Raw genomic sequence first — 135,302 nt, 5'->3', positions numbered from 1 at the left:
TTCAGGATTTGTAGAGTTCTAATGATGTTCTAGAAGATGACCTGACTGCACTTGAATAAATGTAGATTTTTGTACATGAGTAAATGTAGATTTTTGTATATTAAACAAAAATAAGCCATTCCCTTATATTAGCCCTATTGGATCTTTTGGGACAAAAATTGATACAAGGCCTGATATTATTTTCAAGGAAATACGATATGTGTGTGTGTGTTTATAAAAGAAACATAAATAAAATAAATTTTATATATCTTTATATATGTATATTTAAAAATAAAACCATGAAAATATTGGGAGGAAATGTAAGGTAATAAGTTTATAGTTTTAGAGTAAAGATGAATTTCTAATATAACTCCCAACCTAAAACTCCTAAATGAAAAAAATATCTGTATTGGAAGACTGAGCCATTTAAATAATAATAAAATAACTTTAATTTTTACATGGCTAAACATCTCAAAGGTAACAGCCGAAAGATCCACAATAAGGTATTCAGTATACAAATGACAAATGCGAACACCTTTATTATGAGTAGAACATTTAAAATCAACAATTAAGAGATAATCGCCAGGAGAGAAAAATGGTCAAAGGACATCGAAGATACTCTGCAAAAGAACTGAACAGAACTCATAAACATGAGAAGAACTTTGCCTATCAAATCGACCCATGAAATTTGTAAGAAAACGATAATGTCCAGTTTGGGTTTAGTGGGCTCCAGGTTCCTGCGAGGTACTTAACCACAGCACCCAGAGTGCATCGCTCTGCCCGGGCCGGCGTCACCCAGGGATGCCACTCTCCGGCCGTCCGCAGCTGTCAGCCATGGCGTGGGACCTGTCCTCACACACTGTCCTTCCTGCCTCCCTCTCTCCACCAATTTGTGCGCTGACCCAGCAGGGTCCTTCAGTTCCTGCTCACCTCTCCCACATACAGGGGCTGGGCTGGGCACTCAGGCCCTGCCGGGACGGCTTCACACGGGCAGGTGAAACATCTCCCCCGATGCCCGGCTGCAACCCTCTGCTCCCACACGGCCAGGCGGCCTCTGCCTTATCCGCGTCCCGGAACAGAGGAGCTCCCTGCTCTCTGAGTCTGAACACAGAATGTCCCACAAATACATCGCGCTCTTCGCTCTCCCTCTCAGGAGTATGGGAGGCTTCTTGCTCCCTAGCCATCAACAGAAAATATCTGGGAGTGGGGATTTGAGTTCTTTAAACTTGAGATGCAAAACAAATGCTTTTAGATAAACCCTAAGTCATCGAGGCGTTTGACTTTCCAAGAGCCTACAGTTTTTATCTCTGTAGTGAAAAGTTTCCACCTTTGAAGATCGGGCATGTTGTTTCCCTGGGGAAATGAAATCTTGGCATCCTTAAAAATGAATTAGCTGCTGCTTAGCCAACACAGCCAAAGGCAGAAAATATCTCTGAAATAAATTAATCCCTTACATAATTAAAATATTAACGCGTCCTCTGGGGCTTGCACACCCATATTCACACCCACACTCACACTCACACACAGACATAGCGCTCAGACTGGCTCATCCAAGCAGTTAGGCAAGGCGCCTTCCCCGACAAATTCTAACTTCAAATGGATGCGATAGACCCATATTTACAGACTCAAGATAGAAAAATATCGGAAGACTGTTCATGGTGCCCTACTGACCTCTGACTCAATGCAGTCGGACTAGGAATTTATGCTTTTTCCCATTAAATTGTTTCACTTTGATTTACTTGAACTACCCAAATAATACCTATTTTGGCAGAAAATTCAGAAAAGCCAAAGTAAGCCAGGCAAATCCTTCAGAATCCTCCAAGACAAGTAGCATTAACATTTTAAATTGAATATCTTATCTGTCCTTTAAGGACATAATTTTTTTCAAAGAGTATCACACTGTTGCAAATCTATTTTTTTCTCAATATTTCAAGAACATTTCCCACACTATATATTTTAAATTATTTTTAATTGATGCATCCGCTTCATTATGTGGATGACTGTGTAACATAACCCCCACCTATGAAATGGTTTATGTTTTTTATTTTCCACTATTTTTCCCAACCCAGTTAAATCTTTGTCACATGCATGTTTATTCATCTAGGATAAATTCCAAAGAGTAAAAATTTTTAAATTTCATACATTTACATTTAGTATTTTTATTTATTTTTAGCAAAGTTATCCTGTGACGTTCCAGAATAACATAAATCCCCTAACGGGGTGGAGACTCAGCTTGTTTCCCTGTACTCTTACCAGCCCCAAGGATTATGGCCTAATTAAATTGGCCAACTGTTTGCACACATTTCATTTCATTCTTTAAAAATAATGTTTCAAATTAAAGGTATGGATTACACATACATTATGCACTCATCAAAGATGTATAAAATAAAACTAGGACATAGCTTTCTATACAAGGTGAGGATTAATAACCCCCATAGATATGTCGACCTGCACTTTCTACTTTTGAGTGGCAGCAATCAACACACTGTAGGCCGCCTGGCTGTTCCTGACAGTGATGGAGAAAAGGCACATTTTCCTCAGGCCCAATTCTGGGTGTAGACAAGGGCTCTTTGAGACATGTTGTAAGGTGTTGTAAGGGCTGGGGGGTGTGAGTCGCCTGACCACAGCCAGCATCGATACTGCTGGAAAGGTTTATTTCTGCAAGCTCAAAAAAGTAGGGATACTGAGTTCCTGGCAAAGCAGCTTCACTCTCTGACTCAGTTGTTTTTGTGAAAATGACAAATAGAAATAAAAAATCCCTGGTGAGCAACATCTATTCTCAGTGTTGAAACCCTTAAGATATCAGTGGGAAGCACAAAATGCAGGTATTACCCTTTAAACAAAAAGGCGAAATTATGAGTGTCTTACAGGGGTTTTTCTCCCCAGTAATCTGAGGAAGAAAAGATAAATAATCTAAAATCTCCAGCTCACTCAACAGCCTTTTATTCAGGGCTTCTGGTATGCTGGGCGCTCTAGAAAGCTGTGTTCCTTTAAAGAACAAACACATAATTCTATGTAGATGAATGTGTGACCCAGGACACAGGAAATGCCCCTTGGGTGACCGTTCTGAAACTGGTGATGAACCTATGGCACGCGTGCCACACTGGGCACACAGACAGAGCCCTCTCGGTCGGTCGGCAGTGGAGCCAAATCGCCCAGCCAGCAGCTGAGTCTTGGCTATTCAGGCTTCATTGCAGGGTTGGCACTTCACAATAACTAAGTGAGTTTGGGGTTGCAGTTTGGTCTTGTAAAACTCGGTCACTGTGACACTCAGCTTCATGCCCGGCCTTGCCCTGAGTGAATTCAGATGCGAGTAGATTGTGCAGTTTGTACACAAAACACCAGTTCCTCACCTGTCCAGCCAAGGAGGGGACATCGTTGTAAAACTGTGAGATGACACCTTGGGCAAAATTGGGCTCATACTCTGGATTAAAAAGGAAAAGTGAGGAGTCAATTTAAAGATTTTAGGCCTATGCCAGGCCTTGCACTGTCTTGCATGAGGCAAAGATAGCCAAGGAAAGCGGACACCAGCTAAACAGACAGCTGTGTGCTCTAGGAGGGCGCCGAGCAGCGCATGAATGGGAACCCGCTTCATCCTTAATAACGCTGAGCAGGAGCAGCAGAGCCCAGAATTCCGTCCTGTTATTCTGTGGGCTCTTGGCTCCATGAGGCTTCCTGTCACTCACCTGGGGGTGCCCATGCAGGGGTGCGCATCTCACCCCTGATTGTGGCTGATGTCATCCCTTTCCACCGGCAAATATTGCTCCCCTCATCGCCTGTGGATCTCACGCCTTCACTCTCCCTAAGATTCATTTCCTGTTTTAACGCAGATGCTGATACTGTAAAAAGTCTTCCTGGTCCTATTCGAATGCACCAAGAGCCTTTCCTGACCCTCAGAAGCCAGCAACAAGGCTGTGGGGGTATTTCATAACACCACCCCCAGAAGAGAAAACCAGAAAAGCTCAGTAACTTTGCACACGTGGCTATAATTGATCTAGCTCTGGCTTCCCATTAGAATAAAATCACCCTATTTTTCATTTGGATAAGCTGTCATCTCTGCTTTTCCATTGTGAGGGAGTAGAAAGACTTGATTACTTGCTTCAGTGTAAGATATGTAATTTTCCTAAAAAGGCTACTTACACAGGCAGATTTTCAATCAAGGCTGCAGAGCATAGGGAAAAAAATGTTTGATTAATATTCCATCGAGGGTTTCAACATATGGTTCTGTGAGGAAAGGATCTTAGATAAATCCATGGAAGAGGATGCATCTGTGGTTATGAAGATAACGGGGCATGACTCTGTGCAACTGCAGCTCGTTTACTACAAGGACATAGATAATGTTTGGCTGTGCAGGCTCTAAGCACCTTAAGGGCAGGAACTGGGTGTTATTCAGCAAGACCTCTAGTGTAGAGGGCACAGTGCAGCACAGTCAGGGTTAAATAAACCAGCTTTGTGCCCGATGAAATCCACAGAACTGTGGGCAGAAGACTGAATCCTCTGACAGATTCCTTCCTGTTCTGCCCATCACCACATCAACTTCTAAAAGTCTTCAAGGGTTTCCCAAGTTTAGATGAGGACTTACTCCTCACTAGGCTAATAGCTGTTATTTGGCAAGTAGCTATTTATTTATTTTTTATTTAATTAATTTATTTATTTATTTTGGGGGGTGGGTACCGGGGATCGAATTCGGGTCCTTGTGCTTGCGTAGCAGGTGGCAAAACCACTGAGCTAAATCCCTGGCCCATGGCAGGTAGCTATTTACCAAAACCTACTCCCTCTTCTTCTGGGAGGCACCAGCATCCCCATCTCCCGGGCTGTGGCCGTGGCTCTGGGTTCCAGCCAATACAATGTGAGGTCAGGTGTGTGGTTTCCACAACCCTGGCTCATGAAAGCTCCCTTCCCCACACTCTTTCTCTTTCCTGTTGGCTGGGACAGAAGCAACCACGGGAGCTGTGGAAGACATGAGTTGAAGATGATAAAACCGTCTTCAACCTGGGTCCCAAAGGTTTGCTCAGGATTGTCACCGGGCCCAGAATGGGCCTCTAAGCAGCTTCAGTGGCCATGCTGGTGATGCAAGGTCAGATGAGATGCAGCTGCTCCCCTTGGGGGGCATCTAACCCTAGAATGGACGGTGGAACCCTTTGGACCCCCGTGGGAGCCACATATGGAGAGAGCCTATCCATGGTAAGTCCCCTCAGTGATCAGAGTGCAATGGAAAATTAATAATTACCAGTCAACAGGACCTTCGGGAGTCCTCACAGGGGCCCCTGTTAAGGTCGGGGGTGTAGCTCACTGCTGGAGTGCTTGCCCAGCATGCACAAAGCCCTGGGTTTGATCCCCAGCATCAAAACAAGACAGAGATGGATTCTTGGAGACCATCAAACTGCCTTCGTGGACAGACAGAATGCTGCAACTCAGGATGCAGAAACAAGAGCTGGGAGGATGGGTTTCTGGAAGCAGAGGCACCTCTGACTCCTCCAGTCTGAGCCGTGCGGTGAGCAAGTACAGGAGGAAGAGGACCTCCATCCACCGCAGCAGCTTCTGTTTAGCACTGTTTAGCAAAGGAAAATCACCAACAAGGGAAAAACATCTGCGATATGCACGTCCGACGGCAGGTGAAGGGCTGGCACCACGTTGAAACAACATGGTAGATCCTCACAAATTCAAGCACACATAGTAAAACTGCACTTCTCTGTGTTTATTCAAGAGACATGAAAACATGTGTTAATAAAGGGCTGGGAGAATGTTTATGGATGTTTTACGCCTACCAGACGAAACTTGGAAAACCCGAATGCCCATCAAAAACTGTATATCTCAATAATGAGAAATAAACCGCCAATCCACACATCTGCACAGATGTCTTGCAAACATTTTGTTGCACAGAAAAAGCCAAGTGTGACAAGCGTGTGCCATTCACTGCACTTCCACCACACTCGCTCATGGCTAGGGCTGAGCTTGGTGACGGGCTGAGGAGCGGTGTTGGCACCGAAGCGGAGATGGCCACAAAGGAACGTCTTTGGGTCACGGAAAAGTTCTGCGTTTTCGTTACATGTTGGTTAAACGGGAGAATCGCGCCAAAACTTGTTAGCACACTGACGGTTTGCATGTGCCTGTGTGTGAATCTTACCTGAGGAAGTCTAGGGTCTACCGTAACCATGAGAGACACGGAAGCTGATTGGCCCCGAGTTCTCCACTCTTTGGGGAAGGGGGCTTCTCATTAATTAATTTCCAGACAAAATTACTGAGCCCCCTCCCCGTGAACTGTGGGCAGTCTGGCACTCTGCCTGGGAAGTGAGGTGGTGGATAAACCGCAGAAAGAGTCCTTACACATTATAAATGCCCCTCTCTCAAACCCAATCATTTCCTCCTCCACAGGAGCAGATGCTGGTCATGCATGTACTGATTCTGCAAATCTTGGCTGCACTGTCTGGCTCCCAGACTCCGCTCTGCATGGTGAATGAGACAGAGTCCCCGGTTTGCGATCACACTCCATGGTATCTAGCAAGAGAACCAGCTCTGGCCGACATAGAGTTCCCCAGGAGACTACCACTGTCACCAAACACGATCTTCCTGCTCACGTCACCCGGCTGCCCCAATGAAAACTTTCAGAAAATGATGGTAACTGGAATGAGGGATTTCTTCAAATGTAGTGGCAGACCTCACTGTTCCTAAAAATCCTCTGGTCATTCTTCACCAAAGGGCTTGCTTTCCTAGGGTCCCAACCTCTGCATCTCTACCTCAAAAAAAATTTGAGTATTTTCTTCAGTTGCTCCTGTTATGGGTTGAATGGTGCCCCTCAAAAAGATACAAGGAGTGACTGAAAAAGGCAGTGTGTTTAAATTTTAAAAATTTATGACAGTGAGAGGCACATTGCCATTAACCCTCCTCAGGATATTCCCTTTCACTTTGAATGCACTTGTCCCATTACTCTCGCCATTTTCCGAAGCATTTCTCCAAGTCCTCTTTCCTGAGTGTCGTTAGTTGCATGGCCATGGCTGCCTGGATGTCCTGAATTGATTCAAAGCATTTTTCTTTCACGGTCATTTTGACTCTGAGGAAGAGCTAGAAGTCTTACGGTGCCAGATCCCCTGAATGATGTGGATGAGGACACACAGTCATGTTTTCATGAGCCTGCCTTTCTAATGGGTAGCAGGAGCATTCACTGTATCTTTTATCACACGGACAAAAGAGGACTCCAGAAGTGCTTCAGAAAGTGGCAAGAATGATGGGAGAAGTGTGCTTGAAGAGGCAAGGATCATTTTGAGAACAAATGATGACAATGTGTCTTTCGCTGTAAAAAATGATAAATGTAAGCATTTGCTGTATTTTTTAGCATCCCTTGTATTTTGAAGCCTGAATCACCAGTGCCTCAGAATATAGCCTTATTTGGAAATAGGTCTCTGGAGAAGTAATCAGGTCAGGGTGAGGTCCTCAGGGTCACCTCTAATCCAATATGAAGTCGTCCTTATAAAAAGGGGAAACGGCCATAAAGAGACACATACAGAGGGTGGACCGTGCACATACGTGACCCTTCCACCAAATAAGAGTGAAGAGAATAGAAACACGTGTCTTCTAATGATTTGTTTTTTGCATAAGATAAACCAGAGCCTTTGGTTTCTGAATGAAACACTGGATAGAGAATTTGAAAGTAGAAAAGCACCTGGTATTTTTAGAAAGTCACAAAGACTAACGAGCCACCCACAAAATTGATCTGCGAGACCCAACACAAGTTAGTGACAGTTCAGTTAAAGGTCATTAACAAATACAAACTGTGATCAATTATTTAAATATAATTTAGGACAAACGTAGTGCAAAGCCTTCTCAAACCAGATATGATCGATTTACTGAAAATAATATTGTACTTCTAAGAGAACAGCCAGACCTAGATCAATGAAATTACCCCTCACCATAAACCTTTTATCTGAGGCCAATTTATCATTATCAATACCTTTTAACCAAACAAACATTTGATGTGCCGCTAAGAGAATGCTTAGTGGTTGTTTTCCTGAGAATGCTTCTAAGCAAAGAGAGTAATTTATCCCTCATTTCACACATGCTGTCTCCTCTGGGTGAGGGGTTTTTGTTCAAAGAAGTGGCAGGGAATCCATTTTGTTCTCTCTGTTCTGCATAGAAATTGCAAGCGTATTCAATTCAATTAGGGACCACTTATCCTCTGCAGCAGACAACTTTAACCCTCCTGCTCTCCACTGCCAGACAAGTGATGGACAGTGCTCACATGGGCAAAACCTCCCCTGGAGGACACAGGGTGAGCCTGGATTCCACCCTCCCATCCACACTTAGGGACCCATGTCAAAACGCATAGGAGTGACTATGACAGGTTACACAGACAATTTCAAATCCATTCTAATTCTTGCAAATAAAATAAGATACTCAGACGGTGGTTCCCAAACTACTGTCAGAGCCACTTTCACGACACATTACGGCCGAAGATCACAGACGCAGAGGATGCTTATTGTTTGCACAATATATTACTTTAATGACTTTAAAGGGGATAAGCATTCGTGCAAGAGAAAGGAATATGACCTTCAAACCTGTTCATTAGACAAGTGAGTGCCTGGTTCCTCCATTAATGGCTCAAAACCCATTCTGCCTCCACAGTGAGGTTTTGCAAATCTCCACAGATCATGCAGTTAATTTAACCCTTTGTTGGGAGAGTCTGATTTTTCCAACTGTCAAGTCTGTAGATCGTCCCTATTGCCTGGATGTAACAGTCATCACTGTAGGAGGAAAAGAAGGGAGAGGCCTAGGATAGGGTTAGGTAATAGGTGGAGGGGATGGAAAGGGTCTTACTGGATTCACTTCTCCTCTGTCCATTTCAGCAAGGCAGGCAGTCAGGGAGTTGGGCTACAGTGGACTGGTGGGTTCCTTGTAGCATCAAGTACTGGTTCAGGCAGAATGCACAAATGTGGGCCTCCTGATACTTCCATCCACACCCTTCTGATTGCTCAGCTCCCTCTCCTATCTGCCAGCTCGATTCACTCTTCAATTTTTTTTATTATGGAAATTTCCAAACTTATAAAAAGTGGAGTGAGTGGAGAAGATAGTCTAATGAACCCCATCTGCCACCGCCAGTGATGGTCAACTCTTGGTCACTCTTGTTCACATGCACACAGCTTCCTTCTCAAGTAGATTATGCTAAGCATCCTCAACTTACCCTACAGGCACCTAGCCTGTGCCTCCCAAACAACTTTTGGAAAGCACGTAAGGCTGTGGTTCTGTCTGCCTGTAAGAGAACTAGGTTATTCCTTGGGAAAAATGGAAGTGGGGAAGGAGTATGAGAGAGAGGGAATAAGTTAGAGCTGTCCTTCAAAATGCCATATGCATTTTTACCCCAGGGCCTTTGTACTTGCTGCTCTCTGCCTGAAATGTTCTTCCAATAGCTCCCCTCTTGTTCCCTCACTTTTATTCTAGACTTTATGAGGCATCACTTAACCAAGAAGCCTTCTCTGTTTTATTTTGAAAACTCATCTCCATGCTAACATAATCCATTAGAACTTCCATAAAAATTCCGTAACCTGGGTGGCTGGTAAACAACAGAACTTTATTTCTCACAGTTCTGGAGGCCGGGAAGTACAAGATCAAAGCACCAGCATGGTTGGGGTCTGCGTGGGTCCTTCTCCAGGCTGCAGACTGCTGACTTCCTGCTGCATCCTCACAAGGTGGGAGGGGCAAACACACTCTCTCAGAGCTCTTTACACAAACACGAATCCCAGTTCTGTGCTGGAAAAGTTCTGCCCTCCTCCCAAAGACGCTACTGCTTAATGTTATCACATTAAGGTTTCAACACATGCATTTTGGGAGATGCAGATATTCAGGCCCTAGCACACCTCAGCAAGATCCTTCTCCCCTTGCCCTGTTGTACTTTTCTCCATGGCATCCCCTGACACTTGTTACAATGTGTATTTGTTTTTATTAATTGTGTGTCTCACTGATAGCACACAATTTCCAAGCTTGGACTTGGTTCTGTCTATTGCTTTAACCTAACCTCTCCTAATGCATAGAAGAGATACTCAAGTGCTTATTGTGTGAATTTATGGACTTACTACTTAGCACTTACTACTTAGCACTTAGCTCATGGACTGGTCTTCTACATCACTGACTCAGAGTTCTGCCAGAGTCAAACTATGGGAGAGTCCCATTTCCCTTGGAATCCAAAATATTGCAATCCTTCCTGTCAATGATATGCATCTCTTCTAATCTGAAATAGAGTCTTCTTTTGAGAATGGTCAGGTCCTTTTGAATTTTTTTTGGTAATTGTAATTTTGTGCTTTCTTACATGCACGAAACTGCCTTTTTTCCTTTATAAGCAACCTCTTTGTACCCATAGTGGGACAATTGTGCACTGTTTCCCCTTACAGTGCAGCACAAGTCTTAACAAAGCCTCTTTCAGGTAGCATATTTTTGCCTACCCATGATTTCTTAAGTAGAGAAGGCTGAACTGGTGATCGTAATGCCAAAGAGCTGGTAATGCCAAAGCCTGCTGGTCTCAGAAGTGGCCAACAGACAGGGCTGGAAACCCTGAGTGTGACTAGTAGCTGGAGAACAAAAAAAAAAATGGAGAATGGCTGGAACCCACCATCTCTGAAGGTTGACTGAGTTCCCAAAGCCTGTGGGCAGCTGCTGGCTCCAGAAGCCAGAAGAGTACTGGAGGACAACTAACACAAGGAACTGATAGCCACTGGTATTCACAGTTCAGGGCTGTTATCACTGAAAGAGCTACACTTTGCCTATTTGTGATTTCTATATTCATTGAGCACCACCCCCCCAGCCAATTGTTAATACCTATAGTGTCTCTTTCACCTGGAGAGGCACCTTTATTCTAATCCCATAGATCATTTCCCTCCTCTTGATCCCTTGATTCTTTTCATGCTCATTGGTGATTTTCCTGGGTTTGCCATTCATTCGGAATATAACTGATCATTCAATATCATTCAATATTAAAAGTTGAGATGAGTTTTGTTGACATTATGTGAAGGTATAAATACATATTTCAGAATCCAACAAAGGAAAAAGGAAAGTTTATTGTCTCCAGTTAATTTGACAGTGAAGATTTGCAGCTGCTCTCAAGGAACAGAGAAGGGTAAAACCAGAGGCTGTGCCTTGGGTAGAAGCTCCCCTTGTAGAGCAAAGAGGTTGATCACAGGAGCCGTCTCCACCTGGATGGGCTTCGACACCTCAGCCATAGAGTCCCATGCCAAGTGGGACCTGGAAGAGCACAAGGCCCAACTTTCAAAACATTGCTTTTGGTTCTGAACGTTGCTTGTGAAGCAGCAACTTCCCCCTGGCGTCACCCCAGAGCTGGCTCCTTCTCAGCTGCAAGGCTTCAGGGGTCCTTCAGGGGATCCCTCTTATCTCTCCCAGGCATGGTCTGCCTTCAGTTCTGGCCACTGGAAGAGCAGCCTGCTCCTCACCAGCCTGGCTGCATCTACGATGTGTCTGATGGAAGCTTCTCCAAGAGCATCGACTCTCCTGGGTTTCAGGACCAGTAGAAACTTTGATAACTCCTAGTTCCCATTTGATAACCTTTAGTTCATATCAATGAATATTGGAGCAGGGGTCTTAACCACATGGGGTTAAATTATCCTTAAAAAGAAATCCATTATTATTACTTAAACCTTTCAATTGAGCAGAAGGAAGACTATATCCCCTTAAAGTTATAATTAATGCAAGTGTGAATCTTTGTTGTTATATTTATGAACTATTAGAATTATTCTCTAACAAGACATGCAAATCCTGCTGTATTTTTATACAATAGCATTGTTTTTCTTAAAATTGAATTGCATGTACTTTTTTTTTTATTAAATTCTTTCATTGGTACATTGTAGGAATACAACACAATTGCATTTCTCACTGGGAATTGTACCTTTACATGATGCATCTTGGTTCTTATTTTTCCCCATTCCTAGCCCTCCCTTCATGCCCTCCACCCTTCCCTATTTACAAAGACTTTATTTCCATTTTTTCCATTTCTCATCATTTTTCCTTTCCCTTCTTTCCTTTCCCCTGCCCCTCCCACTACCCCTACCCCTTTGGACCTTTTCTTCCTATTTTACATTATCGATTATTCATTCTAGTAATTGGTACATTTTAGGTATACAATATAATGACATTCATCATTGGAAATTTGCACCTTTACATAGTCTCTCTTGGTTCTTATTTTTCACCCTTGCCCAGCCCTCCCTTCAACCCCTCCAGTCCTCCCTATTTACAAAGATTTTGTTCCTATTTTTCCATTTTCTCATATTAATCCCATTCCCTTCTATCCTTTCCTCTAGCCCTCCCACTTCCTTCCCCTTTGCCCCTTTCCTTCCTATTTCACATGACCTATTATACATTTAGTCCTTATTTACACTTTCAGTTTGTCACACCAGAGAAACTATTTGGTATTTACACATGTGTGTCCTATTTATTTGACTTAAGAGTATCGCCTCAATGTGCATCCACTTAGCTATAAATGTCTCTAATTTCTCATTTTGTATGGCTCAGTAGTACTCCATTTTATTAAAAAAACACATTTTCTTGATCCAGTCTCCAGCTGATGGGCATTTAGGCTGTTTCCAAGTTTTAGCTATCACAAACTGTGCTGCTAGGAACATGGGCGCACATATATCACTGTGGTATGATTCTTTTAATTCTTTGGGGAAGATCCCCAGCAGTGGAATAGCAAGGTCAAATGGGACTTCCAGTCCTAGTTCTTTGAGGTATCTCCATACTGATTTCCACAGTGGTTGCACCAGTCTACACTCCCACCAGCAGTGGAGCAGGGTTCCTCTTTCCCCACAGCCCTGCCAACATTTGTTATTGGTTGATTTCATGATAGCAGCCATTCTTTCTGGAGTGAAGTGGAATCTCAGTGTTGTTTTCATTTGCATCTCTTGAATGACCAGTGATGTTGAACATTTTTTCATGTATTTATTTGCTATTTCTACTTCTTTGTCTGAGAAATGTCTGTTCATTTCAGATGTCCATTTTCGGATTGGGTCTTTAAATTTGGGAGGTCTGATCTTTTTAAGTTCTTTATAGATTCAAGATAGTAGACCTTTGTCTGAGGAAGAGCAGGTGAAGATTTTTTCCCACATTGTGGGTTGTCTCTTCACACTGCTGGTGGTTTCTCTTGCTGTGCAGAAGCTTTTTAATAAGAAGAGATCGCACTTGTTGATTGTTTGTGCTAGTTCACGGGCAACTGAGGTTTTGTTCATAAAATTTTTTCCTACACCAATGTCTTCAAGGGTTTTACCTAACCTCTGTTCCAACTGGTTCAGAGTTTCTATTTTAATATTTAGATCTTTAATCCATTTTGATTTTAGTTTAGTGCATGGTGAGAGATACAGGTCTAGTTTTAATCTTTGGCAAGTTGAAGCCCAGTTTTTCCAGCACCATTTATTAAAGAGGCTATCTTTCCTCCAGCGAGGGTGTTTGGCTCCTTTGTTGAAGAGGAGATGGCTGAGTGTGTCTGGTGTTCTTTCTGCACCTTCTAATCTATTCCACTGGTCCTCAAGTCTGTTTCTTTGCCAGTAATATGCTGTTTTTATCACAGTAGCTTTGTAGTATAGTTGCAGGTTGGGGATTGTGATACCCCCTGCCATGTCTCTGTTACCTAGAATTGCTTTTGCTATTCTGGGTCTCTTCTTGTTCCAAATGAATTTTTGGATTGTTTTCTCAAGGTCCGTGAAGTATGCTGCTGGGATCTCAATGGGAATTGCATTAAATCTATATAGCAGTTTTGGAAGTATGGCCATTTTCACTATATTAATCCTTCCTACCCAGGAGCAGGGGATGTCTGTCCATTTTCGGATATCATCTTCAATCTCTCTTTTCAGAGTGCCATAGTTTTCAGAGAAGAGGTCTTTGATTTCTTTCTTTAGGTTGATTCCTAGGTATTTCAGTTTTTTGGATGCTATTGTGAAAGGAATTATTTGCCCTATTTCTCTCTCAGTGAGTCTGTCATTTGTGTAGAGGAAAGCTATTGATTTTTGTGTGTTGACCTTGTAACCAGCTACTTGACTGAATTTGGTTATGAAGTCTAGAAGACTTTTGGTGGAGTTCTTGGGGTCTTCTCTATAGAGTATCATGTCATCTGGAAATAATGACAATTTGACTTCTTCATTTCCTATCTTTATTCCTTTTATTTCTTTCTCTTGTCTAATTGCTGTGGCTAATGTTTCCAGAACTATATTGAACAAGAGTGGTGATAGTGGACATCCTTGTCTTGTTCCTGATTTTAGTGTGAAGGATTTCAGTTTTTGCCCATTTAGTATGATATTGGCTGTTGGTTTTTCATAGATGGCTTCTATCAGTTTGAGGTAGAGACCATCTATTCCAATTTTTTGTAGGGTTTTTATCATAAATGCATGTTGGATTTTGTCAAATGCTTTTTCTTCATCTATGGAGATAATCATATGGTTTTTGTCCTTGGCCCTATTGATATAGTGTATTGCATTGATTGATTTGCGTATATTGAACCATCCCTGCATCCCTGGGATGAATTCCACTTGATCAGGGAGTATTGTCTTCTTGATGATCTTCTGCATTCTGTTTGCCAGTATCTTATTAAGGATTTTTACATCTATGTTCATTAGTGAGATTGGCCTATAGTTCTCCTTTTCGGTTGGGTCTTTCTCTGCTTTGGGGATCAAGGTGATGCTTGCTTCCAGGAATGAATTTGGGAGTATTGCTTTCCTTTCCATTTCATTGAAGAGTTTAAACAGTAGTGGCAGCAGTTCCTCTCTAAATGTCTTGTGGAATTCAGCAGTAAAGCCATCAGGGCCCGGGCTTTTCTTAGTTGATAAGTTTTTAATTATGTTTTCAATTTCATTGGTTGATATTGGGTTGTTCAGAATTTTTAGGTCTTCTTCATTCAACTTTGGTAATTCATATGTATCTAGGAATCTGTCCATTTCTTCTGTGTTGTCCATCTTATTGGCATATAGGTTCTGGAAGTAGGCATTGATGATCCTCTGAATTTCTGCTGGGTCTGTTGTCATTTCACCCTTTTCCTTCCTAATTGCATGGATTTGGGCCTTTTCTTTCCTTTTTCTGACAAGGTTGGCTAAAGGTTTGTCAATTTTGTTGATTCTTTCAAAGAACCAACACTTGGCTTCATTGATTTTTTTGTATCATTCTCTTAGTCTCCATTGCATTGATTTCTCCTCTGATCTTTATAATTTCCTCCCTTGTATGAGCTTTGGGGTTGTCCTGCTCTTCTTTTTCTAGAAGTTTGAGGTTCAGCATCAGGTTAATTGGGCTCGTTCTGTTTTCCTAATATGCGTATTCACTGCTATGAATTTCCCTCGTAAGACTGCTTTCATTGTGTCCCATAGATTCCAATATGTTGTATTGTCATTGTCATTTAATTGAAGGAACTGTCTGATTTCTTCTTTAATTTTCTCTGTGACCCACTGGTTATTCAGAAGTGTGTTGTTCAATTTCCATGTGTTTATGAAATTTTTTGAGTTTCTTTTGCTATGGATCTCCAATTTCATTGCACTATGGTCTGATAATATACAGAGGATAACTTCAATTCCTTTGCACTTACTTAAACATGTTGCATGTGTGAGTATGTGGTCTATTTTGGAGAATGACCCATGTGCAGCTGAGAAGAATGTGTATTCTGATTTTGTGGGGTGGAAGACTCTGTAAACATCTGTTAAGTTCATTTGTTCAAGAGTTCGATTGAGTTCTAGTGTTTCATTACTTACTTTTAGTCTAGTTGATCTATCTATTTGTGACAGTGGGGTGTTGAGGTCCCCCACCACAATTGTATTAGTGCATATATGACTTTTCATGTTCGTTAGTATTTGTTTTATATAGTTGGGTGCACTAGTGTTTGGTGCATAGATATTTATGATTGTCATTTCTTCCTCTTGGATTCTTCCCTTTACAAGGATGTAGTGTCCTTCTTTGCCTCTCTTAATCAGTGTTGGTTTGAAATCTACTTGATCTGCCAAGAGGATAGCTACTCCTGCTTTTTTTCGGGTTCCTGTCACATGGAGTATTGTTTTCCACCCTTTAACTTTCAGTCTATGAGTTTCCTTTTGAATTAAGTGTGTTTCTTGTATGCAGCATATTGTTGGATTTTGCTTCTTGACCCATTCTGCCAGTCTATTTCTTTTGATTGGTGAATTGAGACCATTAACATTGATGGTTATAACTGAAACGTATTGACTTGCCATTGCCATGACTTTTTCTTTTTGTTGGGTTCTCCTCCTTTCCATTTAATTTCTTGTCATGCCAGATGGGTTCATTCTGCTTTGCTTCCTGGGGTTGTGATCCTCAATGTCTGTGCCTAGGATATTGTGTAAAATTCTTTGGAGTGCTGGTTTGGTATTCACGAATTTCCTAAGGTGCTCTTTGTCATGAAACTATCTTATTTCTCCATCAATTTTGAAAGATAGTTTTGCAGGGTACATCATTCTGGGTTGGAGGCTGTTTTCTTTTAGGGCTTGGAATATGTCACTCCAAGCTCTTCTTGCCTTGATGGTTTGTGTTGAGAAGTCTGCTGTGATTCTGATGGGCTTTCCTTTGCATGTGATTTGTTTCTTTTCTCTGACTGCTTGGAGAACTTTGTTCTTCTGTTGAGTTTCTGGAATCTTAACAATTATATGCCTATGTCTAGATTTTTTTTGATCAAGGCTATTTGGAGTCCTATATGCCTCACTTATCTGTATGTCAAGTTCTTTTCCCCTGCTTGGGAAGTTTTCTGCCATTATTTCTGTGAAGAGACTTTTTATGTCATCTTCACTCTCTCCTCTTTCTTCATTGACTCCAATCAGTCTTATGTTATTCTTCTTTGCATCATCTAGCAGCTGCTGGATTGATTTCTCATGTTTCCTTATAATTTTGAAGCAATTTTTCTTTTCCTGGTCACTAATTGCAATCTTATCTTCTATATCTGAAATTCTGTCCTCACATTGGCTCATTCTGCTGTGTAGACTTTCAATGGAGTTTTTCATCTCCTGGAAATCTATTTGCATCTGTTTTATGGATTCCATTTGTTTCTTATGTTGGGATTCCATCATGTTCCTCAGCTCCTCTCTAGATTTATTAATGATGTCTTGCACTAAGGGCACAATTTCTCCTGTTATCTGAGAAATTATTTCTGATTTCATTTTTTCCAGATCCCCTTTTGTTGCCAGTTCAGTGGGTCCAGGTGGTTGAATATCAGAGGTTTCCATCTCATTTCCCTTTGGGGTTGCTGTAGGTGATCTGGAAGTCTGGTTTTGAGACTTATTTATGTGTTTTCTCATTTTGACTGGGGCGGGGGGCTGTTAGCACCTGCACGGATTACCTTCTCTGAGCTGGGTGAGGTGGGACAGGGGCTGGGAGCAGTGGTAGGGATGGTGGCCCAAAAGCCCTTTCCTCTGGGCTGGGAGCAGCGGGAGGGATAGTGACCAGGAAGTCCCTTCCTCTGGACCAGGAGCAGTGGGACGACAGCTCAGAAGCCCCTACCTCTGGGCCGGGAACAGCAGGACTCAGTACCTTGGTCTGGTGGTCTGGTGTCCTCCGCGTCTTTGTAGTGTGGAACCAGGTGGCTGCCTGTCTGCAGGCGGGTGATTCGGTGTCTTCCGCATGACTCAGGACCTCAGTAGGGCGTGGGCAGATCTGCCTGTCTGCAGTGGGCTGATTCAGCACGTTCTGTGCAACTCTGCATGTGCTTTTTTGTACATTATAAAGCTATTGAGTCAATATTCAGGTCATATGGGAAAAAAACTATTTCCATTTCATTTTACTTCAAAATAAGTTAGAAATCTAATAAATATTTAAGGGCAAAAGGTAAAATAATGAAGAGAAGAAAACATTCATGACTCTCCATATAATATTCACGTAAAAATAGAATGACATCAAAGGCAGAAATAAAGAAAATATTATGTGTGAATAAAGATATTATAAATTTTCTGTGGAAAAACAAAAAATAATCATCACCAAAAACTAAAATAAATGACAATGTGGAGAAAATATTTTCAAATTCCATGAGCTTTACTATACAAAAGAGATGTTAAAATCAGTGATAAATATTCCAATAGGAAAATAAAGGAGACATTTAATTAAAAAATGAATAAAACCATGTAAAAATTTAATCTTAGCATTAGTCAACCAAATGAATACTAAATATCCACATGATATTCTTTTTCATCTACAGTTTAAGGATAATATTTAGTGTTACTAAGACTGGAGAATGTTCATTTCTTCGGAGAATATAATTCAGCACAACATTCCCTGAAAGGCATTTCCTCCATGTGAACCCAAGAGTCTAGCACTGTGCGTGCTGTTCTCTGTGACAGCATCCACCCTGCTTTGGAGAGGAGCCTTGTCTTGGTAATCCTATCACCCATGTCTTGGTAGAACTTGGACGAGGCAAGAGCTCTAAGAGTGTGGCTCAAGGTCAGCATTCTCCTGACAAGGTCTTCATGGGGAGAGACATGGCTAGGGTCTCAGGAGGTCACCTTGGGGCTGATCTACACATCAGGATCACATGCCAGATCCCAGGGCTCTGCCCTAATTTGCCTTTCTAGAGTTATCGTGTTTTTGTTTCCTCAACAGCTATGTATTTGCTTCTCATCTCCAGAGGACTAATTTAGACGACAGAATGAAAACGAAGGAATATACAAGCAGTGTTTACATAATGACTTTGATTTGTTTCCATCTACTTATATTTCTTTATTATGAATGCAGAGGATTCCATGTACCCTTCCTCAGAGTGAGAAATGTGTCTGGGGTCCATAACACCACTCCTCCACTCACTGTCTGTGTCCTGAACTAATGAGATACAGAAACGGGAGCCAAGGAGGAGGCAACAGTGCCGGAATTATCACTGGCCAATGCTCAGTGGGGATAGAGCTTGAGACCCTGGCCAGGTGAGCCTGGAAACACTTTGCTGCTGAATTAGCAGGCCCTCACCTGGTCAGGGCCAGCGAGACACCTGCAAACTTGGTACTCAGGTGCAGGTCCTGCCCAACCGTACCCTCTCTGCAAGTAGATGGGTTCAAGAAGGGGTAGTACAGAGCTCTGCTGAAAATCCCAGATCTTGCTCCAAAGTCACCCATGAGCAGCTGGCTCCTTTTCCTTCTGGGAAGAAAAGTGGGTAAAGTTGAAGAGAAAGGGCTTAGCCCGACTTGGTAGTTCTCAGACCTATCTCACCTGCAGACGAGCTCTGTGAGGCTCTTTAATCAGCAGAGTCATCTAAACCCTACCCCTAGAGACTCTGTTTGGAAGCACAGGTAGAAACAGGCACTGGGTTTTAAAAGCCTCTATACCCCAGGTAACTAATGTGTACCCAGCATTGACAATCCCCGTTCAAGAGCAAGTCCTGCCATACAGAAGCCTTGGGTATGGGGATTTGGAGAAACAGGATGAAGGGAGAGGCACAAAGTATAGTCCCCAGTCTTATTGAAAATGCGTGAGCAGGCAGTCCTAGAAATGGTTGTACGATCAATCCTTTGTTCCATCAGCAGATGGTCTGACCAGGACCATTGACCTTCTGCACCATCCATGAAACAGGTCCGCTGACCTCAGCACAGGGGGTCCTAACTGTATTATCCCAACCTCACAGGTCCTGGAAAGCCTGGATCATGGTGGTGTATGGGGAGAGAAGATGTAGACAGAGGAGGCACCTGGAAGATATATTTTTCCAACTCAGACAAGGCCAGCTGGCAATTTCCACAGGCCTACCCAGACGCTGACCTGATGAGTAAGGATAAACACGCTCAATGACTCCTGCTCTGGGGCTTCTTTTGAGAGTCTGCCCCAGGCTTTCAGTCACCAGGACTGCATGGCATTGGCTCACATAAGCTTTGTAACCATATAATCTACTTAAATTAAAGGGAGGTAGATGCAAGGACCTCACTGTTTGACAACATGTGGGTTGTAAGTAATTAGTGCTGATTTGCCCAAGGGAAATGCCAATGATTTGGAACCCTAACCCTAACAAAGGAGGCTTTTCACTGGAACAACTTGCTACCAAGCAATCAGGTATTTAGATACTTGGTTCATACTAAATGTGTGTGTGTTTGTGGAGCAGGGTCATAGTTATGCACTTAGCTCAGGTCTGCAAAAGCAGAGTGTTATTTTCCATCTCTGTTGCACTGTGCTCAGAATCTCTCCACAGCCAATGAGGTGGGTGGGACAGGAGCGGGGGGGGGGCACCCACGTAAACTACCTAATGAAGGGTGTCCTGGCCTCATTTGCAGTGGCTCTGGATCTCTCTCTCTTTTTTTCCCCCGTAAGTTCTTTTATCGGTTCATTTTAGGTATACAATATGTATACATTTATCATTGGGTGCTTGTACTTGTACATGATGTATCTTGGTTCTTATATTTTCCCCATTACCTGTGCACCCTTCCCTATTTACATAGATTTCATTTCTATTTTTTTTCTTTTCTCATAATTGTTCCTTCCCCTTCCCCTCCCGCCACCCCTACCCCTTTGGACCTTTTCCTATTTCAAATTATAAATTATTTGTTTTAATCGTTGTAATCCTTATTTATACTTCCAGTTCCTCACGCTAGAGAAACTATTCATTATTTACACCTGTGTCCTATTTATTTCACTTAAGAGTATGGCCTCAATGTGCATCCACTTAGCAATAAATGTCTCTAGTTTCTCATTCTTTATGGCTGAGTAGTACTCCATTTTATATAAAAAAAACACATCTTCTTTATCCAGTTTCCAGTTGATGGGCACTTGGGCTGTTTCCAAGCTTTAGCTATTACGAACTGTGCCGCTATAAACATAGGTGCACATATATCACTGTGGTATGATTCTTTTAATTCTTTTGGGAAGATCCCCAGCAGGGGAATAGCTAGGTCAAATGGGACCTCTAGCCCTAGTTCTTTAAGGTATCTCCATACTGATTTCCACAGTAGTTGCACCAGTCTACACTCCCACCAACAATAAAGAAGAGTTCCTTTCTCCCCACAACCCTGCCAGCATTTGTTATTGGTTGATTTCTTGATAGCAGCCATTCTTTCTGGGGTGAGGTGAAATCTCAGTGTTGTTTTCATCTGCATCTCTTGAATGACCAGTGATGTTGAACATTTTTTCATATATTTATTTGCTGCTTTTACTTCTCTGTCTGAGAAAGGAGCCAACCATCCTCATTGGAAGAAAGACAGCCTATTTAATAAATGGTGTTGGAAAAACTGGATTTCAACCTGCCAGGGATTAAAACTAGACTCATATCTATCACCATGCACTAAACTAAGATCGAAGCAGATTGAAGAGCTGAATATTAAGACAGAAACACTAAACTTGCTGGAAGATAAGTCAGGTAGAACTCTTCATGACATTGGTATAGGAAAAGACTTTATGAACAAAACCTCAGTAGCATGGAAACTACCACAAAGAATCAACAGCTGAGATCTCCCCTTACTAAAAAGTTTCTGCACTGCAAGAGAAACCACCAACAGAGCTAAGAGACAACCTACAATCTGGGAAAAAAATTTTAGCAGCTGTACCTCAGACAAAGGACTACTATCTAGAATATATAAAGAATGAAAAATATCAGACCCCCAAAATTCAAAGACCCAATTCAAAAATGGGCATTCGAAATGAACAGACATTTCTCAGGCTCTGGATCTCTTCTAGCAAGAGGACCTTTGGGAAGAGAGGAAGGTGGGCTGGATCCCAGGGCATGGAGGCACTGAGAGCCTTGACCCTGTGTGGTGGTCCCTGTGCTGAACTTTGGCAAGCTGAGGTGTTTGCTGCCTGTGAGATTTACCCTTGACTTGCCCCAAGCTGTGAGTTCTGGGGGGCTGACCTGGGTGACCCCATCCATAGATCTCCTTGTCCTGGCATACTGACTGGGTTGGGTACATGGGGCCTGTGAAGGACATGGGACTCCTGATAGGTCACAGGGGGCACTTGGTTCCTTAAACAAAGGTCTCAGGTTTAGAAGCTTCCTTCTCCAAACAGCCCTTCTTGTGTCTGGCTTTAGTAACCACCTGCTCTTCCTCAGGTCTTTGCCCTGTTGCCAGTGGGCCCCAACCCAGATCCATCTTTCAAAATGGCTCCTTTATTCACCTCTTCTCCAAATATCCTACCTTGAGTTTTCCTTCTGTCCTCACATGGAATTCTGACTGAGGCTCTGGAACCTCCTCAGACTTCTGAATGATACTTGGTTCCATTTTCACCCAACTGGCTCAGGCTGTACAAATGGCAGCCAGCTCCCTTGACTTCTCTGGGTGTCCTGTGAGCCCCACTTGGTTCTCACTGGAGCTGTGAGCCCTTAGGGTTTTGGCCATGGCCAGTTGCTCATCTAACAGCCTTAGCTATGGGATCATCCTCTACTGGCCATGGCCCTGGGGCAGGCCTGATATGTTAATCAGCTTTCTGTTGCTGTGATGGATTCCTGACATAAATCAACTCATAAGGAAGAAAGGTTTATTTTGGCTCATGGTTTCTGAGGTTTTGGTCTATAGTCACTTGGCCCCATTACTTGTAGGCCTGGATGAGGCTGTACATCATGGCAGAAGTGTGTAGTGGAGAAAACCTGTTCACTTCATGGCAGCCAGAAAGGAGAGAGAGAGAGAGAGAGAGAGAGAGAGAGAGAGAGAGAGAGAGAGAGAGAGAGAGAGAGAGAGAGAGGGAGAGAGAGAGAGAGAGAGAGAGAGAGAGAGCCAGAGTCCCAGTTTCCCCTTCAGTGCATGTCCCAGCGACCTAGTATCCCCCCAGTCCCCACCTCCTCACTACCCCCACCTAGTGCCCCAGCCTGGGACAGAGCAATGCACAGGCCTTTGCGGGGAGGGAACTCAAGGTCCAAGCCATAAGCCCTGACCTGGCAGAACTCCTGGTCTCCTGGCTCCCTCCAGTTCAGGAGCATAGTGACTGTCAGACATGCCAGGGAGCTCCGCTGGTGGGGGACAGGCAGCCTGGTCTCCTCCATGAGCCCCAACTGGAAATCAGAACAGAAGCCACCTGCTTCCTCCTTTCCATCTTGTCCCTACTCCCTCTGTATATTTCTTCTTCATCCTCAAGAGAGCTCAATCCAAGAGGAAGTCAGGTCTTTAGTTTTCCAGCCATGGCCCCCTTTGCTTCCCTACTCCCCTCTTCCCCTTCAGACCCTATGAAGGCTACACTAAGTCAGATAGATCCTTCCCTTGCCTATAAACCTCTTGCTCTAGGATCCTTACCATCTTCTTTGGAGTGGCCAGCCCTATGGCTGAATCTTAAGGGCAGCTGTGGTACAGGGAGAGACGTATCAAGCTGGGTTACCCAGAACACCAGCATGGGCTCAGAACTTCACACTAGCTGGCCCCATGGGAAGGACCTCTTTGAGGACTCCAGGCATCCTGGTGGAGTAAGCTGGGAGAAGCAGGTTTCTCCAGAGAGCAGGACAACAGGATACACAGGAGGGAGTTTATCAGGGAACTGGCACATACAATCATGGAAGGGAAGGTGTCCCATGATAGACTGCAGGCTGGAGAACTCAGTCCAAGTCCAGAAGCCCCGGGACCAAGGAAGCTGGAGGTGCAGCTCCCAGTCCGTGGCCTAAGGCCCCAGAGCCCCTGGGGGTGCTGATGCAATCCCCAGTGTTCAAAGGCCAAAGAATCTGGAAATCTGAAGTCCAAGGGCAGGAGAAGAAAGGTGTCTGGCTCTGAAAACAATAGACAAAGAGACATCTTTACTTCTGCCATTTTATTTTCCATTCACACCTTTGGCCAACTGTGTGGTGGTCACCTACATGGAAGGCAGATATTACTGTTTCAGTCCACCAACTCACAGGACAATCTCCTCTGGAAATACCCTCAGGGACACATTAGAAACAATGCTCCACCAACCATCTGGGCATGCTTAGCTCCAGCCCAAATGACATCTAAAATTAACCACCACAAAGCCCTCCAAAAAAATAGTAATAACCTGGGGAAACAAAGACAGAGCCTCACCATGCCAGGACTTCTCAGGGCGTTTACTGCACTGCTGTGCTTTAGATGTCTCCAAGGGGATTTATATTGTGTAGTATTTGACCACAGACCTCTTGTTTTTCTGCAAAACAACTCATAAGACAAGTGCTCTGTCAAACACACTCTGGAAAGCGCTGCTGTGATAGGATTAAAGTTAGAATGTCAGTGTTCAAAACCATTTCAGAAGATGAGAGCAAGCTAAACATATTTCTCTAAAGCAAAGGGCAGAGTGACAGGGAGCAGTGAGCAGAATGAATGCCAAGTATAGAACATGGCAGCACAGCAAGGCAACAAAAGGGTTCAACCTGCTTATTAGAATTCTAAGATTCCTCTTGGTATGCTGCTTACAAAAAGGCAATCAAAAGGGGAAAATAGTAAAATGAACAATAAAAGGCCAAGTAAATATTCAACATGAGAATGTGTAAAAAAAGAAAGAGAGATGTGATTGCTGAGAAAGTGAATTCCAATTAAGACTATTTAATTGGGCAAATGGAAACAGCTTAATGGACACAAAACCCCATTTAACGTGAGAAGGCAATGATCTATGCTAAATCAAAACTGGAAAAGCAAAATTATTATAATTGCAAAGAACACTTAAAGCACTAGTAAGATTTTAAAACAATATTGCTAATCTAAAAGCATAAAACAAAATAAATATGAACAGATTTGATCAGTAGAATTAATAAGGAAAAATTAGAAATATATTACAATTTTCTACAAATAAATAAGCTTTCTTTTTTATTTTGTGTCCAGGAAAACTTACAAAATTGATCACATGCTCGGCCCTAGAGATTTCATATATTTTCCAAGGTAGGAAATGCAAAAAACACATTTTTAAATAAAATACAATACACCCAAAGTTAATAATGTGGGTTGACAAGACAGTATCAAAACCTTGCAGCAATTCTAAAATAAAAGTGAAAAATCTTTTGTCTAAAAACTTGTGAAATCATGTAGTAAATAGGAATATACAATGGTGAGTTACTTAGATAAAAAATTAAAAATGTGAACATCTCATTTTAAAGTACATATGTCATAGCTACAAGATCATGGAAAGGCCCAACTTTTAAGGAAACAGTGACCACATACACTACAAACTCACTCTCAGGGTTTTGTTTGTAAAGGAAAAAAAAAATTAGTCCAAAGGAAAGAAGCAGAAGAGAAATAAACAAATGTGGCAAAAGGAAATAAAGACAGTCCATAAATATAAATGACAGCTGATCTTTAAAAATAAAATCAGTAAAAGAGGCAATTCTGTGACAAATTTAATTTTTAAAAATCTGAATTTTTAAAATTAACAAAAAAATAAAATTGGAAATGTTTATGCTTTAGAAGAAAAGGTATAACACTGTCTCTTAAAGATATTAACATAACTAGTAAAATGATGCAGTAATATAGAAGAAAATATTTATGACATTTTTTAATAATAAAAGAAATAGCCAATAATTTTCCCTTATAGGATGTTTAAAGGTATCTTTTAAAGCAAATAACATTAAAAATTTAGCTTTTGAAATGCAACACAAGCCTGATTTTGACCTATACAACATGGATGTGACAACTGTAAGTCAGTCTCACATGAAGAAAGATCCTAATCAAAATCTTCCCACAAACTCCTGTATTAAATATGAACATATATATACAGATGTATATACATACATATATACATACATACACAGGTAAGGTTTATCCCAGGTTTGGAAAGATGTTATAAAATTTAAATAATGCAATATCCTTATATGTGAAAAAAGAAAAGGAAAACCATTTCAAAAGGGTTTGAAATGCATGCAATATATTTTAATCCCCTTTCCAGACAACTCTTTGAAAAGTAAAGCTCAAAGGATTCTTGTCTAGCAGGACAAGAACAGATTTAAAAGGTAGTTATCATTAGGTAGGGACTCACTTGAGATGCACTGGATTGTACAGCTTCCCCATCACTGGGGACACAATGTCAACATTCACACCTTAAAGGAGGAGAGGTTTAATTTGGCTCACGTTTCAGGGAATTCAGTCCATAGTCAGCTGGCTCCAAGGCAAGAACACCATGAGGAAGGGAATACAGGAACAAAACTACTTAGTGCAGCTGGGCGTGGTGGCACATGCCTGTAATCCCAGCACCAGGGAGCAAGAGGTAGGAGGATCACTGTGACTTTGAGGCCAGCCTGGGCTATATAGTGAGTTCAAGACCAGCCTGTACTATGAAGTGAGACCCTGTCTCAAAAAGAAAAGAAAGAAAAACTCCTTAGTTCATAGCAGCCAGGAAGCAGAGCAGGGGTGTAGTGCTGAGAGAAATGTCAGAGGCCAGATGCAGATCCAAGGTCTTGCCTCCATGACCCACCAGACATACCCAAAAATGGGCTCCAATAATTTTCTAGGTGGCTCCCAAGCCAATCAAGTTGATAATTAATATTAACTGTTGCATCCACCCAAGGTAGTCAGGAGTAAAAGACAAAGGTGACTGTGGCTCCCAATTTATTCATTTATAGATAACATATTTAATGCAGGTCTACTAGGTTCCATTGTGAAAAAACCTGCAATTCAGGCTATGTTATGTCATAGTCATGCCGTTGCTATAACTGTCTGATATATGTGTGTATGTCCGACTGTCATAACATTAGTCGATGCGGTGATTATTATAAGCTTGAAGTATCAAGGTACATCCAGTATTTCACACATCAGAAGAGAATTCAACAAAGAATGTGGGCAGAATCAATACCCCAAGTTCTTTTCTTTATACCCCAATCCCGAGTTAGAAGACATGATAGGAAAAGGACCCTGTCTACTACAATAACAGAAGAGATTCCGTATAGCACCTCAAACCAATCTCAGAAAGAAATGAACATGACACATGCAATGTAATTAAAAAGCAGCACAGAGAGCTGTAAAAGAGCCATTGCGAAGGAGGAAAGAGTAGATAGTGGTAAAGTAGAACACTGTAAAAACATCAAGTTAACTTGTGAATTTAAACAATGCCATGATTTGAATGTGTTCCCTCCAAAATTCAGGTGCTGCCATGTGAAGGTATTAAGAGCTGAGGCCTTTAAGAGCGATTGGGCTGTGAGGGCTTCTCCTTCGAGCATGGGATTAATAAAATCCTTGTCAAAGAGGCTTCATGGAGCCTTCGGCTGTGCCTTCTCTCACTTTGCCTTCTGTGTGTAAGGACGCAGAGAAAAGGCCTCACCCGGCACCAGCAAGTGATGGGGGCCTCCCAGGCTCCCGAAACATCAGAAATAGATTTCTATTATCCAGTCTGTAGTATTCTGTGATAGCAACAGAAAAGGGACCGAGATTAACATTTTAACAAATGACCCAAGCAGAGGTGTTTTTATACTTTCTACTACATTGGACATCTATGATCTTCAAAGACGTTGATACCATGAACAACAAAGAATGGCTAAGAACCTACATTTCAGATTAAAGGAGACCGAACAGATGTGGCAACTAAGTGCAGTGTGTGATTGTAGATTAAGGGCGATGCTGTTACAGTGACATTATTGAGACAATTGCTAAATTTTTATATAATTATGTCATATAATATTAACATAAAATGTTACATTGCTTAAGTTTGATATTATAATTTTGAAATAAAACACCCTTGTGTTTAAGGTATTTAAGTATTTGAGTAGGGTATGATGTCTACAACTTCTGCTCAATAAGGATTCATTAAAAAGTTGATATAGGGCTGGGGACGTAGCTTAGTGTTTCCAGTGCCTGCCTCGCAAGTGCCAGGCCCCATGTTCGATTCCTGGTACAAAAAAAAAACTTGATATAGAGAGATAGATACAAGAAATGTGGTAAAGTGTTAAAAACTGATGAATTTAGACGAAGAAATATATGGGAATTTATTTGGTAATTTTTGCAACCTTTCTGTTGGTTCAAATGTTTTTCAAAATAAAGTTAAAATATTATTATTAGAAACCAATAAATAAATAGAAACCTGAAGAAAGAAGACTTATGTGAAAAATGAATACGATTTGTTGGATAAACAATTGATTCCTACTTAAAAGTAAGAATCTGTGTCATCAGTCACTGTAGTCAGAACTCAAGGTAGAAAAAATTAACTATGGTTTGTTACAGACTATGTGATAGTAAGGGTAGAATATCAACTTGATGGGCTCCAGGATCATCTTGGAGGATTGGTGGCCCTCGCTTCTGGGTGTTTCTGGGTCAGTCCTGGAGCTGTGATTTGGGTGCTTTGGTACTTGGCGCCTTTCCTGGCCTGTGCTGTTCTCCTCACCTGCTTCTCAGTCACCATGAACTTAGCAGATTTGCTTCACCATTCCCTTCCACCATGATGTTTCTGTCTTGAAGCCAGCTGGCCATAGACTGAATCCCCTGAAACCATGAGCCAAATTAAACTTTTTCTCCTTTCAGTTGTGGTGTTAGGTATCGTGTCCCAGTGATAGGAAAGCTGACTAATACAGAACGCTACACAGCAGTGAAAATCAATAGTTGCAAAGCCAGATGCAGCGGTACCTGTCTGTAGTTCAGCTGCTCAGGAGGCTGAAGTGGGAAGATTGCAAGTTCAAGGCCAGGTTTGCTAACTTAAAAGAATCTAATCTCAAAAACCATATGAACACACAAACTAGTGCTAAGCTTTACAGTAGGTGTGGAACTCGCCACCCTAACAGTGAATGGGGAGGGGAGAAAAATTCATACGACAGTACATTGTCTATGACTCCACTTACCTAAAATTTCAAAGGCAGGTTCATCACCTCCTAATTCTTGCTCTGGGTGCCTTTCAATGAGGAGGCTCACGCCTCAAAAATCTACCGTGCTCTATACTTACTGTGTACGCTTGTTTCTACATGTCACACTTTAGTTTCTAAAAATGGGGGGAGAAAAATAATAATCTTCTTCTTCAGAAGAGAAAGGAGAGCAATTTGCCAGCCTAATTCGCTCTCACTCATTTCCCGAAGTGCCTACTGGATAATTCCTGTTATTAGGGCTGGACTCGGGAAAAGATGAGTCACTCCGCTGAATGCAGCATAGTTTTAAGAGGAGCTTTGAGTAATTCCCACATGAAAAGGAACCTGAGATTAGTCACCAACTACGAAAGCACTATGCTATTTGAATTAGGAGCCAACAAAATTAAACAAAACCTATTAAAACATGTTTCTGGGAGGGTAGGGGAAGGGGGAAAATAAGAACCAAGAGAGATTATGTAAAGGTGTAAATTTCCAATGATGAATGTCATTATATTGTATACCCAAAATGTACCAATACAATAATATTTTTAAAAAAACATGTTTCTGGACAGAGAATGTATACTGCCAATGTGCGTTCTGGGAAAAACAAGGGTGCCCTGCTGTGTGGAACAGAGTTGCAGGGAGCCTGCTCCAGGTGCCACTGTTATGCAGCAGGACAGATGGCACTCGCTGCCACACTGACTCTGGGAGCTGCATACCTGAGGTTCCTTTGGTAACACAATGGTCAATTTTTAAAAAGCTCTATTGGTGTTCTGTGGTTTGATTTCTACCCTTAACATTGATTGCTAATGACAGCAGGAAGTATTAATATGACTGAGGACTGGAAACTATGGTGAATGCCTAAATTAAAAAAAAAAAAACTACAAGAAAAGGCTCATTTGCATTAATCCCTCAGAACATTTGCTCTCACTTTGAACACTTATGCCATTGTTCTCACCACTTTCTGAAGCAGTTCTGGAATTCTCTTTGCGAGTGTCTTTAAAAGGCATGATAAAAAAATATGGCGAATGCTGCTCCCGAGTGCCATTGAGAAAACACTAGACTGTGTCCCAATCCACCTTATTCACCAGATCTGTCACCAGGTACCTTCTAGCTCTTCCTTAAAGTAAAAATGACTGTGAAAAGGAAATGTTTTGAATTTAATCAGGACACCGAGGCAGCCATGACAGTACAACTAAAGACACGAAAGAGGACTTCCAGAACTGCTTCAGAAAGTGGCAAGAACAATGGGATAAGTGTGTTCAAAGGGAAGGGAAGTATGTTGAGGAGGATTAATGGCAGTACGTCTTTCATTGCAAATTTAAACACATGCCATATTTTTTATCACACCTTGCACATCACAAAAGCATGGCACTACTAACCTGAAAAGAATTCAAAGTAGAATTTAAGAGCAACCTTCTTCCACAGAAACAAAGCCTCCAGCCCAGTCTCGCCTTTGTCTTCTGCAGATGGAGGATGTGAAGTCTCAGAAATGTGCTCCAGAAAGGGCATCCCAAAGGCTTGCTGTAATTTAGGGTCCACTCACTGGCTAAGGTCATGACTGTCATCTCACCCTGAGCTGCCCAATCTCCCCATTTGACAATACCCAGAGTATACGTAAGAATGGCAACCTACAAACTTACAGTGAGCAACAGGCAGTGAGTCTCATCAATAAATCTGTATAAGAAAGCAAAACACAATCATAAAAGTATGCTGTGAACATTGAACAAGCATAAAAGGAGTTCTCTGGATGTTTACTCTGGTCTGAATGTACCCCTCTTAAGTTTGTGTAAGCCTCCATGACTGTAATCCTGGCACTGTGGGAGGCAGAGCCAAGAGGATCACAAGTTCCAGCCCAGCCTGGGCAATTCAGTGATTTGGCGAGGCTCTGGCTTAAAAATAAATAAAGGATGAGGATGTAGAAGGCCCCTGGGTTCAGTCCCCAGTACTGAAATAAAAAGTTCGTGTATTGGAAACCTAATCCCCAAATTCACATGCTAAGGGTATTTGGAAGTGGGGCTTTCGGGAAGTAACCAGATTACAGGAGGTCAGGAGGGTGGGGCCCCTGTGATGGTATTAGTGGCTTCATAAAAAGAGAAAGAGAGACCTTAGCAGGCAGGGTTGCTCTTACCTTTCTGTGCAATGCCCTCGGTCTATCATGAGTTGGCTAGGAAGCCCTCATCAGATGTGTTCCCTTGTCCTTGGACCACCCAGCCTTCAGTGCCATGAGCTGAATAAAGTGCTGCTCATAATTTACCCAGTCTATGGCATCCTAATATAACAGCAGAAAATATACCACGACAATGTTCTTAATGGCTAAAATTTTTTTAAAAAAGCATTATCCCAGCCAGCAGGACAAAGTTAAGCTATACACAGTGTGGGTCACAACTACCATTAAAGAGGGCTAAATTCAGCAGCAAGAGATTTGGACATTGGTTCTGGTGGTTTCTGGTTTTCTCATTGAGTAAATAAGTCACTGTGTCTACTTGAACCTCGGTTTCTGATCTGTAAGGGGGGAAGTGTGCCTGCTCCCAGGGGCACTGGGGGATTGAGGGCGAGCCACATTGTGATGCTATTCACATGTAATACCTGATTATTCTTTCTGGCTTGCTGCTTCTTAGCTCTGGAAGCCTCACCGGGAGGCTGAGGCCCACAGAGGCTCTGTGCCCATGCTTAGCAGTGTCCTGGGTGTGCTATGGTCTGGCCCGATGTCCTCCCTATGAATAGGATCCCCCCTGGGGTCAGGCTCTCCTCCAGGGCACACACAGGGACAAATGTCCAGTCCTCTGCCCATAACTTCTCTTCCATCCCCAGTGATGTTGTCACTGGAGTTCTGAGATATTAGGCTCTTTCTAGGGATTGCTTTCAGGCTCTCATCCCTGAACAAGAATTGGATAGGAAAGGAGGGATGGGGCAGCTTTCCATTTATCAAAGGTGAGAAAATAAGGGAAAAGAAGTATGCTCTGAAGAGTAAGAAATACGCTTTCCAGAGTGCAGAGCAGGCCACTGAGGAAGAAGGAAGGCAGTGGCCATAGGCCAATGGCTGCCATCTTTTCTATCTCCCATTCTAATGTCAGATCTGGGTCACCCTTTCCAAAACCTGCTTGGTCTTGTGCCAGAAGAACCGAAGACCGCATTCTCTGATGGATGCAGGGCTTGGAAGCATACTGTGCATGTGTCTTGGCTCTGTGATTGACAGGTCAAGCTTACTTGGCCAGTTGCTTTGCCATGCTCTAATATCCTGCCTCGATGTGACCAGGTTCCCGAGGGGTTCCTGGCTTGTGTCCCAGCTTCTCTGTTAAGAAGGTTTTCCTGATCCCGTCCTACATGCTAGATGTGGGTGGCTTGCTTGGTGAAGATGAGTCCCTTCTTTCCTGGGCCCACCGGGCTTTCTTCCCTTTACCCAGGGCAGGGTCTGGGCTTCTGAGAACGTCGCAGCTCCCTGGAACCTGTGACAGTAGAGCTTGAGCTGCCGTGAAGCTGACAGGAGCACCCCTGGGCAGGTTTGCTGCCTATCAGAGAACTGTGGCCCATTCCCAGTTACCCAGCTTCATGGGGGTAACTCGGCACCATGTGTATCCTCTCTTTCTCAGGGCGGGCAGTCAGCTGGGTCACAAAAGCTTGGCCATGGCAGAGGCAGGGAGGTGAGAGCAGCAACACACCTGCTGTGTCAAGTCTGCTCACGCTCAGTGGGCCAGAGCCAGTCACCAGGACTAGCCCATAATGCAGGGGTTGGGAGGGCCCAGCCCACGGGGTGGCCCTGAGAAGGTGCATGGCCAGGGCATGGGCACGGGCACAAGAGTACTTCTGACTCGCTGCTATCTTTCTCAGCCTGGCTCAAACGTCCCTGCCATTCTTCCTCCCCCTCTGCTGTAGTGGCCAATTCTGCTTGAGCTCGCATCTCCCCTTCTTAGGGGAGACTTCCATGGTGCCCCAAATAATGGGTTCTCCACTTCCTCCTCTCATGGTGTTCTGAGTTTTTTTCTGACACTTGTAGAGAACGGGGCGGGTTCTGAGCACAGGGAGACTATGACACTCTACCTGCACAGGTAATCAAAGAAATTAAAGGAAAGCATATGTGTGTATATTTAATTACTTCTAATTTTTTCAGAAACTGATTCATAAAGCACATCTGGAGCTTGATATAAAACACTAACTAGACCGGCCTGGTGCCACATGCCTATAATCCAATCACGGGGGTGGAGGCTGTTGAAAGTTTGAGTCCAGCCTAGGCAATTTAAGGACTTAACAAGACCCTGTCTCAAAAAATAAGTAAAAAAAAAAAAAAAGAAAGAAAGGGCTGGGGATATAGCCCAGTGCAAAGGCCCTGAGTTCAATCCCCAGTATTGCCAAAAAACTCAATAATAAACAAAACCATTTAATAATACTGACAAATAGTATGAATCCACAGTGCAAATAAGATAGTCATGTAACATGCTCTTTGGTTAAGTTTTCTGTGGTGAGGGAAGAGGAGCATGCTGTTTTGAGCTCAGCAGCAACATTTCTTCCCAATGATGAGTCTGAAAAAAATGGAGCTGAAAGCAGCACACAGAGAAGCGATGGCCAGAAGACAGGAAAACAATCCATGGTTGCTAAGAAACCCCATCTTTAAAGGAGCAGCAGCTGAACCCAGCCCAGGTGTTCCCAAGGAGACCTGGTGAGGACCTGCACTGGGGTCGCGGAGCAGTGGGAGTGGGAAGCAGGGTACGAGTCCTAGAGGCAGGAAGCAAAGATTCTGCAGCCAAAGGCGTATAAAAGGAGGAAATATCAGAACCCAGTTGTGGACAGCTGTGGAGTCAAATCCGGTATCAGAAGATGAAGTACCCTACTGTCTCAGCTGTGCCAACTAGAAATGCCATGTTTAGGAGAAAACCACACAGCTCTGACAGAAACCGAATTAAGTGGTAATTATCCCTTAATGCTGGAGGACAGGGCTGGCTGGACAGATGTGTAACAGTGTTGCACCAGGAGGGTCGCAGCCCTGGTCATCTTCATTAGACACCTGGCAGGAGGTGACAGGAGACTTTCTGAGGAAACGCCTCCTATCCCTCAGGAAGATGGGAGCTGGGAGAGGCTACAGCTACGGGACCCCTAGTCAGAGGGAGCACGCTGGTCATCACATGCCTTTGTTCAGGAAGACAGGCAAGAACTGAATCCTTGAAAATTCAAAGCTCAAAACTTGAGCTTCCAGACACGCGTGTGAGAAGCAGCCAAGGCTCCTGCCCCTACCGCCGACTGAAGAGTAGAGAATAGCCTTCCTGGGCATCTGCAGCCATATCTGTGTGGGACAGGAAGTCCCAGGCCATGGCACTCTTTATGAGCAGGCCACTTGAGGAGACTAGGGGGAGGAAATTTCTTACTTTTTCTGTGCTTTGTCCAGAAACCCAGATAAACAGCTCTCTCCTTCTTTCCTGGACTTAGTACGATAGTCTTTCCTTATATGTGGAGAACACATTCCAAGACCCCCAGTGAATGTGTGAAATTATAGGAAGTATGAAACTTTCTATACACTGTGTGTTTCCTATGCATAGATACTTATGATAAGGTTTCTAAATTTATTTCTAAATTAAGCACATAATATAAATTAATAATACAGTTAAATAATGGTAACAACAACAACAACAAAAGCAAGAAGAAGCCAAGGCTTAGCAGAAAGAAACCAGATAAGTTAGCAAAAGGAAATCAGGCATCTTCGTGGCCGAGGAGACCACAGCAGGTGTGTGTGTCCCCACAGGGGAGAATCCTGAAGCTTGGAGCTGGGGATTCCACGTCGACTCAGCTATGCTCTTGACAGCACTGGTTTAGCAACGCCAGCTGCAAAATGCCACGCGGTCATGCTGAGGATGTGGGAGCCTCCTGGTCCATTGCAAGCAGTTGTCACATCAGCATGGGGTGCTCTGTTCCTTCAAAAGTCTTTTCTTATTTCCATAAAGATGTCAGAGTTGGAAATCCTCAGGTGTTGTTATGGATTGGGCAGACCCTGTGTCTTAGCCATCTCCACCATCTCCTGACGTCCAAGGAGCAAATCCAGGAAATGGTCTGTAAGTGTTGCACACATTTAATGTTGTAAGGACAGAGGGAGGGAAAAGAAAGAAGAATAAGAAGAAAGGCTGATTAACTTTTAACAGCTGTGTGTGCAATGGGTGTGCACATGTGTGTGCTTGAATCACATTTTCATGCATGTCAGCCTCGGGTCCCTGGGGTCCTTTCCTAACCTGTGAATTAACGAAGTTACCCTGGGAAACACCTCAGGGCAGAGCAGATTTGGAGCTGCACAAAAGAACTCTCACCTCCTCGTATCTACGAAATGCATCTGCAATGGTGCATTTTCTCTGCAAACATATTTTCATTGAATTTTTAAAATACTTTTAACTGCTCTTGCCAATTGAGCAGACATATCTTTAACACACATCACCAAAATGCTAACTTCAGAAATTTAGAAAGCTAAGTTCTCTTCTGAGTGATGTCATTGTTAGAGACCGTGTGTGTGTGTGTGTGTGTGTGTGTGTGTGTGTGTCTGGTTCCAAATGTTCATATCCTTCCCTTGCCATGGTGTTTGGTTCAGAACCAGCCTCCTGCCATATCCTGACCCTCCATCCTCCTACCCCAGCCCCATCACTCCGCGCCTTCCTTCCCCAGGCTGCTCGTGCTCCTGCGGTGGTCCTCTTGCATATGTCCGGGACCACATAAGAAACACACAGGACTCTCAGGTCTATATTCTTAACCTTTATTTCCCTTCCACCTTCCTGTTACTCACCTTGCACACCAGGAATCCACCCAGCTCCAAATGGGAAGTGCCTGTGGGTGCCACAACCCGCCAAACCTCTTCGACCTGAGTTTCCTCCCTTAGTCAGGGTGCACGGCATTCCCTAGAAACCAGGGGTCCTACTGAATCTTCTCTCTCCTCCCTACAGCCCCATTTATGGCCACCCCTGCACCTCTTTGATCCCTCCCTTCTCCTCAGCCCCAAGCTCGCTCTCGAGGCCAGGCCCACATCTTCCTGTACCTGGAGTGAAAGGTATTTGAGGTCCCAACTCAAGTTCCTTCTTGGTTCATCCTCCCCACTGTTTTCCAGGAAAAATTTTTTTAAAAATTCGTACGTTTATTTCAGTTTGGTGCTCCCCATTACCTGTGGCCTGATGTCCCTGCTCCTATCTGTCTTGTTGTCTGTGATGATGTTTACACAGTTTGCAGCCCCCAGTCCACCTGAAATGTGTGTATTAAATGTTGTTTCTGCATCGGTGCCTTGGATGCTCTGGTCTTACTACCGAAGTCCCCTTCCTTTTTTATTCATTGGTCGGTTCTGCCTCATCCTCCCAGAGCCTTATCTCAGGGTGCCCTTTCCACTGGGCCATTTCTTCTCTCTCCCCACGGGCTGGCAGTTCCTTCTATTTGTTGTGATTTTTCTGTTTATGTGCTCATCCTTGAACTTCTCAAATGTCTCATTAGCATCACCCACTCCGATGTGTGGCATCTGCCTAATAAATGTTTGTGGGATGAGCACATGCATGGATAGCTGTTGATTTGGTTTTATTAACCACAGCTTCATGGGAAAAGCATCAGGAATCAGCTACCTAGGCAGAGGAACACAGAATAGAACATAGGAATTAGCTACATTCCTAATAATTTAGATAATGCCGAAAGTCACCTAATATAAAGCGAGGCCAATAGAGTGAGTCCAATTGCCGTGGCTCAGAAATGTCCCCAAATTCATGTCCTCTTGGGACCTCAGAATGTGAGCTTCTTTGGAAATAGGGCTGTTGTAGATGTAATTAGTTAAGATAAGGTCTTACTGATGTATGATCTTGTTGTGTTACAGGAAGAGGAAAAGAGACAGAGAGATACACCGCGTGAACACCATGTGTAACCCGAGATAGAAAGTGGAGTGCTGCACCTAGGAGCCACAGGATGCCAAGGATTGCCAGCACCACCAAAAATGAAGAGAAAGGCATGGAACAGAGCCTCAGAGAGAGCACAGGACTGCTGTGACCTTGACTTTATACTTTCAGCCTGCAGGACTGGGAAAGAATAAGGTTCCGTTGTTTTGAGCCACCCGGGACCTTGTTCCAGCAGCCCGGGGAAGCATGGGCCGCATTAGCCCACATTCAAATAGTCACCCTCAGGAGAAGTAGGGTCCTGGGTGCCCGTGAACCACGGCATCTCTTTGCAAGCGGGAGCCACAGGCCGGCACCAACCAGCTTGTCACTGTGCTGTGTGACACTCTGACTGATCAGGCTGCCTCCCTCCTTTCCAGGAATGCCCCCTCAGAGCTATGAGGACTGAGAACACATCTGAGGAAAGGCACCCGTGACTGAAGAGTGGCAGAGCTTGTGGGCCAAGGTCAGAGCAAGCTGAGGTCAGAGCCTTCAGGCAGTTGGGCCCTTAAACAACCATGGCATTGCAAATGATGCCTGAGCCCTCCAATCTCACTGGAGGGCAGTGCCCAGGAGGGAGACTCGCTGACCCTCCTGGGTGTGGCCAACAGCCCCAGCCATCAGCACCCTGCTTTGGGAAGAAAACTGGTTCTCATGCTAGTGTTTCTCACAGAATAATTCCTCCACTCTCTTTCCAGCTGTCTCCCTTCAGTGGTCTCCCTCCTTTCCTCTCTCCTCTTTCTAGCCCTTTCTCCACACCACCATCAGAGCTCTCTTCTTCAAAAGCAGATCTGGTGCACCATGTCCCTTTTTGGAAGCCTTCAGGCTCACCATTGCCCATGGCCATCCCTTGACACACATCTTCAGACTCATTTCCCACCTCTTCTCTCTGTCTCTGCTCTGCCTTGCCACACTAGATGTCTCACAGCTTCCAAAATATTCCTCCTACTTTAGTGAACCTGTACTAGGGCATTCATCTAGATTGTTTCTTTGCCCAAAAAACAAAGGCATCAGAGAATGGACATTATGAAGTGCAGGCTTGGAGGCAGATCTCCTGGACTGGAATCCTGGCTTTGCAGCTTACAACACATATGCTAAATAACTGGTTAGTCCAGGTACTTAACTTTCCCTTGCCTCAGTTTCCTCATCTGTGAGTTTTACCTCATAGTGCTACTGAGAATTCAGTAAACAACATATAACACTATCCTGGGACATAGGAAGCACAAAGTAATATTACCTTTATCCATCCTTTAAAATCTAGATCAAATATCCTGTGATTCCAGGTCAGTTAGCAGGATCCCTACATCTTGTTCTGAAGAATGTTCTCATTCACACATTGTGGACTTTCCACCTACTCCACAACAAATTATTGCAGTTTAATAAAAGTTTACTTTTCAAATAATACTACTTGTTTCAGAATCAGGAAGCCTAGAGTATATACATGTTCTGTAACACAGGCAGCCCCCTTGGGCTTTGGGATGTTTGGGAGGCCATCCCATAGAAATAAATAATTCAATTTCTGGAGCCTGACTTGAAGAAGGGAATTTCAACCTGATTTTCTATAACTAGTGCTCCCATTGCAGGACACTCTCTCTTCCTGCCCCACCCAGTGCTGTGATAATGCACTTTCTGTAGCTGCTTGGTACAGTCTCAACAGTGCTGGCAGGCAGGAACTTGCCAGCCTAAAAGGTAAAATGACATCTCCTCATGGTGCTAATTTTCAGATATCTGATTAGTAATTATTTTGAGCATTTCTTTTGGTCTCTTTTGTTTCTTGGATTTATTTTCTTGACTTGTCACTTCAAAATTGTCCCTTGGCCTCCTTTTTGATATGGGATGCTGTCATTTCCTCATCCGTTTACCAGAGTTTGATATGTCCCAGAGAACAGCTCTGTGATAGGTAACTGTGGTCAACTTGAATAAGAAATGCCTACCTGACTGGTTTAGCACTCTTCTGGGCGTGTCTGGAGGACTAATGTACTGAAGACAGAAGCCCCACCCTGGGTGTGGGTGGCACCAACCAATAGACTTGTAGCCTGAATGAGATAAAAAGGGAAAGAAGGAGAAAGTTTTGCTGTGGCTTCTTCAGAGGAGCTCCAGTCTTCACCATCACCTTTGGATTCAGGCTTCCGGCATAGACTCTTCAGCTTCCTGATGCACACTCACATGGGACTCTGCAGGGAGCTCCAGGCCTTCGACTTCTGACTGGATCATCCAGCTCTCTAGCAAGCAGATGGCCCTTTTGCATTCTTCCACCCCAACTCTGCTGGCAGCCACTGTAAGTCTACCTTGTAAATCATATATGTGTATATATATATATTACACCCATTCCTCTGTTGAACCTTGAGTGATACAAGTTCCAAGTCCACTGTAGGTATGGTGGGAATCTGTCCATCCTTTTCTTCCTATTATTCCCTCATGATGGAAATCATCAATGCTAATGTGATAGATTTACCCACATCTTATCCGTTTTCACTTCTGAAGTTTTACTCATCCACTTGATAAAGGCACTAAGAGTCACTTTTAGATGTAGATGGTCGATTATCCACACAGACAACAAAAAAGACACAATGGTGCCACACCCTGCAGGCTTTGTCCCCATGCAACAAAAAGCATGACCCTAGGCCTAACCTAACCTGCACCCTAACCCTATGTAAGAGAGGTCAATGGCCAAAGGAAGTTGCGGTGGACATCACTGTAGAACTAGATCTAGGCTGCAGCTGAGTGGGTGTGGTCTGCAGCTGAGGTCGGAGAGGGTGAGGCCGGAAGGCTCAGACTTCATCAGAAGCCATAGGGTGATGAGACACTGCTCTTGAGGCCTCCTGGGGCATAGGATGTGGGAAGCAATGGCCACCTAGAAGCTCCCTAGGAACCCTTCATCTTCTTGTTCTGGAAAGATGGTGGGGCCCTTGGCTAACACTCAATTCAGCCGCAGATCAAGCCTTTCCCTGTGTGGCCCAGCGAACAATGCAGGTTTCCCAGTAAGAACATTGCCTTCTCTTCTTGAGGTTGCATCTTGCCCAAATGCTTCTTCAGTACTTTTGAGACAACTGTGATTTTCCTTTGTGAGTTTATGAATGTGATGAATTACACTGACTAATTTCTGATATGAAACCTACTTACATCCAGACCCAATTCTTCTGCACCATGAGGAATTCGGTGCTTTTTTGGATTTGGGTGGCTAGCATTTGCTTTGGAGTTTTAGTCTTACATTTCTATGTGGATGTACCTGTGGTTTTTAGTTCCGGGGTCATCCTTACATCATTTTAAAACCAAGAGGCCAGATGATTTATGAGTGATGCCCTAGTCCTCCGTATACTTTGTGCAATATAGAAATTAACTGTTTCTTGAAAGTTTGGTAGAGTTCACCTGTGAAAACGTTTGGAGTTAGAGTTTGAAGGGGGTGAGGAAGATCTTGAATAGCAATTTCAACTTCTTTAATATAAGTAGCCTATTGTGTAGACTTCAACTTGACATTTTGATGTTTTTCCCCTCTGGAACTGCATCTACTAAGCTTTCACAATGAATGTAAGCATGCTTACATTATGCTTTCTATTATTTTAAAACTTGCTAGACAGTAGTTCTTATTTTTTATTGTTTACTTCAGCCTTGCCAATAATTTATTTATTTTAATAATCATTTCAAAGAACAAGTTTTTAGTTATGCTAATTTTCCTCATTCTTTTATCCTGGTTTTGTTTTATTCTTTGTTTGATTTATGCCCTTATCTGTGCTCTGTCATTCTGTCTTTTTTGGGGCAGGGGGTTTCTGTGCTGATTTTTTTCAAATTCTTGAGTGATAAGCTGTATTGATTTATTTTCCTCTTTTGTTTCCTAATGAATGTTTTTCAAGTGATGAATGTCACTTTTGAAACTGCTGTAAATGTGTCTCAAATTTTGATATGAACCATTATTATCATTCAGTTCTAAATGTCCTAGTTTACTCGGTGCTTTCCTTCTTAACCCATAGGCTCTTATGTAATAGGCTGCTGTTATGGGTGGGCTCTAATATGTTCCGAAAAAGGTTTAGTGTGTTGAAGGCTTAGTTGATGATGAGCTTTTGGGAAGTAATTAGATGATAAAGGCTGCAACTTTACCACTGGAGCCATCCAGTGACAAGACCATAATTTGATAGCATTATTAAGGGGAGATGGAAACAGGAAATGGGGTCTCATTGAAGGCAGTGAATGAGAACTTGATCCTGGGGACTACGTTTTGTCCCTGCCCCCTTCCTCTCTGGCCTTTTCCCTTCCCCTCTGTCTCCTGTCCACTATGAGGTGGGTAGCTTTGCTCCACCACTCCCTCGCACCACGATGATCTGGCTCAACTCTGGCCCATAGCAATGGAATCAGTCAACCATGAACTGACACCTGTGAAACCGTGAGCCAAAATATATCTTGTATCTTATAAGTTTCTTTTCTCAGATATTTGTTCACAGTAACAGCTACTTAGTTTCTAAAGATAAGAGATTTTAGAGCTAGCTAAATGGTGAAAAATGTGGGCAACTTTCAAAAGAATTGACCGTGTAAACATTTGAGGTTGGCACCAGTAGACTTTTGAATGATCCTCTCTCAGCCTAGGGCATCTTTGGTTCACTTCTCTAACAATAGGGCACCATCAGGCCCTAATTGTTTTTCACTATAGTAACAGAACTGAGTAGGGTATGTAAATATTAATTCCTTAGAACCTTATGATTAAACATGTATGTGGTTTTCTGGGGGGAGGTGGTTTAGGTTTGATAGAAAAGAACATACCTTCTTTGCAATTGAGTTCTACGTATATCTAACAGCTCGTGCTCATTAAAGATATTGTGAAAGTCTTTGTAACTCTGCTTGTTATTATCACAATTTAAAATGTTGCATGGCTGATCTACCAGTTTCAGAGAAAGATGTGCTAATCTCTCCAATACTGTTGATGTTTATTTCTGGACCATTCCATCAACTGTTACATTTTAGATTTTGAGGTGGTACCACTTGATTCCTCTATGTTTGTGAAAGACATACGTTTCTTAATTCAATTCTGCCTGTCTTAGCCCCATCCCTGTTACTGGGACCAAATACCCACTACCCACAACTTAAAGGAAAAGAGGTATATTTTGGCTCATGGTTTCAGTTCATGCTCAGCTGGCTCCAAGGCAGAAATAGGATGGCAGAGAGGCCTGGTGCAGGAACATGTGTTCAACTCATTGCAGCCAAGAAGCAAAAATAGAAGAGAAAAGCTGGGGGTGAGAATACACCCTTCCAGGCCACACCTTCAGTGGCTCCCCTCAAACCAGGCCCCACCTCCTAAGAGCACATTTAGCTATGAGCTGATCAATGAATGGATCCATGGATCAGTGTATCATTGCCTTGATCCAATCTCCTTCCACACACATGAGAATTTTGGGGGATGTTTCAGAGCTAAACCATAACCATGCCATTTTACAAATATACAAGTATAAAGTATTCTTCTTTGCTCCTTGTTATGATTTAGATCTCTTTCCCCAAAACTCTCAAGTGTTTAAAGGTGAAGAGTATGGAAGGTGATTGGATCATGGGGCCATTATACTCATCAATGGATTAACCCATTGATGAGTTCATAGTGGAATGGACTATTAGGAGGTGGGGTCTAGTTGGAAGAGGTGGGTCACTGGGGAAATGACCTAGAATTCTTTTCCCTGGTCTCAGTCTTGGTCTCAGTCTTGATCTCTCTCTCTCTCTCTCTCTCTCTCTCTCTCTCTCTCTCTCTCTCTCTCTGTCTCTTTCTCTCCCCTATGGTTAGAGCAACATTCCTTCACTACACCCCCCCACCATGCTGTTTCTTTTTTTTCTTTGTTTTTTTTTTGGTACTGGGGATCAAACTCAGGTCCTTGCACTTGTGAGGCAGGTGACGGAACCACTAAGCTAAATCCCCGGCCCCACCATGCTGTTTCTACCATGGAGCCAGCTGACCATTGACTGAACCCTCCGAACTCTGAACCAAAATAAACCTCTCTTCCATAAGCTGTGGGTCCCAGTGACAGGAAAATTGACTAATAAACTATTATAATATTTTCAGTCCTAAATTCCTTTTCTTCAGACATTGAAGTCTGCATGTCACCTTTCTTCAGCTTTGTATTTAACCGTTTTGTTTTTTCTTTCCATCCTTTCATTTTCAATCTCTATGTGCTTTTTTCTCTTAACCGCTTCTTGTAGACCTCAGTGGTTGGAAATACCAAAGGCCAAATTTACATGATCAGACTTAATCAGCTTGTGGAGGGAGAGGATCTGATTTCAGAGAGCAGAATCCCTCAGCAGTCCATGACTACCCTTCTAGCACAGCACAGCCCCGCAGCCCCTGGGGTGGAACCCATAGTCTGGCAGCACGGAAGAGGGTGTAGCAACCCAGCTTGCAAGAGGCCACACAGCCTGCACCTCTTCCCATCAATCCCCCACCAGAGGACTGTGCCATCCCTGATGGTGCCCTATTGTTAGAGGAACTACCCAAAGATTCCCTAGGCCAAGAGAGGATCACTCAAAAGTCTGCCAGTGCTAAACTCAAATGTTTACACGGTCAATTCTTTTGAAAATTGCCCACATTTTTCACCATTTAGAATCTGCCCATTCCTTGCTTGGGAGCTGTCCCCAAGCCTTCCTCTTTCTGCTCATCTCTCCATGTCCCTTCCTGGAGTGAGAAGGTCACCTAGTCCCAAACTCAAAGCAGCACCCAACCTCCCCCAGAGCTTCTCGTGGTGCCGACAGCGGTGGTCACAACATGGTTTATTTCTTTGTTTACTCCATTGTTTTTACCAGTTAAATCATTCCATTACTAATCATTGGATTTCTTTTCTAGTTACAAAACTTTGGAAATGAGAAAAAAAGTAGAAGAAAAAAAATTCAGATCTTTTCATCATCCAAAACAAACATCATCCAAGTTAGCAGTTGGGTGCATTTCCTTCAAATCCGTTTTCTATTCATTTTTGTCTTAAAGTTATTATGATCATGTGGTACATTCAAAATTGTGCATAATGACATTTAAGCCTATTTTTCCCTCCTTATAAAGGAGCGGCATGCTCACCACGAAAAGCTGCTTCTGGGTTATGTATTATTGTTCTCTTCCACATAATATCTGAAGATTCAGGGCCATCATTATGAGTTTTGAGATTCAGAAAATCACCACCCTAGTTTTTGGCAGTGAAAATGGTCATTATGTTGTTCTATGCATTTCTGCATTTTGTGAGAAAGGACGAAAAATATCTTTTTGTCTAGCTATTCTCATATCAGAGCCACATATAGCTTGGCCATCATTAGCAAATGACAGAACAGAATGGTCATTGTTTTAAAAAGACATCAAGTCTGGCAACAGATTTCATTTGAGCTGAGAGAACAAAGAGAAGATATAGGGTCCATGGGTGTTTATTTGGACCTTGGAGCAAAGACATCTCTTCATTCACTAATCTTGGCTCTAGGTAACGAAAGACTCAAAGTGAAAGATGGAAATTAATGTTTCCTCCAGCCAGAAAGAAGGAGGGTTCCATTGGAAGTGGTGTAAAAGGATAGATTACCCCCCCACACACACACACACACGCATGCACGCACACTCCTGGAAGGGGATTCATAACTACTGCAAATCCATAAACCACTGGAGTCCTAAGTTTGCGAGTGCCTGGAGTGCTTGAACTTCCTCATGATGTGCAGAGGCTACTTGTACAGGTTTATGCAGTTTCTTTGGTGGTAGGATTTACCCCACAGAAATTGGGAAGTGCTACAGGTCAGGGTTTTCTACACCCCGAAAAAGCCAGTTGTTAATCCCTGGCTTTGATGCTGTGAAGCAATGGACCGTAGGAAGGTCAGGTCCCACAGACAGGCTAGCAGAGTCCTCTGCTTTACCCTTGGGCCCATGTGCCACTAGTAAGCCTCTAGTAAGGCTTAGAGTTCAGTAGGGCTTGGGAGGTGAAGAAAACAGCATGCAAGTAGAGGTCTGGGATGCTGATTGCTTTAGACAGGTGCTCCCAGTAGAAGAGAAAATGTTGCCAAATTATTTTGTTGGAAGAAAAAGTGTCATTTTCTTTCTTCTTTGTTCTCAAATATATTTTTCTCAGTCACATATCAAATATTTTTGACACTTACCAGGTACCAGGTTCCTGGGATGCAGCCATGGAACAAACAGACAGGTCTCTGCCTTTCTACAGCTTTGTCTAGCAGGAGACACCATCAGCACACACACACACACACACACACACACACACACACACACACAAATAAATAAAACAAAAAACCAAATGGTAACATAAGTGCTGTGCTAAAAATAAAGCTAAGTGTGTTGGGGGCGAAACTGTGCACAGATTGGTGGTGATGGAGACAAAGAGACTGCAACAAGTTCAGAGAAAGTATATTTGTTAGGCCTGTAATCAGAAAAAGTAGTTTTAAAAGTGAGCTTAAAATGAGGACCATGAGTAATTTATGGGCACTCCGATGAATGCCTGAACAATAATGGAGACCTGTGTATGGGCTAGCTTTTCCACTGCCTGGACACAGCACCTGGCATACACCAATTAAAGGACAAAAGGCTTCCTTTGGCTCACAGTTTCACAGATTTCAGTCCATGGTCCTCTGGCTTCAAGGTAGAAACATCATGGCCTGGCAAGGACATGGCAGAGAAAGGAAAGTGTCTGAGTGAGAAACACACCCTCCTGCCTAGCTCGTTCTAGGATCCCCCTTCCTGTGTCCCCTTCCTGTGCACTGTGTGGAACTGGTTTATTCTGTCCATGGCTGCTATGGCAAGGGTCAAAGACTCTCCTGGGAACTTTTCTGGCCTGCTTTGACCAGGCCATGTTCCCTGGCGCGGACCCCTGAGGCATCCTCTACTCTCCCTGGCAGTTAACTTCGAGACTGTTTATGTAACGACAAGGTCAATGCTTAAACCCCTGCTCTGTAGACCGTATGGGGACAGGATGTGTGCTCTTAGTCACCCTTATATCCAGTCCCCATCACACGCCTGCTACATAATGAGGACTCCAGAATGATTTTGTGAATGAGTGTCAATTATAGAAATACTGATGCCTCATTCATAAAATTTCCTGCCAAGCAGACTCTTAAATGCAATAAATGCCATTCAAAACAAGTGTGTAATTTATTCACTGAACAACTGTTTGCTGAACATCTACTGCATGCAGGGACGATGCTAGCAGTGGGCGTACTGCTGTGACTACCATGGGCTTTGCCCTTCTAGCATGGAGCAAAGAGTCTTTTTACCATTGTGTGAAAATTTCTTTTCTGCGATATCTCCAGTCAGTTAACCTGCCATGGTTAGGATTCCTTTGCTTGAGTGATTATGAATTTATATGTGTAGCAATAGATCTGTTTTCTCTGTTTGTTGTAAAGGTTGGTCACTCTGTGATGTAACCTCTGCAATTAACATGAAAGGGAACTCTTGCTCATTCAATCTTTTTTTTTTTTTAATTTTTAAATATATATGTTTATTGGTACATTTTAGGTGTAAAATACATTTACATTTATCTTTGGGTGTTTGTACCAGAACATGATTCATCTTAGTTTTTATTTTTTCTCCCATTACCTGTGCACCCTTCACCCGCTCCACCCTTCCCTATCTACATAGAGTTTGATTCCATTTTTTTTTCTCATAATTTTTTTCTTTCCCTTCTTCCCTTTCCCCTTTCCCTTCCACCAGCCCCAAACCCTTGGACCTTTTCTTATTTCAAATTATCAATTATTGATTTTAATCATTTTCATCCTTATTTACACTTTCAATTTCTCACTGTGGAAATCAGTATGGCGATGCTCATTCAATCTTTGATGTCAATCCACCCTTTGTTGTAGCTCTGCCCTTTACGACCATCACAAGGCCCTTGGTATACCCCTTTCTCACGTATAAATGTAGATGAAACTCTGTTGCAACTTGTGTTCATAGTGCAGTAGAAATCAAATGGAAAGATCTATATTTCTTTGTAAAAAATGTTTGTGTGAAATTTGTATCCTGAGATGATTAACTCCTTTGATGTGTTGACAAACTTCGTATGAGCTTAATACTAAAATGCCCCATTTGTCAAACATTTTGAAGAAGAGAATGACTTTCACAGTGACTGCCTAAAAGAAAAATGCTGGCAATGTTTCTTTACACTGCTGTTCTTGACAGAAACTATATTTCCTTCAGAGAAGAGGGCCCACATTTATATTCTAAATAATAGAGCAAAAGACCCCAAAGCTGTTAAACAGATTGGAGCAGTATCAACAGACACTTTTATTATTCCTAAATGAATTCCATGAGATAAAATGTGCTTCTGTTCCTCTCTTCTCTTTCTTTCTCAGTATATTTCCCCTTCTTTTCTTCCACTGCCAACCTCTCTCTTTCTTCCATGTCTACATGACTGCACACACAGAGACACACAAACAGAAACACATCAGACCTTCATGTGGACAGGAATCCATCCTGCGAGCACTTTTGTAAACATTGTCCCCCTCATTTTCCTTTAATTTAATGCATGTTTCTGGAGCAAAAGACTCACAAAAAAATGTAAGTTTCTAAATCTACCTTCACCAGTCTAAGAAAAATGACTACCAGAATATGCAAATAGGACAAACCTGCACACTTCTTAGAAATCAAGAATAACTGCTTCTAAATGTTGGGAAAGAAGAGAGATTTGTACAAGATCAGCACTGCTCTTCAGACTGTTGGCTCCACAACAAAGTTCTTCAAACTCGGAGTTCTTACAGCATTAACAATGTCTTCCCTCATGTTCTCAAGGCTCTAAGGAGGACCTGCTCCACTCTTCTCCCCCAAATTCTGCAGACTGCTGCTGATCTGTGGCTGGTGGGTGCACCATCCAGTGTCTGTCTTCATTGTCACTTTGCATTTTAATTCTCCCTGTATGTCTATCCCCAAACTTCCTTCTCCTTCTCAAGACACAAGCCTTAGAGGGCCCACCATAATCCAGTATAAACTCATCTGAACTTGATTGTATCTGGAAAGTCCTATTTCCAAACAAGGTCATATTCACAGCCCAACTCAAAGACATGGATTTGGGAGTGACATGGGATAGCCCAGTGCACTGCACCGTGAGTTGAGAGATGAAGGTCATGCATAGTTGGCCCCCAAAGAGCCACCCCTTCTGGGGAGGAGCCTTCTGCACCCAGCCTGCTATTTGCAAAAAGACAGTTGATAGAGTTCAATCCCTCCTTGCCACAGTGATTAGTTCGTGGTCAGCACATCACAGATCACCCCGGATTAGCTTAGGGGGGAGTGAATGATCTGTTGGTTCCCTGAAAAGGAAGGCAAGACTGGTATTTGATAGATGAGGAAAGAGAACCTTTTTCTCTGGTAACTATGAAGGTAGAAAAATGCAAAGCACAGAACTGCTGAAGCTGTCGGACCAACATCAGGAGCATCCACCTGACAATGGCAGAGACACATGGAAGAGAAAACCGAGAGAGTCAGAGAATTGCAGCTCGAGCTTCCATCAAACCAGGCTGAAATCCCACTCTGTTGCTAGGCTCTGTAATTATAGGAGTTAAAGCTTCTGCCTTTGATAGTGCCTATCCATTTGAGTGGATTTTCTTTTATTTGTAAATGAAAGCATCTGTATATTAGTTAGCCTTTGGGTTCCTAAGACCAAATACTTGATACAACTTAAACGAGGAGAGGTTTATTTGCCTCATAGTTTCAGAGGGTTCAGTCCATGATTTGCAATTGTCATATTTTACAATATGATATATTTGCATGTTCATCCCTAGGCAATTAAAATGCATTTTAAAAAATATGTATTAATTGTACATATTTAGGGGTTCAGTGTGATATCCCATAGATGCATACAGTGTGCACGGATCAAATCCAAACTCTCTTATCCACTGTTTCTACCTCCCACACCCTTCTCAGCCCTTAGTAATCATTATTCTACCTTTGGATTGACTTTTTAAAGTTGCCACATATGAAAGAGAATACACAGTACCTGTCTTCTTGTGTTTGGCTCCACTTAACACAATGACCTTCTGTTCCATCCATTTTGCTGCAAATGACAGGATTTCATTCTTCTTTATAGCTAAATAATAGTCCATTGAGAATATACACCATGTTTTCTGTAGCCATTTGTTGACAGAAACCTAGGTTTATTCCATATCTTACTTACTGTGGTGGTGCCACAATAAACAGGTTTCTCTTTGGTATGTTGACTTCATTTCCTTTGGTTATTACCCAGAAGTGAGTGAGCTGGAGCATATAGTAGCTTGCTTTTTGTTTTTTGTTTCAATTTTAGGCATACATTTTTTTTTTTAAAGGCAAAAGAGTACACTGTTGAGTAGGGGATGAAAGAGGTGAAGGCCCTTTTATTAAAGTGGAGTCTCTCAACCCCCATCCTTAAGATTGTAACATCTGCTATATATATTTTAAAAACAAAATAAAAGCAAACATGAAACTAATAATCTGGACTTCATACCCTATGCCATGCCTACTTTGTGACAGAAACATGTTACACAGCTCCTACTCAGGGATTCTAGAGCAGGTGCCCCTCCTCCCAAAAGCCTGAAGAAGCCCCACTCAGATAAAAGAGCAGACATGCACCTACTCAGAAACACACACACCTGGACCCTCCTCCTCCACATGGAGCCCTAAATATGTACACTTTGGAACTTCCCTCACTCACAGAGGGACACCGTGCCTTCTCCCTTCCCCTTGGCTCTCTGCACCATTAGGATCCTTCAGGAAAGCTTGGTTTCTTGCCCTGAATATCTGGGAAATGACACACACACACACACACACACACACAACTGACTGCTGCCTGTTCTTTCCTCTGTCCAACTGGGCAGGGTCCAGTGGAAATCCTGGAGGAGGTTGTCCCGCTGGGCTAGACCTGGAGGGGGAACATGAAGGGACTTCTAAGGTGTGGTCCCTGCACAGCCATTAACGTTCCAGGGAAGGGACAGTAGAGGTATGGTCATTGCCTGCTCAGATCTGCCCCTTGTGCCTCACATGGGCCAACTTCACATTCTCTTGCTAGGTGAGGGTGGGGCCTGCTCCAGGGGGCAGCCAATCGTGAGCTGGTACACAAAGACACCTGCAATGGAGCCCAGGAGCGGAGAGACGATGGGTACCCACCACCAGTGCCGGCCAGCCGTGAAGACTTCTGAGCCCCAGCCAGAGCTGGCGGTGACAAGGCAGAGGCCAAAGTCCCATGCAGGGCTGATAGCAGAGCCGGAGTTGAAGCCCATGGAAGTGCCAGTGACTCAAACCACAAGGCCCCCGGCGAAGGCCTCCAGGCCACGGGGAACGGATTGTTGCAGGGGTCAACGACGGCCACCACATGGATGATGAGGGAGGCTGTGTGTGCCCATGAACTGGTCGAAGAAGCCATTGCCCATGTCCGAGTGTCCAGAGGGGTAGGTGGCAAAGAGGCCAGCTGTGCGCTGGGGCCTGAGACGATGGGCTTACTGTTGGCGAAGCTCCAGATTGCCTCCTACTACAGACCCACCGTGATCCCAGCACCCTAGAAGGCTCCCAGCTTCCGAGCCAAGGTGTAGATGGGCAGTTTGATCCAGGGCTCTCGTGCCAGGAAGCACATGCCAAAGGTCCCAGCAGAGTTCAAGTGGGCGCCAGAGACCTGGGCAGCTGTGAGGATGCCCAAGGTGACAGCAAAGCCGAAGGCCAGTTGGATGGTGAAGAAGCCACCATGTGTGCCCCGACTGAGCCACAGCCACACATCACGAGGGTCCCCAGACACTGCCATCGCCCGGCGAAGCAGCCGGTAGCACATGTGGAGCATCTCTCTGCAACGTGACACCAGCTCCTTCTGTCGACCCATGGCTTGGCAGAGGGCAGCGGGTGGAGGGCAGTGGGCAGCGGGTGTGTGGAGGGCAGTGGGCAGAGGCCTGCTTTTTTGTTTTTTAAGAAACCTCCATACTGTTCTCTTTAATGGTGGTACTGAAGTTTGTTACTGCCAGCACTGTATGAGTTCCTTTTTCCCCACATCCTTGCCAGTATTTGTTATTTTTGATACTAATTTTGTTTTTTGTACCAGAGAGTGAATGCAAGGCCTTTTAACCGAGATGCATCCCTAGCCCTTTAAAAAGTTTTCATTTTGAGACCAGGTCTCGCTAAGTCACTAAGTTGACCGGGCTGGGCTGGACTATTTGGTCCTCCTGCCTCAGGCTCCCAGAGTGCAGGGATTATGGGTGTGCACCATCATGCCCAGCCACAAGTTTTTTTAATGCTAATTAAAAGTATAACAAGATGCTATTTTGGGGAGATTTGTAATCTCTGGGGCTGGTAATCATTTGAAAAATGGGCCTTCTGATATGCTCTAATATAACCAGAAAATAAAAGGCTTTAGGAGGAAATTTGGCATTAACTTTTAGCTGTGCTTGCACTGGGACTGAAGGTCTGTATTCTGGAAAGCTGTTCTGCGGAAACCCTCCCCGTGGTAGAAAAGAGGTGGATGCTCGCGGATTTGTTTGCTCCAGCATCCATATAAAGGCGAGTATCAGGAGAAAATCTAAACGTTCTCCAGTAAAGAACAGGTGAGTCAGTGTTGGTCTGTGTGCCACATGGAGCCACACTGCATCGGTGGTCCTGGTGACGATGGAAATGCCCGCCACCTGCTCTGTTCAGCCCCACAGCCACTGACCACGTGGGCCACCAAACACCCAGAATTTGATATGTGCAACAGAGGAGTGGAGCTTGAACTTGTATTTCACTTTAATCATTTTAAGTTGAGACAGATCCATGTGGCCAATGGACACTGGGTGGACAGCACGGGTCTAGAGACCATTCAGCCGATCAAAAGATGGCCCTGTGGGAGAACTCTCATGTTTGGCTCTATGTTTACAGTCCATGACAATGTGATAATACACTACTTGAATGCATTTTAAACTAACTTCAGAAAGGCAATTAAGATGTAAGAAAAATTTAATGAATAACTATCATGCGTGTGTACTTGGAGCATGTGCCTCAAGGTCTAATTCAAATGTCCCATCTCCTTGACATCTTGTGTGGCCCATCGAAACGAATCTTCTCTCTCTCACTTTCACTCCCAGAGCCAGCACTCTCTCCAACGCTCTTGTCAAATTCTGCCTTCGTTGCTTTCAAGTCTGTGTCTCCCAATGACATGAGGGTTCCTCAAGGGCCAGGCTGATTCGTTTCTGTCTTGCCCCGTAAGACATCCCTCTTACCCCATACACATTGCCTTGCTTGTAGCATATAACACTTACGCATTGATCTGGGAGTCATTATTCATTTTCTCTATTTGATCAACATCCTTTTCTTTCCATGATTATGATCAATAGCACTTTCCAGGGCAAATTTGCATGTCTCTGGCTGATGAGCTCATGTGGTGAGATGTCTGGGTTCAGAATCGTGATCCCAGCTAATATTAGTGCTCTGGCCACAGCCTGAACCCTAAGTCCAGCCAGCCGTCACCAAAATGCCCATGGCATATCATGATAGTATTAGGAGGGAAATCTGGAGCGCTCCCTCTAAAGCTGTCATCCTTACTCTAGGTGAAGAGATGCATTTAGACATACATGCTCCATTAGGGTTGTGTCTGCTCCCGTCTGCCCCTTTCATTAGACTTTAATCCTCATAAGGAAAGGAGACAGTGCTCATTCATCTCTGCATCTGCTCCAGTGCCTAATATTACCTAACCCCTGTGTTCAGTAAGTGCTTACCGAATTCAATTTTATTAGGAATGACTATTTTGCTAGTGGTGTATTATTGTAACACCAGATGGTCAAGTAGAAAAGCACTGGGGAAACTAATACTTTTATGTGCTTTCTCTGTTACAGGTATGATAGGAGATTTTGAATCCATAATATCTTGAATCTGACAACAGCTTGGTATTTATTTTGCCAAGATATTATAAATAAGAAAAATGGGACAAGCAGTGTGTAAGCTCAAAGCCACCTAGGTAATAAAAGACTGAAGTAGTATTTAAAGTAATTTAAGCTCTAAGCCAATGAAGATTATTGTTATGACATAAAATCACTCAGTTCTCCAAATGCAGGGCAACCTGGTTTATGACAATGTATCTCTACTGTGGATGACCTGTATCCCATAGCAGAGCACTGTGGCACATGCAAGTCTCAGAAACATATCCACTGCACAGGAAATAATTGAATTTCCATTGTGGTATAATTCAGCTCATGTTTGTTTATCCATTGCCTGAACTTATAAGATCTTAATATGAAGAAAGCCTTTATCAGTAGGACATAAAAGGTAGCCTTAAGGGGGAACAAGACTGTCTTTCAAAAAGCCATTTTATTGATTTCTTGACAGCAGCCATTCTTTCTGGGCTGAGGTGGAATCTCAGTGTTGTTTTCATCTGCATCTTTCGAATGACGAGTGATGTTGAACATTTTTTCATATATTTGTTTGCTGCTTTTACTTCTTTGTCTGAGAAACGTCTGTTCATTTCAGATGCCCATTTTTGAATTGGGTCTTTGAATTTTGGGGGTCTGATTTTTTTCAGTTCTTTGTATATTCTAGATAGTAGTCTTTTGTCTGAGGTACAGCTGCTAAAATTTTTTTTCCCATTTTGTAGGTTGTCTGTTAGCTCTGTTGGTGGTTTCTTTTGCAGTGCAGAAGCTTTTTTAATAAGATGAGATCCCAGTTGTTGATTCTTTCTGCTAGTTCCCATGCCGCTGAGGTTTAGTTCATGAAGTCTTTCCCTATGCCAATGTCATGAAGAGTTCTACCTAGCTTATCTTCCAGCAAGTTTAGTGTTTCTGTCTTAATATTTATGTCTTTAATCTACTTCGATCTTAGTTTAGTGCATGGTGATAGGTATGGGTCTAGTTTTAATCTTTGGCAGGTTGAAATCCAGTTTTTCCAACACCATTTATTAAATAGGCTATCTTTCTTCCAATGATGGTGGTTGGCTCCTTTGTCAAAAAAGAGGTGGCTGAGCATGTCGGGAGTTGTTTCTGGATCTTCTAATCTATTCCACTGATCCTCAGGTCTGTTCCTTTGCCAGTACCATGCTGATTTTATCACAGTAGCTTTGTAGCATAGTCTCAAGTTGGGGATTGTGATACCCCCAGCCATGTCTCTGTTGCTTAGAATTGCTTTAGCTATTCTAGGTCTCTTATGGTTCCAAATGAATTTTTAGATTGTTTTCTCTAGTTCTGTGAAGTATATTGTTGAAATTTCAATTGGCATTGCATTGAATCTATGTAGTAGTTTTGGAGTATGGCCATTTTCACTATATTGGTTCTTCCTACCCAGGAGCAAGGGATGTCTTTACATTTTCTTGTATCCTCTTGGATCTCTTTTTTCAGAGTGCTGTAGTTTTCAATGTAGAGGTCTTTTGCTTCCTTTGTTAGACTGATTCCTAGATATTTCATTTTTTTGGATGCTATTGTAAAAGGAATTATTTCCCTAATTTCTCTCTCAGGGAGTCTATTATTTGTGTACAAGAAGGCTATTGTTTTTTGAGCATTGACCTTGTATCCAGCTACTCTACTGAATCTGTCAATTAAGTCTAGAAGTCTTCTGGCAGAGTTTTTTGGGTCTTCTATGTAAAGTATCATATGGTCAGCGAATAATGACAGTTTAACTTCTTCTTTTCCTATCTTTAGTCCTTTTATTCTTTCTCTTTTCTAATTGCTGTGGTTAATGTATCCAGAACTATATTGAACAGGAGTGGTGATAGTGGGCATCCTTGTCTTGTTCCTGATTTTAGTGTGAAAGTTTTCAGTTTTTGACCATTTAGTATGATGTTGGCTGGTGGTTTTTCATAGATAGCCTTAATCAGGTTAAGATAAAGACCTTCTATTCCAATTTTCTGTAGGGTTTTTATCATGAATGGGTGCTGGATTTTGTCAAATGCTTTTTCTGCATCTATTGAGATGGTCATATGGTTTTTGTCCTTGACTCTGTTAATATGGTGTATTACATTTATTGATTTATGAATGTTGAACCATTCTTGCAAATACTGGTGGGCTTGTGAGGAGAAAGGAATCTTTCTCCATTGTTGGTGGGAGTGCAGACTGGTGCAACCACTGTGGAAGTCAGTATGGGGATACCTCAAAGAACTAGGACTAGAGGTCCCATTTGACCCAGCTATTCCCCTTCTGGGTATCTTCCCAAAAGAATTAAAAGAATCATACCACAGTGATATATGTGCACCCATGTTCATAGTGGCACAGTTTGTAATAGCTAAAGCTTGGAAGCAGCCCAAGTGCCCATCAACTGGAAACTGGATAAAGAAAAGGTGGTTTTTTTATAAAATGGAGTACTACTCAGCCATAAAGAATGAAAAACTAGAGTCATTTATAGCTAAATGGATGCATATTGAGGCCATCCTCTTAAGTGAAATAAATAGGACACACATGTGTAAATACCGAATAGTTTCTCTAGTGTGAGAAACTGATAGTGTAAACAAGGATTAAAATGATTAAAATGAATAATTGATAATTTGAAATAGGAAAAAAGGTCCAAAGATGAAGAAGTGAAGGGAGGGGAAGGGGAAAGGAAAAGAGGGAAAGGAAAAACTATGAGAAAAGAAAAAAAAATGGAAATGAAATCTATGTAAATAGGGAAGGGCAGAGGGGGTGAAGGGTGCACAGGTAATGGGGAAAAGAATAAGAACCAAGATACATCATGTACAGGTACAAACACCCAATGATAAATGTAAACAAACTGTATACCTAAAATGTGCTAATAAAAGAACTAAGGAAAAAAAAAGCCATTTTAACACGTGGTGCTGGATATGAGTGGTCTCCTCCAAAGGACTCAGCAAAGCTACATTGGAGAAGATGAGTTTTATTTGTGTTTTCCACTAGTTCCAGTTTGAGAACACTAATGATGCCTGTGCAAGGCAGGTCCTGAAGACCAAACACGCCCTCAGAACCGAATATCGAATAGCCCATTCCATATCTCCTCCAATTCCCACAGGTGTCTCAAGCAAAAGCCAAACTCGCAGTCTGACAACCCCACCACTACCAGAAGCTGTCCACTTCCTAAGATGTGGATGCTGTCAGTATGTTACCTTCCGTGCAAAGGGGCCGCTCATAGGTGTGATGAAGTGAAGCATCGTGAGACAGCAGGAGGATATGGACAACGGGCATAGGCATGCAGTCATCACAAGAGTCCCTACAGGGGCAGCCGGAGGGTCAGTCAGAGCAGATGTGACTGGAGAAGCAGAAATTAGAACCATTGGAGGCCACAGGCTGAGGATGGGGCAGCCTGAAGAAGCTGGAGGTGGCAGGAAAATGGGTTCTCCCAGAGCCTGCAGAAGGGATGTGGCTGTCCACCCACTGCAGGTTCTGGCATCCAGAACTGGGAGAAAAACAAAAACTGAACCAATGTGCTGCTTTCAGTCACTGCATTTGTGGTAGTTTGTTACAGCAGCAAGAGGAAACTAATACATTTGGCATCCTCCTCACACAAGTCACAAAAGCTGTAGAAACAGCCATATTTGAGGTCAATTTAGCGAAGGAGCTCTTGAAGGAAACCAGCAAGAAGCTGAGGGATCCCTGCAGGAGCTCATCAGGAGCCATGGCACTGCCAGGCTGAAGGGGTGAAGGGTAATTCCCAGCAGCCAGGGAGCAGCAGCAGAGGGCCATGGCCAGAGTCAGCCTGCAGCCAGAGAACAAAAAGAATCTCCTGTCTCCTCCCGCCCCTGCCTTCACGCATTGGCCAAACTCAACCTAAAGCTGCAGGAGTAGGGAACCCAGTTGAACTCCTCCATCAGGATTGGCTCCACAGAGCAGAAAGGAAAAGAACGGGGAATACACAGCCTTCTGTGTTCTGGACCTTGGGGAGCGGCCCCACCATCACCCAGCCATGCAGTCTGCACCCCAGTCCCCGCCGGCCCACATGCGGATCCAGCTCAGGGAGTTACCTAGGTTCTCACTGTTTCTCCTAGGAGCCTCTGTCCAAGCGCATTCCTGGCGTCGCCGAATGGACTGTTACTCTCCTGGTGCGTTTCTGTGGATCACTCCTCACTCATCCCTGAACAGTGTACAACACTGTCTCTCATGCCCGAAACTTTATAAAAATGATAAAATAATTTTCAAAGATCTTACAAGATATTTATCTCGGTAATTTGGTGAAGTTTTGCACACATTTCTGTTTTGCATAATTGCATAAATTACATTGATGAACTCCAACATAAACAGGACCACATATGATCAGGCTCCTGGAGGGAAGATCTGATTAATTCCCTGCCAAGAGTTGTACAGAAGCCTGTTGTGTTTTGTAAGGAATGATATTTATTGTAATGCCCCAGAGGAAAGTGGTTCAAAGCATTAGGAAAAAAAAAAAAATACAAGCCAGAGTGGTTCTGAAATCTATCGTAACCAGCAGCAAAAGAAGAAAATCATTAAATAGCGGGAGGGTGAGTTGAGAGGCATCATCACAAATCTCTGCTTATCTCCCTTTGCACAACTCGGTGGCATTCTTAGGGTTTGACTTTTTTTTCTGCAGTGAAAATGTGCTCTCATTTTTCACTTGAGAGAGCTTGTACTCATCCCAGTTGCATGCAAAGTTTATGGGGTGATGAATTTGAGATATGGACACATTACAAACAGAAATTAGCTAGTATTGCTGTCAGGATTTGGAGAACTTTCTACAACATACCCGAGGCAAGGAAAATAATTCTGTGAGGAAAATAAACGGAATTGATAGGCTCCTCTCCCTATTCCTTGAAAAACCTAATGGTTTAACATGATTTCTGTGATGTGGTTTTCCCAGTTATAAAACAATATATTGTAAGAATTGTATTTTAAAAATTAGAAAAAATACTAAACCCCAGCAATTTATTATTTTTTCCAGAATTTTTTTATAAATATACTATCTTGAGATGAGTTGCTCATTCTTTCTGTTACAACTTTGTTTTATTCAGTTTTTCACAATGTTTTATGGTTAGTGTGTTCCCATGCCATCAAAAGTTCTCCTTGATGTCAAAGCAGTGGAACAAAAGAAGTGCCCTAATAAATGATGTTGGGGCAATTTATTAGCCAATTTTAAAAGAAGATAAAATTCTATTTTCTCTACCGCAGCTCTTTCCCTACTCCAAAATAAATTCCAAAGTATAAAAATTTAAATATTAAAAATGAAAATGCAAGAGTCCTGGAATTCCGCTATAGATGAAACATTTATGATTTCAAAATAAGGAAGTGTTTTCTACGCATGTCACCAGCTTGAAACCCCTAAATAAATGATAAAGTTTGACTATAGAAACATGAACTTCTTTTGTGAAGAGAAACCACGAGCCAAGCTAAAAGAAAAATGACCAAACAGGGACAAAGGATTGGCAACATTTATGGCAGGTAGTTGGCAAGAATACTTACAACGAAAAATTACTTAAATGTTATAAGAAGTCAGATCCCCAAACCATAACGACCACTGTTCACTATGATATGGTCTGGCATCATTAATAATTGAAGAAAGACAACTAAAGAAATGTAAATGCTGGATTTATTTGTTAATAGATTGCTGATGGTTGGTAATAACTGCTTTAACCAGTGTTGACCAGGGTATTGGAAAAGGGGCCTGTCATCCTGCTCACACTTAATGAGGGAGAGCAAATCACATGGCCACATCTGACTTTAAATAGACAAAGAAAGTTCCATCCTGTTATGCCTAGAAAGAAAGAGGACCAGCTAATTCATCAGTACCCCTGATGACCACTGTTTGAGTGTTGGGATATTTTGTGGGATTTTTACTTTCACCTTTGTGCCTTCCAGTAACATTAATTTATTATTGCAGTTCCTATACAGTTGGCCCTCCATATCTTTGGGTTTTGCATCTATGGAATCAACCAACAGTGGATGGAAAATAGGAAAAAAATCATGTCTGTACTGAAAATGTAATTATTTCCTAAACAATACAGTATAATAATTACAGTATTTACACAGCACTTACACTGTATTAGGTATTATAAGTAATCCAGAGAACAGAGAATAAGGGAATGTGTACAGAAGCTCTGTGCAACCCTGCTTTATATGAGGGACTTGAGCACGAATTTTGCTATCTGCAGAGGGTCCCTTGTGGATAGATACTAGGGGATGACCGAAAAGTTAGTAAGATACCTTGGAAGAATGATTTAAAATATCTCTATATAATCCATTGTGTCACTGAAACCTAATTTAATATTCCATCTTGGGCATTTATACTTTACCAAAGATTTTGTAAAAGAAGCACACTAGAACAAATATTTAATTGCAACACTTAGCTTTCCTTGCATTTCTTTAGCATGGGCTGCAATCAGCGGAATTAGTGGATCAAAAGGCAGGAACATTTTATGACTTTTTAAAAATGTTATCTTTCATACAAAGACACATAGACTTCAGGAAATATCGTGAAAGATAAGATAAAAAGGACAACAAGGAAACTCTGATATCTGATAAAGCTCACAGTCTCCTGTGATACGTTGATTGATATTCTTATTTTGCAGAGCAGTGTAGTTTTATGAACTTCATGGACAACTTTACGAGCACTGTGCAGAGGGGACAAATAAGACAGCGAGCTTAACATCTTAAGTAAGAAATCGAGGATATGTGCGGGGGTCAGCACCCTGGCCCGGTCTCCGGCTCCTCCACTTCAGGAATACTGCACTCACATGATGTCGAGCCATTTACTGAACCTCCCAAGCCTCCATTTATTGACTAGGGAGAGAGAAAGATTCATGCCCACCATTCAGGGATGTAAAATAAATATTTTGGAGAGGTCTATTAAGGCCTTACCGCAGAACTGTTGGGCAGGAATTGTTCCAGATGACTCTGTCGGTAATTTAATGTATGGGCTTACGAAGCGGTTGCTTCTCTGAGTAGAGAAGGAAAAGGGCTTGGATTCTGCTGGACCAGAAAAAGAAAATCAATACATCGATCAGAACACGCTGCTGTCTGTTTTCCAGGATGATCTGCTTTCTTTCTCCTCCCTAGTCCCCTCCGAGCCCAGGAAAACTCGCTTGGGCTGGAAAACAGACTTTGGAAGATGGTGTGTGTAAGACCTAAGGTCCTAAGACCTTCCGAGTCCTCCTCAAGCAACTCTCTCCATCAGTGGTTTCCAACCACAGGGCACAGTTCTGGCTGCCCTCAGGGTGGGCGTGGGGAAGGGACAACTCCAGATCTAGCAGGTGGAGCCCAGGCTCCCGCTAACGTCCTGCAAAGCCTAGGACAGTGCTCACCACAAAGAATCATCCAGTCCCAGTTTTGTTTTCTTTTAAAATTTTTTTACTATTACTTAAATTCTTTTATTGGTACATTTTAGGTATGCAACACATTTACATCTCTCATTGGGAATTGTACCTTTACATGGTGGATCTTGGTTCTTATTTTTTCCCCATTCCTAGCCCTCCCTTCACACCCTCCACCCTTCCCTATTTACAAAGACTTTGTTTCCATTTTTTCCATTTCTCACCATTTTTCCTTTCCCTTCTTTCCTTTCCCCTGCCCCTCCCACTACCCCTACCCCTAGTGACATTCATCATTGGAAATTTGCACCTTTACATAATCTCTCTTGGTTCTTATTTTTCCCCCTTCCTGCCCTCCCTTCAACCCCTCCATTCCTCCCTATTTACAAAGACTTTGTTTCCATTTTTCCATTTTGTCATATTAATTCCATTCCCTTCTTTCCTTTCCCCTACCCCTCCCACTTCCTTCCCCTTTGCCCCTTTTCTTGTCTCTAATTTCTCATTTTTTATGGCTGAGTAGTACTCCATTTTATAAAAAAAAACACATTTTCTTTACAGTTCCAATTTTCAGTAGTGTCAGATTGAGTCTCTGCTTTGCACCAATGTATTCTGGAATTCAATCAGATTTCCTTTATTTAGCCACATCTCTATCTCCAGATTTCTATACCCTCACGAGTAACTTTACACTTTCGTTTAAATATCAGGGTTGTCCATATTTTTATCTCTAACATCTTATTAGGCATATCACAGAAGGTCTTTGCTGGCAGTGAATTTTTAAAAAGTTAAACAAATGGGAAAAAAAATTAAATGATGTCTTGGTTATTGAAAGCAACTGACTTGAAGCTACAAACTGTCTAGAAAATAATATTCATACAAATTCTATTTAACCAAACCATAGAATTTGGACAAAGCTATCCTGGATGAAAATTCTGTTTTAAAAGCTTTTATTACTTGACAAAAAAGAGAAAAATATCAGGAAACTCAGGATTTATCTTAGGACTCTAGGAAAAAAGAGGGAGGAGAGCAAACTCCCAAATGAAACAACAAAACCAGAAATTGAGGAGTTATAAAAATAAAAGGAAATTGTTAAATAAATCCAAATTAAGTATTTTGAAAAGGCCATGAACATATGCCCATTTTCCAAACTGACATGATCATGAGAAAACTTCAAGTATCTGGTAAAATTGACATTCCAGGTCTATCTATTTCTCCAAATTCAAATCCTGAACATTCAGAAAGTGGTCCTGAAATCTGTCCTCTTACCAGTTCTGCAGGAGGTTCTCTTCCAGTACCAGGGACTGAACTCAGGACCTTGTGCTTTCCAGACAGGCACAGCACCACTGAGCTACAGCCCCGGCTTCAGGAGGTTCTTATGAACAACCACCCTTAAGAAACCCTGAAAGGAGACAAATTCTAGCAAGGTTAATCAAGAAAAAAGGAGGAACAACCCAAACACAGAACATTGTACGTGTTTAAGGGTTCAGAACTGAATTTGTGAACAAGATTTTCAAAGTAAGAAAAAATAAAATGTCACCTCTTACCAGAAGCCCTTCCATTACTGCTCTGACTTGGGCTGCTACTTCCGTTCTGATGTTGGACCTGCTGAATCACCTGAGTTCATCCTCCACGTCTCTTAGTTACCTCTGCATGTGTCTCGCCTATTTACTTAATTTTACTGTCCTCATTCATCTCTGCAGACTTCCCCTGAGATTTTCAGAGCACCTCTTCTTCACCACTTCCATTGACTTTGTTTCTATTAACCCAGGGCTGGTACTTCCTCAGGAAACCTTCTCTCTTGTTCTCAAGTCACTTCTCTATTCACAGACACCAAATCCACTGAGAATACACATCAAGAAATCTCTGCAGCTCTCTTTTTGGCTCCATAGATAACCCTGGGATTAGAGGTCAAGATGAAGATAGTGTTTGTTGAGCCTCCAGACGGGGCCCTCTTGGATCCATTACCTGGGCTTTTCTCAAGCACGCTCATCACGCAGTGGGGTCCTGACCTGTAGCCTCAGAGCGTGATGGCGGAGCCGGCTTCTGTCAGAGATGGGCAAGACAATTCTGGAAGTGCCTGAGCCCAGGGGAGGCAGAAGAAAGCTATGATCAGCCAGACTACGAAGTTGGGGAGGTCAGAGGTCAGAGGTCAGAGGTCTTGTTCTAGACTGCATGGCTTCCTGGATGCTTTGGAGCATTTCTGGGCTGAAGAAGGCCAAGCCACTTCCCCAGCCTTAGGTACCATTTCCTGTTCCTAGAGGCCAGCCCTGGTCATGGCCCTGGCCACCAGGGCAGGACACTTGCTGGGATGGACAGTGACTCCCCCTAGCACTGCAGCATGGGTCACAAGGGAAGATGGGATGCCTGCTATTGCCTCCCAGGAAGGAGAGCCCCACACCCCACTTGGATGCTGTGATTTCTTTTGCATGATTTTGCAGAAGTCCCACGAAGTTTCTGGGATGTGGTTCAGATGCACCATCCCTGGTTTCCGGAGCTAACTTTCTTCTCTTTCGGATTACTTTCTTGATTTGAAATCCAGGTAGGGATGGGTGACTGGTTACATTGCTGTACTTCATACCTCATTTAAGCAGAAAAATTCATGGAAAGGGATTTCTTTCTTCCAAAAAGTAAAACAAAACAAGATAGACAGGCAAGGGTCTGCAGGTGCCAGGGAAATAACCCTGGAAAGGCCACGTGCCTCAAGAGAGGACTAGCAGAAGGGGATGTTGGAAACAGCTAAGGGCTGACTCAGCAAGAGTCCTTTCCATCACTCCACGTGTCACTTCCCACCTTGGGGGACACAGTCAGGTAAAGGCCATCTTCTCACGACTCTAGTCATTAGGCCAGATGACTTCCAACTGCTATTTCCCTTCCCAAGGTCAAGATCTGATTTTCACAGGACATGCATTTCATAGCTGCTCTTCTTTCAACGTCAGTCCAATTATTGGAAGCAAAGACGTCCATGTCACCTCCTTAAAAATAATTGAAGGTAGTTCATACTGAGAGGCGGTAGAAAATGAAAGCCTCCACTGTTTGTCAAAGGGTCCATTAAGCCCCTTATTTTTAGAAAGGCCATTTTTCCTCTGCTTCTTGTGAGTTCCGAATTTAGAGTCGCGCATTGCACATTCAGGAGGTGAAAACGGAATTAATGAAGCTAGAGAGGCTGCATGATGCTATTTTTAGGCTGGTCCATGTCCTTGTGGGAGGTGTGTATAAGTCATTAGGAAAGGGATGTCTCATTAACGGGAAGCTCCTCTGCTGCTACCATTAGCATCGGTACTGTTCAGAACAACCCATAGCTCTTGCTGCCGGAACATCTTGTTCCCCCGCTGGATTCTGGCTACTATGAGCAGCTCCCCCGGACACCAGAGTTCCAGGGGCCCACTGTTTAGCCCTCCCTCGTATGTCCCCTCTGTCTGGCCTTTCCAAAGCTTTTTCTTCCTCCCATAAAGGGGAGAAATCAGGAGTGAGGTCATTGTAGTCCACTGGGCTCGGGTTCCTTATCCTCCTGACTGGAGGTGAAAAGGAATTTAACCACAGAGTTTTAAAATCTTTAGAATTTGAAGGGAAATCAGTAGCCATTTGAGTCAACTTCTGCTAGTCCTTCCCACCTATGGGCCTCAGATAGAAATCACCCCTCGAGTGGTGTAGATGCCAACACCACTTGAGTGCCAATGAGAAGGCAGGGCCTTGGAGTTGGAGCGCCTGGTTTTGAACACCTGTTCCACTACTTCCTCCCTGTATGACCCTCCTTGCAAAGATCATTAACTTTATTCAGAATGATCAACACACTTACACCCACAGAGCAGTTCTGAGGATCAAACAAGACTCCTCATGGGATTCTGTCTGGGAGGAATAGTGCTCTCCAAAAAGTCGTCTCCACCTGAAAGCAGCGAATGAGGCTTATTTGGATGTAGGCTCTTTGCAGATGTGATCTAGTTAATGAGGTCATGCTAGATTCAGGTGGGACTGACCAGGGCCTGGGGTCCCTATGAGAAGTGGGAAATTTGGACACAGAGACTCGGAAACGCAGAGGGAAGAATGCAGTATAATGACGGAGACAGAGACGGAGTCAGGAAGCCACAGCCATTGTCACTCAGACTAAGCCAAGCAACAGCAAGACTATCTGGCCACCACCGGAAGCAAGGAGGAGGCAAGGAAGGAAGCTGCGCTGGGGCCTTTGGAAGGAGCATAGTTCTGCTGACACCTCGATTTTGGACTTTCAGCTTCCAGGGCTGTGAGAGAACCAGTTTGTGGCGTCGCATATGCATATGATTATAGCAAATGACTATAGATCCTTAGCATATTGTCTGGTGCATATTCATTAAACAGTTACTATGTAGGTGCTTTTTATTAGCCTAGCAATCGGTTTGAATATAATAAGTACTTGATAAATGAACATGGAATGAAATGTGATGTTAAAATGTGCGTTTGAAGTGTTTCTAAAAAACTTATTTTAACGATATGGAGCAAAATATTTATAAGACACTTAATGTTAAAATTTTTAAAATAATTTAAAGCCCAAGTTTAGCAGTTAATAAATTATGTACAGAATTTAAACACATTTATGAAGATTTTAATGTTATTGAAGGTATTTTAACATAAAATATATTATTTTGATATGGAATTTTGAGTATAACAGAAAAAAGTTATGATTAAGTGTAATGAAACTATAATATAACCATATTAATCTACATTAAAAATATATAAAAAGGCTAGAGTAGTTAGAAATAAGTGACTATAATTGTTTTTCTTTTTTGCGTGCTTCTTTTCCATCTATCTCTGTCATAATGAGTGTGTGTTGGGTTTATAATAAATTGAAACTATCATTAAAAAGCAACTCAGGTGGCAAAGTACTCAGACCTGTAAACATAGCAGCATCACCTGCCTCACTGTTCTTTACCCTGTAGATAGATTTTACACACCTACACCTACATAGCTCATGCTTGCGTCCAGACACAGCACTTCTGTGACTGCTTGGGACCGCGCTTGTGTCTGCAGCAAGGGGAGGGATCATAGCCCGTCTCCCAGAGAGCTCTGTCCCTCTGTGCTGATTGACTGAGTCTCTGCCTCTGCTGCAAAGTCTAAGATGCGAGAAATCAGTCCAGGGTAAGGCCCGTGCTGGTGATCATGGTGTGCTGCAGCTGTGTGAGACACTGGAAGTGGAAAAGACATTTGACAAGAGAATTTTCGAGTTTGAAGAGCAATCAGTGGTCATCTGATTCCACAGCCCAGCTGGAGAATGAGTCTTCTTTATGATAAGGCTGGGGACTGTGAAGAACAGCTCTTTGGTGGGAGCCAGTTAACTGTTCCTGGATATACAGTATTTACACGCTTAAGGGGTCTCTCCCTTGGATTTAGCCTGGCTCGGTGAACTGCTTTGACAATAGAGTGCTGCAGAAGTGACATTGTGCCAGGTTTTGGGGGGTTTGGCCTAAGTGTAATCAGGGTTAGTAATCTCTCTCTCTCTCCTTCCACCCCTCTGCCTCTCCCTCTCCCTGCATCCCCTCTCCTCACCCCGCCCCCCATCATCCTGGGAATTGAATTCAGAGCTTTTGCACTGAGCTATATCTTCAGCCCTTTCTTTATTTTTTATGTCGAGACAGGGTCTGTCTAAGTCCCTAAGTTGCCCGGGCTGCCTCAGCCTCCCAGAGTCCTGGGATTACAGGCATGCAGCACCACACCCAACTTAACTTCTTTTTTGTCAAGAACGTTCAGCCTAGCACTGAACAGCTAGCAGTACGCCCCTACAAGATTGCAAACATTTAACATTACAATGTGATGTTTTAGCAAAATGTTTCAGGATTTAATTGTATGGTGCTGGAGCAAGGACTACACAGGTGACAGCAAAATGCTACCTAGGGGAGGGAAGGGGAGGGTGCCATGCAGTGCTAACTCTGCCTCCTGCACCTGCCACGTACAATGGATACAAAACCTGCTGTATCAGACATAAGTGAAATGCAAAGATTATGGATAATGGTATTGTAACCTACTTTCATCTATGTGTGCCTAATCTTCATTATTATAAGCAGGCATGTACATTTTCTAGTTATTCAACTTGGGCTTGCATCATTTTAATATTATAATAAAATATTAAAAATAAAGGAAGTGTTGTTACTTACATGCATTAAGTATAGGTTTTATATACAGCCCAAGACAACTCCTCTTCATTCACTGTGGCCCATGCAAGCCAAAATGTTGGACACTTGTGATCTAGATAAAGCTAGACCCAGTGTAAGAAGTCTGACTACCCAGTGACCACCGTGCCATCAGAAGCTGGCCTGGCCATATGGGTGGGGCCTGGACAGGAACTGAGGCCTCCAGCCAACAGCCCAGGCTATGGTCTAGATGGCAGCCAGCTCTTTCCAGTCATGAGTGAGGCCATCTTGAAAATGGAACCTCCAACCCCTGTCAGACCACCCAGCTACTGCTTCATGACTGTTCCCACCAGTCCTGCCCAGATTACAGAATCCCAGGCAAATATGTAAAACGGTGGCTGCTCAAGCTTTGAGTTAGCTTTTCGCACAATAATAGACAACCAAAACAAGCCTTTAGTCTTAGCTTGAGCAGGAGATTCCTTGCCTCATAAAATAACTCATTCCATTTCTAAGAGCAATAATTGCTAGAACATTTGTGTCAGTCTATTTTTAGTTCCTATAACAAAATACTCAAAAGTTGGGTCCTATTTTTTTTAAAAAAGTTTCAGTTAATTAAAAACATAAGTTTTAAAAAAGAAAGAAAAGAGATGTATTTAATTCACAATTTTGGAGGCTGAAAGCTCAAACACAGTGACTTTGGCTCTGGTGAGGGTCCCTGGCTAAAATCACATCATGGCAGATGACTTCATGGTGGGAATGTCACATGACAAGGAAGAGATCACATGACAAAACAGGAAGCCAGAGAATGTGAGGGGCTGGGCTTGCTATTGGATAACACCCTTTCTTGTGAGATCTAAGTGAGGTCTCCAGAAATCTACGTTAGCTCTATCGGAGGATGATGACTTCGACAACCAAATCAGATTCTATAAGGCCTCAACTCTTAAAGGTTCCACCATCTCTCACCATTGCTGTATTAGGAATCCATTTACGAGCATGTGACACATTTGGACCATAGTTGAACCATAGCAACACTCTTCTCTATATTTAACCAAAACCTACCTTCTTGTCATTTGCTCCCTGCCACTAAGTTTGTGTCACAGTGTTGCCCTCCCAGAATCGTCATAGTCCTCATTTTTACTCCCTGCACCTGATGTTCTCCATGCACCCCCTACCAGACAACACATTCACAGTCTTCTCTTTCAAGAGGTAAACAACTCCCAACACTTCCAAGTCCTGGTTCTTTTCCTAAAGAGCTCAATCTCTTACTGGCAAACCTGGAGCCTCCAGAAACACATGTAGAACCCCAGCACTGTAGAATAAAGCAACACGGCCTGAGAGCCTTCCAGCATGAGTTTGAGCAATCCTCCCCACATGTCCATTGTCCTGAGGGCAGCACGTATGCCTGTGCATATATTTTCTCTGGTCCTAAAATGTTTCTGAAAGTTGGAGAATGGAATTACTTTGGTAATGTCTTAAATTAAATGAGACCAGAGTAAGCGATGGGCCTTGTGTGTATGTGAGAGAGAATGAGAAGCAGTGGTCAGTGTGGAATCTCATAGTTATATAATATGAACAGTTACACATTTTCTTTACCAGTTAACCCTGGATGCACAGAAATATTTTTTTCCAGAAATTTACTCACTAGAAAAAGAAAACATAAACGAATGTCTATGTGTTTGTACCGAGAGAGAAGATGAGCGAGGTTGGTAGCTATTCCAGGAAAGCATTATCTCTGCATTGCTGACACTGCTTTCCAAAACCCTCCCTCTCCAGAATGCTTCAAGAGCAGGCTGTCCTTCTGCAGGCGAGAATTTCTCTAACAGGGCTCAGTCTGTCTCTAAGTCACTGCTCAAACAGACTGTGGCCCTGACAGTCCCATTGTTGATCCAACTTCATGAGCAGCGGCAGCCGTGGTCCTCCAACAGACATATGGAGCTCTGTACATGCTGGCTGCTGACCAAGTGATCAGTGGGGCTGCCCAGTAGGGAGGCTGCTTTGGTCCCGGCTCTAGATGAGATCTCAGCCATTCCTAAGAGCAAGGGTAAGCAGAGAGGGCATCTGGGGGCAAAGGGAAGGCAAACCATTGTGTGGGTATTTTTGTTTTAAATATTCCTTGGTGCATTTTGTGAAAGATGTAAATCAGCAGGTCTGGCTTTCATTTCCCTGCCTCTTGATCTTATAATGAATTGAATTGCTAAATCTCTGTAAATTAACTTAACCATTGATGAAATTGATACTTTATGGAATTGATGCTCTCTTTTAAACATGTTATAAGTATGTAATGAGACATCATAAAAACATGAGCGTATTGGAGGGTCCACGTAGACACCACTCAAAACATTACAGCCTGCTGCTCTGACCTCTTCAAATTCCAGTGACTCATCGTTTCTCCATTTCCTCACGATCAAAACCAGCCCCAACAAAGATCTGGAATGCTTGGCATCAGTGTTTTCTTGAGGGGATTGTGGAGTAGGGACTGTTCATGGACGGCCTGTACATTCTGGCTTTCCATCATGCAGCATGCACACCTACACCCGTGGCTTCTCGTTCAGTTTCACCTGTACCCTGGGCTGAGCTCCAGACCTGCCACTGGCCATTGAGTCACACCTCTCCTCATGAGGATGGTCTCAGCTCACCCTGGCCCACCCACACTCCACACTTTCTTTCCAGACCTCCAGTTAGTGTTTCCAGATAGATTGCAGAACATCCAATTAAATGGCAATTGTATGTCGATAATAAATCATTTTTTCTAGTATAAGTGCATCTCATGATGCACTTGGGACCATTGTTTGTTGTTAACCTGACTACATGTGACATAGACGTACAACAACATGTCACATCGGACAGACAAATATTACAAATGATTTTCTATTGATGCAAAATTCAGATTTAACTGAGTGTCTATGGATCTTCGTTTGCTACATCTGAACAGCCGTTCTCCAGTGTTTTCAGACGAGTGTGGGAGACTTAATCTCCTCAACTCTAAACTTTTCACCAGCTCCTCCCCATGGCCCTTAGGCAAACCCACTCTGAGCTGTAATTTTCCAAGCTCTACTTTCTGCTGCTTCTGTTGCCTCCCTGTGCTCCAGGCCAGATACCCGATGCCACAACCTGTCTTGTGCTACCACAACAGAATACTGGAGATGGTCGGTTTATAGGGAACAGAGATCTGTTTTCTGACAGTTCTGGAGTCTGAAAGTCCAGGGTCAAGGTGCCTACAGCTGGTGAGGGTCTTCTAGGTGTATTCATCTACATGTGGAAGCAGGAAGGACAAGGGGAGATGAGAGAGTGGGGGGAAAAAGAGGCACACAACTCATCTTTTGATCAGGAGCCTCCTTCTGTGTTAGGTAAACCAGTTCCACGAAAACATCATTAATGCGTTCTGGAAGACAGAGCCCTCCTGACCTAGTCACTTCTTGACGTACCCACCTCTCAACGTGGTGCTTTGGGGGCTATGTCTGCAGCACCTGAGCTTTGGGGGATACATCAAACCTCAGCCCCCACGGGTTCTCTGAAGTGTGCATCACCCTCCTGCCCAGATCCAGGCCTGGGGAGTGTTTGCCGCTTTCCAGGTCTTTCTTTAGCTATCTTGGGCAGCAAGATTTCTCAGAGCTCCCTGGGCCCGAGGGTCCCTGGGGTCTAGCAGTGAGGTACCCTGCGTGAGTGTCTGGGACAGTTGCTTCCTGACCCTTGGACTCTGGCCAGGTGACACTGAATGTTTATGGAGTGGTAAGTCTGACCAAGTGGCAGCATCTCAAGTCCTAAGTTCTCTGTGGGCCAGTGGGCCAGTCTCTTAGCAGCTCTATGCCTCAGCGTTAGCATGTACAAAACTAGAACTAGAAGTGCTCTCGAGCTCTTCAAGCTCTTGGTTAAATGAACGTGTGCTGGTGGCATGCTGTAGGTGGTGACACCCACAGTTAGGACTCGCTGTGCTCCCTCTGTGTTTACTTTCCATCCCTCTCCCACATGGAAGGACTTTGGTGGCAGATGCTCATAGTAACCCTGCTGTCCCCCATAGACTAGGGGATCAGATCCACGGACGGGGCTATGGAGAGCTTTGTCCCTGCTGCAGAGAGGACTGCAGGTTGCAGAAGACCCCTCGGGAGAGCAGAGCTTTGAGGAGCAAAGGAGCAGTCCCAGCATTCCCTGCAGCACCCAGCACAAGCAGGAAGTCAGAGGAAGAGCTGGAGCTGATGACGATGGGCCCGCCTGGCCCGGAAAGGCAGGGCCTGGGTGTCACACGGTGCAGCTCTGGGGGACACCGTCCAGGATGACGACTGGAGAGGAAGGGCCAGGATCAGCACCCAAGGAACATCCAGGTGGTGTGAGCACCGGGTGTGGGGTTGATGAAAGGGACTCGGGGTGGGGGTGCAGGGTCGCAGCTGCCCCCCTCTGACCTTTCAGGTTCTCTGAGTCACCTACGTGTATCCACCAGTGCCGAACTGGCAACCAGCCCTTCGCACCTTCCTCCCAACCCGTTCTTCCCTCGCAGCTCACAGGTTTCAGCCCCAGGGACCAGGAGGACAGTCACACGAGCACAGTGGCTGAAGCTGGAGGAGCAGTGAAGAAGCGAGGTGCATCTCAAGGGAAACTTAATGCTTCTTCTCCAAACCATGCATGGCAGCCATCATAGAGAGCTGGCGCGCCTGGCTTCCAAGGATGAGGGCACCCTTGCTGACCCAGCTAGGCCCCGTGCCAGTCACCACACTGTGGGTGGGCATAACAGGGCATCCCAGCATAGGCCTTTGGGCTGGGCGCTATTAGCTCATTCGTCAGGCCAGCAGGAGGGTTCAGAAGGCCACGTGACTAGCAGGGGGCCACCATGCTCATAAGGGGAAGTCAGGACCCCAACTCAGTCCAGCACAGTGCAACCGGACACGGCCCTGGGCTGCACCGCTAGGCGAGGACATATTTGGAGCAGCACTCTGCCCTGGGCTTCGGAAACCCATGGTTGATAGTCTTTCCTGCAAGTAATCAAGCCCCAGGAGACCCCAAGACCCGAGGCCTTTTTGCCGTTTACAGCCACTGCCACAGAGAAAGGTCATAACAGTGTCACCAAGCGGAGATTCTAATGTCCCTTCCCTGGTCAGCCCATAGCTGGCCTCATCCCTGGGTGGCAGCCGGGCCCCTGCAGCTGGCATCCTGGGCTCCGGGCTGCGCTGTCCCCATCGATCTGCTCCTCTTTCCTCTGGAGGTTCCAGGGTTCTCAAGAGGGTTCTCAAGAGGGCCTCCCTGCTAAGTGATCACTGTTATCCCTTGTTTTAAAGATAGGGAAAGAGACAGGCTTCTCGGGCAGACATTAGCCAGACATTAGCCATCGTGCCAGTGCCGTTTATGCAAAGGATGTGAAGATTTCTGTCTCTGATCCCGCAGAACCCAGTGCCGTCAGAACCTTGGGAGTGTGGACAAAGCCGCCTGTGAGTGTGTTTGTCATCTGAAAGACAAAAAGCTTCAGATGTTGAGGAGAGGGGGCTATTCTGAGAGGGACAGATGCAAATGGGTTTTTTTGTTTTGTTTTTTGCCCTACCGGGGATTGAACTCACGACTTTGTACTTGCCAAGCAGGCTCAGTGCCACTGAGCTAAATCCCTGGCCCCTGAACAGACACAAATGTAAATAGTTACTTGAAGATAAATTGAAATGCCAGGCCCATAAGGCATTTTCAGGGGGAAAATTAGAACTCAGATGCAGGGAGAAGCAGAGAAGAAATATGATACGTGTGTAATTGTATTTTCCGAGAATCCTCCCTGGCAAGGAAGGAGGCAGATGTCTGCTTCTCCCACCCCTCTTAGGGCTCTGGAACTGGATGTCACCCTGCCTGCGGGTCCCTGGGGACTCTCATGGCTGTGCGCTGCTCGTCCTGCTCCGGTAAGCGTGTCCTCCCTACAGCTGGAGAGAAGAGGCCACGTCCAGGGTCTCTCAGCAGTGGAGCCCTGAGTCTGGTGGCCGGAGGGATCTGACGAGAGACCCCTTCCTACCCAGCGGCAGCTCCTGACACGTGTGGCCCGCGCGGAAATGGCCCCAGCGACGAGCCACCATGCTGGATTTTAACTCAAGAGCGAAGCTAGGTGTGCATAAAATGGAGCGACATCTGGAAGACCAACTGCAGTTTCACGACTCGCTCCCACTCTGTATGAGGCCCCTGGGCCCCAGGGAGCACCGCAATCTCAGCAGTGTCTCCTCCGTCACAGGACCAGAGGGCAGAGCAGGGGCTGGGGTCAGGCTGCACTGGGTTCCGAGTCTCTTGCCACTTCTGGGCCTGTGATCCCGAATTTGCCCCTCATCTGTCGGACTCAGTTCCCCAGTCTGCACCTGAAGGGTGTGCTGAGTTCAAACATGCACTCATCTCCGGCCCAGGGAGCCCTCAATGAGCCTTTTGTTTGTTGAATCAGCAGAGGCTGTTGGCCTGCGTTCCCACTTTAGTCAGTAAGATTTCTGAATCACTTTCAGTAAAAACCCTCCCGAATTGGTCATTTCAGGAAGCCGACCAGGAGACCGTGTTAATAATGTTGCTAACGGTGAGTCATCAACCCACAGCACTGCAGGATTAGACTGAAGGAAAAGGCACAGCAGAAGGGCCCCAAGAGGAAGTGGGGAGGGCTTGGCTTTAAAGGAGGTGCATTCGGGCTGGGCATGGTGGCTCACACCTGCATCCTAGTGCTCTGGAAGGCTGAGGCAGGCAGATTGAAAGCCTGAGCCCAGCCTGGGCAATTTAGTGACTTAGCCAGACTCTGTCTAAAATGTAAAACATAGCTGGGGATGCAGCTCAGTGTGAAGGTCCTGAGTTCAATCCTCAGTACTTCAATTAAAAAGAAAGATAAAGACATAGATAGATAGAAATATATCTATGTATGTGTGTATAAAGTATAGCTACGCCTTCAGTGAGAATCGTATGTTTTCTTTACTGTAGACTTTCACACCAGGACAAAGGTCCGGACCTGGACTGGCTCCTAGACACCCCTCTTGGTAGCTTGTGCCTTCTGTGAAGACCTTGGCCCCTCAGAACCTTATCTGTGGAAGGGGACATTTGCCATTCCTGCCCCTTGGGGCCTTGAGGCGGTGGACAAATTAGCCCATGACAGTGCGCAGCCTTCCGTCTGTGCTACGTTACAGTCAGCTGTCACTATTGCTGAATTTTATTTATTCAACCAACATTTGGGTGCCAGCTTTGGTGCTTGAGGTGTCAGGCTCCATGAGGCGACTCCTACCTGGTCCCCCCAGAAGCTGACAGCCTCCCAGACCCTCAGCCCCACCCCTATTCGAGTACTCAGTGGATCTGGGTCATCCTGCTGTCTCCCGGCTGAATCTCCACTGTTTCCTGTCTCTGAGACAACGTCCAGCTGCCCACGGGCAGGCTGCAGCCCTCCGTGTGGGCACCGCTCTCTGACCTGTGTTCTCCTCCAGGAGAAACAGCTTTGCCGCTTGGCTTTGGGGCACCTGCCCTCGACCCTCCACTCCCCATGGGGCTGCTTTCTTTAGCCCAGCAGGACCCGAGGATTGCTAGAGCCGCACCAAGCCCCAGGCCTCTGCCCAGCTGCCAGCATGCGTGACAGTTAATGGTGGCTTCCTCCCTTCACCAGGCCTGGGCTCCTGTCATCTCCTAAGTGCAGGCCACGCCACTCCCTGCTGTGTATTTGTGAGCTGCTCTTCTTCCCCTGACCCCACGCCCCCATCCAGCTGCCCACTCAGCACTTCATTTGGAGGCTTCTTTAATACCCTAAATTTAGCATGTCTGAAATCAAACTCCTGTGCCCCATACGGTCCCTCAGTGGTCTTCCCTACTTAATGGATGGCTTCATTCCAGTTTCTCAGGACGAAGATAATGGAATCATCTCTCAGCCTGCTTTATTCTCTCACCCCAGTTTCCACCCTCAGCAAAGCCCATTGTCCACACCGTCAAGCAGACCCAGGTCCTGCGCCTCCCTGTCTCCCCCACTCCTGCTTGGTCTACCGTGCCCCAGCTCTGGCCTGCAGTGTCGCATTAAAAGGCTCTGAGCTCAGCTTCCTGCTTGCATTCTTTTTCCCCTGTAGGTTCAAAGCCCTATAAGTCGCTTTCCATCCCATTTGGAGAAAGAGCCAGAGCCTTGAAATGACAGGAAGGCCCTACCTGATCTAGCAGCAGCAGGTCCTTCTCTTGCCTCTGTTTACAGGTCCTGCTCTGTTCCGCCCATCATTCACTGAGGCTACATTGACCTCTCCATTGTCCCTAGGACCCAGCAGTGATGCTCTGGCCTCAGGGCCTTTGCACTTACTACCTGCCCTGCTGGGATGACTCTTGGCCTAGATGCCTGGGCCCTAGTCCATTTCTCTGAAGCTGTGTCGCTAACCACTCCAAGCCCAGTGGCTTAAAACAACCATCATTTCCTCTGTGGATTAGGAGCTCAGGTAGGACTTGGCCAGCTAACTTTTCTGCTGCCATGGCATTATCTGGGCGAACTGGGTGACATTCAGCTGGTGGCAGGGATGGGCTAGAAGGTCATGGAGGGCAGTATTCACATGCCATGGCAGCCACACCTGGAAAGCCAGCCTCACAGGACACGTGGCTTTTTGTGTAGTGACCTGGACCCCAAGACAAGTGGTCTCTAACACATGAGATGGAAGCCTACAAGTTGAGAAACGGGCCCAGCTTCACTTTCTGTACCTTCTCTTGGTCCAAGCAACATGGAGCACACCAGGATGCAAGAGAAGGCGACAGGGTCCCCATATCCCGAGGGAAGGGGTCAGGAAATCTGTGACCACCTTTAATTCACCACACTCCCTTATGCCCTTCCAGGCCTTTCACTAATGATCGCTTCTTCTTGCCCACCTGCCCACCCTTCATACGTTGCCAATGCCCACCCTCCACATGCCGTATTTCCCAATTGCTTGCACAATTTCTCTCCGTGGAGGTATAACCATCTAATTCAGCATTTCACCTGCTCATGTCTCTGTGAGGCACCTCCCCCAAGGAAAGACAGGCTACGCAAGGACGTGTGTTAATCATTTGTTTTTCTGTGTGTTGTCAGGGCTGGAACCCAGGGCTTCATGTCTGATAGGCAAGTGCTCTGCCAGAGAACTATACCTCCTGCCTTTGCAGGCATGTATTTTTGCTTATTCTGTTCCATGTTCTTTGCCCCGTCCCCAGAGGAATGTCTGCCACATATCCAATGAATAGTTGTCGACCAAGGAGCTGCCTATGATGCTTTCTAATCAGCCAATTCCAGTGTACAGTCAAATGCCCTTCCTCCTCGCACAGATCTCTAATGGACGAAGTTCACACAGTGGGATGATTTGAGAAGTGGCCCCAAGTTCCTTGACTTCTTTCCACAAAAAGGTACCAGGGTCACCATGGATCTAGACAGGCTGTGGCCCCAGGGTATGATGGGAGTGAGGCCACACTGCTCCTGAGGCAGGCCACAGAGGTACGGTAGCCTTCCGCAGGGTCTGAGGAGACATTGGTGCCTTAGAATCTCCTCCTTGGAAGCAGCCATCATGCCGGGAGGCTCAGGTCACATGGGCAGGCCACGCGTAGCTGCTCTGGTCAGTGGACACAGTGGAGTCTAGACCCAGAGTCATCCCAGCTCAAAGCCCAGGCATGGAGTGATAAAGATTTCAGAAGATTCCTTCCATCCTTCACATCTCCGCAGTTGAGGCCCCACTGTCACAGAACTGAGACAGCAGTCCCTCCCCAAATTCCTGACTCTCAGACTCTGTGAGGTTCATAAAAAGCTTTTGTTTAGCACCACTGATTTAGGCTGGTCCCTTCCACCGCAACAAGTAACTGGAAATTTGGTGTGGAACGGCACTCACAAAAGCTGTTCAGATATTCTTTTCTGTTATGCTTCAGGAGGCCTTTTCCTCAATCTTGGGGTGCAGGACAAGAATTAGAAAGAATTTCCTGCGCTGAGGATTTTGTGGCTCACCCCTTCTCAGCAGAGGCTCATCACTCACAAATGTTTGTGGAACCAGGTTCTGGTAGACCCAGGGACACAGTAGGGAACAAAACAGGCAGAGGCCTGCCTGCTTACTTCAGGTGGGGCAGGGGAACAACATGACTGGAGTTTAAGCCTTCCAACTTAGGGGATGTTTTGGTGACGCAGCCCATTGCTTTCTCACGTGCATGCTAATTGTGCAAAGTGTGGGAACCCCTCAACGTGTGCATAACTTTGCAGAACTATGCTGCCCAGGAAATGTGTGCGATCATCGGCTCTCACAAACTGAGGCAGGTGTGCACCTTGGGTTACCTTTTCCGTCTGGTAACTGTGTGCTCACCTTGGGGACTTCGGGAGACCTCACCTGCTCCTTTGCCCTTCTGTGGATTGATTAATGATCCGAAACACTCAGGACTAGAAATGCAGGTGGCCTGAGTATAATTTAAAGACCTATTATTAGCGTGTGTCTTTCTTTTTCTTCTTTAAGTTCAGACTTTAATAGCCCATATAATTACTATTTTTTAGTGTATTGGCAAGCAAAGATGCACGCAATAAAATTTAGGTCAATCTGGGATTAAACAGTGAGAGAAATGACATTTCTTAAATTTGTTTCCTACATTTCCCCCTTTGGTCTTTGTCCTGAATATTTGATTTTCCTCTACTCTACATTCCCAGGCCTAGGGTTACTCAGACATTCATCTGACCCTGTATTTGTGAGCTCCCTCCCTCCATCTGTAACACCCTGGTACCTCCTAGGAGACTTTCCATTTTGACATGGAAAATGGCCCACAGACGTGAGGCACAAGAGAACTTTGGCCCAACTTGGTTCAGCCCCCTGGTTTTGCAGCTGGGGAGTCGGAGATCGAAAAGGGCAGGTGATTTACCCAAGGTCAGCAGACTCCTGGAGGCTGGAAAGGACTCCTAGGAGGCAGGAGAAAGCTGGTCTTCATACTCCTCTGACAGCCTAGAAGGATGATGTTTAGCAGAGGGGCCTCAAATCACACCCAGTAGGCAGTTCTAATCAGAATGCAGGCTCTAAATCTAACTCCTCTAGGTGTGTTTTGGAATTCCATTTTTCTTAGATGTGACTTCAACTAGAAAGACTTTAGTTGGGTCTTGCATTCTTGCTGAGAATAGCTATTTTTCAGGGATGGAGATTTGGGTAACTTTTCTCCTTAGCTTTCTTCTTTAAGCTCTTTCAGTCCAGGTTGAATTCTTCATGACAAATACACAAGATTTTTTACAGAAATACAAATGGAAATGCTTTTCTTTAAAAATTGAATATACAATGTACACTTTACCCAGGGGACAGATAATTACAGATTTGCAGACTTGACCTTAAAATTGGGGTAAAAAGCTAAATACTCAAGATGACAAGAGAGCATGTATTTATGCATACATATTAATGTGAATGACTCTAGAAGTGATTTTCAGTGTTAGCCGATACAATTCATCCTTGACATACTCTGAAGTGATGCATTCTAGAATGACCCAGAATGAAGAAAAGCCACTGTGGAGAGAAGACCAGTCTGCTGGAGACTGATTTCTCCTAGAATTATATAATTTTCAAGGGCCCCAAATTCATCTGCAAAAGGTGCACAGGAACTGTTTGGAATAGGAGGGTGTCCATACAGGGCATAGCAGGAATGGCCATTCATTCATAGGGAGCTTATATCTGATATGAACCTGCTCAAAGAAAAGACAGGCTTCTGGGATTGCTTGCGTTTTCTCAATGCTTGCATGCATTTTGTGGTTATCCTTGGCTATTTTGTGTTTGGCCAATGGAAACCACCAAGGAGAGTCAACATCTTCAGCATGGAAATCTTCTAAAATATTGATCTAGCAAAGCAAAGACTAATAACCTATTGTGGTACAATTTGTCATAGCACCAGATTAAGTACAACTAACAAGTTTAAGTAACAAGATTAGGTAACAAGAAAAATATATGATAAGTTAACAAACTACAAGGAAAAGAGAAATTCACTTCATTCAACCATAAAGTTATTAAGGAAGAAAGTTTCATGATCATTGGCTGAGATATTCAATATTAAGCTAGACAAATTAATTAAAAATATCAGGTCTTGTAATTAGAGAGAGGAGGATCCCAAACTAAGTCACAGAAAACTCTGAGATGACACATTACATTTTTCTCCCATAAGGAGGTGAGATCTTGAAACACTTGGAACATAACTGTGGCCAATCAGTAGGTCCTTTTCATGATTTGACATGAAGTAGGAAGAGGATTTTGTGTACGTTTTTTTTTTTTTTTTTCGGTACCAGGGATCGAACTATGGACCTTGCGCTTGTGAGGCAGGCGCCGGAACCACTGAGCTAAATCCCTGGCCCAGGAAGAGGATTTTGCAGGTAAGAATAGCAACCTCTATCAAATGTAATCAACAAAACCAGTATGCCTCCAAATCTCACAGAAAATAAATAAACGAAGGCTCTCTGAAATTGGCCATAAAAGAACTGATAATTGACAATTATATGCAGATAGATATACAAATATAGATGTAGGCACGTGCACATATATACCCTCTTTCATACACATATAATACACACACACACACACACACACACACACGCAAATATCCTTGTGTCTGATGCAAAGGTAAAGTAATAGCTTAATCTTTTGAGGGGCTCAAAACCAAATGGATGCTAGAAACCTTGCTTGTCAGGGCCACAGTCTGGTCTTCAGGCTGAGTCAATAGAAGCCGAAGCTTCAGACTCCTAACCATCCAAACTGCACATCTGGGCCTGGGGCTGCAGCTCCATGGTAGAGCTCATGGTTAGCATGTGATCCCCAGCATCACAAAAACCAAACCAAACCAAACAAAGCTGTGCATCCTATTGCCTAATCTCTAAAGGAGATGTTACTAAGCTAGGGGTTTTTTTTTTTGCTGCCTGGTACTGGGGATTGAACCCAAGCCCTTCACACTGAGCTATACCTGTAGCCTTGTTTTAGTTTTTATTTTGACAAGGTCTTGCTACATCACCAAATTGCCCAGGCTGGCCTTGAACTTTGGATCCTCCTGCCTCGGGCTCCCAGAGTGCTGGGGTTAGAGGTGTGCTCCACCACGCCTGACTTATTGCTCTTTCGTGAAAGCACCTGTCCAGCAGGTGTGCCCACAGGCCTCTGCCCGCTGAGCCCCTTCCTAGGTACTCAGGCCCTGGAAGACTTAGCGCTGTGGATTCTCCTTGGCAGAAGCTGAGCACTCTGGACACCAGTGTTCCCTTCCACTGTGCCCAGGGCTTCTCCTGCTGAGCGCTGCAGGGACTCCGTCCTCCCTGCTCCCTGGAGGTCAGGTGAGGCTGCGCGGTTTGCTTTTGCCAATGAGTGACGAAAGGAGGTGGTGCATGTTCCGGGGGGCAGGGGTGGCATTCTAATAGCACCGAGGAGCACCCCAGCATGCTCATCCCAGGCGTGCTCATCGGCCGTAGCAGCGCCTCAATGTGGGGCTCAACCCCAAGCCCTGTGCGGAGGACGGCGGCCCTAGACCTGCCAGGGCCTTTGCATCAATAACAACTGAACTTTGTGACTTTAAGCCCAGGCGTTTGGGAGAGCCAAGCCTATTCTGACTGATGAAAATTTCAACACTGAATTAACCACATCTGAACCAAGGCTGTAAATCAATCTCTTATAGGTAGAGTTCATATAAATCATTTTCCCAGGGCCTCATCCCTCTTGGGGCAAGTGAAAACAGGAAATCTCTAAATCCCCCAAGCTAGACAATAGGTCCTGAAATTGCAGAGATCCTGCTGGGTACAAATCGCAGGAAGAAGCAGTTTTGTCTCCTTGCCATTCTTCAGAAGGAGGAACAGGAGGGGCCGGGGACCTGAGCTCCCCTGGCTCCTCACCACCAGGGAGGAAGCCGCACACCCTCAGCTGCAGACAGCAGCCACACAGCACACACAGCACACACAGCACACACAGCACAGCTCTGACCCCAGGCTCCGACCCTGGGCAGAGCCCAACGCCCAGAGCTAGGCCACAGAGAAGCAAAGTAGGAGCATCACTGGGCAAGCGTGTGCTTCTCAAGCCATCCTACTCTTGAGAAACTTCGAAATCTCTAGTGGTGGAAGGAGCCCTGAAGTCCTGCCCTTAGCTGTGTGATTGTGAAGACTGGGGTACAGTCACACACCCCACATGGGCCAGAGGCTGAATGCCAGACAGAGGTGAGCTCCAGACAGAGGAAGAAGGTGGATGCGTGGTTCACACGATGCCAGTGCTTGCTGGATGGGACTCGGAGCCTGACCCACACAGTGCGGTGGATCCATTTCTCCATCCTCCTGGTCTGAGGCCCTTTCCCTCTTGGGCACCTGGTCGTGGCTCCCATAAGGCAAGGACCAGAGTCTCATTTACACGGAGGTGACCCTTTGGTCCAGGCACAAGGGCCACGCACAGGCACTTCTGTTGGGGGACTCATCAACCTCCCCGCTCTGGCCCATTCCATCCCATGGTCCGGAATGACAAGAACACTTGAGCTCATTCCTGGCTTGAACTTTCTTCATTATGGAGTCGATCCTGCCAACCCCATTAATCTGTTTCTGTGCCATGTTGGCCCGGGGATGATGATCATCTATCTTAACCCACGACACACACTTCTTTCCTTTTGGAAAATTAATGCACTAATTGTGAAGGAGCTCTGCCCGGAAGCTCTTCCAATGGCCCAGGCTCTGCCTGATTCTGAATGTGGCAGGACTTTTGTCTGACCTGACCTCCACATACTCAGTGCTTCGGGGAAGCAGAGCAGGCCTAACAAGGCAGCAGCAGAGGTTACTGTCCTAAATGAATCCCCATGCAGAAATGATTCAGGCTCCCCTGAAATGCAGAGATGAAGCAGTTTGTCCATTGCCAGTGAAGCTTGTGACCTGAACATTCTGCAACACCAATGCTGGCCAAAGGCTGTCACCTCCACACTTTGGGAATCAGCCTCAAGGTGCAAGGAGATCGCAGCCTGTCCTTGGCTGCTCAGTTTATTTTAAACTCCTACTTCTGTAAAGCAGGAAGGTGGCCTCAAGTAAAAAAAAGAAGGAAATGGGGAGAAAGACTTGGCCCCGAACTGCCCCTAGCATCCCAGGCTCAGGCTTGGGGGATCAGGAATGTCTTCACTTCCCTTTGTTTTATGTTGTCTGCATCTCCCAGAAAGTCACCCTGGAACTCCAAGAAAGCCCTTCAACTTAGGAAAGCTCCCAAGGTGCGCACTGACTTTGAAAGGTTCAAGGTAACTCTATAGTTTGTATCAACAGTAGCTGTCCAGAGGTAGAGAGAAGCCAGGACCAAGGGTTCACCTTCTTGCCCCATCTTGTCCTCCCTAAGTCACATGTGTGAGCAAGAACCCCAGAACTTAGGGTGAGTGGGGTTCAGAATGAGCCTCGCACAGCTGGGTCACCCCTGCCTCCCACAGTGGCAGGAGGAAGCACGTTCTCATCTCTCTCTCATCCCATGAGCTTGCCCTTGAGAGAAATCAGCTGTGGAATGGGCCACTGGGTCCCTGGGATCCCCCCGAAGAGACAGCTCCGAGACTCGAGGGAGGGAAGGCCGAGGTTAGGGAGAAGCTTGGCTGCACATGGCAGGAATGTGAAAGGCTAGTATCAAGGGACTCAAGGAACGAAGGGCGAGTCCAGTCCTGGGAGAGCGGGGGACTGCTCATTACTCCCAGCTCCCTGTGTCTGGACCTGAGCCCAGATGATAGTATTAAATTCATGTGACGATTGCTCATTTTGATGGTTAGTGTGGCAATAGAGTTGTAGCTTCCAGAGAGAATGACTCACCCTATTCTAGGCAAATATTCCTTGCACATAACTGTCCCTGCTCGGCTACAAGGGCAGACGCTCCCTCAGGGTGGTCTCTTGGTAACTACACTCCCCTTGCTCATTAGGGTTGAAGTGCAGTGAGAAACGTTTTTGAAGAGGAAGACTCCGTTCTCTCCAGACAGGTTGGAAGAGCAGCCTCGGGAGTTACAACCTCCTGTCCCTTGGATCTCTATCTGAGTCTGTTGTCAGAAGGGGCCCATGAACATGTACAGCTTGTGGTTAGATGCTTCGGAAATGCCTCACCGAGTGCCTCTGGGGACCCGGGTTAATTATTTGCTAGTGTTAATAGTTCCTTGTGGGGTCACTGCCAACTCAGCCCTTGGGTCTCAGTTGCAGTGCTTCTTGCCACAGAGCCAAACTTGGAAGAAGTCACGGCAAACGTTCTCTAAGGTCTCTGCCTCGTCCGGGTCCGGTTTGCCCAGGCACTAACTAACCCTTGCAGAGCCCCTCGGGCCTGCCCCAGCCACAGATGGAATGTAACCCTGAGTCCAAAAGGCATCGTGGGCAAGCGTTCTTCAGGCGGGAGTTGTCTTCTGCTCACCTTCAGCCCACCCCAAATAGCTGCCAGCGAACCCGAGAACCAGCTCCTGCAGGGACTAGGAGAAGGCCCACAGGACAGAGGGAAAGCAGCATTAATGAACGACAAGTGTGAGGCTGGGTATCCTGCAAGAGCAAACTACTGCAAGTTGTTCCCTCCAGTTCCAAGGGTTCCAGGAGGGAGTCCGCGCAGGCCTTAGAGGCCCAGGGAGGAGGCTCCCTGCACACTCTCCCCGGGAAAGGTGGAGCCACGTGGCCCACCTGGGCCCAGGCTGACATCTGGGGCCATCGCTTGGCTTCATCCCCCAGGCATCATGATCCCGACTCGCCCCCGGACCCCCACTTCCTGGATGACCTCTGCTGACCTTGTGGGCACACTTGCTGGGCTCTAGGAAGTGTGTCCCTGGGTGTGGTGTGTGATGAATGCCTGCAGAGCTCTCTCAACACAAAACCTCCTGCTAACGAGGAGCAGAGATGCGAGACAGGATGTGGTCTTCCCGGTCCTGAGTTAGCCAAGCTCTGGGCCGGGTGCCTTGCCTCAGTCACCCGCCACTTCCTGTCTGCTTGACAGCAGCAGAGGTGTGGAGAACAGGAGGAGGAGGAGCCTCCCTCTGAGTTCAGCCCTGGGCCTAGCGTTGCTCTTTGCGCTTCCGTAGAAGAAACATTCAGTGTTTACTGAGGGAATCCAGTGCCTTAAAATTCTCTTTTTATAGCCAGTGTGACAAATTATGAGACTTGTGATGGAGAAAGTTAAATAATGATTGCTGGGACACGTTTTATTGCCTCTGAGCATTTCTGAGCCTCAGCCCAGAGAGCAGCGACCCGACTGTGGAGGCTCAGCCTGGCTGTCTGCCAGGGCCTTTGCCAGCCTTGGCCTGCGAAGCAGAAAATCCAATCCACCTACTTCACCAGGGCCACACGGGGAGTTGTATGGCCCCTTTGTCTTCATGGTTTCTCCTACCGCACTGATGTTTCTAGGCTTGTGTTATGTCCAACCCAAAATCTTATGTCCAAGCCCTAACACCCAGAACCTCGGAATATGACTGTCTTTAGAATTAAGGCCTGGAAGCGAGGATGAACACACAGCACAGGCACTAAGGTGGGCCTGTGTGCAGTATGCCCGGTATCTCTAGAAGAAGATGAAATCTAGACCAAAAAGAGGCTTGGAAATGCGAGTCTTTGAGGGAGGAGGCAGTTTGGCAAGGCTTTGATAAACACAGATTTAAAACTCAGCCATGCAGGCCAGAGGTAAGGACAATGTCACCTCCACGTGCCTGGGCCCCAGCAGCGGGCCATCCCTCAGGCCCTTTATTAAACTCATTTATGCACTTGCAACCCACATCGGGTATCAGAGGTAGCACCGATCAGCAGGAAGGTACAAGGAGCACTTTCTTTAGCATGAAATGATTACAATGGTTTCAAGAGCATCTTTGACAAGACAGAAGGGTTATTAATTAGATTTTGAAGTCACTTGAGCTTTGGTTTTACTGTGACCGTGACGTCCCTTAGACACGTCTTGGACATGTCTGGGTCCAGGGTGAGCAAATTCTGCAGAGGAATGTGGGCCCCGCAGGCCAGGGTGGGCCGTCCAGCAGGGGAAGTGGCCTCGATGGATGAGAGGCACAAATGGACTGGTGAGCTCCAGCCAGGTAGGTGGGCCAGGGTGAGCCAGGGAACTGAGAAGGGGACACGGGAACCACGGCAGAAGCCAGTGGGCATGGGGGGCTTTTAATGCCACCAACAGAAGGGGCTTGAACTGCAGCCTGTCGAGGAAGGGTAGCCCTTGGGGATTTTGAGGAGGAAGAGCCTCGTGTGCATTCACTTGAGAGCAAAGGCCCTGGGGCAGGTAGAATGGAGACGAAAGTACCACGAGGCTGAAAGGAGATTGGCGAGGTCGGGCTGTCCCTGGCGGTTGTTTCGAGCTTCATTCCTTCCATGTGCTTCTGTTTCTTCAGCTCTCACAGAGCATCAAGGCAGGGGACCCACCAGCCCGGCCCCTCCAGCTTTTTGAGAAAATGATCAGGCTACACAGGGAGGTGGAAGGGGATGGTGAAGACCTGCAGGGGGAGCTGCTCCATTCCGGGGTGCTTTTCTGGCCTGACCAGTGGCTGCGCCTGGGCTGGCATCACACAAGTGCCCGACAACAAATCCCAGCAAGAAGCAGGTTCTGGTGTTTCCTGGAGCTGACGAGAGGGACCTGGAGAGAGGCTAGGAAAATAAATGAGGCTGCTGTTCCAGCCTGCCTGGTTCCTAGGACAGGGCAACAGCCTACCCTGCCTAGTGGGCATCACACAGCCCCCAGCTTCCACACTCCAGACAGGTGTGTGTCTTAGCTGACTCCAAGGCAGCAGACCCCGCAGTGCGTGGCTTAACCCACGGAACTCCACGGCCTTGCAGCTCTGGAGCTGAGATGCTCTACGTCAAGGTGCCAGCAGGGTCGGACCCCTCAGAGGCCAGCGTTCCTTTCAGGTCGCAGGCAGTCATCTTCTAGCTGTGTAAACACACTATTCTTCTTTGTGCGCACTCAGAAAAACAAGAGGAAAAGGAGCACGCTAGCAACTCTTCTTATGAGGACACCAGTCACATGGAGCCGGGCCCCATCCCGATGGCCTCACCTAAGCTTAGGTACTGGACCCCCCCAAACAGAGTCACACGAGGGGTTAGGACTTCAGCACATGAAGCTGGACAGGTGACACTTCCATCACAACACGTCTTATATCAGACAGGAGCTTCCCCAGCAGTCCCCCACGAGGAACCAGGCAGGAAAGGTAACTGCTAACACCAGGCACACCCGGTCTCTATGTGCTCCTCTTTCCTGCAATGGAAAACACCCCCAGGGCCAAGGATTTGGCTCAGTGTCCCGCTGCCTGCCTGGAGAGTGCAAGCCTCCAAGTTCGATCCCCAGTACCAAAAAAAAAAAAAAAACCCACAATGAAAACTTCTCTCAATGGGGGTCATGCAGGCCCGAGGGCCACATGCTACCTGCCCAGGCCTGTAAGTTCAGGCCCGCACTCCACAAGTTTCCATTCCCAGGAACTCTGATGTTTCCCGGAACATAAGACGGGAACCTGTGTGCAGTGGACTGATGTTCCCCAAAGATGTCTGCATCTTTATCCCCCAAATCTATGACTATGTCACCTTATGCGGGAGGAGGAGAAGAAAGAGGCTGAGGTGGTGGATGAGGAGGAGAAAGACTTCAGAGACGCTCAGTTAAGGACCTGAGAGGAAGAGGTTAACCTGGATTACTGGGTAGATGCAATATCAACACAAGACTCCTTGTAAGAGGGAAGTAAGAGGGTCCGAATCAGAGAAGGAGATATGAAAGACAGAGGCAGATGAAGGAGAGAGGAGAGACAGGAAGGTGAAGATGCTCTGCTGCTGGCTTTGACTATGGAGGAAGGAGTCATGGGCCAAGGAATGCAAGTGGCCTCCCGATACCAGAGAAGCCCAAGCCTTGGATTCTTCTCCAGGGTCCCGGAAGCAGTACCGCCTGGCCATGCTGTTTACACTTCTGCCCCCAGGACTGCCCCCAGTGAGGGAATGGATTTGTGTTGTTTTCAGACTCTAAGTTTGTGGTAGTTTGTTAGAGAGGCAATGGGGACCTCATCCATCTTTGGACACCTACTGTTGTCCTTTTTCCCAGGGGCTCCCAGCCAGCCAGTGCCTGTCCACACGGCTGTGCTCAGAGGTTCTTCATCTTCAACAGGAGCTTCGGTAGTAAGGCAGGGAGGCTGGCTTGGGGGATGCTAGCCCTATGCAACTATAAACCCAGAGTCCACTACTGCAGGTTGGTATGCTTTCAATGACACTCAAAGCAACAGTAGTTGCCAGGGCAAAGTACCCTAACTATCACTTCAGCAACTCTCAGAGATGCTGTTGTCTGAATAATTAATTGCAGGGTTGCTGTGTTGGCTGCCTTGAAAGTAAACACTGGCTGCGTGTGATCTTTATTATAGGATGGATGAAACTATTAAAATGGATGATAGTGATATTTACTTTGGTCCTTTCAACTATAGTATCCAGTACTTCCAAGGAAATGCCTTCAGTCTTAAGTGAGTTCTGTGTCCCTGATTTAATCAAGCAATCCACGTTGTCTCAGAGTCACTGGTGGGAAGCTAGAGGAGAACAGTTTGCAGATCTCTGCAGGGAAGAATGTTTTACAGATTAGAGTGGGAAGATAGGAGCCCCAGAGTAGACTACAGTGTGGATCTACCAGGATGGTGTGAGATATTATGGGATCTTTTCTGGCCCTGCAGAAGTGGTGAGATGTCACCTATAATCCTAGCACTCTGGGAGGCCGAGGCAGGAGAATAACAAGTTCAGACTCAGCTTGGGCAACTTACTGACTTAGAGAGACCCTGTCTCAAAATTTTAAAAACAAATTTTTTTCAAAGGGCTGGGGATGTTTTGCAGAGAGAAGGCCCTGGGTTCAGTTTCCAGTACGGGAAACAAAAAACAAAAGAAAACAAAACAAATGAATAAATGCAGCATTTACCATTAAGATGGTGCTCCTCCCCACTGAACTGCTTCCACTCTTGGGGCTGGTAGGGTCGCCCTGACTCTCAGCATGAATCTCCCTGTGCCCCACGGAAGGCAGAAGCCAGACTGCATAGAGAAGGCCCAGAAGATAAAGGTTGATTGCTTTTGTGCAGGAAACACTAATTCTGAAGAGCCAACAGTCACATGTTCCTCCTCATCTCTCCATGTGGCCTGCCTGCCTTTAAGGTCCAGGGTCCTATTACTAAGTCAGAGAGCAATAAACACAAAAACCTTCTGTACCTCCAATCCAAAGAAGGAAAGGACTGCGTGATCCTTGGCAGCAGTGACAACAGCCAGCTTGAAACCACTTCAAATCAATCAACATCTTCATACCAGCAACCACACTTCTAAAGCCAGCCAGTCAATAACAGCTAAGTCTCAGTAACCACGATCCCACTAAAGGACAACTAATTTTCCCCCTGAAAGTTCTCCAATCCCCAAAGACCATACTTCTCAACCTTGACAGAACACCAGCACTGAGTTTTCAGAGAGACTCATGTGTCCCACACACAACCCTCCTCTGCTTGCAGACCAATGGTCTCAGTTTTTGGTTTCAGATATCAAGTGGTGGCCTCTTTCTTCAATAGTAGTGGTTGTCTCTTGTTTGCAAGTAGCTGAGCCATTTACCCCACAGAGAAAGTCAGCATTGTGCTGAGAAATTTTTGTAAGTTCTCTAGGTTAAAAAGAGAATGCCCTAGTGTATACATTTTGCCAATTCCTATGGTGTAAATTCTCCCACCATCATTTCTCCCACCAAATTCTTACACTATCAAAGAAACAAAAATCTGCTCACAAAATTCCTGAAATTTTAATAATCAGCTCCTATGAGTTGGTCCAAGCCACCTTCTGTATACCATTGACTAAGGGATGAAGTGTGAGGGGCAGAAGAAATCCACCATTACCCAGGGCAGAGTGGCACCATTAGCCAGTCTCCTGGCCCAGGCTTGGTGCCCACAGGAAAGCCAGCATATGATGCCTGCTGTGGGATGGGCATGCACATCTGCCCCATGTAGACACAGAGAGACACAGGACAGGGGCTCCTGTGAAACGGAGTGGTGGTTCTACCAAGCTGGAGGCACAGCCAATCACACTGAGATGCAGGTGAAGGTGGATTTTGTCTGTTCCCTCCTTAATGCCACAGGCCAGGAATAAGGAGGCCAGACCCAGCACCTCCACTCCAGCCCATCCAGAGAGCTTGAAATCAAACATGAGGCTAAAACTCTCAGGAGAACAGGGTTGAACCTTCTTAACCAATGGAGACCACTTTAGTGACTGAGTGTGCTGGAAGGTTATGGGAAGGGTGTTTGCTTCCCAGTGGAAAAGGAAGATGGGGCTGGACATGTGCAGTTAGAGCCCACCCTCGAGGAGAGGCCTGGAAAGTGGGGTCCCTGGAACACCCTCCCACCTTCTACCAGGATGCATCCTGTTTGTCCACACTCAAAAATGATCCGAGATGGTTTAGATTGGTGAGCACGCGGGTGCCCCCCACAGCTCTGCTGCAGTTACTCTGGCTCTGCTGGCTTTGCTGTGTGGCTTCCAGAGTCAAGGCCACCCTAGGCATTGACCTTAAGCAGGCAGATGGCAGAAGAGCATGAGACTGGGATATGAGGGCCTTCAGCAGACCAAGCTCGGATTTGCTACACTTCAATGACACCCACCTGCCACAGAGGAGCTGCAGATGTCGCCGGTGAAGGCCGGGAATGTGAAATAGTTGGAGGAAGTGGGTTGAGTATTTGGTTGGCAGTTTCTGCCACATTGGCTTCCTGCACATATAATCACCTCTAATACTCTAGAGTTTTAATTTTCTTACATATTTTTGTGTGTTTTTCATGGAATCATTGACCATTCTAGAAGCTGCTTATTTTACAGGGTGTCTTATGAACATCTTTCTTAGCTGACTGATAATTCTACACCATGAATTTTAGTGCCCAGGCCATAGGCTATTGGATGTAGATGTCATCCTGCAATGAATGAGTCAACCTGCCACATGACAAGGCCTTACTTGTGCGGACAATTTTTCCCCTCTTCTAATGGAATGTCTCATTTATTTTTACTGTTTTTAGTAATTTGCTATATTGGGAATTTCTGACCATTCTAGTTGTCAAACACAAGCGTGGAGCTTAGTGGACTGGGATGGGCAGGAATAGGCACAAGTGATCATTTTCATCAGCATAAACTGGCAAACGAAGCCATCAGGATGGATGGACATGTGGCACCATATTACAGGAGAGCTGGGCCAAAGGGGGAGGCTGGGAGGGCCTCGTCATTCAGAAGCCAGTCCCAAGCCTTTCTGCTCATTACTGTCTCACAACCTCTTGCCATTAGTTTAAAATTCAAGGCTTCAAAAACTAACCTGAAAGAGAAGATATTTGGAACCTGAATAACACCATCAGCAAAAGAAACACGAATTAAATTTCACTTTCAGATCTCCTGGTGAAAGCCAGGCATAGAGGAGGTCTCTGAGTCCGTGTGCTGCCACACGTCTGCCCTCCCTGGAAAGTACCAGGTCTGTACCAGGGGAAGAATCTCACTATGCCAAGCAGGGGCTTTGGGACAAGTTGCTGGACCAAGGTTGGAATGTCCCAGGTGGTATCGAAGTGTCTCTGGGCCATGTGACTTTGCCACTAAGCTGGCACCAGGGCAAAACAGAGAGTCACACTCAGCATCCCCCTTAGGGGCATTGTACCAGAGTTAAAGGGTTTAAGGGACTTGCCTCAACTGTCTCTGGCTGTGGGATCCTTTTGTTTCCCATTCAACAATCCTGCCAAGACCCAACTAGTGCAGAAACTTGACATCATTGTAGAAAAAAGAATTCACTGAATGAAATGAATCACTTGTTACAAAAGTGCAACCCGCAGGCATTGAGGGTGAGATCTGTCTACTTTCTCAAAGAGCAAAGGTGTGGCAATGTGGTAGCTTTTGTTGAATATCAGAAACCTTCCCAGCCTTAAAATTAATGTGAGAGATGGATTTTCAGCAAACAATGAGCCCTTTCCTACAGTAACACCATTTTCTGGCCTGGGGCCTCCACAAAAGATCTCTGTGATTTTATGGCTGCTGATTTATGGCTGCGGCTTCTCCTTCCTTTGGAGAGGATTATCTGATATCTCTAATAAAGAACATTGACCAACTCCTGCAAGCCAGAGCCCGGGGCCAGTAGTGCACACGTCCCACCAGGCATGTGTGCCAACAGCCTCAGCCCCAGCCCTGGTCCCAGCACTTGCAGGTGGGACTATTCTGATGCCGTAACTTCAGGGACCATGGAAGGTCCACCAGTCCACAAATGGGTGGAGTACAACCATCCAAATTGGTCATTTCAACAGCCACATGAAGTCCTAGGGAGTTATAAATTTGAGCCAGGACCCCTGGGTCTGAATCGTAACTCTCCCTGGGCCTCTGTCTCATCATCTTTAACATGACAATGATGGTCACATGTAGCCCATAGTGTGAGTGTAAGGATTAAATATGTTGATATTTGGAAAGCACTCAGAGTGAGCCCCCAGGGTCATTGCGGGGCTCCACAAGCCTAGCCCAGGTTCAGGTGCCAGCCATGGCTGCTGGGCCTTCTTGGTGCCTTGTTGCCACCTAGTGCCCAGCAGGGTAACTGAACCCTTCCCAGTACAAACAGCAGGTACCTGGGGGAAGAAAGGGACACAAGATTCCATGGGAGTCACTTATTTCAGGAGCATCTCCAGGATGGGAGTCCTCGGCACACTTTGGACAATTGTAAAGTTGAGAATCCTGCTCCTCATTTGGAGCCCTCCTCCTTGCATTTAACATGCTGCTGTACTCCACAGTTTCCAAAAATGAATGGCAATAGGAAACAGGAGGCACAGAGGTGGGTTAGACCCAACTCTGGGTGTATCCACGGCTGGTAGGGAGTCACCGTTTCCAAGATTCCATTGTACTCTTCCTAGATCAGGGAATAAGGAGGTAGAAAAAATACAGATTCTGCCCTCAGAGAGTTCAGGCAAAGCCCCTAAGGGGAAAAGTGCAATTAATCCATGGGCATCGAGGAGAGTTCCCCCCTTGTCCTCAGTCCCAGCTGCACAGCACAACCCCCCTGGGATCTCCTGGGAAGCTTTGAGCCCAATGGGGCCGTGTCCAGAACAGCAAACCCGAGTCCGGCCAGGTATCTGTGTTTTCAAGAACCCTGGTGCACCCCATCCCAAATGTGGTAGGGTGTCAAGACTGTGGCCTCGAAAGTGGAAAGCTTATGGGCCTTCCTGGGAAGTCATGTGGCACCCTCCAGCCCAGGGTCCTCGAGCCAAGGGCGGGTGGTGGTAGTGGCTGCTCTGGCTCTTGTGGTTGGGGGACCTGCACATGGGCCAGGAACTTCCCGTGGCACCAAGGGGGAGACCAGCCTTGTTCTCATCTACTTGATGGATGCGGGGCTGTAGGAAGAGGAGGAGAAGGCTTGAAAACTGCAAGCAGCCATGCTTCAAGTGGAGTCTTTCTCTCTAATCCACCTTGCAGGTCACATCAACGGGTGGTCGAGGTTGAGAACCACTAGCCCGACTGCCAGCATTTCCCCACAGAGAACGTGATCTGAGGGAGCTTGTTTAGTGTGCTGACTCCTAGGCCTCTGGCCAGACCCACTGCATGAGCTTTTGTGGGTGTGAGGCTGGTTACCTGCACACCTGCCCGGGGCCTTCTCCTCATGGACCCAGGGCTCCAGGCCGGCTAATGCCAATTCTACTGGGAGCCCTTGCAGATTACAGAGGGGGTTCCCAGGCTCTGTCACTTAGTATTCATGCAGGAGGGAGCCAGGAGGAGCTCAGGGGTGTCAGAGGGATGGGGAACCCAGGTGCTTGGATGCCCAGAGATAGCATTTCAAAGTCAGACTCCCCGTGGGGCTGGTGGATCTTGAGGTCACTCTTCCATATTTCCTTTGCCTTCAGCAAGCATTTCAGACCCTACTTGAGCAACTGCAAGAAGCTGGGGCCTGGTTTGGAGCAGGAAATTGGCTGTCGAGATCACCAGCCTTGCTGCCATGACATAGGCATCAGACAGGTCGCTCCAGGCAGGCTCCAGCCAGCTGCATTCCTCTCCTCTAAAGGCAGCACAAGTGAAAGGCTTTCCTGGGCAGCCGTGGGGATTCCAGCTTCCCTGGTATCCTGGTCTGACATCAGCAGTCCTTCCCTGGGGGATCCTGAGGAGACCCCCTTCACCTTCTGAGCTTGCACATCCCACGAGGGGGCTGCTTATTCAGACTTCCATTGCCAAGCTGATAGTGACCAAGCTTCTCTGCTTGATCAAAGTCTAGTCAGGCTTCTGAACATTCTCCAAGGCCCATCTGTGTGCTTCCTTCTTAGAATTCATTTTTAGCAAGAACACCACTAGGTCAGTTTAGCAAGACGCCCCACCAAAGGCTGACCACACTCGGTGTCTAACCTGGCTCACCACCCTTTGCCACCCGCAAGGTGGCGTCTTATGACCCTGGCTGTCTTCAGCAAAAATCCTTTAGGCCAGTTCAGTCACCACCCCCCCCCCCACCGACCTCTGCCATTTCCCTGTCCATAGGCTATAAACTCCTTCTTGCCTTTGCATGTGTCCGTGCCCTCATCTCCTCTTCTATAAGACGTCATCACGATCAGGGCCACCCTCATGACCTCCTTTAACTGAATTCCTTCTTTAAAGGTCCTATCTCTAGAGTCACATTCTAAGGTCCTGGAGATGAAGACTTTAACCCTCTGTGAATTTTAGAGAACACAATTCAGTCTGTAACACCATGCACAGAACACATAATTTCATGACCACTGGGAAAGGGAGTTGGAAAATTAAAGAGAACCAGAAAAACCCATCAGTGAGCTACTCACTTAAAGGGGGCCCTTACATCTCCGAGTGCCCTGCCGTTTCGGAATTCTTACACTTGACCCCAAGCCTTGCACCCCTTCTTAGTCCTGCCTGGCCTGGAAGCCCTACCATACATCTCAGTCTGTCACACTCTCATTTCATACTTCCTGGTCCCTCTCAACCCCTATGCCTTCAAATTTCCTCAAGTATTTCCATGTCCTTTGAAGGAAAAAGAAAAAAAATATTCATGGTTAATGAATGATACCATATCGTGAAATTCTTTGACAGCTGCTACCTCTCCATCTGTGCCGAACAGAAGGCTGGGTACACCTTGCGGTGGTGCTGTCCGGCTGTCATCTGGTGGGATGTGACCAGCCCCCCACCCACCCCACAGTTACTGCACCCACCTGGAATGTAACAGCTTGGAGAGCACTCCCCATGTGGCCCCTTTCCCACCACAGTCCACTAAAATGCAAAGTTGATCATGTTGTTTCCCTGCTTAAAAAAATTTTAATGACTCCTCATTGCTTACAGTAACAGTCAAATTCTTTACCATGGATTATAAGGTCATTCATAATGGAACTGGATAAAATAAAATCTACAGTAAGTATTTACATTCCTTCTCCCCTGTGAGTTTGCCCCCTGTGGCCTTACACACACACACACACACACACACACGCACGCACACACACACACACGAGTGCCATCTCGGAAGGAGGATGACTGATTTGAGCTTTAATTCACTGCCCAGGGCCAAGACTGAGCTGCACGGTTTGATGGCTCCCACTGGACTGACCTTCTGCAGAAACAAAGGCAAGCTGCTAAAGGCCTGGAAGACCTGACTTCTGGTCCCCAAGGGGCAGTGGGACTCCGGTCTCTGGCTGTAGCTCCCTGGTAAGTACAAGGGTCCAGGGCAGGGTGGAGAAACAGCTGGACCCTAGCAGGAGCCCATCATCACAGTAACATGAAACAGATCTCAGCAACTGCCTAGAGAGCTCACATAATGATTCCAATCTGAGAGCAAGCCTGTGCGTGGAGCTTAAACTTTAATAAACGTTTCCTTGAAAAGTATACCTAGATATTCACCTTTTCTTTTGAAAAATAAAAATAGCTAAAATTTCTTAGGCACGTATTATGTGACGTGCATTTTATATATCCTCTCTCTTTAGCCCACTTATCCTTCTTATGCCCTTTTTACTGGTAAGGAAATGGAGACTTAGATTAAGTAACAAGTACACATCACTAGTTAGTTGCAGAGCTGGGGAACTAACTTAGACCTGCAGTGTCCCCACACCGAGGCAGGTAATCTCTGTGCTGGAACATCTGGCAGCTCATCTGAAACAAGGGCCAGATTGCCCTCTGCAGAGCCTGAGCTGGGGATTCAGGTCCTTATGATGCATTAACAGTGGCCTTTTGGAGACTCTGGCAAAGGAGAGAGGATGGAGGATGCAGAAGGGGAAGCTGCTAAGCAAGAATGTGCCCTCAGTTAAAGTCTAGCCTTGGTTTGGTCCAAGTGTGTGTGTGTGTGTGTGTGTGTGTGTGTGTGTGTGTGTGTGTGCTTGCATGCGGAATATAAAATGCACCATCAAATTGTTCCGGCTGGAGGCAAGGACACCAGGCTTTAATACTTTCTGCATCAGTCAGCACTCCAATAACTTGGAGATGAGTTCTCCAGGAGGGAGGGGGAACCCAGCAGCTTCTCCTTCTCCCAAACTGCACGAATACTGAAGCAAACAGTGACATTTCTCAAAGTCTCTAAATTGGGATAAAAACGCTATTGGTTCCTGTCCATAAACACCGGTGTGTAACCCCTGAGACAGTGCTAAAGCCCTAGACTGAAATCACAGAGGTCCGGTGGCAGGGAGAGCGCCAAAGGGCTCCTGTGACCCCACCCACTGACACTCACGGGCTCAGTGCCTCAGAACCTCTGACTGACTCGCTTCTACCCAGTTGAATGGGGCAGAGGTGATGGGGTATGGAAAATCACTTTCTTAAGTTACGTTATTTAAGGCTGCAGACAGGCAGGTCTGTGGACACCCTACCGAGGTAGCAAGTCGTGCGTAACATGCCGAATCAGCCTGCGGCAACAATCCACTAGACACCCCCCCACCCCCACCCCCGCTCCTCTGTACAGCCACCTGGTTCCACACTGCAAAGATGCAGAGGACACCGGACCACCAGACCACGGTACTGAGTCCCGCCGCTCCTGGCCCAGAGGTAGGGGCTTCCCGGCCACCATCCCTCCTGCTGCTCCCAGCCCACAGGAAAGGGCTTTTGGGCCACCATCCCTACCCGCTGCTCCTGGCCCCTGTCCCACCTCTCCCAGCTCAGAGGAGGTAATCCATGCAGGCGCCAAGCACCCCCTCCTCAGTCAAAATGAGAAAACACGTAAATAAGTCTCAAAACCAGACTTCCAGGTCACCTACAGCAACCCCAAAGGGAAATGAGATGGACCGTTCTGATACTCAACCACCTGGACCCACTGAACTGGCAACAAAAGGGGATCTGGAAAAAATGAAATCAGAAATAATTTCTCAGATAATAGGAGAAATTGTGCCCCTAGTGCAAGACATCATTAATAAATCTAGAGAGGAGCTGAGGAACATGATGGAATCCCAACATAAGAAACAAATGGAATCCATAAAACAGATGCAAATAGATTTCCAGGAGATGAAAAACTCCATTGAAAGTCTACACAACAGAATGAGCCAATGTGAGGACAGAATTTCAGATATAGAAGATAAGATTGAATTAATGACCAGGAAAAGAAAAATTGCTTCAAAATTATAAGGGAACATGACAAATCAATCCACCAGCTGCTAGATGATGCAAAGAAGAATAACATAAGACTGACTGGAGTCAATGAAGAAAGAGGAGAGAGTGCAGATGACATTAAAAAAAACTCTTCACAGAAATAATGGCAGAAAACTTCCCAAGCAGGGGAAAACAGCTTGACAGACAGATAAGTGAGGCATATAGGACTCCAAATAGCCTTGATCAAAAAAAATCTAGACATAGGCATATAATTGTTAAGATTCCAGAAACTCAACAGAAGAACAAAGTTCTCCAAGCAGTCAGAGAAAAGAAACAAATCACATACAAAGGAAAGCCCATCAGAATCACAGCAGACTTCTCAACACAAACCATCAAGGCAACAAGAGCTTGGCGTGACATATTCCAAGCCCTAAAAGGAAACAGCCTCCAACCCAGATTGATACACCCTGCAAAACTATCTTTCAAAATTGATGGAGAAATAAGATAGTTTCATGACAAAGAGCACCTTAGGAACTTCGTGAATACCAAACCAGCACTCCAAAGAATTTTACACAATATCCTAGGCACAGACATTGAGGATCACAACCCCAGGAAGCAAAGCAGAATGAACTCATCTGGCATGACAAGAAATTAAATGGAAAGGGGGAGAACCCAACAAAAAGAAAAAGTCATGGCAATGGCAAGTCAATACGTTTCAGTTATAACCATCAATGTTAATGGTCTCAATTCACCAATCAAAAGAAATAGCCTGGCAGAATGGGTCAAGAAGCAAAATCCAACAATATGCTGCATACAAGAAACACACTTAATTCAAAAGGAAACTCATAGACTGAAAGTTAAAGGGTGGAAAACAATACTCCATGTGACAGGAACCCGAAAAAAAGCAGGAGTAGCTATCCTCTTGGCAGATCAAGTAGATTTCAAACCAACACTGATTAAGAGAGGCAAAGAAGGACACTACATCCTTGTAAAGGGAAGAATCCAAGAGGAAGAGATGATAATCATAAATATCTATGCACCAAACACTAGTGCGCCCAACTATATAAAACAAATACAAATGGACATGAAAAGTCATATATGCACTAATACAATTGTGGTGGGGGACCTCAACACCCCACTGTCACAAATAGATAGATCAACTAGGCTAAAACTAAGTAATGAAATACTAGAACTCAATCGAACTCTTGAACAAATGAACTTAACAGATGCTTACAGAGTCTTCCACCCCACAAAATCAGAATACACATTCTTCTCAGCTGCACATGGGTCATTCTCCAAAATAGACCACATACTCACACATACAACATGTTTAAGTAAGTGCAAAGGAATTGAAGTTATCCCCTGTATTTTATCAGACCATAGTGCAATGAAATTGGAGATCCATAGCAAAAGAAACTCAAAAACTTTCATAAACACATGGAAATTGAACAACACACTTCTGAATAACCAGTGGGTCACAGAGAAAATTAAAGAAGAAATCAGACAGTTCCTTCAATTAAATGACAATGACAATACAACATATTGGAATCTATGGGACACAATGAAAGCAGTCTTACGAGGGAAATTCATAGCAGTGAATACGCATATTAGGAAAACAGAACGAGCCCAATTAAACAACCTGATGCTGAACCTCAAGCTTCTAGAAAAAGAAGAGCAGGACAACCCCAAAGCTCATACAAGAGAGGAAATTATAAAGATCAGAGGAGAAATCAATGCAATGGAGACTAAGAGAATGATACAAAAAAAATCAATGAAGCCAAGAGTTGGTTCTTCGAAAGAATCAACAAAATTGACAAACCTTTAGCCAACCTTGTCAGAAAAAGGAAAGAAAAGGCCCAAATCCATGCAATTAGGAAGGAAAAGGGTGAAATGACAACAGATCCAGCAGAAATTCAGAGGATCATCAATACCTACTTCCAGAACCTATATGCCAATAAGATGGACAACACAGAAGAAATGGACAGATTCCTAGATACATATGAATTACCAAAGTTGAATGAAGAAGACCTAAAAATTCTGAACAACCCAATATCAACCAATGAAATTGAAAACATGATTAAAAACTTATCAACTAAGAAAAGCCCGGGCCCTGATGGCTTCACTGCTGAATTCCACAAGACATTTAGAGAGGAACTGCTGCCACTACCGTTTAAACTCTTCAATGAAATGGAAAGGGAAGCAATACTCCCAAATTCATTCCTGGAAGCAAACATCACCTTGATCCCCAAAGCAGAGAAAGACCCAACCGAAAAGGAGAACTATAGGCCAATCTCACTAATGAACATAGATGCAAAAATCCTTAATAAGATACTGGCAAGCAGAATGCAGAAGATCATCAAGAAGATCATACACCCTGATCAAGTGGGATTCATCCCAGGGATGCAGGGATGGTTCAATATACGCAAATCAATCAATGTAATACACTATATCAATAGAGCCAAGGACAAAAACCATATGATTCTCTCCATAGACACAGAAAAAGCATTTGACAAAATCCAACATGCATTTATGATAAAAACCCTACAAAAAATTGGAATAGATGGTCTCTACCTCAAACTGATAAAAGTAATCTGTGAAAAAACAACAGCCAATATCACACTAAATGGGCAAAAACTGAAATCCTTCACCCTAAAATCAGGAACAAGACAAAGATGTCCACTATCACCACTCTTGTTCAATATAGTTCTGGAAACATTAGCCACAGCAATTAGACAAGAGAAAGAAATAAAAGGAATAAAGATAGGAAATGAAGAAGTCAAATTGTCATTATTTGCAGATGACATGATACTCTATATAGAAGACCCTAAGAACTCCACCAAAAGTCTTCTAGACTTCATAACCAAATTCAGTCAAGTAGCTGGTTACAAGGTCAACACACAAAAAGCAATAGCTTTCCTCTACACAAATGACAGACTCACTGAGAGAGAAATAGGGCAAATAATTCCTTTCACAATAGCATCCAAAAAACTGAAATACCTAGGAATCAACCTAAAGAAAGAAATCAAAGACCTCTTCTCTGAAAACTATGGCACTCTGAAAAGAGAGATTGAAGATGATATCCGAAAATGGACAGACATCCCCTGCTCCTGGGTAGGAAGGATTAATATAGTGAAAATGGCCATACTTCCAAAACTGCTATATAGATTTAATGCAATTCCCATTGAGATCCCAGCAGCATACTTCATGGACCCTGAGAAAACAATCCAAAAATTCATTTGGAACAAGAAGAGACCCAGAATAGCAAAAGCAATTCTAGGTAACAGAGACATGGCAGGGGGTATCACAATCCCCAACCTGCAACTCTACTACAAAGCTACTGTGATAAAAACAGCATAGTACTGGCAAAGAAACAGACCTGAGGACCAGTGGGACAGACTAGAAGGTGCAGAAACAACGCCAGACACACTCAGCCACCTCATCTTCGATAAAGGAGCCAAACACCCTCACTGGAGGAAAGATAGCCTCTTTAATAAATGGTGCTGGAAAAATTGGGCTTCAACTTGCCAAAGATTAAAACTAGACCTGTATCTCTCACCATGCACTAAACTAAAATCAAAATGGATTAAAGATCTAAATGTTAAAATAGAAACTCTGAACCAGTTGGAACAGAGGTTAGGTAGAACCCTTGAAGACATCAGTGTAGGAAAAGATTTTATGACAAAACCTCAGTTGCCCGTGAACTAGCACAAACAATCAACAAGTGGGATCTCTTCTTATTAAAAAGCTTCTGCACAGCAAGAGAAACCACCAGCACTGTGAAGAGACAACCCACAATGTGGGAAAAAATCTTCACCTGCTCTTCCTCAGACAAAGGTCTACTATCTCGAATCTATAAAGAACTTTAAAAGATCAGACCTCCCAAATTTAAAGACCCAATCCAAAAATGGGCATCTGAAATGAACAGACATTTCTCAGACAAAGAAGTAGAAATAGCAAATCAATACATGAAAAAATGTTCAACATCACTGGTCATTCGAGAGATGCAAATGAAAACAACACTGAGATTCCACCTCACTCCAGAAAGGATGACTGCTACCATGAAATCAACCAATAACAAATGCTGGCAGGGCTGTGGGGAAAGAGGAACCCTGCTCCACTGCTGGTGGGAGTGTAGACTGGTGCAACCACTGCGGAAATCAGTATGGAGATACCTCAAAGAACTAGGACTGGAAGTCCCATTTGACCTTGCTATTCCACTGCTGGGGATCTTCCCCAAAGAATTAAAAGAATCATGCCACAGTGATATATGTGCGCCCATGTTCCTAGCAGCACAGTTTGTGATAGCTAAAACTTGGAAACAGCCCAAATGCCCATCAACTGGAGACTGGATAAAGAAAATGTGGTTTTTAAAAAATAAAATGGAGTACTACTCAGCCATACAAAATGAGAAATTAGAGACATTTATAGCTAAGTGGATGCACATTGAGGCGATACTCTTAAGTGAAATAAATAGGACACACATGTGTAAATACCGAATAGTTTCTCTGGTGTGAGAAACTGAAAGTGTAAATAAGGACTAAAATGTATAATAGGTAATGTGAAATAGGAAGAAAAGGGGCAAAGGGGAAGGAAGTGGGAGGGCTAGGGGAAAGGATAGAAGGGAATGGGATTAATATGAGAAAATGGAAAAATAGGAACAAAATCTTTGTAAATAGGGAGGACTGGAGGGGTTGAAGGGAGGGCTGGGCAAGGGTGAAAAATAAGAACCAAGACAGACTATGTAAAGGTGCCAATTTCCAATGATGAATGTCCTTATATTGTATACCTAAAATGTACCAATGATTAGAATGAATAATCGATAATGCAAAATAGGAGGAAAAGGTCCAAAGGGGTAGGGGTAATGGGAGGGGCAGGGGAAAGGAAAGAAGGGAAAAGAAAAATAATGAGAAATGGATAGAAATGGAAATAAAGTCTTTGTAAATAGGGAAGGGTGGAGGGCGTGAAGGGAGGGCTAGGAATGGGGAAAAAATAAGAACCAAGATGCATCATGTAAAGGTACAATTCCCAATGAGAAATATAATTGTGTTGTATACCTAAAATGTATCAATAAAAGAATTTAACAAAAAAAAAGTTACATCATTTAAGACTGTCTCCGCTGATTAGAGCAAGTGATTCTCTGGTTTGCCTTGCGGTAACAGCCATGCTGTGAAATGCTCTTGCTGAGGGCCCTGTGGCTGGAAACCGTGGGCGCCCCCTGCTGGTCTTTAGCAAGAAAACAGAAACCATGGGGAGAGTTTGCAAGCTGGTTACTCCGCAGTTTAGGATCCGAAAGAGAATGCAGCCCAGTCAACACCTTGATCCTGACCTTGTTAGACCTTGAGCAAAGAACTAGTGAGTCACACCCACACTCCCTGCAAGATGCCAAGTGTGTTGATCCAAGCTACTAGGCTTGCTAAGTTTGATAGACAGCAAAGAAAAATGAATATAGGGTGACACTGAATATTGGACTAAATTTGCGATTCATGGGGTGATTAACATTTATGTATGCTTAAATATATTCCAGAAATGCAAGGACTATAATTATACCTCTAGGAAAAAGAATTAGAAAACCATTGTCTAGTGTAGCATAATGAATTCACTGAACAACATGTAATTAAATGCAGCCAAGTTCATTCTGGGACTCTTTACAACACTTCATACGTATCATTTCGAGTAGACATCAGCACACAAATCATAATTTATCAAGCTACAAAGATGCTTTGATTCTCTAATTTGTTAATAAAAGCCCCCATTTTGCACCTCGTATAATTGCTCTACATTATTTAGAATATAATTATAATTGCTCTACAGTTTAGTGGTAGGAAGATTCCCATGTTATTTTCTTTTAAGGATGGTGTGTGTTCCTTTATGAAATGGGTAGTCAGGTGCAGCTCCAGAGGAGAGGGAAAAACAAAGTTTGATTTTATAGACAGGAAGTGTGAGTTGCCATACAGGGCCACTTAGGAAAAATCCTAGTTTAATCAGAGGCAGAAGACGGGACTGAGGTGAATGGTTAGGCCACAGCTTTATTCAGGTCCCCGTGAGGACCACAAAGCAGGGCGAGTGAGCAGTGTAGGGCTGCCCAGTTTGAGTCACCTTGCCTGGCTTTGGGCTGGAGCAGTGGGTCCGGACTGTCGGGCCCCTGGTCCTCAGATGAGCGACCTAGGAGAACATAATGTTCAGGATGCCCCAGAAACAGGAGAAGGCCAGCCTCTCAATGACACTCTCTAGGCTGGACCCCAAGAGATGGAGAGAGGGGAAGGGAAAGGGGACATGCAAAGAATGAAGCTGTGTTATGTACATGCACCAGCTCCCACGGTGACTGTAATCATGTACTGCAAATATGTACTAATAAAAACAAAAGAAGTGGCCAGCCTGGGAAAGGCAGTCTCTCTTCAGACAGAAAAGTATTTTTTTTTATATCAAAACATCATAATATACAGAAAAATTAAAAATATTTATAGTACAAAACAAAGACTATTTAAAGCTCAGGTCAAATTAACAAAGACAGACTAGCTATATTTTAGATGTCTTTATCTCATTTATCCCCCCTCCCATCCACTTTTACAGCACTGGGAGTTAGACCCAGGGCCTTCACACTAAGCTACATCCCAGGCCTTTTTATATTTTGAGGCAGGGCCTCTCTAAGTCCCTAAGTTGGCCAGGCAAGGCTTGAACTTGTAATCCTCCTGCTTCAGGCTCCTAGAGTCTTAGGGTTCCAGATGTGTACTATGGTGCCAGGCCCAGTCTCTCAGTTTAAAACTTCATCAAGATAGTCAAAATGTGGAGAAGAAAATCCAGAGGTCAATTTCAAGGTGAAATTTTTGGCATAAGTTCACCTGTGTAAAAGGATCTAGATCTATACATTCCATCCTCTGAACTTAATAACCCCTCCTTTTTCGGAATTTCCTGCCACCATTTTCTTTTATCAGAAAAACAAACAAACAAGAAGGCAAAAGCTAGGTGGCCACTATGGGCTCTGCAGACATGGTCCTGAGTGAGGTGGGTGTGGAGCCTTCATTCACAGACTGTCCCTCTTGCAAGTGACAGAGATGGGAGGGCACAGAGGTGGCTGCTTCCTGGGATGCCACTGCCCATGAGCAGAGGTAGCAGAAGGCTGGGGGCCCTGCCTGCCAAGGAAGCTGTGCCTTAGGAAAGAACCACACACTCCCCCCGCACACCAGTCTAGTTATAAGAAACCTCATAACTACTAGAACAGGACAGGAGTCAGTGTTAGCCCTGTGGCTCTAAGAATCCACCTTCCCGGAGCTGTGCTAGACCAGCACCTGGGCTGACGCTCCCCACAGCCTTGGCAGCAGCGTCCCAACCCAGCTCCCACTGTGCTGATCTCAGCACCCGGAGCGGCTGAGTCAGGATCTGACCCAGGGCCTGGCCCTTCCTCCGTTGGCCTGTGTGGCTTTCCAGAATTGGGAGTGGCTAAAATGCTTTGCAAACTGACCATGGAGAGCTGGATCTATATCACTCTCTATCCACCCACCAGCTGTCCATCCATCCATCCACTTCTTTCTATCTATCTATCGTCTATCTATCTATCTATCTATCAATCATGTATCTATGTGTTTAGATCAGAGACCTGAAAGCTACCAGCCCCCAGAGGGACATGGAGAGGGGCAGAATCTGCTGCAGCTGTCCTCCTGCCCATGGGCTGCTGTTGAGCTTAGGTTCTGAATGAACAGGAGCAAAAGCACAACCCTACAGCCTGGCAGTAGCTTCCACCGTGGTATGCAAATGGTGGTGCTAGTCATTAGCATGAGCAATTACAAAACATGTTGGAGATACCCATGGACTTCTCCCAGAGATGCCATTTGCATCCTGAGAAGCAGAAAGATTTGTTCACAAATTACTTCCCACCACGTCTATTAGCATTTCATTTCTGGCCCATTTATTTATTTATTTATGCTACCCACAATACCCAGGAATCCACTGATTGCTCTCTGGAGATGGCTTTCCCTAATGAGGACAAAGACATCTCCCTGTCACCCTGGATGCTATCATTATCACAACCCCTTTGTGGTCTCCCCAGCTTTCCCAGAAGCTGCTGTTTTGATCTTTGATTTGCAAATTTAACCTTTGCTTCCTGAGGTCTCAGCAGCTCTCCAAGGAAGGGCCTGGGTGTCTGGCCACGAGATGCTGGGCATCTTGAAGCCAGCCCACCTCCCTCCTGCATTTGGCACTGACCTTGCAGCCCAGTGCTCCTCTGTTCCTGAGCAACCTGCTCACAGCCCGGTGTCACAGAAATACTCCTTCTCAGATTTCTAGCCTTCCTCCCTCTGACTCACTCCCTGGAATCCCAGTCCGAGCCACCACACAGAATATGGACAGTGGAACACTCAGAGTAGGGGAAAGAGAATATAATTTTGACTCGGCAACTTAGCAATTCATACAGTGTGGCTTGAACCCATTTCTCTAAATATAAAATCATTTAACTCATTTCTATCATAACCACTTTAGGAAATGCTGTGTCTCTCCATTTTGCATAAATACAAGTCCCTCCACAAGAGCTGACTTAAACTGATTTTTTATTACAAAATATTTCCTTTAAATGTACAAACAGAAAGAAGACAAGAATTCATGAATTTGTTATGCCCAGTGCCTTTCTAAACTCTACAACCAAAGAAAATGAACAGGAAGATTAAGAAGGGCCACCAGAAGTGTTGGCCTGGCTGTCTGTGGAGTGTGGTGGTGCCGAGGGAGGACAGCAGGAAGTGGCCAGCAGCAGGGGGACCTCAAGGAACCTTGCCCCTGCACACCCACCCAGTGCTCCATGGGCGACAGCAGGGTGAATGAAAGAGCTACCCCTCCCACCATGGACTCAGAAAAGAAGGCACCAGGCACCAGGAGATGGCACCGCTGGTCACTCGAGCAGGTGGGGTGTGGCCACAGGTGTCCCCGAGAAGTGGCATATCTGCAGTGAGGGAAGAATACAATCACTCGTATTTCAAAAATGATAATGCCTCAAGTATGGAAAAGTCTGCTCTGGTACCTATGACCACTGCTTTCTGTAATAACCTAACTCATATTAATTCAAGTCTTTAAAAATTCAGTATTATTAACTTTCCTCCTGCTTCCTAACTGAACTGAAAAAGGTTATTTTCACTCCTGGTTCTCACCCAGAGGAACAAGGGTCCTCAGTAAATATTTGTTTAACAAATTACACAAGTGATAAATGAATTCTGTAATAAAAATCTCGACTTGCAAATAAAAATATTAAGTTCATTTAGTTCAAAGCACCCTTATGTAGGCCTCTGAATGCATTTGACTCTGCTCCAGAAATCTGCCTCTTCCAATCAGGAAAATAAAGAAATGAAATTGGAACAGGGCTCAGAGGGGCTTTTGAAAATGCTTCCGTTTCTCCTTTTCTGGTTAATGCATTTTGCAGGTTTTTGTTCTGTTTTCTTGGTAGTCTGAAATGATCAACCAAAGGGTACAAGAGTGATTTCCTGTGATGTGGGATGGACAACAGGCTTCTGACCCCGTCATGACCACTTCCATCACAACCCAGGGTGAGGCTCCCAGGCTGCCGGTCCCTTCATTTCCCATTTTCAGCTGCCTGCTCTATTATGTCCCCTTTTCTAGAGATTCTGCCCTCCTTTATATGATTCTAGGGTATGACCACATCATAACATATTGATATCTTTGCAACATTCACCTTGCTGAACCCCACAGGAGCTGTTCTCTAAGGGACATCTGCAATCAGTGCTGTGAACTTTCATGTTTTCATTCACGACAGGAAGTCATGGATATGTCACCTTGTCATCAATCCATCTCAAAATACTCCACTTCAAACACAATTACATCACTCCTGTCACTTTCCGAAACAGTTCTGGAAGCCCTCTTTCATATGTGTCTGTTGTGCTGCCTAGAAGTCCTGAACTGATTCGAAACATTTATCTATCATGGTCATTTTGGCTTTGAGGAAAAGCCTGAAGTTGTATGGTGGCAGATCTGGTGAAGGAGTGGTTGAGGACATGCCATGATGTTTTCAAGAGCTGCCTTTCCACTGGATGGCACTTGGCTGAAGCAGTCACTCTATTTTTGGTCCCACTTCATAAAGATATTCATGAAAGAGAAATCCCAGAACTGCTTCCGAAAGTGACAGGAATGATGGCATAAGTGTCTTCAAAGCCAGGGGAGGGGAGGGACTAATGGCAACCTATTTTGAACTGTAACACATTTTTATTTATTTTTTATTTTATTTTATTTTAGTTTTGGTACCAGGGATTGAACTCTGGTCCCTGCACTTGCGCAGCAGGCAGTGAAACCACTGAGCTAAATCCCCGGCCCTGTAACACACTTTTAAACTTTAAATATTCACCATCTATTTTGATCACACCTCAGGCCATTTTATTCATTATATTGGCTGAGTGTATAATTTATATAATGCATTTTAGAGTGCATGTGCCTTCTGTGTTTGATATTGAGGTTGCAGAAAGTATAGTAGTTCATTTTCTCATCTTCATGGTATTCCAAACAAGCTTACCATGAATGCTTTTTAGTCTTTAGATCTAAGCTACAAAAGCAGAGATGAAAGGAGGAGAAGGTGAGAAACACGACAGGATTTATTTTGTGGGTCATTCTCGGTGCAGGGGCTATGGGCTGAGCTCTATGCTGCCCACAACTGTATCCAAACATGCAGTGCGGAGGTCAGGCTCCCTCTGACAATCATGTCCCTTTTTTCTGTAGCAAGGGTGAGCTGTGGGAAGAGAAGGAGGCAAAAATTCAAGATGCCCCCAAGTCACCCTTCAGATAAACTCCAGTGGACTTCAGGAGACCCAGGGGCAGCCAAGCCTTCCTTGAAGCACTCAGGGGGAGGAGATGAGCTCTCCTCCCTGCAGGACTAGGGAACTAGCACTGAGTTCTGCCAAAAGAAGCCTCAAGATCTAGCACTGGGAGGTGAAGAAGTAGTAGACTTCTGAGCTCAGACCCCTCTCCTGCCTTCAACTAAGGCAACTATAAGGCTTATTCTAGGTCACTCAGAAACATGGTGAAGATGAGGGCCTCTCCTTGGACACGCATCAGCCTCCTGTGGATGTATTATCTATCAAAGTGCCTTCAGAGAGCGGAAGCAGTATCTGTGAGATAGTAGCAAATAGTACTTCCTGGATGAACAACACTGCAACTGCTGGATGGTCTAAAATTAGAATATGAAAAAATAGTGGCAGCTCCCATTTCCTAACCCCTTTCCTAGTTCTGGACACTGAGATACAGGCAGAGACCAAAGACTAAGCCCAGATGCTCACCCAGGACCCAGGACCCTCTACTGCTGCTCCTGAGGCACACAGGGACCAGCATGGTGGATAGGCAGAGAGATCCCCTCTCTGCCACTGGGCACCAGAGCCTCCACCTCCTATGAGGAGGCCAGAAAGGCACTGGTAATTTTGCAGTGAATCAGATTTCAACATGGTCTCCAAAATACCATAAGAACAGCCACTGTTACCTGTGTGGAAACCCCCTCTGTCCACTGGAGCAAGTCCTTGCTGTGCATCACAGTGGCTGAGCAAGCTGAACCCTAGCCCCACCCCAGAGGAAGTTTCTTTTTGCCATGATGAGAAAAATCACAGGCAAGCCCTGGGCTTCCTTCTTTGCTTCCTCACATGGAATTCCTGACTCTCCATGGAAAGGAGGGGCCTGAGGACAAATATGTCCCTTGGCTTCCATCCATCTGCACAATGAATGTGGTCTCATAGAAGCTTCAACATTTAAATATCCTGGCCCTAGTCAAAGAATCACAGACCTTGGGATTTCTTGACATTGAGGGCAGAATCATTTGCCTTGCTCCATGTACATCTTCCACTTCATGTCCAGGGAGAGCTGAGTCTCCACTTTCAACCTGGTGGAACTCCCCATCATGGTACCTCGATGGCATCCACAGGATGGGCCCTTCAGGTGGGTGTAGAGTAAATCAGGAAGACAAGTCTTCCTGTGCAGGCAATCTCAGAGTAGGGCAGGGACACTGGGGATCTGTGTGCTGAGCGAGGCTCAGAGCCTGCCATCCTGGACGTGAATAAACTAAAGAACAGACCCCCATCCTAGACACCAGAACACATGGTGTTGAGTATCTGGCCATGGGAACAATCAAATGTTTCAGAGTATTAAAAAGAAAAACAGTTCCAGGCTGTGGGAAATTGTAGAATTCAGCTATCTAGTTGTAAGAAACGATCACAAGAAGTTTGTTAACTGAGAAAATTAAGTCGTTTCTGGGAAACTTCACAAGTCTGTTTGTTAAAAGAATGTCAGAAAACTTTAAGAGACATTGTAAAAGTCTCACGGGAGAAAAACAGGTTTTCCTAGTTTTCTTATTTACCATTTTCTAGGATCAGAGGACCGTGACCCAATGACTCTACGGGTGGTAAGAGAGATACAACTCACTATGCACATCTGTGATATTTATGGTGGGCCGGTAGGCTTGATTTTGGCTAAAGTCGTCCTGCTCTCTTGATACTATCTGATAAGAAGAGGGCTGTGGTGTGCTCTTTGATGTACAGGATTGGTGAATGGAAACAGGGGACTTGTGAATTCCCCTGTAGTTTTTATGAGTCACTTAAAGTCACTGGTTATCATCAGAGGTTAAAATCAGAAAGATGATAGCCAGAATAACTAAGCTGCTTTCCTACATGTATAAAAGCCTTGCTTCTTTCCTTTGTGATTGTTGAATAGTGCCAGAGGAATTAAACTGCTGTTCATCCCCCAGGCTGTCTCCTTTTCTTTCTTTAAAAGTCAGTGCTTTCTGGGGTTCCAGGTCTCCCTCTAGAGAGACCACCAACACCAGGCCAATTGCAAGATGTTAAAGCACCTTGAATTTCAGATTTTCAGTAGTTGGAATGCAGTTTCCAAGTATGCATCATTTTAACATTTTACTCATGCCAACTGTTATGAAAATAAGAAAATCAGTTGTGTAAAACATCCACTTATGACACAAGGAGTTTCTATCTGGGGAAATGACTCTAGAAATTTTTAGTAAACTTGAAATGACTGATATATAACTAGAATAATAATCACCTTTTGAAATGAAGTTATAGCTAATAAGCTATCATTGATTCACTCGAAACAAGTTGAAAAATAGAATAAAACATTTGAAATTGAAAGTTGAATATCAATTTCTTAGAAACCTGTGATTACTTTTATTGAGTTTTTGTTTTCCTGGAAAAATAAAACACAGCTTTTGTGAATTCTTAGAACTTGATCAAAGGATGAAGGAGAAGATGTCTAAATATGAGCTTAATTTGATTTCCATAAAAATAACCAAAATTCTAAAATAAATAATTTGCATGTGTACTATTTACTATTGCTGAATCAAAAAATCACCAAAAACATATGGGTTAGAACAATCATTTTTTAATCTCATGGATACCGTGGGTCAGGAATTCAAGGAAGCAGTCAGGAGGCTGTGAAGCTTTTATGAGGCGCAGTCTGATGGGGCTGGGGCTGCAGTCACTGAAGGCTTGACAGGGGCTGGAGACTCCACTGCCAAAGTGGCGCTCTGACTGGCTTGGCAGCTTGGTTTGGTTCTGGCTAGTTCTTTCCTCCCAAGGTAGATCTACACAGGGCTGTCGGAGTGTCCCAGTGTTCTCCAAGAGACTCTGGTGGAAGCTGAAACACTTTTTATGGCAGGAGTCACACTGTCCCCTCTACCACAGTGCACAAAAAGCACCACTCCCTCTCCTGTTTACAGGGCCAGAAGACCTTTGCTTATTTATTCAGCAGCTACGGAGAGTGTGACAAACCATACCTATGAGTGATAAGCGTGGAAAGGAAAAACAAAGAAGGAATAAGGAACAGATGTAAACCTTCAATTCCGTGGTATCAAAGTGTGAAGTAGTACAGAACAGGGGGCTGTGGGGGGACCGAGCAGCCTGGGGGAAGATTTACCCCTTCTTTGGTTGCCAGCACCCTGACCATCGCTACTAAGCAGTGTGCTTAATGGGTAAGCACAGGGTTCAGAAAAGGCTACTGGTTCCTTCCAACATGATGGCCATCCCTGAGGGGCCCCCTTTTGTTTTGCAGTACTGGGGATTGAACCCCAGGCTTTACAACTGACCTACAACCCCAACCCTTTTATTTTTAATTTTGAGATAGGAGCTCACTAAGTTGCCAATTGCCCAGGCTGTCCTTAAACTCAAGCCTCCTGCCTGAGCCTCCCGAGGGGTGGGATTACAGACATATGCCACCACACCCAGCTCCTGAGGCCCTTCTTTATGGAAATGTTGGAGCTGCAGCTAGTCTGCCCACTCTGAACAGTGACCAAGAACTTGAAGGGGCTGCTGGATCCCTCAATAGCACCTACATATGTTGAGGGCTGCCAGGAGCCAAAGCAGGAGGCTGACAGGCTCTTCCTGTGCCGCTGCTTACGCAGATGAGCTTCTTCCAGTACTGTGGGCCCTTTCTTCAGCCCCACAAGGTCAGCCTCCCCATGGTGACACCTCAGCAGGTCAGGGCAGTTGGGCAGGAGGTAGCTGAGTGATGAGGGCATGGGAGACTGAAAGAGCCCCCACGAACACAGGCAAGGGTGGACAAAAACCTTTGTAACCTCCAATCCCAAACAGTGAAAACAACTGAACACTTTTACGTTAGTGCTTGGTACGGAGTGCCAGGGTGCTGTGGCCATGGGAAATGTCGGTTATCAGGCAAGTTATTCAGTGTTGAACTGGAAGGGCACCCTCAAGGCTGTCAGCTTATTAAATTATTCTTGTAAGTCTACCACCTGCCTGTAGAGAAATGTGCTAAACCACTGCACAGTCAAACAAAAGGTAAATCAAGGCAAGCCCAGGAGCAGACTACTGTCCATGCAACCCACTTTAGAGGTGTAAGACCGAGGGCCTTACCAAACTCTCCGAGGAGCTGACTGCAGCGAAGAACACCCGGGAAGGAACACACCGGACAAGTTGGAAAGTAAAACAGACCTTTATTAGTCTGGCCAGACGGCACTCCCAAAGCAAAATAGCTTAGAGAGGCAACTGGCTCAGAGTCCCAGGCTGTTCTTATAGGGGGTTGAGGGGGAAGTTAACATATAGAATTAAAGAAAAGGGACAAAGGTTAGTGGTCGACTGTCACATATTGATGGTCAGCAGACATTTGCAGCTTGTTCTATAGATTGTGGTGTCCGGAACATCAGTTCCGGGCAAACAAGGAGTTGAGTAGTTTACTTTGGGACTTTAGGTCTGTTACAGATTTTATCTAGTGTCCCAAAACTAACAAGCATCTTTATCCATTAACTCACATTTAATCACAGTGGGGCTGGAGAAAAGGAACAAAGCTGATGCAGTCCCACAGAGCAGCACAGGAAGGACCCAGTGGCCATGCTTAACTAGACCTAGGTATCCGGCGTCTCATACACCAGGGAAGGAGGCAGCTGCGGGAATCTAGCATCTGCAAGACAGCACTTCTGAGTGTTGGCCCCATCCTCTCTCCAGTGGAAGAGATTCTTAAGGGTAGGTGACACATGAGACGGTGAGGCCATCAGGCTATGGAGTTCTGGGTTGGAGAAAGCTTGCTACTGTGTCAACTTTGGCTGCCGCACTTAACTTCTCAAAACAGTGCAGCCGAGAGTTATCTTGGCTTGCGTTCCTCAGAGATCTTCAATGAAGAACAGAGTACAGCTCAGGCTCAGGGCAATGTGAGGTAGGAGGCGAAAGTGGCATGGACGTTCAGTTTGTGCATTCCGAATCTGTTACCAGGTCACCATGCAGTCGGCAAACATGAATCAGTCATTATCCTTACCTTCCTGGGTAAGGATACACAGAGGGTGATGCCAGCCACCAGTACCACTGACACAGCTCTTAATGCCAGGATGGATTTGGAGTTGAACATGAATTCCAGCAAATGTCTGAACCCCCAAAAAAGGAAGAGTAACATTGGTTGAACAGCATGGAGACGTGAAGGATGAAGGCTGGCTATTCAATATCCCATTGCTCCAGGGAAGTGGTCTGCGGGTTCTTGAAACTACACCACAGCCTCTGTGCTGCACATCTTGTGATTCCACAGCTTATCCTGTACTCTGTCTGCTGTGTCAGTGCCTTCATTCTCTTGGTGAAGCAGAGATCACTGTCCTGACCAAGGCTTGGTGGCCTGGTGGCCGGGACAAGGTAGTGACTGGGAGGCCTGGTGTCCCTGCTTGGGCACTGCAGGCAGATCCTCACGGTGTGGCCGTCTTCACTGTCTGTGGCTCCTGCTGCCCCTTCAGCACTCTCTGGGCTTCTGGGCCCTTGCTGATGGAGCTCTCATTATTCTACTGCTCCAGCCTCCATGGGGCCTGGAACACCTTAGCTTCCTGCTGTTCATTAAGAAGCGTCACGAGGTAGCACATCCTGGAGATGAGCTTGGCATAGGTCAAGGAGCTTAGGGCTCAGAGCAGTCCATTTTCCAAGTACTAATAACAGGGGAAATGAGCCTTCTCACCCCGTCCTTGGGAAGGAGTCCCCAGAGCCACTGGTTCAGCTGAGTTTCTAACCGATCACCTTTGGGTGGTCAGTCAGTGTCCACAGCAGAGTTCTGCAGTGGAAACATGCAAGTCTCTTGGCTGACATGAAGCATCACGAAGGGGAGTCAATGAGGCTCCTCGGTGATGAGAATGGAGGTCTCGGACTGCTGCTTGCATTTCATTTCTCTTCATGAGCTGGGCACTCAGGTTGACCTGGGTTTTTCCATGAGCCATTGGATAAAGAGTTGTAGCCAAGTGGTGACTTTTGGGAATGCAAGGTAGGTGTAGTTGCTTTCATTCTTTGAACTTCATCCCATGCATGCTTTTAAAAAAAAGCCATATGCAGTGGACTTTGCTCTGTTTCTACCACAGATGGGAATTTGGCAAGGGTGGAGGTGGGGAGGAAGAAGTGGCAGGCCTCTGTCCCTCTGTATGGACAGTTTCTAGCCAGGTGCCTGGGTCTGGACACCGCCATGACGCTGGAGAACCCAAGGCTTCTTCGGAGAGGGGTCAGGTGCCCTGCCTCTCCCTGACCCACTGCTTTGGCATGTCCTTGAGCAGCCCTTTCTGTATACCCTTCGGAGCATTGAGGACCCTGTCCAGTGTCTGCAGCATTCTCCTTTCACTCTGATCCTCAGCCACATTGTCTTCTTGTGTTTGAGCCCTTGCCAGTTCTCCTGTTGCCTGAGGTTCCAATTCTAAACTGCTGGACTACTAAGTACATTTTTTCTTCCTTAACTTCAATTCTCTTCTGTATTTCTGTATCCAACCAATTTCAGAGGAAATACAGCATTTTCAATTTATCTTTATAAATCGAATTGCTGGATTCAGCTATAAAGAATGTCTGTACAGCCTTTTTTAAAGAAGCTGGGAGTATCTCCATCTTGTGCATTTAGTGTCAGGGAGGACTGCAGGAAGACTGCAAATTGGAGCCTAGCCTGGACCCCTTATTCATAGCTGCTAAGGGGAATCCTTTCTGAGTACCAGGGCCTGTGAATCCTGTGGAGTCCAGGCTGGTCAGAAGGACAGGCTGTGCCCCTGATCCCCTGTGGCACTCACCTCTCCTCTCCTCTGACTCTCCCGGGGTTCTGTTCCTGGCCTGGCTGTTGCCTCACACACACACTGACAGCACTTTCCTGAGTATTCAAGCTGCCCTTTGCATTGCTCCACAGTCCATGCTCTGGGGGCTGTTTTCCCTTCTCCCCCTGAGCTTTGTGGATGGGGCCACTGTGATTTTCCTGGACTCTTCACTTCCTTTCCATAGTTGGGAGGACACTGGTCTCTGCCTGTTTCCCCTCCCTAAGCCATGCTGGAAAACCTCTGAAAGCAAGAAGCTCAGCAGTCTTAGGGCTCACTTCCTGCATTTCTCGGTTCTTGGTCATCACTCTCAGTGACTGACAGCCAATTACATATTTTCTGGGGTTGTCTGTTCGTTTGCAGGTGGGAAGTTAAATTTATCTCTTCATTCTGCTCTGGCCAGAAGCCAGTAATATTGTTAATATCTATTTTGTTTAGATTTGGGATCAAAGTTAAGGCGTTGCATATCATGTTTTTGGTTCTTTTATTGTAAAACATTTTGCTACATTATTCTGTCTTTCATGACATTAGCACTTCTGAGAAGTCTGAGACTCTTGTCCTGTAAGCTGTCTTGTTTCCTCCTGAGTCAATGTGAGTTAAGCATTTTGGGGGAGAACACTGCACAAGTGATCCATCCTTCCTTCCTTCATGACTTCAGCTGGCCCATGAAGGTAAGTTTGCTCACTTGATTAGGGAGGGTGCTGTCTTCCAGAGCTCCTCATAGTAAAGTGATTTTTCTCTTTAATAATTGATAACCTGTGGGGTAATAATTTGAAATCAGTGAAGATCCTACTTAAGTATTTTTTTTTTTTATCTAACTGCACATCAGCCATAGGCCAGGTCTGAATCCAGTACTACACTGGTGATTGTAAGATGACAATTTCCAACTCTAGCATTCCTTCTTCGCTTCTTAGCTGCCAAAAGCAGTTCCCCCTTTTCTTTTTGAGGATCATTATGAATTCATAGGTTCTTCTTCACATTCCCCCCTACACACACCTTCTGTCTCTCCTTTCTTCCTTCTGGGGAAGAAACCTTGACCCTCAAGCATGTCACGAAAGCTCTCTACCCCTGAGCTATACCGCAGCCCTTCTTATGTGTTTGAATGCTCAGTGTCCCGATTTGGACAATGAAATCTGTTTTCATTGAACAACTCAATGTGGGTAAAGATAAGATGTTTTTAGGCCCAGAGGAAGGCCTAACATTTCCCACTCTTAGCAGCAATGGGGACAGGGCCTTACTGAGAGTGCACAGAAGTCTGTCTTCTCCCTGTGCACACCCATCAGGAGCCAGACTTTCGAGTGCGGGAGATGCTGTTGGAGGAAGCGACAGATTGTCCCCAGTGCCCATTTCTGACCTTTACTGTAGGCCTGCCCCACACACCGCCTAGCTTACCCTTCCGTGGGGCGCCTCCGGCCTCCTCCCGAGGTATCTGCAGTGTTCAGGAACCGCGCTTTGCCGCTGGGTGCCCACCCAGCCACCAGTCCGCGCCACAGAGCTCCTCTCAGCACAGCGCTGGGGGCCTCGGTCTGTGTCTGCTTCCACTGCAGGAGCCCTTCTGCTAACGCACTGCACTTTGCCCTGCCCACAGGATCGGCCCTGGGTCACCGCAGAGCCTCCTCCGGAGGTGGTGCCTAGCTCCCTCACAGGCTTACCAGTCGCGATTTTAACGGCAAAAACCGACCGTCATCATGCGCCACGGCGCCTGCGCGGCTAACGTTTCCCTCAGCACTGAGGCTGCGCAACTGACTCAAAAAGTACTGCGCCTGCGCGAGACAGCCCAGGGCCCAGCTACTCCGCCCCTTCAGACGTGGTTTTAGGGTAGAATCTGAAGGTTGGGCTTGCAGGATGGAGGGTACACACATCTGAACAGCAGCTGGCTTCTTCCTTCAGAGGAGAGGGGGCACACAGTGGGCAGACCCTGCCCAGGGAGGATGTGGGAGATGATCTCTAAACATGTGCTCCTTGGTTACGTGCTTCCAGAGATTCAGATACGCTCTTCAGAGTGGGGGTGAGCGCCTCCCGTAAAGCCCTCTTTCCCGCCCGAGCTGTGCAGCCCCACGTGACCCCGAGCAGCTGCCACGTGAGCACAGCCTGGACCGGAAGATTGCGGCTGCCTGTGCGCGTGCGAAAGCTGAGCCTGACCAACCCCAGGTGCAGCAGGTGCACGAAGTCGGGGTCGGGGTCGGGGTCGGGTGCTGCTCTGCGAGGTTCCTGAGGCCAACTCCTGTGATGCCCGTTGCCCTGCTGCAAGTACAGGCCGGGGCCTGCCAGAGGCTTATGTCACCTGTGCGCGTGGTGACATCGAGGGCGGGACCCACGTGAGCAACCTCAGCAACCTGCAGGCAGGTGTGTGGCTCTGAGCTGTCGTGGAAGAGGATGGGGAGGCGAGGGGGGACTGGCGGACTCTACCTTCCTGCTTCTGAGCTGAAGAGGAGGCCGAGGTCGCACCTTGGGCTGTGTGTGCACCTGTGTGCCAGAGTGTGAGTCTGTGAGACCCCTTCCGTAGGTCTTCAAGATCCTGGGCGCTGAGAAGGGGAAGCAGAAGACCAACTTGTTCTTTTTGACCGGGCACCTTGTGCTGCCCTGGGTGGAGTGGAGTCAGGGATTGAAAAGGCTCTGACCACCTACGCAAGTACTGTACCTCCCATCCCGGTCCCTGTTGGTGGCCCTGTCTGTTCTCCAGGGCCTGGACTTCCTTAGCTCTGCCCCTTGCTAACATTTGGTTACCATAAAACGAAATTTTAATTTTTAGGTAACTTACAAAAAAATTAAAACTATTTAAACGAAAGGAGTTATTTTGTGCAGTCTCACAAAATTAAATATGTGCGACAGTTTTACAGATTTATTGCAACACTCAATTCCAGTATTTCAATATACTTAAGGCTCTGAATCATTTTTCTGTTGCTACTTAGCTAAGTGACTTGAACTGCTTGCTATATGGTCTTCAAAAGAAAATTACTGTGTAGCCAGCAGTCTCAGATTTTGGGTTGACCTAGCCAGGACTTGGAGTGAGAACGGGTGTCTCATTTTCAGTTCTAATTTGTCTACAGATATACTTACACAGCTCAAGGAGGGACAGAGAGCCAAAGCTCAGTGACTAACGCAAGTCTATCAAGTTGACTTTGTAGTCAAGTCCACGATGGTCAAAGGCCTCACTGCCAGTGCACACACGTTGGCTGCCAGAACTGTGAACAGGTGATGGACTAGTAAGTTAACTGTCCCATGAGATTTTGGTACTTTGGTTACTGTGCATTAAAGTCAGAAATGTAAGATACAATTCCAAAGTTGCTCCTCTGGTTATGACTGTGAATCTTGTTTCTTTGACATTAAATTTTCCGTATTAAAAGATTATTTTATGACAATGATCTAGTCTTCCCAAATCAATTAATGACACATTTCTACTTCCGATCACAATGGGGTAGTAGTAGCCCTCCTGGCATAAACAACTAGAGCACATGAAGAACATGAAATAATATTTTCTAGAAAGTGGACAACCCAGTGTGCAGGATCCCATAGAGAAGGGGAATAAAGTATTGCGCCCAGCTCATTGCTGGGAAGCACTGTCCAAGCCACAGCAAAGGAAGAGAAATCAGGGAAAAATACTGGAGAGGAGTGAGCTACAGGGAGTGGGAAAGAGACAAAGAGAGACAGAGGTTGCCAGAGCAGAGCCTTCAAATCTCTGGCTGACTGTAAATCTGTATATGAAAAGCAGTTATCCAAGTCCAGGAAAAGAAGTAGAATGCAGAACAGTTCTCAGAGCTCATCCAGGGCTGGAAAGAGTTTTGTGTCCCACCATCCAGAGCAGAAAGAAAGTGTAATACATGAGGCACTGGGTAAAACTCTGAGAAGAAAATTACTTTAATAGAGGGCTGCAATCATAGTTCTAGGCCTTGGCTTAGGCTAAAAATGCACAGGGGCATCCCTAACCCAGCTTAAAAGCAAGACTCAAACATGCTGATTTCAAATGATTTAATTAAGTGATAGAACAAAATTCAACACTGGCAAAGAATACAAAAAAAGTCTAGCATTCAAGAACAAAAAGTTCACTATGTCCTGTGTCCAACAAAAGTTAACATCCAAACACAAATGAGAAAAATTACTCAATAGGAACTGAACCCAAGATCATAGAGGTGATAAAACTAGCAGAAGAGGATAACAAATAGTTACTATAAAATCCCACAGATGTTCAAGGAGATATAGGTAAACATGAGCATGTTGCAGTAAGAAAGAATGGACGCAAAGACCCAAATAGAATTGCTAGAGATGAAAAGGGATCTGAAATGCAGAATGGACGAAGTGAGATTAACAGCAGATTAGATACCATAAGATACCATACAAGAAGAGATTGTTATGTCTGGTGGGTCTGGGGCCTGGGGGTCCCCAGACTCACCTAGCCAAGTTTCTCTCTCTCCAACATATAAAGAGGAAGAGGAGCCAGAGAAGACCAGTGCAAAGCAAAAACTTTATTGTAGGTACTGGAAAAAGAATTGGTACAAAGCCTGTCCAGAGGAGTGGGAGCACCCAGAGCTGGGTCACTGCTGTATCTAGGGATGTGATCCTGTTTTATGGGGAAGGGCCCTGTCTCTACCTCTCCAAGGGTCCACACTTGATTGGTTGGATATTGGGCTTGTTGCTAGGGGTTTGGTCTTGTGGGCTAATAGGGGGATATGGGGAGGCATGGCAACCTGCACCAGGAGGGACAGTGGTGCCTGCATGGAGGCAGGTGTCAAAGCCACAACCTGTCATTTTCAAAATACAACACTGCTTGCTACTCATAGCCACACACAGCCTGCTTTTTTACCCTCTAAAGAGAGCTGGAGTCTTTTAAACTCTCCTCAGGGGTCCCTTCTGTCCCTACAAGATCCATAGACATGACTACAACACAATAGAAACTACTCAAAATGAAATTGAAAAAGAATGATAGGGACCCAGAGAACCAATGCTGTTAAGACAATATGGAGTGATGTAATCTACACATGTGGAATCCTAGGAGAGAAAGGCAGGGGAAAGGAAAAAATACTGAAAGAGATAATGGATGCATTTCTCATGTTTTATGAATTTAACAAAAATTAGAAGCCCTCAGATACAAGAAGCCCAAGCAAATAAACTCTTAACAGCATAACAAGGCATAGTCTAACCAAACATCTGAAACATGACCACAAAGAAAAAAATACTAAAACCCATCCCAAGGAAAAACATTTTAAACAGAGAAAAAGATAAGAATGACAAGACTTTTCATCAAAAGTTATTCTTGTTAGAATACAGTGAAACAACATTTTGAAAGTCTTGAATGAAAAAAACTATCAAAAAGTCTTAAGTCAGTAAAAATTTTTTAATTAGAAATCCTCAAGGAATCATTAAAAAATAAAATGAAAAGGAACAACTATCATAAAAAGTAATCCATAAGAAGTTAGGGAAAGAAAAAATGATGAAAGAAGTAGGAAACAAATATAAAATGAATAGCAAGGTGGTAGATTTAAACTCAACGCTATTAATAATTACACTAAATGTAGGTGGTCTTACTGTGATCAGCCTCCCTGTGATGGTCTTCTCATGTGTCCACTAACCTGGGCTGCAGTTTGCCATGCCTCAGTGCTGCTGTGAGTTAAAGTAAATGAGATTCTCCAAGGTAATCTGGTGGGCCTCACTCAATCAGTTGAAGGTTCTGAAGAGCAAGGCTGATGCTTAGCTGATGAAGTCCTGCCTGTGGAACGAAGTGTCAGGCATGTCTGAGAACTCCAGTTTACCCTCCTGGGAACAGCCCTATGATTTCAGGCTTTCCTAGCCAGTTCCCACATCGCATAGATAATTCCTAATGATCCATCTCTTGAAACATATCTCTAGTGGGTTCTGCTTCTGTGTTTGAACCCTGACTTACTTGTCCACCAATTAAAGGCAGAATTGTTTTGAATAGTAAAAAAAAAAAATAAGCCTCAACTGTATGTTCCTTATAAAAACCCATTTTAAATAAAAAGACATAGGTTAAAAGTAGAAATATATATATATATATATATATATATATTTCACACACAACACATATATAATGCAAACACTGATTAAAAGAAAGCTGGAGTGGTTACATTTATAACAGAGAAAATAATTTTAGACCAATATTAAAAGCAATAAACCAGGTAAATTTTATAATGATAAATGAGTTAATTTGTCAAGAAGATATAATAATCTGTACCTGTATGTGTCTAACAACAAAACTTCAAATTATATAAAGCAAAACTGATAGAAATAAAAAGAAATTGGCAAATCCACAATTATAGTCGTATTTCCAATTCTTTTAGAAAAATATGGAGCAAGTAGATAAAAATCAATGAAGATATAGAAAGCTTGAACAAAAGACCAAGAGGGAAATTAAAATGCCCTTTATGATCTAGTCTCAGAAGCCATACAGTGCCCCTTCTGCCCAGTTCCATGGAGTCACAGAGCCAGTCCTGATTTAGGGCAGAAGCTGCGACTCACAGGCATGAATGCCAGAAGATGTGACTCAGAGGTGACCACCTGAGGGCTGCTATTGCAGAATAATAGGAGTGGAAATGTCATGGAAAAGGATATCATTACCTAAGATTATAAAGTACTGTAAAGTAATATACGTTTTAGTGCAAGGGAAGAAAAACAGCCAATCTAATAGCGAATATTTTCCATTGGTTCTTTGGACTAAGAATCTATTTGTCTTACTTATTACTAAGACCCATTATTTCTTTGCATAAATTATTTATATGGAAAAATTCAAATATACAAAAATCTTGAATGAATGGTAAGATAAACATTCATGTACCATTACTTAGTGTTATGGCTTGTATGTAGATGGCCCCCCAAAGCCTTATGTGCTAAGGGGTGGTGAGGTTCAAGGTGGGTGGATTAGGGTTGTGAATGTGGAGGAAGAGTATGATACTTGGGTTAAGGGTGTGATACTGAGATTAAAGGTGTGGATAATGGAAGCCCCACCTTGGGTATGGGTGGTACCAATCAATAGGCTTATAGCTTGTATGGAATATTAAGAGAACGGGAAGACATGCTGCTGCTGCTGCTGCTTGCTGCTTTTCGGTCCCCTGCCTGTCCTGCCACGGACTGTTTCTCCTCTGTGATGTCCCTCTGCCATGCCACCCTGCCTTGGAGCCAGCTGACTGTGGACTGAAACGTCTACAAACCCTGAGCTGAAATAAACCTCTCCTCCTTTAACTTTGAGTGTCAGGTATTTTGTCTCAGCAACGGGAAAAGTAACTAAGATGCTTAGGTTCAATAATTGTTAATGACTAATTTATTTCTTTCAATACTATATATACTTGTATTTGTATATGTATATAAATATGTATCTATACATGCAACATGTTACATGTTCATTAGTTGGGGTGAATCAGCCACAGAAACAGAGGTTACATGTCTGTATCTTCCTGTCTGATGCTAGAGTTTGAAATCCACAAGCCAAGGACTGGGAGGGGAAGATCAGGTCAAGGGCAGGTTGGAAACCACTAGTATGAGTTAGAAAGTGTAATGAAGGTGTGGAGAGCAGAGAGATTACCTGGGTAGGCTTTGTGTAAGCAACAAGGCTGTTTATTCCACTCAAGTGCAAGAGGGCTAATTTCAAAAAGAGAGTCAGCTAAGAGCAAGGGGAGAGCAAAGATTTTTAAGGGAAAGGTGATTGCTAGGCATTGGCCCAAGGATCTGCTGCCTTGAGGAGTCTGGGTGCAGAGACAGTGTGGCCACAGGCAGTGGTGCCAGTGCCAGTGTACTTAGATTTTCCTGGAGGGTGGTATAGCTGTACTCGGACTTCCTGGAACTGAGGGGTTGGGGCACGGTGCTCTGCAATGGTCCTTCCTGCCAGCAGCAAAGGTCCTTCCTGCAGTGGCTCTCCTCACCAGATGTTACATCTAGGATGGAGAAGTGGCTGGTCTTCAGAGAGGAGGGGAGCCTGTGACTGACAGACCCATACCATTCTGGTTGCCTCTAGCTTTGATGACGTGGGGGTCCTGCAGAACTCAGGGGCCTTTCCTTGCGGAGCTAGTCCAGCAACTGGCTGGATGGAACCCTGGGGAGGGGACACAGTTGCAGGCCAGCTTCTTGCCCACACCAATGAGGTGAGAGGTGATCCAGCCATTCAGTGATAATGCCCAAGAGCTACACATGGCTGGCATGTCCCTTCTGTCCTGGCACTCATTGAAGAATGTGCCTTGTGGCTTAGAAACCCACAGGAGAGGGAATGTGGGGAAACATAGCTCAGTCTGGAGAAGTGAACTCATTCTAAAGCTACCATTTCAAAGTAAGTTTTAGAAACTTTGTCACTGCACCCCTAAGTACTTGAGCCTTCATCTCAAAGGCCCATTTTTAAATGGCAGAGGAAGGTATAGCAGTGAATTCTTGTGTAGTGTGGATGTAAGGATTTGGAATTTTACTCTCATTTTAATACATTATCTTCATTAAAATTTTTTTTAAATTCATCTGGCTTGGTCTGGATTTGACTTTTGCTTTCCTCTGTCAAATATAGAATTATATCATCCAAAGGATTTTGACAAATATTAAACTCCACTTTTTTCTTCTTTTTCAGGAGAAACCAGCAAGCAAAAAATTTGTAGTGAGGAACGAGATTTCCAACAAACAGCTTGGGCTTCAAAATGAGTCTTCTGACAATTTTTTTTTCTCTCATTCTCAAGCTGTTATGACTAAATTTTCATCCCAGAGAAAGAAAGCATTCCAGATCTTTCTTGAAGATCTGTATTAGAGCTCTTATGAAATATCACTCCCTCCTGTTTTTTTTTTTCTCCTCTTGGCACTCCTTGAATAGCTATTGCTGGAGGAAAGATGAAAATTATTTAAAAATTTATGTATTATTTCTCATTAGAGTCAGAATATCCCTGTAGCTGCTGACACTTGAGCTGAATTAGGAGCAACAGATGAGGAATTTGTAACCAAGCAAACCTCCATAGCAACAGGTAATTAAAGTCAATTATGATTCTAAGACATTTATTCAGAATGTTTTTAATCCTTAAGAAAAATCCAACATGAAAAAACACATCCCAGAATTTCAAGGCATGTAAGTTGGCAACAAGTAACAACCATTCATGTTAGATTCAGTCATTCAAAAAGTGGGTGCATAATTTAAGCTTGAGAAAGACCTTTGCTTTCAGAATTCTCTAAAAGTCAGCTCCTCAGAGAACCCTAGGTTGAGTGTCCCATGAAATCTGGCTGCTGTCCTAAATGGATTCTCCTATAATGGCAACTATATTCCTGGTGGCTTGGTTTCCAGACTAGTCCACAAAAGCTTATTTAAGCTACACACATTAAATTATAGCTCTCATGATACTTTTTCAGCTACATTTAGCTGCATTGTTCCAGGGAAAATGCCTTGTGAATCTCATGTTGAAATAACAACCATATCTCTCCCCTGAACCCTGAAGCCAGGACAGGCAACTGCAGTGAACTTATATTTCACTAACTAAAGTAGAACTCTGGGTAAGCAGTTATCAAAGCATACTTGAGGCTCTAGGAGTTTTCAGTTCATATAAGTTGATTAATTCTATAGAAGTCCTACAGGAAAGGCAACTGCTGGACTTTTCTTTAATCCAGTATTTCCCAAAGATATTTGACTAAGGAATATTTTTATCTATGGATAGTCTATTTAAAAAAAACAACCTGGACCAGTTGAAGTTGCAAGGGGTTAGTGTTCTGCAGAATGCACTCAAACACTGCCCTGTTATAGTCACTTCCTAGAGTGAACTAAATCATCGGTTCTCAAACTTCACTGCCCATCAGAGTCATCTGAAATGTTTTCAACACCTAGCTGATGCCTTAGTACCCAGCCCCCAGGTTCTGATTTCCCTGGCACGGATGTGGCCTTTGCATCAGGGCATTCTTACGGGCAGCACATCTACATTGTGCCAGAGGCTGGAGCTGTCTTTGTAACATCAGAGTTGGGTGCCCAGCATTTGATGTCTAAGAGCTATGAACCAGGATTTGGGCAGGACCAAGCCTGGGGAGACTGGTGAGCCCCGTGATGGGACAAGGGGAGGCTCACATGATCAAAAGCGACAGGCTGACGATGGAACTGACTGGATGTGTGTAACCATCCTCAGAGCCCCGCCCCCCACCTCAGTATGCACACCAGCAGAACAAAGTGTCCTGGGAGAAAGGTCACTGGAACCTTAGCCAGGGAAAAATGCCAGGCCTACACTACTAATGCCAGCACAGAACAGAGAATAATGTTTCCTTTGCTTTTCCCCTTTAACTTTTTTTTCCATGGTTGTGTGAGAGCATAGCTTCTCTACACCCACACTGGTTGTGGTTGAAAGAACACAAAACTGTATACATCATCTTTTGTTCTGTTCATAGAACAATAACTCTGAAAATGTTAGTCCACTTTGCTCATGTTATTTTTAAACATTATTTTGGTATTTTGGTAGGGGCAAATAGATAATAAATGTATGTGGCATGAAATTCAAAATGTAGCAAGTCCTATATAATCAAAAATGTCTGCCTCCTCTATTCCCTTCAGCTGCACAGTTCCTCATTTGTCTGCTGAGTTTTGTTTGTTAGTGTAATTTCTACACACCCATCACCAAACTGTTTTGGTCTCAACCCTACCCTGTAATGTATTCATGCTCATCGGTGGTCTTTTTGCTGTACTTTTTTTCATTGACCTTTCAGCTGGTCGAATAGCATCCTCTAGTAGTTTTTTCAAAAAGCATTCCTAAGAACTAGACTTCCTAGGCTCTTGCAGGTCCAAAGATGCTTTCTGCTGCCTCAGTGTGTGGTTCAGGGGCAGTAGCAACCTTATATCCACATGTTTTCTTTAGGACCTCATAGACCCTTTTCTCCTGACCTCAGGGGTTGGCAGAGGTCTTGTAGCACTCAGAGCCAGGTTGAGGAAGAGGTAACGGGATCTCTGGAGCTGCTGTCCAAAGGGTTTTTTCTTTCTCCTGGAAGTTCAGCCATCTTGCTCAGCTGAGTCCCCCAGGGACAGCTCTGCTTTGATATTTTCTATGAGGGTGTAGGATGTTATCTTTCAAACCGAAGAGTCAAGCCTTCATTTCTGGGCATTATAATTGAATACATCTTTGTCTCCTACTTTTTTGTGGGAATGTTAGATTTTTTAAACAAAATCGTCAGATAAAACCGTATATCTACCGCATACTATTTTCAAGTATACTCGCATATGTTGTGGACTAACTAAATCTAGCTACTTGCAAGTGCATGACCTCACAGGATTGTACATTTTCCCTTTAGCATATTTCAATAATATTATGCACTGTTAACTTTAGTCATCATGTTGTCCAGCAGATCTCTTGAACTGAGTCCTTCTGTCTGAACAAAATGTTGTTTCTTTGACCAACATCTCCCCAACCTCCTGCCAACCATCTTTGAGTATAGTTCTTCTATTATTTTGTTATCTTCTTTGAAGACATCAATTATGTATGTGCTTTATCTCATTTATCTGTCTTGCTAATTTCTCACTTTCTCTCTAATTCTTTCATAATTCTTGCTCCATACTAAATTCACTTTTTCTGTCTTTCCCAATCCTGCCATCCATAAATTAGTAATACATTTCCACAGCAACTCTGCCCTTTTGCACTGCCTCCAGTTTGGCTTTCTTTCCTATAATTGCTTTATTTCCTATCCACTCCATTCCAGAACTCTCTTAGCTTATGCTTTATATCGTTCTATTATATGACCATGTCATCATCCCTGAGCCCTTATCAGTGAGCTCAGGTTTTATAAAGAACTCACATTTTTTCTACAGGACATCGTTCCTTCATTAAGATATTTTTAAATTTTAGCAATAGGTTTGTTCATAATGTTCATCTGATCTATAGCAATGTTTTTATGAGGCTTGCTTATTTCCTATTCTTACTTTACTTTTCATATATTTCTTTTGAATAGATCTCTCTCTCTCTCTCTCTCTCTCTCTCTCCCCATTACCAACTCCCTATCCACACACCACAAAGGCTCTTGCTCCTGCTGCCCTGGACAAAACCACTCACAGAGTCTCTGCTACAATTTGGTAGGCAAGTAGGAAGGCAATTTTGAACTCAGGATCAAACTATGATTTCTAATCCATTAATCACAGTACAGGAGTTTTTAATCAGAATTAACACTTACGTTTCTAAATCAGACTAGTCAGAACTCTGAGGACAGGTATTTGATGATTTACCCCTTTAAACTGCAACAAAAATTGTTGCCCTGTTATCTACCATATCTCTATTTTATAGCACTTAATAGATGCTCAACACATAATTAAAGCAGGGGAGCTATCTCTGCCTCTGTCTATAGCTCTGTCTCTATATCTATGTTCACCTGGAAGAGTAACAGTCTACAAACTCACACACACACCACCGTGTCAGGCCACAGTAGGTCTCTGCTGTCTGTTGTGTGATTCTTATTTTGCACTCACCTACGATCCCAAGGTCTCACCACACATTCTCTAAAATATCACAAGAAGGAAATGACCAGAAAGTTTAATTTTTCTAATCTAGCCTATTTTGACAGAGGGTAGCTTCACATTTCCAAGAAAGAACCAAACCTACAGTCTTGGTGAGGGTAACTGTTCACCTACAAGAAGGATGCTGCTTATCTTCCTCTAAAGCCTTCAGCTGGATAGCTCGTTAGACTGAGATAAGTCCTCTGCTCTCAGCGCCCACAGGTATCAGAGAGTGCCTTGGTGTCTCAGACCTCCACTCAGGGGCCCCTTCTGTCACCAGCCTACAGCTGGACCAGGCATAACCACCGGTTCATGGTAGATCCTGCCACATCCGAGCCTTTGGATGAAACACCAGCCCTGGCCCACACTCCGTTACATCCATGAGAGATCTTGAAGATGAAGATTCCACTAAGTTATGCTCAGGTTCCTGACCCATAGAAACCCTGAGCTATGGAGGTGCTGTTTTAAGCTGCTAACTTTGTGGTAGCTTGTTACACAGCATTAGATAACTGATTCAGCACCATTTGGGAAACCTCTTCTTGCAGACTTCTTCCTCACTGTATTCATTTCCTAGCATTTCTAAAACAAAGAACCACAAACCAGACAACTTAAAACAAATGTACGAAATGCATTGTCTCAGAGACCTGCGGGCTAGGAGTCCAAAATCACTGTGTCAGCAGGGGGCGCTCACCTGAAACCTGTTGGGAAAAACTTTCCTGTCTTCTTACCTTCGGTGGTTGATTCAGTCCTGGCTGCTCCTTGGAGAAGAACATTGTCACTCCAGTGTGTCTTGTCGTCACAGAGTTTCTTCTGTGTGTCTCTCTTCACAGGTCACCTTCTTGTAAGGACACTGGCCACATAAGATTTGGAGCCCACTCTGCTCCAAAATGGCCTCATCTCCATTTAATGGCATCATCAGTAACTATTTGAGAACAACACTGCATTCAGAGGTAACAGATTAGAGCCTCACATGTCTTTTCAGAAGGCAGGGAGAGGAGGAAGGGGTGGAAAATGTAACCCATAACATGCCGAGGATGCTTTTCATTCTCATGCTACCATATTCCGACTTCAGTTTTGGCTCTTTTGTTAATCTTTTCATGGGGAGTAAAGCTTTGTGTTCTTCTCGACCCACATGTTACTGATTAAACAGAAAGTGAAAAGTGAGAAGGAACAGGGATCCCATTCCCTATAATACTTAGCAGCCACTCTCAAAACCCAGTGACGCACAACTGCAGAATAAATGCTTCAGCCACATGACCTCCATAATATTTCTGGTTGACGTGCTTATTGCTCAGTGGGGAAAAGTGGCAGAACATGAAAAGATGGCATTCTGTTTTTACCACCAACCCGAGTAACCAAAGAACTGGGAAGTTTATGAGTGGAGAAGATGACAAATAATTTAAGAAGAAATAAAATGTTTTATAGTTTTCAGACGAGTGTTTGAATAATGGTAATGAGACCTTACATTTAGTTAGCACTCCACAATTTACATTTGTATTTCCTTCCTAGCAGTCACCCAAATACATGAGGGAACTGAGTGCCATGACAAACTTGGGGGTACAGACAGCTCAGGAGGGTATCCAGTCTTACATGCAGGTGAGCCAGCAGGGCCTGGCCACGTTAAGTTGTGCTGCTCAAGATCACTTACAGGTACTAAAACAGGTTGCTTGACTTGCAGTCTAGTGCCCTTTTTCTTTAATACACTTCCCACAACAACAGCAACAAAAAGTTGTGTTAATGGAGGAAGGAATCAGAGGATGGATATTTTCAGCCACGAAGAGGAGAAAGGAAGGAAAATGTCAGTACTAACAAATGAGCGTTACTGGACAGTAGTACCTGGAGGCTTGAGTCAGTTTCAAAAGGGCTTCTGAAAGTCAGGTCATGAAGACATGGTCTCCCAAGCAAACACTGCCCCCCTACTTTATCTGCTTTCTCTGAGCATTGAAGAGCCTCAGAACAGGGCTGGGGAGAGAACTCTGGGCTGCTCCTCAGGAGATTGAGTCCTGCTCTTTGCTCTTGCTCTGCACAACCCATGACCTTGCACAAGTCTTTTAGCTCTGGCCAGATGGACTCAGTGTACCACACATGTGACACTTTTGTCATAGCAGGCATTCCCGAATGACTTTACCAATGAAGAACATGGTGACTCTGGAAGTATGGCTATGGGCTGGGGCTGAGATTTTACTGAGATAGAGGCTCTGGCTCCATGTCTCAGATTCTCTCAACTGTGCCCTCTGTCATGTGTTGACCTCATATTCCAGTTTGTAGAGAAAGAGGAAGCCCTGAAAATGAGACAGTTTTCCCAGTACCCTGCAGCGAACTCCTCTGTGCTGATTCCTGGCCAATGGACTCAGGCGTCCATTTCTGGGCCAGCCCCTAGAAGGAGCTGCTCTTCCCACCATTGGTCCTACTGTGAGGAAGACGGAGGAGGGTGAAGACTGTCTACTTAGCACTGCTCTACCAGGCCTCTAAAGCTCCATCTAAACCTGAGGAGTCAACAGGTCTTATGGAATAATAAAAAAAATTAAAACAAAAAAATTAAGGAAATCAAAATGGAGCATTATATTAAAGAAAAACAATTCCAAATAAATTAGCTTCATTGCCCTTGAGTCTTCTAGTGATACCTTGTGCAACTCGAGGACCAATGACTGTTGGCTCTTCATAAGCCTCCAAAGTGATGTCAGGTGTAAAGTCACCCTTTCCTATAATAATCCTGTTGGGTGGGACCTTCCTTCCCATTCATGGTACTTGTATTTCTTCCTAAACAAGAGGCTCTGGCATAGAGGTACAAAGAAAAGGAAGGTGGAGAGCTACTCTGTCAGTCTCAGATTTCTTTGTGTGCACACAGGTACAGTATGTGTGTATTGTGCGTGTGTTTATGTTCCTCTTGTAGAATCAACAAGTATTATTCACTGGTTATTTGCCAAGGCCATAATGAATCTCTAATTTGACTGTACTAATTAACTTCTTTCTAGACTATACTTGAAAGTCATTTTCAGAGTTCACATCAACATTACATGGATTTTTATTATAAGACAGCCCATATAGCTCTCATAAACTTGTAATTCAGATTTGTATGTCAGCACATTGACCAGTTGGGTAATAATTCTGTGCTTTCTTTTATTGTTTCTAATTATAACCCTGTGTATCAAGATAGTAGTTCATATAAAAATCCAATGTTTACGCAAATAAAAAATGAGGTAGGTCCCTGGCACAACTGAATCTGTCTAATGTAATTATGGCCTTGGTCATGGTTGTTTTTTCAAGGTCTTGATTTATGATCCCATCATTGAGCAAAATACTCAAACTAGTCTGGATGATGTGGTTTGGATATGTTCACTTCAGTATTTGGAAATAGGCATGCAGGCACCCTTCCAGTGGACCATTTAAAAATCAGCAGGAAAGAATCCTGGAAATCTTAGACTTTGTTTACCCCACTGTCCTTTTGTGCAAAATATGTCACCAGGTTTAAGTGATGCTCACAAATATTCTCAAGGAAAAAATAATTAAATGTTAGCAAGTTGACTGCCAGGTCTTCTGAATCAAGATGGTGTAGTTTCATTGACTTTTCCAGGGTGACTTCTTCAGGACAAAGATGTTCAAGAGACCCCTGGGGCTCCCGTGATTGTCCACAACTTCTACTTTTTTGTTACTAAGCCTTAAAGAATGAGGAGGGAGCTGATCTGAACCACTTTTGTTCATAATCCTTCAAGATCATTTGCTAAATTTCAGGATTTGCTTTTATAGTTGAGACTAATAAAAGAAGTCACAAAGAATCATATTATTTTTTAGGTAATAGTGATTGAACTCAGAACCTTGTTCAGGGCCTGCTTGCGAGGCAGGTGCAGTGCCACTGAGCTAAATCCCTGGTGAGAATCATATTTTTAATGCACATCTGGCACCCAAACTGAGGTAGTGAGCTAACTGAGAATGGAGTATGTCAGATAGGTAAGCTGGACAGCCTAAGTACCAGGTTGTGCCTGTTTTCAGGAGGTTGTTTTTTATGCTCACAAGAACAGCATTTGTAATCACTGTCATAAAAATGAGTCACAGAGTTATTATGTCTTATACCAACTAGTATAAAATAATACTTACAGAAATTACAGGCTTGGAATGACAGGCTTCATCTAAGAAGGGCATGTACAGTGCCAATGCGAAGGGTGTGACTTTTGTCCCAATAATTCCACCTCTAGGCCATCTTCCTAGTAGACATTCAAAATGTATATTCAAGAGCATTTTGTTCTTTATTTTTTACTGTAGCTCAAATTTTAGATATTAAACAGTTTACAAGAGAGGATTGATTGGCTTCCTCATACTACAGAACAGTGTTATGATTAGGACAAATGTTTATAAAATTATTAGGGTATTAGTTTCTTCTGACTGGCATAACAGGTGGTTTAAACCAATACAAATGTATTCTGTTCACTTGGAAAGGCCAGAAGCGCAGTCAAGATGTGACAGTGCCATGATCCTTCTGGAGATTTTGAGAAAGAACCCTTCCATGTGTGAAAAGACTGGCACCACCCTCATATGCAGAGCTCTCCAAGGAAATGGAGGAGAGTCTGCTGCCCAGGGTGTGGGCCTCTCGGCCAGACCAGGTTTGCAAAGGGGTCAAAGGGAAGAGGCTTTGGAGAGGAGACTGGGGAAGAAATCTGCTGTGTGAGCCCACCTTGGAGGAAAGGGTAGGGGATGTTAATGCTTGGGAGGGAGGTTCAAGGGATACTGAAGACTTGTGACTGACTTGCAACTGAGATGGAGAAAATGCACAGAGTACTGGGGTCCTACTGCCATTAGAAAATCGAGGGGCCAAGAGATGGGCTATCCCAGGGCTTCAGGGGCGGAACCAAGAGAGGATGCTCTAGGGGGTGGAGCCTGCCTGTTCCAGGTTTGTCAGGACAAGTGACGCATGGATGTTTCCTGGGACCAGACCTGGTTTACAGAGAGAAAGCCAGTATATTAATTTCCCAGGGCTGCCATCAGGGGGACCACAAACTGGGAGCTGAGAAAGAGTAGGTAATGGGCCAGGGATTTAGCTCAGTGGTGCTGCCTCCTGCCTCAAAAGCACAAGGTCCCAAGTTTGATCCCCAGTACAAAAAAAAAAAAAAAAAAAAAAGAGCAAGTATTTATTCTTTAGGCCAAAAGTGTGAAATGAAGGCATTGGCAGGTTGCTTCCTTCTGGAGTGTCCAAGCAAGCCTCTGCTCCATGACTCCAACCTACATCCTGGTGGCTCCAGCCATCCTTGCCATCCATTGGTGTGTCACCCTGCAACTCCAGCCTCTGCTACACAGTCTTCAACTCTCTGTTCCTTAGTCTCTGGTTTCTTTTCTTCTAAGGACAGCAGTCATTGGAGCACAGCTCACTCTGATTCAGTATGACCTCATCTTAATTATATCTGCAAAGATCTTATTTTCCAAAAAATATGTCACATGGATATGAGTTAGGGGAGACACTGCTCAACCCAATACCAGATTAAATCATGTGGACTGAGTCCACTGTGGCTGTGTGAAGGGGTGAGAGACCAAGAGAAGGAAGATGTTGTGCAGGAGGATGGCTCAGAGCTGAGCAAGCACTCCTAGGGACACGTGGGATGGAGCTGAATCTGTTCAAGGCCAGCCAAAGGCATCCCAGGAGAAGAAAGGAGCTCAGCTCAGTTTTGAAGAGCTCTGCATGGAAATGCCAGATTTACCATCTGGCAGGCTTATGGTACTAGTGGGCCCACTCCACCAAGAACTGTTCAGGCCCCTACCTCCACTTGCAAGGTGTAGATGAAAGATGGAATCAGGCTCCTTCCCTATGGGAGGCTAAGCCCTAAATGCATCTGAGAAGAGGAGCAAAGAATGAGTGATGCTCAGCTTAGTGCTGACTGTGTCACAGGAAGTCTTCTAATTTGCCTCTATTAGTGTGCACTACATATAGGCCCCGCAACATGGCATCATCCTAATTAAAGACTTGAGTCTATTTTAGGGCTGAAGTTAACCAGTGAGCTTGCTATCTGAGCATAATCATGACCAGCCAGTATTTTTATTCTTTGTTAAAGGAAGATTTCCACATGAGAGTGTTTATAAAGCACAAGAAATGAATATATTTCCTGAATTCTTGGAGAATTTTTTTCATTTAATGCTTCCTTTTACAATGCATTTTCTTGACACTCTGAGTTATGTCTGCGGGAGCTACCTTGTAAAGGGTTAGAATGGAATGTTCCTAATCCAATGTGTGATCTGTAGGGGGAAGTAATGCCCTCCTCTGTTCTCTGAGGCACCAGAAATGTCAGACTGGGTGATGTCCCGAGGACCCCTGGTGAGGGGAAATAAGCAGGGGGAAATGGAGTGACCTAGCAAAGAGAGGAGAGGAGAAGGCTGACGCAGACAGGTGGCTTTCACAGTTGTAGCAGGCCTGCAGAGCTCTGCTTTGGAAGAAATAGCAACAGCCTTTCACAGGATGACTCACCTTTTCCAATTTAACCGTGACCTAGTTATCGAAACCTGGCGAAAATACCCTGCCTTGCTCTCTGCAGGACACACAAAGGGCTCTGGAAGTTCACGGAGCTGTGCTTAGCAAATCCTGCCACCTAGTGCCCTTGGCCCAGCATGTTCTGTGGCCGCTGGGAGCCAGCCCAGAAAAATCAGCTTTGTCATCATCGCCTCCCCTCTTCCTGCACCCTGGTTCAGAGAAAAGTAAAGCTCAGGTTTCTTACCTGTTCATTTAGTTTGTTTTCCCTTCTGAGGTAGATTTTATTTGGCTTTTGAGAAGGCCAATTTTCTGTTGAGTGTGAGCCAAGGGAGTGTCTATTTGGATATCAAAAGAAAGAATGCCAGGGTCCCAGGCAAAGGAAAACTTGGAAGTACCCCAACTTCTGTCTAGTGTCACAAGCTGAAAACCCTAGACCTTCAATCCGGAGAAGAAGAAAGCAGACACACAAAAGGGAGAGTGTTTAACAGGGTCCTATGGGGTAAAGGAATTCTCCATCTCCTCCTGCACAGGGTCTCTGTGGTGGTCCCGGAGGACCTAGGTTCCTGGATTGGCTTGGGAGCCACTAATGTATGTGGACAGATGGGCAGGTGGGCTGAAAGGTGGGCCTGCAGTTGTTTTATAAGAAGCAAATGGTGGTAGCATCTGGTAGCCAAAGTGGCCCGTTGAAGCAACAGTGCAGCTACATCCTCCCTACTGTATCTGTTCAAAGAACTCTGCTTGTTGATGTTTTCTTCTTTCCAGAGGTGAGAAGACAGACTTCAGAGAGCTGAGAGAGCTGATTTTGCCTTCTATTTGATGAGACCTGTTTTCCTCAAGCCATCCTCGTTGGTAATGGGCACTAGGGTTATTTAAAGAATTAAATGATATAATACATGCAAAGTGCCCATGTGAGCTACAGCATTCAAACATGGCAGCTGTTGGCGTGGTTTGATTGTAGTTACTGAGATAAGCTGAATGAGGTCACCCTAAGCCCCAAAAAAGGTCGCATCCTCATCCCCAAATCTGTGCATATACAACAGTGTTAGTTTTCTAGGGCTACCATAACAAAATATTATAGATTTGGTTGCTTAAGGAACAGAAATCCATTTTCTTACCTACTTGGAGGCTGGAAGTCCAAGATCAAGGTGTCAGCAGGTTAGAACAACTCTGAGGCCTCTTTCCTTGGCTTGGAGGTGGCTACCTCCTCCCTGTGTGTTCACAGGTCTTTCCTCTGTTCGTGTCTGTGTCCTAATCTCCTCTTCTTATAGGGACACTGGCCATGTTGGGTTAGGGCCCAGTCATATGACCCTGTTTATACACTAACTACCTCCAGAAAGGCCTATTTTCAAATCTAGTCTCAGTCTGAGAAATTAGGGATTGGAATTTCAACATATGAGTTCTGGGAGAACACAGTTCAGTTCATAATAGATACCTTCCATGGTAGCAGGGATTCATCAAGTGTTATCAAGGATCTTGAGATGGAGATGATCCTGTCTTACCCAAGTGGATTCAGTGTAATCACAAGGGTCCTTACAAGAGGGAGGGGAAAGGTCAGGTCAGCAAGAAGGCCATGTGGTGATGGAAGCAGAGTTTTGCATCGTGAGGATGGAGGAGGAACCCCAGGCCAGGGAGCACAGGTGGCCAGAGAAGCTGGAAGCAGCAGGAGAACACACTGTTCTTTGCAGCCACCAGCAGAAAGGCAGCACTGCCAGCACCTGCACTGTAGCCCAAGAAGAGCACGTAAGATTCACATGCTCCAGAGCTTTGAGACCAGATATTTGCATTGTTTTAAGGCACTAAGTTTGCAGTAATTTGCTTCTTGCCCCCACACAGGCATAGCTTGCCCAACTGGCATCATCCCACACTAAAGAGGTATATGAGGACCGAAGGGTCCACACTGACATCCCAGCATCCCACAAAATCCATAGTTTACAACAGGGCCCATTCTTGATATTGTGCATTCTGAGTTTGAACAAATACACAATGACATAAATCTACCATTATAATACAGTGTAGAGTAGTTTCATTGCCCTAAAAAAAATTCCAATGTTCCATGTGCCGATCCCTCCCTTCCTTCTAAGAAAGTGGAAAGAGCTAACCATTTTCCAGTCTCTGTAGCTTTGCCCCTTCCAGAATGTCATCTAGTTGAAGTACCAGTATATCTTTTCAGATGGGCTTCTTTCCATCAGCAACAGACTTTTAAGTTTCCTCCATGTCTTTCTTGGATTGATAGCTCCTTTCTCTTTAGTACTGGATAATATTCAATATTCATATATATTTCATTGCCCAGATGCACTACAGTTTATCTATCCTTTCTCCCACCAAGGGACCTTGCCTGCTTCCAACTTTGGGCAGTTATGAATGAAGCAACTGTAAGTATCTGTGAACAAGCTTTTGTGTGACTATGTTTTAGAGTCATTTGGGTAAATCCCCAGGAATATAATTGCTGAACCACAAGGTAAGAGTATGTTTAGTTCCGTAGGAAACTTCCACACTGTCTTCCCGTGTGACTATACCATTGTGCATTCCCTCAGCAATAAACCAAATTCTTGTTAGTCCCCCTTCTCCTGTCATTTGGTGTTGTCAGTATTTTGGTTTCGCCCACTCTAGTAGTTGTGTATTGGTATCTCGTTTGCAGTTCTTTAATGATAGATGATGTTGAACATTTTTCATGTGTTTATTTGTCCACTGTATATCTTCTTCCGTGAGATCTACATACATCTTGAGTTGAGTAGTATCATCTCTGGCATTCTTCTTATCCTTCAACATTGAGTTATCTATTTTGGATTATTTATAACTCCCTGTAAACTAAAATCAGTATTGATCTCCACAAAGTAACTTTCTGGGATTGTGTTGAATCTAGTTTATTGAGGAAAAACTGACATCTTGACAATGTTGAAACTTCCTTCCTGTCCCTGACATGGAATAAGTCTTCACTTATTGAGTACTTTCATGTCATTCGTGAGAATTTTGTAGTTTTCCTTCAATAGACCCTGTGTGTATTATATTACATTTATACCTTTCCATTTGGGGGGTGCTAATACAAATGGTAATGTGTTTTTAGTTCCAGTACTTGTTCATTGCTGGCATGGAGGCAGATGATTGGTAGTTGCACATTACCCTTGCTCTAGCCATTTATTAATCCTCAGAGCTTTTTGTCAATTCATTCACATTTGCTTTTATCTTCTAGAAAAGATTGGAGAGAATTGGGATAATTTATTCTTTAAATGCTCAGTAGAATTCGCCAGGGAAAACATCTTGTGGGTTCCTATTTGGGAAGTTATTGATTCAATTTCTTTAGTCGATAGAGACTTATTTATATGGTCTATTTCTTTATGTAAGCTATGTCATGTAAGGAATTGGTCTGTTTCATCTAGGTTTTCAAGTTTGTGGGTATAGATTTGTTTAGGGTTATCATTTATTATCCATTTAGGGTCATGGGAGCTGTCACAATGTCCTGTCTTTCATTTCTGATACTGGTAACTGTGCCTTTTCACCATTTTCCTAGTTGGCCTAGCTGGAGGCGGATCAATTTTATTGAACTTTTCCAGGAATCAGTGTTTGTCTTCATTGATTTTTCTCTGTTTATTTCCTGTCTTAAATTTGATTGATTTTTGCTTTAACCTTTATTATTTTTCTTCTGTTTACTAGGGATTTAATATCCTCTTCTTTTTCTTGTTTCCTAAGGTATAAGCTTAGATTATTGAGTTAAGGTATTCTCTTTTTTATGTGTGCTCATTGCTATTAGGGTTCCTCCTAAGTGCTGCCTTCACTACATGCCATGAGCCTTGATAAATTATATTTTCACTTTTGTTTGGTTAAAAAGATTTTTTAAAAATTACTCTTGAAATTTCTACTTTGGGCCATGTGCAGTTTAGAAGCATGTTGTTTAATCTTCAAGTATTTTGTCAGTTT

General features: G+C 44.6%; 3 long non-coding RNA genes and 1 pseudogene across 3 annotated transcripts; 2 read left to right on the top strand and 2 right to left on the bottom strand.

Annotated features, from left to right (window-relative positions):
- Nucleotides 1–49,369: 49,369 nt before the first annotated feature.
- On the bottom strand, nt 49,370–50,222 carry LOC101710795 (aquaporin-3 pseudogene; annotated as a pseudogene).
- A 28,350-nt stretch (nt 50,223–78,572) lies between these two features.
- On the top strand, nt 78,573–105,084 carry LOC147828580 (uncharacterized). The gene is made up of 3 exons (XR_015450591.1): nt 78,573–78,863; nt 92,998–93,140; nt 103,576–105,084. It is a non-coding gene; the product is annotated as an uncharacterized LOC147828580 (long non-coding RNA).
- Nucleotides 105,085–112,982: 7,898 nt separating this feature from the next.
- On the bottom strand, nt 112,983–114,243 carry LOC110346418 (uncharacterized). Its single transcript, XR_002390460.2, has 2 exons — nt 113,908–114,243; nt 112,983–113,271 (listed from the first exon to the last, which is right to left on the bottom strand). It is a non-coding gene; the product is annotated as an uncharacterized LOC110346418 (long non-coding RNA).
- Nucleotides 114,244–114,279: 36 nt separating this feature from the next.
- LOC110346419 (uncharacterized) lies at nt 114,280–121,414 on the top strand. The gene is made up of 3 exons (XR_015450590.1): nt 114,280–114,861; nt 115,566–115,710; nt 121,070–121,414. It is a non-coding gene; the product is annotated as an uncharacterized LOC110346419 (long non-coding RNA).
- The last annotated feature ends 13,888 nt before the right edge of the window (nt 121,415–135,302 follow it).

This window comes from Heterocephalus glaber, unplaced genomic scaffold, assembly GCF_053883595.1.
Source record: "Heterocephalus glaber isolate CG9 unplaced genomic scaffold, H.glaber_assembly_v1.0 deba00001004, whole genome shotgun sequence".
In the NCBI taxonomy this organism is placed as follows: Eukaryota; Metazoa; Chordata; class Mammalia; order Rodentia; family Bathyergidae; genus Heterocephalus; species Heterocephalus glaber.
The sequence above is the reverse complement of the archived record's forward strand: the minus strand, read 5'-3'. Positions and strand labels throughout refer to the sequence as shown.